This window comes from Lipophrys pholis (genome assembly GCF_963383615.2).
Source record: "Lipophrys pholis genome assembly, chromosome: 2".
NCBI classification, from domain to species: Eukaryota; Metazoa; Chordata; class Actinopteri; order Blenniiformes; family Blenniidae; genus Lipophrys; species Lipophrys pholis.
The window spans coordinates 23,240,069-23,384,247 of NC_137636.1; the positions used below are offsets into that span (position 1 = coordinate 23,240,069).

Sequence of the window (144,179 nt, forward strand, 5' to 3'; positions counted from 1 at the left end):
GGCTCGTTTGGAAACACGCTGGTAGGAGGGACGCTGACGTTTGAAGTGCTGAGGGCTCGGAAACGTTACGCAGCTTTTAGAGCCTCCGACTTTCTCACAACACAAATGTTAGTTCACGGTCATAAGTTTGTGATGCGCAGATCAGCTCCATTAAATTAACTTAATTTCTTGTTTTTTGGCATGAATGAAAATGAACGGTCAAAAAAATATAATAAAAACTCAATGTTTGCCGGACGCAGTAAAATGATTTTCAGTATGATGACTGAGAAACCTAACCTCTCACCAGGCCCCACGGTGGAGGATCAATACAGTGATTGATCGTAAAGTAGCTTCATGTCCTCCACAGTTTAAGTCTGTCGGCGGACACAACATCCAGCTTCATAATGATTATGGGACGCACACTGCTGCTTTTTAGCCTTATTAACGAAGCACTGTCAAACTTTTAATTATATTAGACAAACCTCCGGGGGAAGGACGTCAAAGCGTTCTGCAGTGCTGTTACACACTCGCTCCATGTTTACTGTAAAGCAAACGCATTCAGCACAGTGCTAAAACACAGAACAAAAAAAACAGATTTTAGAATTGGGCGTCGGCCAATTCCAACTTGAAATTCAGGCTGAAGCTGATCCTCTGAGGTATTAACATTATTAACATCTAAAATCAGATCAACCTTTAAGGTTTTGCCATCATTAGCATCGACATCTAGAAGTTCTTATCATTAACAGCAGACAAACTGAGGAAACTTTACTATTATAGGCAGAGACGGCTGAGAGCATGACTGGTTTTTAGCTTTTGTAGCGCTCAGGTTTAAATACGACACACCTTCAATGTTTTAGTATCACGTCTGCAAGATTATCGTAGCATCATGAACAGACAAATCTCTAAGGCAGGGGTGTCCACACTCGGTCCTGGAGGGCCGGTGTCCTGCATGTTTTAGCTCTCACCCTGCTCCAGCATACCTGAATCTAATGATGATGTCATCACCAAGGTTGTGAAAAAGCCCAATGACGAGCCCCTCGTTGCAATCAGGTGTGTTGCGACTGGGAGGAGCTAAAACATGCAGGACAGGGGTCCTCAAGGACAGCGGGTGGACACCCCTGCTCTAAGGTATCAGCATTATTAGCGTCTCTGGCTTTCAGGTTTTAGCATTATTAGCAGACGAATCGAAGAAATGCCTCAAACGTTTTAGCATGGTGTACAGCAATGCCCCCAAAATATCAAAAAATGTCAGTACTATTTGCAGGAATCCTTCAAAGCAAAGCTGTGCCTAAACCTTAAATGTTATAGCCTAATTCTATTCTCTGTGCATGCTTTAGCTCATTGATCTGTGCAGTAAAATCACTATAATGTGGTGGAATCAACTTGAAGTGCCACTACAGCCTCACTAAACAGGACGACGGCGTACGAGGAGTTCGATGCTCAAACTGAGCTCCTGATAGAGGAAATGTCTTTTAGAAGCAGGAAGCTGCCAAACACACCAGCCGGGCGGAACTGCTTTGTTGCGTAATGTTGCATCAAACACAGATGTGAGGTCGATGCCTCCCGGGTGTTGGACAGTCGTCTGGCTCCGTCTGAGGAACACGCAACATGTTTCAGTGTGTGCTTCAGTGTGTTTCAGTGAGCGTCTCGCTGGGCCTCCACCTGTACTTTGTTTGCAGAGCGCAGCCGGGAGCGACGCTGCAGCGGCACATCCAATCAATCGCTCTAAAAATAGGAGTGGAGAAGGTCGCCGTCCGGCGTCCGAGGCTCCAGAGTGGAAGAGTCGGATGAAGGACGATCGAAATAGACAAAGAATAAACAAAGCGGCATCTGGAGCTCACAGCTCGCCACATCTTGAACTGGATCCAGTCAAGCCACCGCCAAAGGTTACGCTCCAGTTAAGAAGACGTCGTCATGCGAGACAAGACGAGCCGTCCTTTTAAAAGCTTCTGTCAGGGTTTTCACAGTAGAATTAATAACGTGAAGTCTATAGTAACAAACATTTCTGTGAATATGCATCTATGCTCATAAAAGTGCCAGTATTTGTTGTTGTTTCAGTGTTTGCAAAACATGTTCTGTTGTTTAAGATAATCTAATGAAGTGACGAACTGTTTTATTGTTGAATTCAAAAAAGGAATGAGCACAAAGTCAAAGAATGTTTCTCAGAAACAATGAAACTGCTGCTGATGATTCTGTTTCATAACAAATACAATGTGACTTTTCCACTCGAATCCAATATGCCCACAAAGATTTTGCAGATTAAGTTTGCAGGGTGGGATTATGGGAGTTTTCTTAGCTTCAATCTCAGTTTAATGTGCAGGATTACTCTTCAGACCTTAGATTTATTGTTACTGAGGTGAGGCAGTCCAGCTCATAGAAAAGTTTAACTGGATGAGTTTTAAATGAATTGTTTCTAAAGTAGAGGTGAAGCTCAGAAAATGAGTAAAATGCAAATAATTCTGCCCGTAAAACGAGGAGAAACGGCCTTAATCTAAAGATGCCGAGTCTAAAACCCAATTGATTTCTGGGCATTTATGTTTTCTAGAAAGCAACTTTGTGTTTAAATATGGAAGTTCTTCTCTGGTTTCTTTGATCTTTTGAGAGTTTTGATCTTATTGCTACAAATCTGATCCACTTAACTGTCAGACTTCCTTTAATATAATGTAAAATAACATGCACGCCAAATCAACGTTGACTGAAAAAGGGGCAACGTAGGAAAAAATGTACCAAATGGTGAAGTCTACAGTGTTCCTAATAAAGAGGCACATTGGTATGTGTGGAGCTCTGAAACGAGTAAAGACTATATCCGGCAGCGGGACGACACAAAGCGTTTAAAGAGTGTAAAATGGAGCCTCTAGATTTGAGTTAACTGTTGGGATTTGAGGGTGGGATTATGGAGCTTTTGCTGGGCTCGCTTTGATCCGAGATTCATGGATTCCTGCAGCGGGATTAAAAATCGCTCAGCCCTCACAGTTATTACGAAACTGATGCACACTTTGAAATGAAGAAAGTCAAAGGCTTTTTATCTGTGTTGTAATTAAAATAAATTAAAATAAGACCAATCTGCATGAAGAGTGATGGACGTCAGTTTACTGTTGTGCTGAAGCTTGTGTATTAATCTAAAACTAATCTTTCTTATCATATTGAGCCTTTACTTATCAAAGGATTGTGGTAAATAATAAGTGTGATGGGATTTTTTTTTTCACTAAAATGAAATATACCTTGTGGGATTTTGCAGAATCCGTTTAGGATTATGGAAGTTTTGCTGTAGTGTCTTTAATCTGGGACTCTGCTGTGAGATTACTGGTTCCTCAGTTATTAGCTTTGTTGTTACCAGATCTGATGCACGCTGCCGATGTGTGTATTCTTCTTCATGTTCTTGATGATGTTCAACATTATCAACATTCTGTTGGAAAAAAAGTTGAACTTTGAAAAACAGACAAAATGTGAAAAGCAGCTCCTCGTTGATGAACCCGTCAGCGGAACGCCACTGAGGTCTGAACAAACATCACCTGCTGGATGATTGTGTTTGTTAATAAATGTCATGTGAGCAGAACCAAACACTATTTTCAGTTTCCATGATGGGATTAAGGAGGTTTTGCTCCGTCAGACTCTCGGCTCTCACTGCACCTCCTCTCTCCCCCCCCCCCCCCCCCCGTCGGGTGAACACTGGCGGTCTGTGGGTGACGTTCCCCCTCGGCCCGGCCCGGCCGTACAGAGCTGCGATTCTGCGGCACAACGGCTACCTTCTTTTCCTCATCCTGGTCTCCAAGCGGCCCAGCTCCTCGTAGGACTGGTAGAAGAGCTCCAGCTCGCGGCAGCCCCAGCCCCTCCAGACACACAGGCACCACTCCGTGTTTTCCTTACGGAAGCCGCACACAACCGTGTCCTTTGCCACCAACGCCGCCTCCTCCAGGAGCCTGAGACAGCGGGGGAGGTTGGGGGGGTGGGGGTGGGGGGGGGGGGGGGTGGGGGGGAGGGGATGGGAGAAGAAATCGATCAGAGCAGGGAAGCAGCTCCAGTTGGAAGAACATCTCTGAGAGCTGTAATTAGCTCTTCCTAGAAGCGGGTGGGCAGTTCCAGGAAGTCGGAGGCCTGTGAGGACAGTGAGCGCACTGTCAGCGAGGACGTGCCCGCCACCTCCTCATAGCAGAAGAAGAAGAAGGAAAAAAAACCAAACCCCGATCTCCCTTTCAACTGGCGCTAATTTATGAGGACTGAGCTCCAAAGCATTCTGGGAGGAAGGAGAGCTTCTGGTGACCCGGCATCCTGAGCTCTACCACCCATGTATCATGCAGGCAACCCCGAATTATCCGCTTCCCTCTCCGTTTCATCTGCGCCAGGCGTGTCATTACGCTCCTGTCGGTTCATGTCGGCTGATCTGCAGCTTCACGACTGCAGGAGCAGGTGAGGCCACACCAAAGCCCCCAAAGCCTCAGAAACCGACAGAAACCCCTGAAGCTTCAGGAGACCTAGAAGCCCCCAAAGTCCCAGACCCCCCCTCCCCCCCGGCACAAGGAGCTCAAGGCCACACAGAAGCGACGAGTGAAGCTGTCCCGGTCACAGCAGCCCCCCGGGGCCCGCCGGCCCCCCTCCTGACCCCGGCCCTGACCTCCCCGTGTGCCGCCTGTGTTACAGGTGCAGCAGGGTAATAAGGACCCATCTCAGGGTGACCCTTTTATTGCCTGCCGCTAAAAGGCCGGGAGAAGGAACCAGCTGTGGGATTCTTTACAGGAATAATTACAGACGAGGACACGATGAGGGATTTCTGCTTCAGTAAATTAATGCATGACTCCCAGGGTTTTCTTTCCACACGGCTGAACCAGTTCAAGAGGGAAGAAATCGAGCTCCGCGCAGGTGGAGGGACACTCGCGCTTTAACTCTGGAAATAAAAGGATTTCATTGAAGTCCAGCACAATCACTCCACTAACGATCCAGCATGCTTTAATAGATTTCAAAAATGCATTTTTAATCTTTTTTTAAGAGAAAAAAAATATTTGGAAAGATTTTCTTTAAGATCTCAAGTAAGCAGGGGAAAACGTTATTTATTAGACACATTAAATTAGTTTTGAAGTCAAATTAATGGACTTTTGGACTAATTTACTGCAATGTAAATGTGAACTATTGCTTTAAATTAAATGTAAAACATGTTTATTGCAGAAAATAATTGCACTCTGCATGTTGTGCTCCCAAAGATTAAAAGTGTGATTAACATGAGGAAACAGGAGTATTTAAACAATGGTTTTATATCTCTTATTGAAGGACTGGATGGAGAGCTGAAAGCTCCGAACACAAAATGATAATGGAATTCAAACAAGAACTATAAATGAGATTTAAAACAAGAAAGTCAAAAGAGAAAAAAATCTTTGAACATTTTTTATGTATTTTTTTTTTTAAAGTGGGTTTTTAAGAAGTTCCACCTTGGGGGCAGTTTTCAAAAAGTTGGTTTTCAGTGACTTGGAGCATCGTTGTGTAAACGGAGCCGCCAGTAAATCAAGTGTCATTTTGTCAAGCAGATCAGCAGGTTGGAGTTTTTTTTACCTTCCAGTCTGGAGATCGAGAAGATAATAGAAAAACCCACATCTTACAACATAATTTAATCATAATAATTAGTGCAACACCCTCTGAATAAAGTACTTTCTCCATGTGTCCGTGACACCTGAACAAAACCAACAGCTCACAAAAGCAGAAACTACTTCCTCCTTCCTCTTTGTGTGTTTCCCGGTTCTGATCTTCCCGATTCCTGAGAATCGACCAGCAACAACGAGTCCGACTGACGGAGGCGTAACTTACAAACCAGTTGGGTGATCTTTGTCAGATCGTCACTGAAGGGGGGTAATGACAATTTTTGTCGGAATTATGAAAACGATTAAAGAAAACTCAAATGTACTTTTTTCTTCAAAAAAACGTCCAAAATGAAATGTTCTGCAGAATGATGATACTGGTGTTAGAGGATCGCATTGAGGAGTACTGATTATACACTTGCACTGATTACAAACTGACATGTGGAGTCGTACAGTGCTGTAGCTTTATTTAAAACACTGAAAGAGGGCGGGGGCTGTTCACCGTTTGTGGGTCAGGGGGGGTAAAACCTGCAGTGACAGGCTCAGGTGGGCTGGGTGGAGCAGCGACGGAGCAGCTGGAGTCCGTCTCAGGTACAATGAACACCTCTGATGGGTTCAGGAACAAAGTGAAAGAATAATAAAGATTTTTCTGTCCGATATCAGGCAAACATCAAATAATTGATGATGATGATGATTTATAACAAACACACTTGAATAAATGTGTTTGTACATTGAGGTTTGTTCTTTCTGATAACAGTGCTCTTTCTCTTTGCCGAGACTGAGCCATTGCACGTTTGTTTTGTTTTTTTTAATCCCAACACATAATGATGTTGGGGAATATTCACCTTGATGTATTGCTTCTGACTTCTGTGATTCTTTTATGAAATTATTTCAAATAGTTAATAAATGACGTGAAATCTTCACACTTTTCTGTTATGTTGAAAAGTTTTAATTTATACAAATACATAGGACATAAAAACACCATTTATTGCAATTTGATTTAAATATTATTATCACTATTATTATTATTAGTTGCATTTTTAACTCTCTTCGTAAAGATCTTTGTAATGCAGTAATGAGTGTAGTAAACCTAATACCTAAAGCATTTATATATGATGGCCTGTATTTAAAGGGTAAACTTATGAATTAAAGTGATTAGGAATCATTTCTGAATACTTTCTCATGGTATGTAATTTTACTGTTAATTACAATGTACACCATGTAACCATCTTTGTGTGTCAATGAGGAACAACCTGAATTAAAACATTCAAGATCTTTGATTTTCACGAATTCCCCATACGTTACTGTTTTAACTGAGACATTTCCTGCCTTATATTCAGGGCTGTTTACAAAATAAGTACTTTTTTTAAATGTATTGTTTGTTTGACAAATGTGCTCTACAATCCATCCAATGTGACTGTCGTTGGACCTGAACTGAACGTTATTGACAGTTATATATACCCAGCAGGGTACAGAGAACCAAACGTGGTTGCACGAGTGCAGGAATATTAGAAAATGAATATATATATAAGATATGAAGTGCCAAAGTCAGCATGTTTTAGTGCTTACACCTAAAATGAGAACATTACTTGGGTTTATTCCCGTATACCTTTCAGACAGACTATAAAACAAAAGGAAAAGCTTCATTTAAAAGTCTATTTGGTTGGAAGCTGCAGGGAGCTCCGGCCGTGATCCACACTGTGCTACTGAGTTAAGTATTTTTTTAACGAAGGGTAAAAAGTGCACAGCTCATGTGATCTGCTCTGCCATAATAGGCTCATTAATAGATAATAGGCCAGGTTGAAATAAACAGGAAGTGGATTTGAAGTAGAATCAGATGTGAGTGCGGCTCTTTGGTCTTGTGCTCAGAGTGTTAGTGACGATCTGCAGGGTAAAAGCGGAGCAACACAAACCGTCTGAGGAGCCGATTGATCTTTGACCTTTGATTTCAGATCAGACTGCTGCTCCATCACAACATGAAGACACTGTGTCTCCACACACGTCTCCAATTACGTTCCATTTCAATCACATACACTTTATTTGAATGTTTCATACATGAGGAAGCAGCAGGTGGTTCACATGTAACAGCTGCTTTAACACTTTAATGGCTCCTGCTCTTTAAGGTTTGATAAAATCAAAACAATCTGTTTCCAGACGAGAGAAATGTTAAAAAAACACCCAGAATTCACTGGTTTACATTTCATGCAGCTAAGTTAAAGTGGACGAATCTTTACCCGGCGCAGGACTCACCCCAGAGAGGAGCATCCAGGCGGAGCGAGCACCGCAGTGACTCGGCCTCGGAGCTGATCGGCGTGGGACTGCACCTCGATGACCATCACATCCCCGCCGCGCCTGCAAAGCAACAACACACGCACGCACACACACACACACACACACACACACACACACACACACACACACACACACACACACACACACACACACACACACACACACACACACACACACACACACACACACACACACACACACACACACACACACACACACACACACACACACACACACACACACACACAAGCAGTCATTACCTGGATGATTAACTGTTTACAGTGACGATGAGGTTGCACAACCTCTTTTGTTTCATTCACTGACTGTAAACACTCCTTTCATTGCACATAATAATCCTGATCTCTTTTGGTTGGCAGAAGGTGATATGCTGAGTCGGTTATTTAGAGATGACATTTTTTTTTGTTTGGCAAGAAATGTGGAAAAAGCATAGACAAGGAGACTGAAAGCTTTGTATCCAGACGCTTGACTCTGATGAAATGTTTATCTTATATTGAAGATGTACCATGACTGTCATCTTCCTATTAATGCATAAAGTGTCATGTAAGCCCATGTGTGCATGACACTTAAATAAAAAAACGTTATTTCAATGTTCTGCCTCACTTGTTTTTATTCAGATATGATGAAGAGATTCATTTTGATGAAATAATTCTGAGCCACGGGCCATTTCCATTCCGGTACATTCATGTGATGAGAGTTCTTCTATCAAGAGGTCTAACTCAAGCCGAGCCGGGGGCCACTGTTCAATTATAGAGCTACTTCAGTGTTCCCTTTAATAAAATGCACAATTATTCCTAAAAACATGCTGCTTTCTTTTCAAATGTCGTATAATGAGAAAACATTGTTGTGGAATATTTTCCACATTCTTGAATAACTAACTTCAAATTAACTAAAATAACTTCACAGTACTTCAACTTTAACCAAATAAATAATAGTAATAGTATACATGCTTTATGTTTTGCTAGTTCCAATATATTTTGTGACATCTGCTTCTCGTTTAATAGATGTTTTAAATCATTATAATCTCACAAATGTTGTTTAGATAGTGGGAAAAAAGAAAAACAAATAAAATCATGAATTATAGTTTTGGCATCCAATAGCATGAGCCTGAATTAGGACAGCTGAGGGCCAGAAATGGTCTGCGGGCTCAATTCCCATGTCCACATACTGAAGTGTCCCTGAACCCCAAATTGTTCCCACTGGAGTGACAGCGCCTTGCCGTCCATTGGCGTGTGAATGTGTCTGTGATTACTGGTGTAAAGAGCTTTGGGGCTGCTCACGCAGTTGAGAAGTGTTATATAAGTGAAGTCCATTTACCATTTAATTTAGAAAATGTACAAAAACATTCAGTTATTATTTCAAATTCCGCTGAGCTATTCTGGAAAAACAAAGATGCGTTCATGTGCTGGTTGTTTCCCTGTTTGCAACAAAAGTCAGTTCAGTTCTACACAGGTGAAAAACGGCACTTTGGTTATTGTGTGCACCGATTTATACAGTTTATAAAGTCCAAAACAGACAGGAAGCATCTGTTAATGTCAAACAGAATAAAACAAAGTCAAGCTCATATATTAATGTATCGATAAGAAGTCAATGAATTGTCGCAGTGTTTGTTTATCCTTTTTCTTTTTCACCAACAGTGTTTCAGAAGTAATTCAAAAGAGTTGTTTTCACAAAATTTTCTTTGGTTTTTGTGTATCTGTGCCTGTGGCCTTCTGCACCCTCAGATAATATAATGTTGAACTCATGCTGTGAAATACAACCTCGTGCGGTCGGGTCATCACACCGTTCAGGCAGAGCAGGAAAGCACGGTGCATTGAAACATAATTCAATGCACTTTGTTTAATATTCAAGCAATGAAGTTGTAATATATTGTGCAACCGTGGTTCAAATGTGCTTCATTTATCTGCTCGGCCTCAGTTTAAATAGAAATATGTTTTACCTGGGGATCCACAGAGCTCCGTTGACCGGCAGCACAGTGAAGGCCTGCAGCTGAGGGTCTGAACTCTCTGCTGGTTCCACGGGAGGATCAGTGAGGGGCGGCTCCGACGGATCCCCGTCGGTCTCCTCCAGCTCCGCAGACAGCGAAGCAGTGCTGCAGCCGGCTGGTAAGCTGAGCTCCTCCGTGTGCGAGCAGTCCGACGGTGGCGGTCCCAGCGAGGAGCTGGAGGATATGGAGCAGTAGTCCGTCAGAGAGTCCTTGTGCTGCAGGATCTGAGTGCCTGCGTCTTCACTGTAGATCAGAGTCACTTCTCCCGTGATGCTTTCCACCTCCACCTCCTCGTCCTGGTCCCGGCTGGGGAGACTGGCGTCTGCCAGCGTGGTGACCCCGGTGGGACGCTGCACCAAGAAGACGTCCCGCAGAGGATTAATGTCCCCACAGCTGAAAACACAAAACGGAATCTCAACAACAGACAAGCAAAAAATATCATCAAGTCTTTTGTCCTGCAGAGAGGCGGTCGGATTGGATAATAGACTCTTATGAGAATCAGCTAAATAAAGTGAGGAACAATCAGGAAGGTATGAAGTAGAAGTAGAAGTCACTCATGATGCTCACATCAAAAATGTTCCCAAACTCGGCACCAATGTCCATCAAGACAAATCATCTCATTCACTGAGAGCACAAAGTGCGATAAATTGTTTTTCTTTGAGGGTTGATGAACTTCAAATAAAAACTTTAACAACAGGATGTGTGAGCAGGTTATTTAAATGTGTTACAGCCTGTGTTCACTCACTGGATGGAGCATTGGGCGCCTGCAAGAAAATAATTAAATGAGATAACATGGAACTTGTGGAACAAACAAGCTGACTCGACCCTGGATGGATCACCAGCCCACCCTGAAGCCCCGCCCCTGGACTGGAGAGCAATCTTCTGAAGACTTCAGTTTTAAATACAGACTCATTCATAAATAGTTAAACCGCTTTAAAAATTTAAACAATTAATCTTTTAGGAGAAATGCCTTAAATATAGGAAATTCATTCATTAACATACTGATTACTGTGTGTTATTTTGCCCCACCCTTCAGAGTCAATCTTTCTGGGTTCTTTTAGCTCATACATGTGTTTTTACTCATCTAAATCTTTAATAAATCAGGCCTGAATGTGCCTGATGTCAGCCTCTGTCAACAGAGGCAAAGCAGCTTTGGATTAACTCGTTTTCTTTTCTTCATCATAAAATACTGACTTTAAATATTCAGGTCTCAGATTCATACTCAAACTAAACTTGACTTTACACAGTCTCTTTCAACTCACCTTAATGAAACAGATCAATCCTGACTTACTCCTTTAAGTAGGTTTACTGCAGGTTTTTCACAATGCGTCACTTTAATTAACCAGCCAGCACATTTCTGGAGTCTTTGCCTGTTTAGTAATCGCAGGGTGATGAAAAGACTTGCCGGCTCTTTGCTTGGACCTCAGGGACTCCCGGCGCTGATCGGAGTCTTCAGTCTGCAGATGAACCGACTGGATCATAACCTTTTGGTTTCACAGGTGATTCAAGGCCCGAGTGGCCTTCAAATGTTCTGATCTCTGGCTAAAGACACTGCTGCATGAAGGCACACCTTTCAAACTTTTGTAAAACAGTAAATAGATATTTACGGTGTGAGAATAGAGATGTATTTGTGATAGGAGCCTGTTGTCTGTGCTGATCGTAACTGCTGATGACAGTAATGACTCCCAGATCCACTCGATGTGACAAGTTTCCCACACAGACTGTTTATTTCACTGGAAGTTCAGAATGGAAGGCAGAAGATTTCTTTTCTCCGCCTCCATCTGGTGTCTTAAGTCTTTAGCCCTGCAGAGTATCAGCGTCTCCTCCTGTTACTGATCAAACCCAAACCCAAATATTTGCAGGGAAACTGATCCATAAACACCCTGAGCTGCATTGCTGGAACTTCAAACTTTATTCTACACTTTATTCAGATTTATAAATATGTAAAAGGCCACTCACACCTCCACAAACCTGCTCAGTCAGCAACAAAAGAAAATGGGTTCAATAAAACCGACACTGCTGGAAAGCCTGTTTACTTCCATGAGGAATGGGTTCACATTTAAAGAAACTGCATTTGTGGGGTCCTACAAATAGGGTGATGATTTTTTTTTTCCTCTTTTTTTATGAAGATGGATTGTTTCAACATAGAAAAAATATACAAATATCCCTTTTAATCTTCCTGTTAGCTGAGGAGCCGCTTCGGTTGGTCTGTTTGCTTGACTTGTTGTGTGATTGTGACACAATAACAACAAGTGGTGTGAGATAACAATGCAGGTTTATATCAGGCTCTTCTGCTGGCTTTGATAGGAAGAGAGTGAAACTGTGAGACGGAGAGAAGGAGTCTGACTCCAACACAAAGTGGTGATAATGTTCTATAAATAGCTTTTCCCCCCACTGATGGAATGTCAGAAAGTCTGTGGACCCCCACTTTGAAAACAAAACATGACAGTGGGGAAGAACAATGGTGGGCATGCCCACTCTCACAGGAGCCTTCAGAGGAAGATCAACTGGTCCCCTGCCTGATCCCTCGACCCCTGGATGGAAAGAGCTGCTTCAACTGATGATGCTTTGTTGTAATATTGTTGCCGAGTGTTTGCAGTTTTAAACCTGCAACAAATTCCCACTTTTGGGTGAAATTTCTGAATGACCCTAAAATGCACTACGACCTTTACAGGTGAAGTTCATGTGACCTTCTCTCCACTTTTGACTGCACGTGTCCAACTGTACAATGATTCAGTCCGTTCTGCACAATCCACTGTTTTCTAACAAGAAGCTTAACAGCAAAATCCTCAACAGGTGTTTGATCCATGAATGGATCAATAAATGTCCTGCTTCAATTAGAAAGGCAGTTTAACGGTCCTCCTCATCAAGCTGTTTAACATCATGAGACCAAGATGAAGCCTAACAACTGATCACTGAAGCTTCAAACAGAATGTTCTCAGACCAAGCGTCCACTGAGCTCAGAGTGTCATCAGCAGGTAGAACAGAGACACACAAAGACAGAAGTGGACGTCCTTTGTACACATCTCAAATGACGAGACCTCTTCATGGTGAAGAGAAGAACCAGATGATGAATCCAGTCAGCTCCAGAAAGATTTAAGGAAGGTGAGAGGCACCATGTGTCACGTCAGACCATTATAAATGTTTACATCAGCGAGGTCTGCTTGCTAAACGACCTGTAAGGTACCTGAACACGCCTCCAGACACAGGCCCCATCGTCTCGATGGACCAGGGAGCATTTATGCCCAACAAGTGTATGAAAATCTCTCCATCCTTATTATCTGCAAAATGTTATCATGATAATATTTTGCCAACAATATTTCAAGCTGTTATTGATTATGTTACTGAAGTAGCATTAAAAACGACCTAAACAATAAGATTGTTTTTTTATTATTCACTTATGATACATAATATCAATCACTCTATACCATGGAAAGAATTTTATTTAATTATTGGCAAATTATTACATTATTGGCTTGATTACATTCAATATGGCCCAAAATATTATGTTATTGGTTGTGACAACACAGAGTTTTTCTTTCTGTTCCCTTCATGTGAAGATCTGTTCGTACATGTGTCGTGTTGGAGGTGGGACTGTTGGATGAGAAACACCTGAGCCAAGCTGATTGTCTTACCTGTTTCAGGAAGTGGAAATAAAATACAAAATATACAAAATACATCAATAAAACCTCTCTTGGACATTAGCTGTGCTTAGCCGTTTCCTCTAATTGTTTAAGTTGCTGATAACATACATTTAAACTTGAAGGTGTTTGCAAACCTGGACTCACCAGTACTTGGCACAGAGTTCGTAGGAGGCAGCGTGATAGAGGAGCAGGGTGTTGCTGTGGTCATCCAGGATCCACACTGCTTCCTCCCCCCACAGACTGAAGCTGGTTGCCAAAGATACGATGGAAGATGGTGGACTGTAGGTTTCTATCCTCCGAACTGCCTGGAGACTCAGACAGTCGATAACCAGCACGCCCGGACCGTTGGAGAACCACAACTGACAGACACACACACACACACACACACAGAACTCGATGAGTGCTTTTAACATGGCTTTACAATGAACATTATGACCACCTACACCGATTAAACTGGGTCACTCCAATCAGGTATTTTCTGTCATTTGGTGCATCGGTAAGAGAAGCTCTATTTACCTGTGAGCCACTGCTGACCAGAGCCATGCTCCTGACCGGGTAAGGTCTCTGCCTGGGATCAGAGTCCTTCAGGCCGAACACCGTCTTGTTGATGGAGTGTGAACACAGATACGTCTCCCCCTCCAGAGGAAGGTCCTCCACCAAACTGTACACTGCCACCAGGCCGTCAGACATCCCAGCAAACACTCTGGGCAGGGTCTGATGAGGAGAGCAACAGAAGGTCTCTGGAGTGCATGCGAATCCTCTGAAAGGGCTATAGTTTACTACATGAATTTGTCCTTTAATGTAATCTGATCTGCAGCTAACCCAAACCACAACGCAGACTATACAAACTATTTTCATACTGCAGACCTGAATTAGTAAAAATAAGCAAGAAAGATAAATCGTGCAAACTTTGTGTTTCACAATGACTTCCACATGTCCAAGAAAAAGAAAATCCTCTTTTACTTTTTAAGAGTGGATGTGACTGATTGTTTTATTTAACAGTATGTGAGGTATATAATTAAAATACTGAGTTAAAAAGTAAATTTGTAACTGTGACCCAATATGAGCTGTGTAGTAACATGTTCCAGTTACTTGAGTAACTTGATGACAGTAGTTTCAATGCAACATATTTTTTTATTTTTACTCGAGTACAATTAAAACTCCTTCACACATGACCTCAGGCTACTGGTTACCTTCACTTACGGACTAACCAGAATATATTAAAATAACCTCAGTGACAGAATAAAATAAAAGCAATTGATCTGTGGGATTTTGATACAGAACCAGAATGACTCGATAGATTTCTGTTTGTTGATCCACTTTGTGTCCGCGGGAAATGTAATCTATGTATCTGAAACAGTGACGAAGGGCAAAACCGTGGACCTATCAGCGTATGCAATGCTGTGTGTCGTTTGCAGTGTAGTGCGTCGTGCACGGTGTTGTGTGCGATGCTGCGTGTCGAGGCGTGTGCTGACCTGCTCTCCTGCTGGGACGGGGAACAGGCAGGTGATGACGGCTGGACTGGAGAAACGTTTCTGGGGCTGACTGAGTGGACACATGTCCTTCAGGCTGTAGATGAACACTTCCTGTTCCTGCGGCACGAACATACAATTTTCTCCTCAGTGCATCACATGAATACCGGGAGGACAAGGAAGATTCATTTGTTTTGCCTTCACACTGAAAACACATCAGGTCAGAAGCTACACTGACAGAGCTGGAAATTTTTTTGCTTTTTTTCCACCCCTGGTATTTACTCAGAACAACAACAACGTCTTAAAGTCTGTACTTGGTTTTAGCCTTGGAGCAAAGATTTAGAACATTAATCCAACATAAAGACAACAAAGCCGCCTACAGGAGTAAAACTCCTTTGTGAAAATTAATCTGAGGAGTTTTAGAGAAAAAAAACAAAACAACCAAACTATGGAAGGAGCAGCCAAAGCTGTGAAGAAAATAGCCAACTTACAAATGGCGGGGTCAAAGTTTTTACAATTTATAGATTTCATTACTAGTTAAGGCAACTATGAGGGAACTTAGTAGTATCAGATTGTGCTGAGTTTGGAGTGTGAAGGTGGAAGATGATGGTACACGGACATTCAGCAGTTAGCAGAGAATTTGAGTGTAAAGTGATTATTGTGGCTGATCATCAACAATACTCCCTGATCTCACTGAATAGATTCACTTTTCATTACATAAATTTACAGCTTTTAAAGAAGGAACTCAATGCAGATATCTCTCAAATGTCGCAACAGAAAGCCTCACCAACTTTTCTACTGTTAAAGTCTATATAGTGTACATGTTGTTTCACACAATTTCAGAAAGCTCTGCAGCTTGTACACAAACAAATCCCTGTATTTTAAGAATTAATAAAGCATCTATGTTAAAAACAAACACAATGTAGCGTTATAAGTGATAATCTAACGTTTTACAGAATCTCTTTAAAAAAAGAATATTCAAATAGAGACGGGGGTTGATGTGATTTCTGGAGGTGTGTACCTCGGTGGCCATCCACAGAGAGTTAGACATCTTCAGCTGGCAGCTGATCCTGCTGCCGGGACAGGACATCCTCTTCACCTCCACCTGGCCCTTCTGCACATTCACCACACTGTAGTTCCTGCACAGCAAACACACAAAGCTGCTCATTTGAGACACTAATTTACAGCATGTAAGAAAAATAGCTTGAGCATATTTCCTGGTAAAGAGGCATCACTGTGGCGCTCAGGTTCATGAATAAATGCATTTTAATGTGATCACATTTGTTAAACAGATGTGATTGCTGCATAAGAGTGTCCATTTGTGGGATTGTCAAAGCTCTTCAAGCCACCTGAGCACAAAACTAAAGTGTGAAAAGCATCTAAAAAGCAGGTTTTGGTCCACAGCCAAACTAAATCTGAAGGTCAGAGTAAAACATCAATGTAACTCTGATCCAAGGAGTTCTCAATGGACCGAACGTATGGAGGAAAAAAAAAAAAACGTACTTCAAAAGCACGAGATCGATATTAAATGATTTTACCTCTTACATTTCATGAGCTGGACGTGAGTTGCTCATGAAGAGGGTTCTGTGGTAGATTTCCACTTTTCCAAACTGTGTAATTACACAGGGCCAAACAAACCTGATTTTCAAGATCTTAAAAATACAAATGAGCGAATTTATGGGAGCGCATGTGTCGAGAGAGTCAAGGGAGGCGAGGTACTGTGGTGAAACCGTCGAGGAGTCAGCAGAAATATATAAGAGCAGACATGAAATCTTGCTGCCTCACACAGAAAACAATGCAGCTGTTACATCAGGCACCTGGAGCTGCCTCAGTCAGCAGTCTGTGTGCTCGCAGTGACGTATGAACATCCAACTCAACACTTTCTACTTTATTCAGTCATCTGAAAAGGGAGGGGTGGGGGGGGGGTCTCAGCCAGGGGGCCGAGGCTGTGCACATGTTCAAGAAAAACAGAAGATACATAAAGAATATAGGGAAGTTTGTCTTTGTGACAAAATAGAGTTTCCATGATTCTGCAGGAACTTAGAGGAGAGGAGTGATGATTCCAGGGAGCAGCAGAAACCAACCTGTCGTCCTTGTCTCCGCTCCAGAACACGGCGCTGTAGCCCTGCAGCTGAGACAGGAAGAGCTGCGAGTGGCTGTCGCAGGGCAACACGTAGCGGAGGCACGGGAAGCTGGGATCCTGCATCTGCCTCATGCACTGCATGGCCACCGGCCTCTACACAGTAGACATGAACGAGCATGCACACAGTTAGAGGGAGGAAGATGCTCTATAATCTGGATGTCAGAGGAGGAAGATGCTCTATAATCTGGATGTTAGCTGAAGTTACATCAGGAGAAATCTGCAATGACCAGCAACAATTAGCCATAGCATTTAGATAATGCTGATTTCCCTGAAATCCTCATAAATCAAACACAAGCACATACAAAAGCAAAATAAGAATTACACATAAGACAGACAGAGCAAAAACTGATTTTAGAAAAACGAATGAGAACAAACCAGACACATCAAGAACTGGAAGAACGATGTGGAGGCAGATTAATCCAGGGAGTCTAGATCTATAAATAAAAGATCTACATGGGCTATTCAGCTGACTGTCAAGAACCTCCAGTATTTCGTTTAATAATTTTTTTTTTTCCATTAAACATTTGGGATTTCTATGATTATGACCCATATGAGACAACTCCATTCGCCTTGGTTGGGACTGTCACTAGGTTTCCTGGAAACCTGCGCACAGACTGTGTAGAGCTACTGAGTGTATTACTTGCAGGAGCAGCGCGTCATCACCAAGCAGAACAAACAATGAGACTGTGTGTAGTTCACGCACTTCTGTTCCAGCTCAAACCATCTGTGTGATTATGGAGGAGCTCTCACCTTCTCTGGCTTGGTGTCCCAGCACTCGGTGAGCAGGTGGTGGAGGCAGCAGAACTGAACCTCCTCAAGACTCCCCAGAGTCGGACGAATGCCTTTGGAAAGCTTCTTGGCGATCTGCAGCTGGTGCTGTCCCAGGGCCGGCCTCCGCCCGGACAGCAGCTCATACATGACCATACCGTAGGAGAACATGTCCACCTTCAGGAGAGACGAGAAAAGAGCTCAGTCATCCTGGATCACCAACTGAGAAAAGCTGTTGTTGGTGTGGTTGATCGACTCTGTTCAAAGTGAGAATATTTTCATTTGAGTTTGGGCATGGCAGTTTTTCTACGTTAATTTTGCATGTTCTCGCCGTCTCCCCTCTTCAAGAGTCAAGTCACGGTTTTGGTTAATATGTATTTCTTCTCGCCTCGCGGAAATTTGTCACCTTTCAAACATACAGCCGATGCATCCTGCAAGTCATTTTTAAGCATTTTTTTAAGCATTGTGTGGAGCAGGGTTGTCAAACATAAGGCACCCGGGCCAAAATCGGCCCACAAGATGCTCCAATCTGGCCCCCAAAGCGCCAAGCAAATTGGAAACATTTCAAAGAACTCAACACTGGGACCCGAGCTGAGATATCAGAGATGCCGCAATAAAAGACAACTACCTTGTTGCAATCAAACTAGTCTCAAAGTCATGCTTTCAAGGTGAGTTTGTAGTCCCACAGTTTTTGGAACATTTCACTGTAGTACCAGAAGGTTTCATCAAAATTGGCTTTATTTTGAGATTGTAGTCATTTTCTGTACTAATATTTTGTTTTTGTGAAAATATAAACATTTCATCACACATAGTCTGCAAAAAAAAAGAAGTTTATATTGAAAGGTTATTTTGGTACTATTAATCAGTCTGGCCTCTCAAGATGAATATGGCCCCTAAACTAAAATGTGTTTGACATTCCTGTTGTAGACAATCTTTTAATGTGAAATCTATTCTTAATTATTATTTTTTTTTTAAGACGAAAGTCAAATCAGTGGTATTTTTGTTAGTTTTATACATGCTCGAATGAGTAAATGACGTGAAAACATTTATTTAAATCTGAAAAGTGAAAAAAATAATCATAAAGCATGTTTGAAATTCCAAAGTATTTCAATGGTATTTCAACCATATAAAGGACCGCCGTAGACATCAGAGATCGCATAACTACAAGTAGGTTCGGTGACATGTATCAGGAAATGATAATGGCTGGTATATAGAAGGCAGTTTATATCGGGTTTCTCTTCTGAAAGTCTTTAAACATTGTTTGGTAACAGGATTTTCCTCTTTTAGCTTCATGTGACTTTGGTGGAATCAGAAGTCTCTTTGTATGTAATTTACAAGGCAGAAAAAAAAAGTTCCTGAAACTCTTGAACATGTCAGTATGAGATTAATGACTTCAGAAGGTTGCAGTTAAAATAATGAATCCAGATTGATACCAGAAGATGTTCTCTCTCGAGACATGAATCTCTAGCTGAGATATTATGCCCTTGGTACAGACTGACAGGTTCACTCTTGTTGGTTCTAAATGGAGCTATAGCCTGTGCTTCCCTCAGGAGCACTGTCACAGTGCTCAGTGATCACAAACACCACATCACGAGACCCGGACAGGATAAACCTGAGCCTGCGAGTCGAGACAAAGGGTTAAGAAGCCGTCACAGGAGGAGAGTAACAAAATCCACTTTTCAAACCAGCTGAGTGATTGAGCAGCCTGAGGGGGAAGTGAAGACGGCGACATTTACAAGTCCCTGCAGGCACAAAGTTATAGTACTAAACACACATAAGTAGGTATGTTTTGTAAGTGTATGCACACTCACAAAAATCCCATTTGTCATTACTCACACAAATCTGATGAATGGAACCACAGTTTAAAGAGAACAGTTATACCATAGAAACAATAAAAACAGAAATGTTCAAAAAGGACCGAGTAGAAGTGAAACAGATATTTCAATCCTTTCTTCACTTTTCTACCAATAATTCCCAGATTCAGACACAAACTCACAGTTCATCACAATTATATAGACCGTAACAGTTTTTGCATCCCAAACTTCATAATTACATTAAAACAAGACATTATTCATAATCATAAATTTCACAAAAAATGAGTTTTTGTGATTTTAAAAGCCCCTTTAGTTCCAACTATGAACCTTTTTAGACACAATTAGCGTTTTCCTCAATAGAGAATCACAATGATGACATTAAAACCAAAGTGTCAGGAGATTTTATTTGTGCTGAAACCTTTTGGAAAGTTGAGGGGAGAATAAACCCTGCCCACGGAGTCGCAGGCAGAGCAGGACGTGAGAACTGACTAATAGTTTCATCTTGTGCTGATAGTGACAGAGGACAGAGGTTGATAGCAGATACTCCACAGTTACACTAATCCGGCTTGTTTTGGCTTCCTCTTATCTTCAGGAGCTCATTTTTAATGAAAATCTCACTTTTTTTTTTTATTAACCCAAAAAGAGCATCTTCGTTCTATTATTGTTATTTAAGAAACAGATTTTTTTCCTTCTTACTCACTGATTTTGTCACTGAAACTCATATTGGACAGTGTTTGGGGTCTCGGACCTTGTGGGAATTCTGCTGCAGAGACAAACAGTGCTTCAATGCCAAAAGCACTAAACTACTTACGTGGTGACTTCATTTGTTAGTGACTCCAGATATACTGGAGGTCTGTGGCGTCACGACGGCTGTGGAAAACATTCTTACTCTGACCTCAATTCAACATGTCTCCAACCTTTTAGCTCCACATCTTCCTCAAACTCGCTTATTCTGCTTGGCTCATATAAAAGGCAGCAACAATAAAGTTAATAGAATGATAAAATTTAATTTTCATAGCTGCGTGCATCAGAGAATACTTTCAAACTATATGATATACAATTCACATTAAAATAGATCAGAAAAATGTGAGTTTAAAAAAAAATAGACACATTTTGTTTCTCAAATCCTTCATAGGTAATGATGCTTAAAGTACTTCACTGATCACATTAAACAAGTGAATCAATGTAAGGTTTAATGGCGGATTACAAGTTTGCACATAACGTAAGGACATTTGAGTTTGGTAGATTATTTCCTTGCTACACATATAAGGAACCTGCAGTGTAGGAAGGTGCAGCAATGCCTGCAGAGTCCCACCGGCCACTGCACAACCCCCGCCACATGGAGAAGGAGCCCAAGCATTTTTGAAAAGTTACGGTTTCCCCCATTTTCAAGAGTTCCACCTTTGGAGCCATTTTCTAAAAGTTGCAGTTTCAGAGGCTCCGAGCGCCGCTGTCCCGGAAATGGACCCCAAAAATGCAACGAAGGTTTAGCGTTTTCATTTCTTCTCCTCTTGCAGTTTTCTCTATTGGAAACCAACTGCAAGAGCAAACCGGAAAAACTTTATGGGATGAGCAGCAGAGATGTTGATTGATCCCATAGAAACGCAGATGGCACCTTCCATCTATCTTTTAGACTTGTTTATAATCAGGTTTTCCGATGGTATTTATCAGATGAAGCTCACGTCACTCTGCACTGTGACCTCAGAAGTTCCTCCATTACTAATATCTGCTACTATGATTGATGAAAGCTTAACTTTTAAAGCTCGTGTTGTTTATCTTGGAAGAAGCCGAGGCTGAAATGAAGTGTTTTTCTTTAGAAATATAGATTTTTTTTTTTTTTATGAGCATTTTGGCTATTTTAAATGGATTACACCCAAAAAATTTAATCATTTCAAATTGAATAAGAGACAATAATGTAACAACCTGCCTATACTGTAATAGGATATTAGATTGTCATAACATTTATCCAATAATCTAACTGTTGAAGTCACACGAAGGAGTAGCATTTAAAAAGAATTTAAAGAGTCATGTGCATGCATGACAGGATCCTTGGTCTGACTTAAACGATCCAGGTTTTAAATCTATAATTGAAGCTCTAATGATGATCAGCTTAAAGTCAAACATCTTGCTCCATCTTGAAGTGGCATCAACCCAGAACTTTCACATTTTCTCCAAAGTGGCAACATGTCGGCGCCCACAGAGCTGTTTGTCATTTACACTCTGCTTTCTGTCGTCTCGGCTCCATATGTTTCTAATTAGAAGAGTTAAAGCTCATCAGAAAGTGAAGTTTACCCGTCGCAGAGGAGAAGTGGAGCTCGGCCTGTTTTGGGTCAGCAGCTCACTGGGAGAGGGGGCTTACACATATTTTCCTCTGCTCTTTGAAACTTTCCTTTACAGAGGAAGGGCTGGTAAAACAGGGAGCTCCAGTAAAGTCGGGCTCCCCAAGGAGAGGAGCACCTCCCAGCAGGCCCAGCTAGTTAAAGCCCACCGACTCACCGCTGGGGGCCCAACATACACACACACCTGAGTCATGTTTAGATAAGCTCAGAGTGTCCATGTGTCACTGCTTCTATACGCTGGGCTTGCAGCTGAAAACATCAGCTTTCTCACCCTCCATATTATATTGAATAAACCATTCTGTATTGTTAAAACAGTTCTCTTTTCTTTTTTTTTTTTTAAAACAAAAGAATAACTCAGTACTCTGGTATTTAAAGATCTCCCAGAGCAGCTTCAACATCACGTTAAAGAAAACATTCAGTCGGCCACAAATCAGATGGTTTGGTTGTGTTTTTCAGATTTAAACTGGTCTGGAACTACTGTAGTGTAAACCGATTCTTAGCCAGTGTCTGAACCAGTTCAATCTGGTTTGAAGCTGGTGTTTGAACTAGTTTAAACTGGTACTTGCAGTGGTTTGAACCGGGTTTGTAACTGATCTGACTGTGTTTAGACTGGTTTGTGACAGATGGTTGAACTGGTTTTGGAATGGTTTGCAGTTGGTTCACTAGGTTACTGCTCTTTTTTCATTTCTCAGTTTGGGATTAGAGAGAATTTGAAGAGGTTTCATGAGCTCGACTTTAAGTGGGATTCAACTGGTTCTAGTAAGTTTCCCGCTGGTTTTGGATTTATTGGATAAAACGTTGCATTGGATAACTGGAACAGATGTAAAATTTTTGTAAAATGTTATTTTATCAATATACTGATGCTATTTTATGGTATATAGCGAGAAATTGTCAAACATCTTCTTAATAGAAATTATTTCTTTTTGTACCTGTAATTAGATTTATTTTGACATATACAGAAAGTTAGAATAAACTCAAAGTCTGGGGATTTCTTACTATGTGTAGATGTAAAGGTAGTCAGTGCTTAGCCATTGTAAAAGCTACGTGGGTCATTTTCCTTGGCCTCCATATGAGTGGACATATGGTCCCAATCAGACAGTAAGGCAACATGCAGCAGAGAGGAAGTAGCCAGTCAAAACAATCAGCCTTCTAACTGTGAATCCTCTGGTGTGTCAGGCAAAATAAATACTAAGGAAAGGCTAACTCTCTTCTTACTAATACCACTGGCTTAAGCAGGAGACCGCAGGTCAACAGCACGCCGTCCTGACCCGCTGCACATACACTGAAGTCGCTTGCCATGGTGTGTGTACACACACTGCAGCTAATGGATCAAACAAATTGAAGCTTTTCTTCAAGGCCCAACATGTGTCTCGCATTAGGATCAAGTGACCCTGTAAAGACTTGCAGATATGATATATGGCAGAGGGAAAGGAAATATGAATCGATATTGAGAGGGAAGACACGCTGACAGGAACAGTCTGACTTTCTATAAATGTCATTTCACGTAATTAAAAACCAGCGTGAACACAATGTTTTCCCATGTCGGTAAAAGAGTTTCCTCATATTGCCAAAACGTGCCTCTCAGCTTTCACGTTAAACAGGTTTCTTCTTATAATGCCCCATTCATATAATGTCATTTGGTTAATGGTCTCTGTTTACGACACGAGACGTCCACAAATATCAGCTTAGATTAACTAGCGCACAAAAAAATGCTTCAGCAAAGTAAGCTACAACACACGAGTGCTGTTAAAGTTTCAGCTTTAATATTACAAATTACATTAGAAAACAAACATCGGCTGGAAAGCAAGAGGATTACTAATGAAATCTTTTACAACACTAGATGGATGCAAACATTGAAGTTTTGGCCTATAAATTTCAACTACAAAACAAGAAAGCCCCAGAAACTTAACTACAATTTCAGTAAGATGCCACAAGAATTCAATACAGGAAATTATTATTATTTAAGAGCGGGGGGTCTGCAATCTCCATCATCAAAAGAGCCATTTTCAAGATTTTCCACCTAAAAATTACCTGGATTGAAGAAAAAAAAAAAACTGATTTTAAAATATCTTTAACTTTTGAAGCCTTTTTTAGAGATTTTTTTCCCCTGTATTTTACAGCTTTAGTTATTCTATGCATTTTGGCTATTTTAGTATTTGTGCTGTTTTTGCTGTTTCCAAATTCCAGCTTTCATAATAAGAGTACTTTTTTCCTTTTGTCAAAATGTTTTCCTTTTTTTCTTTTACTCCTTAAAAAAAACTAAACAAGCAATTTTAGTCATTTCAGTTTGGCCATTTTTCCCTTTTTCTTTTTATTTACTTTGAGTCATTTTTGTTGGTTTTGTCCATTTTTATCAATTACAGCTAATCTGGATGTTTTAGCAGTTTTACCTTATTTAGCTGTTTTTATCCTGGCGATTGGAGCATCAGTGTAGAATGCAAATTTAAAAAAATTCAAGTGAAAGGTTTATGTATGTTACATATTCTGAAAGCTTCTGAAAGCTGCAACAGAGGAGCTGAAGAGCCACATGCAGATCAGCCACAGGTTCTGTTCTCGGGGGGGGTTAACAACTCTGTAGAACATCAAACTTTGTCAAAACAACCAGCTGAACAATCAAGAATCCCAATATTACTGTGTACAATCAGATGAAGAGTATAATGGATAGATAATGCTGTTTCTGTCGTAGACAAAAAAAGGATTAGATGTGACTCCTTAGTGTTTTTCTGTCCTTCGTCTATAGTGTCAATAACTCTTTAGTCATGAGGATTTTCTCTCAAGGCCTTCTTGAAATACTTTAATCCTAAAATGTGATCGGTTCAGCTTTGAGTTAAAGTGAAAGTATGTGTGCGAGATATGAAAAAAAAAAAAAAAGCCTCAGGGCTTTCTGAAGTTATAGCTTTAGTGTGAATGGGATAAAGATGCTTTGAAAGACAATATTGATAAAAAACCACTACAAACGTCAACGTTAGTGTAGGTGAAGTGAAGGGAGTTCGTACTTTCTCATCATACACGATGCCTGGTCGGATTTCGGGAGCCTGGTAGCCCGGTGTGCCCTCCACTCCCAGAGCCCCCTCATGGAAAGACTGTCTGGAGATGCCGTAATCCGACAGCTTCACGTTGATTGGATCCTCCACCTGGAAGACGACGCGTCAGAGAGACAGCGGGAACAAGCAGACGTTTGTCCTGAAAGTCTTTGAATGAAACTCAATATGGCCACAGTTCTGTGCTTCACTCACCTCCAGAGACCAAACCAGGATGTTGTCGGATTTCAGATCACAGAAGATGATGCTCTTCCTGTGAAGGTACGCCAGGCCTGCCGCGATCTGATAGGCCACTTTAAAAGTCAGCATGTGACCCAGGGGGATGAACCCGGAGCCTAAAGAGAGAGAGAGTTCAAGAAACAACCAAAAAAAACCATGATTTCAAGTTCCACTAGCAACAGAAACAATGTGGAAATGAGAGGATGAATACTCGTGGACGTGCTTTTGGTTTTGTGCTTCTCCTCCAGCACGGTGTTCAGGCTGCCCAGCGGGGCGAGCTGCAGGGCGAAGCACAGCGGGTGGATGCTGATGCCCACCAGAGACACGATGCAGGGGTGCTGCAGAGAGTGCAACATGCTGGCCTCCTGCCGGAACTCGGAGAAGCTCCGACAGGCGTTCGTAGACTGCAGGTGCTTCACCATCGTGTCTGAAACAGCAGAGAAAGAAGTTAGATACCGGAGATACTAGTTCTTAAATACACACTAAGAACACCACAAGCTTTGATTTTACAGAACACAAAAGGAAGAACAGGCCTCTGGGTGAACAATAAAGGTGGGGAAGTAAAAAAAATATATAATTTTTTTTTCTCTGCAGCTTTGATACGTTTGAATATCATAATCAAAACAAATGGAAGTGACAGAAAGACTGAAAATCCAAAATGTCGTACAAACTCTGATTTCAATTAACCAACTACATTCTTTAATTTATGAAATTTACACAACTTTGTGTGGGAATGTGCATTTCATCGTTTCAGACACTTAACCATCATTGCATCTTACAATGTAGTAAATGTGACCTTTTGCAATATTGTTAACCTGCCTTCCCCATGTTTTTAATCATTCACTTTTGTTTACATTGTCAATGTGTCACTGGTTTCTATTGTCCTTCTGTCCTACACAGACCCATAGCTCTACATTTGGAGCATTTCCCAGCTGCTTATCCAAAACTAACAAACTTTATGGCCTTAAAAGCACAAACAGACTCAAGTACAGGCAAAACTGTGTGAGACGCTCCATGACGGGTCTGATCTGTGCAGTTTTAGGGTCCCACATAAAGAAAACCAACACCAGAAACATTTTTTTTGCTTTTCAATGTGACTTCTGAAGTCACATTGAAATATATAATTCTGTCATTATAGAACTAAAATAAGTTTTGAATCACCCTGACAGATTAAAACGAACTCGCCAAAAATGGAACAAACCGGGCCTGCCTCTGTACCTGTGTCACTGCTGAAGGTCTGCTGTCGACACTTCTTGAAGTGGAAGCGTTTGACAGCCACAGGTTGAGAGTTGTATCGGGCTCGGTAGATGACGGTCCCACTGCCACCCTGACCGAGGATGCTGCTCTCCTCCTCAGAGTACTCCAGCCAGGCCTTCTCCAAAAACAACCTAACACACACATATATTGAGCATTAAATCTGTGATTTGGTTGCTCCAGTCAAATCGGGGCTTGGAGGCCTTTCTGTGCAGAGTAAGCATGTTCTCCCGGTGAGAATGTGATTGCCTGTCTGTTCTCCCGCCACTTGTGTAATTCGACTTCCTGAAGGTGAATAAAAAAGTGTAAATCATGGCTCAGCAACCTCAGGAATAGGTGGCGACGCTGACACACCCCAGGATAACATTTATTACCCTGGCAAAGGCCTTCTCAGTAAGTATATTGTGTAAAATCAGTCATCATCAAAAAAAACCTGCCAAGATCAACGTGCATTTGCAATGCAATCAGGCACAAACGTCTCTTTTGAATCTGTGTAGGTGGAGCTCATTTGTACTCCTGGATGTTTGCAGTAATTGTCCAGCACAGCCACACCAAACTAAGTGAAAATTTGTTGTAAATTCAGTGAATTATAACTACTTAAACGGTGTGAGGACCTTCCTCTGTACATGTGAAAGCAGACAGCTCGGGCAACAAGCTGTCTACTCATAGATGTTTATGTTCGTCGTGTGACCAAAAGGACGCTTCTCGGGTGCATTGGGAAAAGTTCTGTGTCTAAATAAACTAGGGGTGCACCGATACCAATACCAGTATCGGGAACGATACTGCACGGAGTACTCATGAAAGCTCCTCGACACAACCCGGCGAGAATTACATGTCTTCATCTGTCAGAGTCAAGAGAGCACAAGTGAGCTCAGTGGTTTGGAGATTCTTATTTTATTAATGAGGATGACAAACGAAAGACAGACTGTAAATTATGTTCTGGCAAAATATCAAGAGGAGGAGAAAGATAGTTGGTACAACACCAGCAACTTAATCACCAGAGACATTTGGACCAGCAGAGTTAGAATGATGTTGCTCAGTAGTTTCACTACTTAGTGGACACAGTAGTGGTGAGCCGTGCTACATGCTACAGAGTTTCAGGCCTCAAACACCAGGATGCTACATGCTAAACAGGATCAAGGTCTGACTGATACTCTCATTAACAGGGAGCTGAACCATGTGGCGGCACACAGCGAGCTCGGTCTCTTGGTCTACATTACGCATATGGCAATGTGGCGTTAGATGCTACACACTGCTCTATGTGTACTGTAGACACAGTAGTAAACTGAAACCTTCAAGACTGTTGGAGGTGACGTAGCGTCGACACAGAGGCTGTGTGGAGGTGGTTCATTACAACACATAACCTTTACATATCATTTGTGTATGAAGTACAAAATAGGCTTTATGGCATTTAATAAGTACTTGTATCGGTACTCGGTATCGGCAAGTAGCTGCAGGTTCGTACTCGTACTCGTCCTTCAAAAAAGTGGTATTGGTGCACCCCTGAAATGAATGCATTCTTTGAAATGTGTCGACGTTTTCTTATGGCACACATTGACAGAGGATATCAAACTTACACCCCATGTTAAAAAAGGTTGGGAAACCAAAGCTTCGGGGACGGATGAAAGAAAATAAATCAAACTATATGAATCAAACTGAGGTTTGTTTCCTGTTCTTCCTGCTTGGGTGAGTCAACCCCGATCATGTGGATGTGCAGGTGAATTGGTGACAACGCTGGTTTAAAAAAGATGTGTGAACCTCGAGGACATGACATTGGAGATGTCCAACAGAACTGGGCTGCTGGGTGCAGCGACGGCGCAGTCCAGCCCTATATCTGTGGTAAATGCACTGGGATGATACTGATATTGATCCTCTCTTTTCACTGACTCCTTTGAAAAAGCACCAGAAAGACAAACACATTCTTCCAAGGATCAATACTGCTTTGACGTTGTTCTCATTCCCACAGGCCAATGGATCATAAAACTCAAGCAGTGAGACTATTAAAGTGGAAACAAACTGAAACCAGCCAGCTGAGCTGAAGATAAACCCTCTAGATGCTGTTTTTTTTCCTGTACACAGTTTCAAACTGAGTAATTTAAGGTTGACCATAGAAGAAGCCTTCAGAAACAAAAACTTGATGTGTACAGCTATCAAATCTGGGGCAATTAGCGCGACCTCTTGTTCCACTGAGCTGTCACATGGTCCTTATGAGAGTGAACGTTGCCTTCAAGCAGAACGGGCAGCAGTTATTATGAGTGATTGTGAGGGTTTTACCGTGCAGGGAAATCGGTCATGAAGAGTTCTGGGACCAGCTCCTGGAGGGGGACGGGCTGCTCGGGGTGCAGAGGACAAATGATGTGCTCCTTCTCCACGGCAGCGAGCACACAGTCCTCCATGTTGAAGTAATGAACCCCGGCTCCTGCACCGCCTCGGTCAGACGAGACAGGCTGGCTGGGCGGCTTCTGCAGGCCCAGTGAAGCACAGAGAGGACAGGGGGCGTACTGCTCTATGAGGAGGCTGCCGTCACTCTCACTGGCTGTCAAAGCTGTCGGAGAAAAGACACAACACACAAACATAACTTACTGTTTTAGAGAGGCTGGCTGGAAACCTCAGTAGATTCATGTGTTATCAGACAAGAGAGACCATGGGAATCTGCTTATATCAGTTACAAATTAAGACAAATAAAACTGCACTGTATATATTTAAGATAATGTGCAGCCAAAAGCAGATGTCATTTCTTCAATGCGGTGCAGAGCAAGCAAGTGGGCAGGCAATACATTCGATCAATACAGGCAACTTCAGAGTTTTTGTGCAGAAAAAAGTACAGATTCATCCTGAAACTGTTCACATTTAATGCACATTCAGCAAGTATGAATCAGATGAAATTTTCTCCAGGAGAAAAGTTGGGGTGAAAGTCTGCATAATTTCTGCAGCTTTTAGTATGCAGTCGTGTTTTGGGAACAGCAGATTATTTTACAGAAAACAAAGCAGTTTTAATACAGTGACTGATATTTTTACACTTTACAAAGTTTTCCATGCTGCCGGATTAAACTCAGTGGACCAGTTTTACCAACGAATCACATGTTTGATCCCCCCACCATAGTGGATCCAGATGGACGGTGGCCTGTCCAGGATCTACTCTAGACATCAGTTTCCTGCAATCCTAACCCGGACAGAGCAGGTAAAGCGTGGGTATGAATGGACAGACGATTATAAACTCGTTTGAGGAACTGACCAGGAAACCACTGCTCGATTAAAGCGTTGACGTGGTCTGTGATGAAGGCCATGGCAGAGAAATCCCTCACGTCAGACTGACAGATGATCTTGATACCTCCACTCTTCTTCTTCTTCCAGTTGACATCTGAAGACTCCACGCTGCAGACATGACAACATACATGGATTTCAACTCATTTACATTAGCTCAAGTGGTGAGTAAGGTTTTTGTTTGACTTTCAACTTCTTGCCTTCATGAGACAAAACCACTGAATGACGATAAAGGGCAAATGAAAATGCTGTTGACGTTAATAATCCTGAATGAGACGATGCTTGCTGGTACTGTTCAGTACAACAATATGTTTCCAGCCGCTCACATTCACACATATTCACACATTCAGACACAAGAATTACGATTGTACAGATGTTTTGAGACTGGAAGAGGAAACCAGAGCACCTGAAGATAAAACTAACCACTGAACCACGATGCCATTTTTTCACAAGACATTTGTCCGACCTATTGACTCCTACACCCTCGTATCCCCGGCTCTGACCTGAGGTAACCTCCAGCGAAAGTGACCAGCAAGCCCTCCTTCCAGTAGATGGTCTGGCTGCGTCGCACTCTGAAGGTGCTGCAGCGGTTCCTCTGCTGGGCTCCAGCGAAGCTGTAGATCACAGAGTTCCTGCTGTGCTGGCTCCTGGAGTTCTTGGTTTTGGGCTCAAATGACTGAACAAACACATGGTTTCAAGTTGTGAATGTCCAAAACTGAAACTGTACAAATTGCGGAGAATGTGTTGGTTCGTTACCTGCAGGTCCATCTCATTGAGACTAATGAGCATCCTGGCAATGAATCTCTCCCAGAACCCTGCAGGGACGAAGCTCATCTTGAAGAGGCGTTGCAGCGTGTTGTCGGTCTGCTGCCGGAAGCCGTGGATGTCCATGCCTGGCTTCGGGGGGAGAAGGTGGGGCAACAGGTAGCTATTGGAAGTGGTAGAGGCAAAAAATTATTAATATTTATTTTGTAGACCATCTAAATGTTGTTGATGATACATAGAATAGAATAGAATAGAATAGAATAGAACTAGTTCCTGGAGGAGAGGAGTGTTTAATGTACTGTTTGTATTTGTGCTGTACACACTTTTAAGTCAAGACCTCAATATGAAGCAGTGTTTCACCTGTTATTAGCCACAGGCAGAGCGATCTCGAACTTGGCCAAAAACTGGAAATACTGTTCTTCTGTCTGCTGAGTGAACCTGGTTCCTACCAACAGCATCTGAAAGACACCCATCACAGTATTAGCTGCAGTAAATATCACGTGAAACTTCAGAGCTGCGAGTCTCACCCGGAGGTCTTCTGCTTGGATGACTCCGTTCCTGGCTACGGAGCGGGAGGACTTGAGGTGCATGATCCTCTCCAGGCATTCAGACAGCCACACAGGACACAGGAAGTAGAGAGTACAGAGCCCGTGGCTGGTGTCAGGGAAGTGTAACAGAGTCCCGGTTTCTATCAGGAAACTTATGGCTGCATGTCGGAAGAAAAAGAAGAATCACACAATCTTCTTCCCACTAACAGCAGATCGCCAGTGTCATTAACTAGTTGGATTAGGCTTCACTGGGTCACAGTGGCTGGTTGACTAGTGAACCTTTTTTTCCAAGGGAGATTTCTTTACATTTCAGGTGCCTGCAGCAAATTTGACAGTACCTGTCTGCAGGTCCTCGTAGTCTCTGATGTCACTTCCTGGGTTCTGTTCAATGATGGCGTCGAGTTGGACGTCAGTCAGATACTGGACCTCTCCTTCGGCATCTCGCCTTCGTTTCTCTGCGAGCACCGATTCCTGAAGAGTCAGGTAGCTCCTGGGAATCTGGTGGAGGGGAAAAAAAACAACCTCTTAAACAGGATTCTAGTGTTTGTTTATGATTGTATATACAAAAAAAGCAATTACATGGCTTAACAATGCTAGTTTCAGGATTTATTGAGGAAAAAGTGGGGCAATGGTCTTGTTATTGGGAATGGTAAATCATCATGTTCATAATTATGAGACTATGGGAGAAAGGTGAGAATAAATGAAATTTCATCAGATATAAAAACTAGTTTCGTGTGATATTTATTCATAAGGCGCCATACTGCTGCAGGTATAGCTACTCAACTGTGTTTCTACACAATTTGAAGCAATATAATCCACAGTGTGCACTCACCAGTCTGCGCAGCAGTTTACTGCCACAGGCTGAGTTACTGCTGCTGTCTTTCATGGAGAGAGCCACATTGTAGATCAGCTTCTTCAAACCATCCAAACCCTCCAAGGTCTTACAGGACACCTCACTGATCACAGAGAGAGAGAGAGAGATAAACACACACACACTTGATGCTACTGTGTCAAGCTCGTAGGGGTGTCAAACTCATTTTATTTAAGGGGCCACGCACAGCACATTCTGATCTCAGGTGGGATGGACCAATAAATAATAGCATTGTAATCTATAAATAACAGCAACTCTAAATCTCCGTCTTTGTTTCAGAGCAATAAGCCAAAGGTTACATTTAATGAACTATCCTTTTACAATACATGACAAACCGGAAATTTGAATGAAATAACTAATTTCAACAATAGTATGCCTCAGTTCACCATGTGCTTAAAGTAAATAGTGGATTTCTACTCCATTATTTACGTCTTTAAAAGCATAAAACATTTGGTCACATGTAGCAGGGACTCAAAAATATAGTAAGCTAGTTCGGCGGTCTGCAATCTGCGGTGCGAGAGCCGCATGTGGCTCCTTAATTCTTCTGTATTGGCTCTCTGAAGCGTTCTGAAAATTACATGTTGAACAATTTTAATTTTAGTGGCATACTGGGCTTATTTTCAAAACTCTTCTGGCTAAAATTGGCCCAAAAAATTATTTGGTGGAAAGAGACAAAAACAGATGTTTAGATGGAAAAGGTTGCACACCCCTGGGTGAGTTCATATTGTGATCAGAATAACTTGTCAGATTGTACAAATGATCTTTAATATTGACACTTTTCTACAGTCCTGATAAAGTGAACTGACTCACCACATACTACAGACTAAAGCGGTCAAATAAATATATTGCTGTCAATATCACAATTTCTCACAACTGAATAATGTCATTTTGTGGTCCAGATTGGACTCTCTGGCGGGCCAGTATTTCCCTGCCCCACTGGCCGTGCATTTGACACCTCTGCTGTAGAAGGAGCACAGCTAGAGAGAGTAGCTCTTACTGCAGGTGTTTCCAGGTGATGTCGGGGAAGCCAGTGGCTCGAGCCCCAGAAGGGGATCGGCACAGAGCCAACACATAAGCTCTCAGAGTGGCCAGTCTCTCCGTGCGAAACCGGGTGTCGATCAGGTCCAGATGGGTCCCTACGACCACCACGGCAGAGTTGGGAGCCCGAGCCTGCAGGTCACAACAAATAAGCAACATATTCACCGATCAGACAGAAGTTTATGCTTGATATTGTTTGGCTTTGAATCTGTTATCTTAATGTGCTTATTATCAAACTTGTTCCAATCTTTAAATTGGTCTAATTCCCTCAGTACCTAATACATCACAACCACTAACAGGCGTCATGATAAAGAGATAATGAATGTTAAATAGTGGCTATGGCTGATGGGGAAACATTGAATGGCTCAAAGAGTCGGACAAGCAGGAGAAAAAAAGATGGATTTCCTTTTGAAATGCAACAGGGAGGAAATCAATGGACGACTGTCAGCTGAAGGTCTCAAGCTCAGCCTGTTGGCGCCGTCGTCTCATTGAAGACACTTCAGTGTACGAGTGGCTAAAAGAAAGTCAAAATGTCTACTTAATTTCTAATATTGTGTAGTAATACAGAACTTCAATTAGTAGGTGAAGATTTTTACTCAAATTTTCTTCATGATTAACATAATTCAAAAGTAAACATCAGCTTGTGACTGCTAGTGCAAACAGGTTTAAAGTGGCGCCTTTTTTACTTCTAAAACTTCTTTTTTTCTGCTTCTTTTCAAGCATAGTGTGATTCCATTTGTAAGATTATGCAACATTATTTTATCTCTGGAGAAAACTGTTGGGGGATGTAGATTCCATGAACTCCTCCAGAGGTTTTTCCCCCGAAGAAAAACACCACAACAATGGATAGGCCATAAAACAGCAGGGGAGCGAGCCAGACCCCGGAAGTGGCCAATGAGGACGCTTGAATCCGACCCGAACACAGCAGGGGTCCAAACCCAAGTTGATGAGACTCACGTTCCATCAAATCTCTGGGCTATTCTCAACTAGCCATGGAGGGAGAGACATCTTTTTCCCTCATCAGAATGGTAAAGAGAGCACCAAGCAGAAACGAGACAGAACCAACGCCAGCCCGCTGGACGAGCAGGACCCAGTTTGGACTACATCTTCTGTTTTCCGCTATTTTTCCTGTTTTTGGGAGATTCTGGAGACCAGAGCCAGTGTCGTCTCCTCCCAAGATCATCCTCTCAGTTGCACTCCTGCAGCTGGAGCCAGGCCTCTGAATTTCAGGACGCTGAAATTAAGACCCGGTAACAACCAGTTACCACCGCCTCCCAGAACCAACAGCACCACGGACGGTGCTGTCCAGAACCGGAGGGTGAGCGCTTTTGTCTGGGCAGAGAATAGTTAGAATGATGTTCTGTTGAAAATGCAATATGTTTCCCTGTGCCGCTCAGAAGGCCGCAGTATCTCATATGTTTGTGTAGGCGCGTTCACGCGCACCAACCAAGTCCCGGACTCTGGTTTTCCACCTCAGAACCAGAGGTCCAAGTGAGCTCCAGGCCCACTGGGAGCTCTGTGTGGAGGAACCAGGGTTCAGAACCGAGCCTCACAGAACTCTCTGTTTTTCTCTTGTCTTCATCCTCTCTCATCTCTCCCCCTCCTTCACTAATCAAGATAAGCTCACACACACTGCTGCATGTAACACCTACATGTCAGCTGCTGCAGAGCAGATCTGTTTTGATCACAGGAGTTCTAACTGCAGGACCTGACCTCCCCTTAGGACTCTGGTGATCAGAACCGGGTCAACGGAACCGCCCGTTCGTTACGCCCTCGGTAGACTAACTCGCTCCGAGACCGCCCTCGCGCACGCGCGCTCGACGGACGTCTTGTTTATCTGGCCGCTAAGCAACCGCCGCGTCCCCAGAAAGAGCGAGTCATCACACCCCCTCGCTCGCACGCACACACACACACACACACACACACACACACACACACACACACACACACACACACACACACACACACACACACACACACACACACACACACACACACACACACACACACACACACACACACACACACACACACACACACACACACACACACACACACACTCTTTGTACATAGTGTTTGCTGTTTAATAGATTAGATCTCCGTGTTAGATGTCGTTTACTATTTGAATGTGTTGATTTTTGAGATGATTTCCGAATTATTTATGAATTAATACATTTTTATTAATAAACGCCTGTTAGCTGAATTGTACGCTTCTTGGTGATTATTGTGTATTTATTGTTGACAATTCACTGGTTTGTAACAGTCTGTGCTCGGATCTCACACCTTCCAATCTATTTAAGATGGTTATATTTTATACAGAAATATTAACTAACTTAAATAAACTTTTTACAACGAGACTGATATTTTGGTATTAGCTATTTCCAGTTTATCTGGTGGTGCCCCGATTTATTATTAATACATAAATAAGAAATTTATGCAAATTAATAAAAGAAATTATTAAAAATTATTTTTGATAATTTTTCATTTTTTTGTTTTTAAAGTAATTATTCAATTACTTTAGGAGTTGTTAATGAGTAAATGACCGTTTACTTCCATTAATAATTTCAATTTTTCATAAATTACTTCCAGTGATTTATTACTTTTAGTAATCTATTACTTACAGTAATTACAGGACTGTCTCAGAAAATTAGAATATTGTGTTAAAGTCCTTTATTTTCTGTAATGCAACTAAAAACATGAAAATGTCATACATTCTGGATTCATTACACATCAACTGAAATATTGCAAGCCTTTTGTCGTTTTAATATTGCTGATTATGGCATACAGCTTAAGAAAACTCAAATATCCTATCTCAAAATATTAGAATATCATGAAAAAGTATACTAGCAGGCCATTTAACTAATCACTTGAATCGTCTAATTAACTCGAAACACCTGCAAGGGTTTCCCTGAGCCTTTAAAAACACTCAGCTTGGTTCAGTAAACTAAATCACAAGTATGGGGAAGACTGCTGACCTGACTGCTGTCCAGAGGACCATCATTGATACCCTCCATCAGGAGGGTAAGACACAAAAAGAAATTTCTAAAAGAGCAGGCTGTTCACAGAGTGCAGTTTCAAAGCACATTCACAAAAAGTCTGTTGGAAGGAGGAAATGTGGCAGGAAACGCTGCACAACCAAGAGAGAGGACCGCAGCCTTAACAGCATTGTGAAGAAGAGCCGCTTCCAGAATTTGGGGGAGCTTCAAAGAGAGTGGACAGAAGCTGGAGTCCAGGTATCAAAAGCCACCGTTCACAGACGTGTCCGGGAAATGGGCTACAATAGCCGTATTCCCATGGTCAAGCCACTCCTGAACTCAAGACAACGGAAGAAGCGTCTGACTTGGGCTATGGAAAAGAAGCACTGGACAGTTGCAGAGTGGTCCAGAGTCCTGTTTTCAGACGAAAGCAAGTTTTGCATTTCATTTGGAAGTCAAGGCGCTAGAGTCTGGAGGAAGGCTGGAGAGGAGCACAATCCAAGTTGCTTGAAATCCAGTGTGAAGTTCCCACAGTCAGCAATGGTTTGGGGAGCCATGTCAGCTGCTGGTGTTGGTCCACTGTGTTTCATCAAGTCCAGAGTCAATGCAGCTGTGTACTGTACCAAGAGATTTTAGAGCACTACATGCTTCCATCTGTTGAAAAGCTCTATGGAGATGATGATTTCATTTTCCAGCATGATCTGGCACCTGCCCACAGTGCCAAAACCACCAGTAACTGGTGTACTGACCATGGCATTACTGTCCTCGATTGGCCTGCCAACTCCCCTGACCTGAACCCCATAGAGAATTTGTGGGGTATTGTGAAGAAGAAGCTGAAAGACACCAGACCCAATAATGCAAATGAGCTAAAGGCCGCTATTGAAGCATCCTGGGCCTCCATAACACCTCAGCAATGCCACAGGCTGATTGCTTCCATGCCACGCCGCATTGATGCAGTAATCCGTGCAAAAGGGTTCCCAACCAAGTACTGAGTGCATTAATTGACATTTTCAAATGTTTGATTTTGTTTTACTGTTATAAATCTTTTTTTTTTACTTGGTCTGAGGAAATATTCTAATTTTCTGAGATATGATATTTGAGTTTTCTTAAGCTGTATGCCATAATCAGCAATATTAAAATAATAAAAGGCTTGCAATATTTCAGTTGATGTGTAATGAATCCAGAATGTATGACATTTTTGTTTTTTTTAATTGCATTACAGAAAATAAAGACCTTTATCACAATATTCTAATTTTCTGAGACAGTCCTGTATATGCTAATATCCAACCATAAACCCCAACAAAACATAAAAAAAAAAAAAAAGATCTCCGGTCTAAGCTGATGTTATGTGCAACAGCCTAATTTTATACAGGAAGTGCACAATAGATAAAAAAAAAAAAAAAAGAGTAGTTCTCCACAGAGCTGTTTTAGGCTGGAACAGTCTACCACCACAAATAACTCTAAAACTTAGGGCAGCAGTTCTCAAAAGAAAATTGAAGCAGTTGGGCTTCTACATTTGGGCTTTTCTACAAGCTTGAGGATGACGTCTTCATTAGATTTCGGACGGCTGCTGAAGCTCGATAGACGTCTACAACGTGCAGGACGGCGGCCTTCCAGTACCTGATGTATAACTTCCTGGACCCCAGGACGAATAGTTGTCACTATTGTGAAACAATAAATACACATTAAAATGAACATGATTGAGTATCTGCTCAATCAAGCTTTACTGATGGTTTATGCTGCACGCTCCTTTCTTGAGAATCGTCTTGATAAAGATTTCTGTCCTTCATTTCAGAAGGACTGCAGACACTGGAACGGTCCCCGGTGAGTTTGATATCACAGTGTTGAAGAAATGCAGCCTCCCAAGGACTCATTCCTCCTCTTTGTCTTCTGCCCTCTCTCATACGGCTCTGTAGTCAGAATGTTGGCACCGGGCCGAAATATTTCTCCTTGATTAAAACACTTAATGTGAAACAATAAATTCCACTTCTAAATCCTTCTCTGTGATGAAGTTGTGTCTCCGTTTAATACGACTGGCTGCTCGATCCAGAAGTCTCCCTAATATAAATCTTCTTGCAGGAGATTGTTTGTGGTTATTATTTCATTTTCTCACATTGGAGGAACAGTATGCGGGAATTTATTCGAAAAGTGCAGATGAAGAGAGAATAATTTAGCAATCTATCCACCTTCTATAAGAAGCCAAGGCGGCAGGGAGTCAAACCACCAACACACTATCATGAAAACTCATGTCGGATGCTGCTTTTAGTTTTTATGCACCAAAAAATCGGAACCAACTCTCTGAAAGCTGCAGACGGCTCAGACTCTCGACTCTCAGCTTGTTTTATGTTGCACTGTATCTTTAAATCTTTCATGTTTCACCTCTTGCTTTAATGATCTCATTGTATTTTATTTAATTTTTTTACATTTCTTGTTTTTAATCCACCTTTCTCGTTCACATGGTAGTTAACGTAATGCACTTTGAATTGCATTGTTATTGAAATATGCTGTGTACAGATACCTTGCAGATAATAAAGTACAGTCGGCACACAGAGACAAGAAATGCTGATCCACAGTCTATTTAAAATCAAACAAACAGGCCTGTGGTTTGATTTATGGCAGGAAGCTGGTAAAGAAATCCTACATAGGGAGGAACATGCAAACTGCCAATCCAGAAAGGTTAAACAGCAACTCCAGCTCTTATTTGTTACACAGGCTACAGTGCAGTAAATAAATGCTCTATATACCTACGCAGATATACAATAAGTGATAAGCGTTGACCACTGCATCACTGTGTGGCCCTCACTGAGCAATCCATGTCCATTTTGAAACTAGAACAATAGCTTTACTTTGACTCCTGCGACACACGTCATACGTGGTAATGACAGAGGTGAAAGAGCTTAAGGAATAATGAGGTGAGCAGGGTCATGTCAAAATGAGACGGAATGCTCTCAGAGCTAAGATGAGAGGAGACTGTCGACTGAAATAAATCCACAGCACTGCTGTGCACCAACCACACTCATCAGTAAGAAGAAATGTTACAGCCAGATTTGATATGTTGAAATGATGCAAACAGTTTCAACATTCCGCTTCCAGTAATTGATATTTATTGGCCTGTGGTTAGTTTATGCGGTACTAATAAGCAAATTATTCCCCTTTTATATCGAAACAATCCTCTCAGCCACTGGAAACGCTCCAGCTGGAAGCTGTCAGCAGCTATGTGCTGCTCCACTTTCTCTCCACCCTTTAAAGCCCAGTTGTTTAGGTCAAACTTAGTATTTTCTCTGGCCTTGAGCAACCCTTCACTGTGCTTCTCCGGTTTATCCTCAATCATATCATGTCCATCTCTGAAAACCAATTCGGTTCATGAAACTCAAGTAGCAAAGAAATTGGGACACTTTAAATGTGATTAGCAGGCAGTGCTGTGTGATTCATTAAAATCCTAAATTAAATGTTGAATTCTGGGCTATGGAATGGAACAGAACTGTGAGAAAATAAACAGGCTTAGAGAAAAAAGGTTGGGACGGGGAAACGCATGACTGAAAATGTTGTGTAATGCTTAAAAAAAAAAGAGAACACTAAGAAATCTGCATTGGAACAACTCTGAAAGTCTAATCAAAATCTGCTGTGTATGTGCGCGTGCCTTTAACACTGGATTTGGAATCCAAATGTATCCACACAGACATTATGGAGACTTTTTGTTCCTGTGCCGACAGGAGAAATATTCCTTTATGTGGTGAAAACACGTTCCAAGGTTAGTTTAGAGTTAAGTTTGAGGTTGAAGTGAAAGCCTCATTTATGCTCGATGTTCCATTCACATGAAGCCTTCTGATCATTCTCTACGTTCATGTCATCCGTCTGTCCTTCCATGTCCTGGTAGCGTTCAGATAAACCTGCAGTCCCACCTAAAGCCATCAGGGGCCAGCGTTTAAATATGAAGAGAATAAATAATGTAAGTGTTTAAATATTGATTGTGTGACACCTGGAGGCGAAAACGGCCTCATAGCTGCCTCTTCTCAATACCAACATCAGTACTACCTCCTTTTGTAATGGCCATGGTTGACTTCTTTCATCATATTATTTTGGTATTTGGTGAGTGCGTTGATTTAAAGCGGCCCACTCAGGTGGATTGACTGTTCATTCCAATAAAGGCAGTGTATCCGTGTCCACGTAGAAATATAAATGAGTTCAGGGCCCCATTCATGTCACAACAATTTTCATTGGATTTTGAGAGTCCGTTTCCACGACGACAATGCATGAAGCCACTGAAAACACAACTTTTGGAAAACGGCTCACAAGGTGGAACTTTTGGAAAATACATCGACTTTGTTGTCGTGCAAATGGAGGAAAATGCAACTTTTACTGAACTCATGCTGTGCATGCTCAGTAGATGGACAATCAGAACAGTGTTTCCTCCAGAGTGTCATGACTCCCAGTCCATATTCTCCTGGGACTTGGTAGTTGACAGTCTCCGGAATAACAATCCAACTTGGTCGTCTGTCCATATGAATGTCCGTGTGCTCCCATTGTTAATATTCATAGCGTATTGTTTTCTGCTCCGTGTGTGTGTGTGATTTCATTACAAAAACAACCAACATGCTAACTACATCGTTTTCAGTGTTTTTGTCGTTCCCTTGTTTTCAAAACGTTGCCGTGTAAACAAGACACATTTCTGAAATGAAAACACAGAAACAATGTGTTTTCACTTGATCCGTTGTGTAAACGGGGCTTTAAAGTAGTGTACAGATCAGGAAAGTTAGTTATTTTATGTGGCGTGGTAACTGTGGGTAAATGTAACAGTGGGGCCATGTCACTGAAGATAGCAGCATAACATGTTGGGCTTTTTTTCTTTGTGCATGTGTGTGCATTCACCTCTATGTTGAGCAGCCATGTCTGCAGGTTGGCTACAGCCTCCTCTCCCAGAGCCAGATTCCAGATGACCATATAAAGGGCCTTATCGGTGAAGAAACACTGGTTCACTGTGGACATGCTGGCCTGACCACCGATGTCCCACATGCTGAACACCACCGACTCCTTCTGTGGGCATAAGAGACACAAACCGGCTTTACAGAAAGTCGGGGACCACAAGGGGCGTCAGGTAAAAACACGTCATGATGACAGTGTGAAGACTTTATTTATTTCAGCATTCACTTATAACATTGTCGTGTAAACGGGGTCTCAGTTTAGTCTCACATCTGTCATCCTGATTAACATCTGGAGAAGTCTTTCTAATCTTCACACTTCACAAGGTCCTCCTGTAGCCTGCTTTGGCTCCCTTAGTAAAAAGTTTGAACGTCCTGTATTGGTGCGAAGGAGAAACTTTCTGAATGGAAATTGTTATTCAAAGCACAACATTGGAGAATGTTCTGTAGAAACCTGATCGATCGTATCAAAAGTACAACAATCAGGATAGTCAGCAGTTCAATGTGGCAGGCTTTGTTCTGCAGCCTCGACTCGGATACTGAACCCGCTCAATAAAAGGACAGAAACTTCGAGGCCTCAGATAAACAGCTTTCCTTCTGAGAGCACCATCTGCTGATTGGAGGACGAGCGGTGGCCTCTGCGAGTCGGAACGGTGGCTTGGCAGTGAGCGCGCGGTGTATACGAGGACATGAGCAAACAAAGTGCGACTGCAGTACATCAAGCTGACAGTCAAACACGGGGGTGGAAAAATACAAGCATGGGCGCATTTCTCCTGCTCTGGAGTTAGCCATCTGTTTCAAGGAGAAGCGGCACTCCATCACTCAAAGACACACTTCTTATCTCCCTCTTCACGGAAAAAGGATGCACACTTTGTTCATGGAGCCTCTCAAAAGCTTTACAATGACATGGACTACACATGTGGCGTCAGGAAATCGTTAAAGGTGCAGTATCAAAGACTGAAGTAATGTAACATTTTGAAGAACAAAACACTCCAGTATGTAGTCTGACCTCAGTCCTGGATCAGAGGACCGGCCCGTGTGAGTTCAACGAGAAACGATGAATCAAAAAGAAAATCAGTAAACATGCAGCAAACAACCACCACTGCTTTCCTCGAGTGGTTTTATTTCATTCTACATAAATGTTACTTGTTTTTACCGGGTTGGCTTGCACAGCAAACCTTTTCAACCTGGTAATAATTAATGAAGACGAACGCAGAGGTTTATTTGATGGGGAGAAATCTCAAGGAAATCTGCATGAAGCATTTTTATCTCACATGGTTTTGGTGGTCTGCATAATATTGACACTTAATCCTTTAACATAGTGAGCTCCTCTAACTTAGCCTTCGATTTAAGTACATTTCTACTTTAATGTTCCCGTCTTGCGATTTGAAAAAAAAACCCTCAGTCAAAGGCTAAGTTTGTGAAGATCACAATGTTCAGAGATTATAGATTTAAGTGATGCAGACCATCAAAATCCTGTAAGATGAAGACGTTTCTGAAAAAAAGTAGAATTCCTGGTTTCTTATGCAGCTAATTCGAAAATAAAATTACCTCCCCAGAGGAAAAGATGCTCGTGTGACTCACAAGATTCATTTTGAACCGATTACAAATGCAATGCTCCTTCAATGTTTCTTTTGTATTTATTTTCAATGTTTTTGTAAAGCAATTTAAGCTTTACTAGTATTTAAAAAAATAATATGATCAAGAAATATAACTGCTTCACAATGATAAGAGCCGACATTGAAGGATCTTGAAGCGACGTGGCTAAGAACGTTCCTCAGAAGCCAGCAGACCCACAGATTAAATACTGCCACTGCAACATGGAGTTCACTCGATCCTGAGACGGATGATCTCCGGTTTAAATGTTCCTTCTTTCTTTCCCCAAACAAAAGACATCCATTTCTCCAGACAGCTCATTGTTTGTCCCGTTGAGTGCAGAATGGATGACCTGAGCCTCGCCTCTTTATCCCGGTGGATCTCAGACAAGCCAGACGGGCTCTTGTGGTCGTCCTACATCAGTGTCTATTGAGTTCTGCTGGTTTCAAATTTCATCTGTTTCACTCTCGGATTTAGAAATAGATTTTCCTCCTCGTCTCTACGCTTCACTGCAGCTTTACCCTGCAGGATGATCACTCTGAGGCTCAGGGTGCATTCAGCTGTATCAAAGTGCACTTTTGCTTTTTCATTCAAGACTTTTGACTGTTGGCACACACGCGCTCAGAGAGAACATGCAAGCGACACACAGAAACACCCCGAGTGTCCAGTGTGTGATTTGTGTTCGCCCTCACGTTGTTTTTGCCTCCGTTGGGCTTGTCCAGCTCCCAGCTGGAGGTGGAGATGGTGCACTCTGTGGGGGTGAAGGGGGACGCCCGGCCGGTCTGCAGGGCCTCCAGGAGGGCCGTCTTCCCCTGCCTGGGGGGGCCGATCACGATCATCTTCAGGAGTTTACACGGCTCTGCTTTCCGAAGGTGAGCCCGGAGGTACGCCAGGGCTGACGTAGGACCTGAGGAGTCACACGGATCAATGGAAGGTTTATAAAGGGACTAGACAACTAAAAATCAAAGAAATGTACAATTAAAACCACAATAGTAGACGTAATACAATAGTAATGCAAGGACAAGACTTAATGACTCAATCAATACAGCTTCCTTCTCTTCGATAGGTACCTTCTTTCCGGACTTCTTGCGGGACATTAGTGATGTTGAGGTCTTCGATGTCCAGCTGCCAGAGGTTGGAGAGCTGTCCGAGCTCGGCGGGAAGCTCCCTGATTCCAGGATTACTGTTCACACAGCAAGAAAACAAAGGCCAAACGCTCACACTCATTCAATGCAAGCAGCTAACACAGACATAATGCAAAACTCCAATAAAATGAATTATTTAGCCTTGATAAATCGGACAGTCAGCCAAACACGCTGATTAAAACTGTTTTTGGCAGCAATGAGAAAATCCATATTTTGAAAGTAATTGAATCATTCTTGGGAGCTTGTGAGCAGAACAATTTTGCTGGAATGAGCTGGAAACAGCTGGAGCAGGAGGGCTGACCTCATCACAAGAAGTGCTTCCCAGGAATCAAATGTATTGTTTTTCTTTTTTTCACACTGCTTCACTGAGGCTTTTGTAACTTTTTCCACCACCAATACCACTGTTTTGGATCGTTCCTCCTTTTTTTGTGCAATCACCCTTGGCTTATTGAATAGTCTAATAAATGTGTCTATTTTATAATATTGTAGCTGAGATTTCCAGCTGAAGAAAAGACTTGGTGATTGTTATCAGGAGGCTTTACACTGCGATCCTGATTGTCTCAGACAAAAGATGGAAAATTCTGACAGTTGATCAGAGCTTAAAATCTGCAGTTTTATGTTGTACACCAGGGGTGTCAAACTCATTTTAGTTCAGGCACCACAATCAACCCAGTTTCATCTTTAGTGGGACGGGACAGGTAAAATTGTGCCATAATAGACCTTCAAGTTAAAATTTTAAGTTTTTCTTTGTAGTGGCGCATTTCCTGATGGAAATGTTTATTTTCTCAAAACCAAACAATTACAAGAAATGATGACATTTTCAACATAAAGCCAATTTTATTGAAACCCTCTGGGGCAAAATGCAGTGAAATGTCAAAAAAAGAAATTTTTTCCTATGTCTGGGCATACGTAGATTCCGTACAGGATAATGTGATTGTTCTTCTCTTGTGGTCAACTTGTTGAATCTGTGCAGTTTTTGACATCAAAATCCTAAAAATCTTCTTCTTGTTCTTTGACAGCAAGTACTCTCTCTTGTACTGCATCGACAGCTTTTCTTATCCAGTTGTTTTAAACCATTTAAATAAAGAAATGTTTATTTATGTTGTGAGAGAGGAAAACTAAAATAAAACCCTACCTTTGACATCACTCCCTTCCTTTCGAGTTCTAAAAGCCGAGATGTGTGATTTTATCCAGTGACGGGGTGGGACGGAGTGGGGGTAGGGGGCTCAGGTGGATGGGGGGGGGGGGGGGGGGGGGGGGGGGGGGGGGGGGGGGGGGGGGGGGCTTACTTGGAGAGGTAGAGCTCAGTGAGGCTGTGCAGACCACACACTGACTGGGGAACACACTCCAGCTGGTTGTCGTTCAAGAACAACACTTCCAGAGAATCTCGGAGGATCGCAGGGAACTCGATGGGACACACTGGCAAAACACAGAGAGGCAAACAATCACAGCGTGGATTCTCAAACACACACAACTTTAAGGAAGGGGGCTGCTGCTGGACGCAGGTTACTGACCCGACAGTGGAGCCGTCCCAAACATTTCCCAAAAGTGAATAAATAAAAGAAGCACGCTTTCCACTCAAACTGGTGCATGATGCGACACGGCTGCAATAACATGCCAAACATTACGTAACACTGATACTCATAAAACACTGTTACACAATCATTCTGTAATAAATAAACAGTTTGATGTAATCTAACCAGAAATGGAACAATCATGATTTAAAAGGACAATATATGTCTAATGAAGACTTCTGTATTTTTATATGGGGTGTGTATGTATGGGGTAAATATGTATATGTGTGTATTAGATAATATTCTTAGTTAAATTTACATATATAATACTATTTTTAATACAGAAAGATAATTATAAAATATAACGATTAAACATTGGAGGAGTAGGATTTGATAAGTTTACTTCTTCCTACCCCTTTTCATACATGTTAATCATATATATGAGGTGTGTGTGTGTGCGTGCGTATGTATGTTGATAAGTATGTATGGGTATACTTAAACATAGAGTAGATATTATATATTTTATTATCATCAAATGGTGTATAAAATTTTTAGTGTGTGTGTCTGTGTGTGTGTTTAGGGATACTGGTTATGCATGTGATTGCACAAAATGTTTGAAATGTGACACACTTGGAAAAAAACAAAAAACAAAGCTTGTGGGAAGAAAAGGGAAATATAAGTCTAACAAGTTGTTTGTGTTCATGTTTATTAAACATGCAATTTTATACAAAAAGCAGGACTGAATATCTTTTGAAAAGCCAATTCCTGCAATGATGCAGGGGGAAGAAAAATCACAGAACATTTAAATCAAAGAAAAGGAAGGCTGCCAATGTATCAGGGCCACTGAAGAAAAAAAAAATTCTGAGGCTAAAAAAATAAAAATATCTTTGTGCACTTCAGAAAAAGTCGAAAATCAAAATTTAGATTATTTTTTTTTTTTTCTTAACAGGAAAGAGACGTCTATCCATCCCTCATCATGTGCCCTTGGATGTGAAATCACATTAAATCACTTAATTCTGACTATATAGGGTTACATACTGCTTATGGACATGTGATTTTACACAGGATTTCCTTGATTAATAAGAAGACATTAAAATAGGGATCCTGGGGAACGACCACGACGGAACAACGCTGCAGGCTGCTCTGTCTCTTATAGTCCTGATACTGATAACCGTGTTTATGAGCTAAATTCCGTCCTGAAGTATCTTTTCACCACGTCATTAAAACGCATGTGATGCATTTTGCAGAAGCAGTCATACGCGCTGGCATGTGGATGGACGTTTTTTTTTTTTTTTTTTACAAACAAAAAAAAACAAACACTTTTTTTCCTTCAGTGGCCCTGATACTCTCCCGTAATAGATCGATATGCTGTTGACTTAAGTTTTATATACAGAGTCAATTTACTCAGTTTAAGCTTGTGTGTTTGTGTGAAAGCACAGGCACACATTTGTTTTTATGTGTTTTGACTGCAGTATCCACACATTATACTATTGTTTTGTGTTGGTAAAAAAAAAAAATTCTGCATAAAACTTTGAAAATAGCATTCTAGGACAATATCCTGAGCTAAACTAAGGATCTTAAAACAAGTGCAAAATAAAAACAGTCTTTAAACCGGGCAGTTTAAACAGTTTGGTAATCCGTGTCTGGATCCATGATGCATAAATAAAAGGTTTCAGTCGTCAGTCGCAGGCTGTGAGACGAGCGTTCGGTTGTTTAGCCTTTAGCTTTTCCACCCTCCTCCTGTTTACTCATCCAGCTTCATATATCAAGAGCCGAGTCTGTGGTTTGGGTCGGGGCTGTAGCTCCTACTCGAGGCGAGAGAGAGCGAGAGAGATGTGCGGCAGAGCAGCACTTCTTAATCTGCCCTCGCGTACCCCTGGCCTGCATACATTAGACGGCCTCCTGCTCAGACACAATTATCAGTTCAAAACAATTAAAGAAGACTGTAAATGAGAAATTAAGCCCACTGTGGGTCACTTGTACTTTGAATACAAACCTAAATGGTAAGTCGACCTAAATCATACCATTAATCCCATTAAAACTCTGATGGCGTGCATCGAGTGCGTGCTCAAAGCTGCAACCACAGTTAAAGAGCCTTTAGGCAAAATCTAACAAACAAATACATTTACAGGTGGAGCCACTGATGGAATATAATCCACATATTCCGATTATCAGCATGCTAATTTTATGCAAAGTCTTAAAAGGAGGTTAGAAGGAACACATTGGTTAGACATCACCCGGTAGTTTTACAAGGATATGACAGTATTGTCCTTCAGAAATGTGGCTTGTGCACATTTCCAAACCACAGAATGACGATACTGAACTGCTACAAGGAGATGAACAGATTCCAGGACAATTGTCTTTTTCCAAACTATGGGAATTTTGTGTGCAACTCTATGATTTATTTATCCTGAGCATGACGATATGATGGATGAGGCAAATACTTTGCTGCACTATTTACTCCTCATATTAGTAAACAGTACACCAGGGGACTGTCAGACAGAAACTGTATTTGTTACACAGCAGCTGTTCTCCAGTGAGAGTCAACTGTGTCACTGTCACTACTGCTTGGCAAATCCACTCTCATGGCAGACACTTTCTCGGTTTATATCCAGAAAAAAATAAACCAAGCCAAAAGTCACAAAGAAAAGACTATCGAGCAGAATCCAAGCTGAATATCTTAAACTGTGCATCAGAAAGAGTTCAGAGTGTGAAAACACTGTGAGGGAAAGGCAGAGAAACTAAGAACCGAAGGTACAGTTATGCCCGAGCATGGTCGCTAACACCTTTTTAACTTGATGACACATATTTTGATGAGCTTTATACTGAAGTGGTAGTTCTACTCCTGAAAATAGAGCACGTCTACTTTCTTAAAGGAAGGAGAATGAAACTGTGCACAGAACCAGCTCATGAACAACTTAAGAGAATCAGTTCATCACCCCTGAGCCGTGCACGCCGACTAGTAGAAAGTTAAAGCTGTTGTCGACGTGCAAAAGCAAAACTTTTCGGAAACAAAAATGCCAAAACGATGTGAGCGCCTGCGTGTTAAAACGTTGTGTTAAAGGGAAAGCACATTTACCCGGATCCGGGTCCCTCCTGTTCCACGTCGTCAGGAAAGCCAGTCTCCTGGATTTGGGACTTTCTTCGGTTCTGTAAAAGACCGTTTGAAATTCAGTAATAAAGTCAAATATTAAAAGTATAACTACATTAAGAACAAACTTTTCTTATTCCCATTTGAACATTGACTTCTGCAGCAGCTTCAAATCCATTTTCTATCTTTTGGATCGGAAAGAGTGAGATTCCACATGACCGAGGAGACATCATTATATGCCATCACATTAAAACAATCAGGAAATGCAGCACTCAACCCAAACATTTGCCCTCGTCTCAACATTAGAGTGCTGTGCTTGAACTATATTTCAAGCCCACTGACCGCTTAATGCTCAGAAACTAGGATTACACTTGTTGCATGTATGATTTCATTCAGTTTGACTCAAATTTCTAGTTCAACCTAAATAAATATCTTCTAAAATGTCCACTTTAGACTCGAAATGGCAAAGTAGATTTTACACCCGGCAAAGGGTAACATCATAAACTCCCAACTCCGCATGAGACTTTTACCTCAAACACTGTGATTCAAGCAGACAGAGTGTGTTTACGCAGAAGTATTTACAGGGAGGACCTACTTGCCCAGCTGGTTCCTGGAAAGATCGAGGGTCCGGAGCTGGGAGCAGTTCCACTTATTGGGGGCCGGGAGTGTTGCAATCTGATTCCCACTTAGTCTCAGAGAGACCAGAGCCTTGGGGGGGGGGGGACACAAGTGGGAGGAAGGGGTGAGACACTGACCACCACACATATAATTCTGTCTGGGGGGGATCGTTGGATGGGAAGTGATGAGAACAGTCTAATAAAGGCAGTAATACAGCGCAGCTACATTCGATCTGTGAGGAACGTCTCATATGTTTCTTGTTAAAATGTTTGTTGCTGAACTTTTAGACATTATTCGCATGAAAAAAAGAAGTCTCACATTAAAACAGTGCGAAACGTCAAAACAAGATGCAGCAATTTTAAATTCTGATGCATCTGAATTTAAAACAATAAATCAGACACTGAAAACTGCAGTTATACTGGAGTAAACACTTGCGACATCTCTTCCTGTAGATTCATTATCTGTCTTTATGGTGTGTACGCATACCTTTTCCTTACTTATTTACAATTATTTCAGCATGTACTTTTTGGAATTGTTTTTATTCGTATTCAGCTGGAATTTAATGAATCCCTGGTTCAACTTTGGGTCTAGGTAGTCCTGATTGACATATGCATGCTAGGATATTAATGACTCTTAATTTCCCATAGATGGGAATTTACACTATATTCTATAATGAAAATAATAGCAGCAGTTCACAAAGTGCTTTCACAGTAAAAAAACACAAACGTAAAAAAAGTCAACATGGAGGCATGCAATCATCGATCAAAATATTGCCAAAAGTATTGGTTCGCCGGCCTTCACATGCATATGAACTTGAGTGACTTCCCATTCTTAAACCACAGGACTTAATAGGATGTCTGCCCACCCTTTGTAGCTACAACAGCTTCAACTCTTCAACTAGGAAAGGCTTTCCACAAGGATTAGACGTGTGTTTCCGGGAATTTTGGACAACTTGTGAAGTCAGACACTGATGTGGGACGAGAAGGCCTGATTCACAGTATCTGCTCTCATACATCCCAAAGGTTTTCTATGGAGTTGAGGTCAAGACTCTGAGCAGGAACTTTAAGGATCTGCTTTGTGCTCAACAGCCATGTTGGAACAGGGATGAGCCATTTCCAAACTGTTCCCAAAACGTTGGAAGCATGAAATAGTTAAAAAATGTCTTGGTATGCTGAAGCTTTTAAGAGTTCCAATCACTGGAACCAACGGGCCGAGCCCAACTCCCCAACCAAAGCCCCTCTACAAACTTCACACTTGGTACAATTCAGTCAGACAAGTGCCGTTCTCCTGGCAACCACCAAACCCAAATTGTCCACCAGAATGCCAGACGGAGAGTTGTGATTGGTCAGTCCAGAGAAAAAGTCTCCACCGAGTCCAGTGGCGGTGAGCTTTACACCACTGCATCCACTGCATTGCGCTTGGTGATGTAAAGCTTGGCTTCAGCTGCTCGGCCAGGGAAACACCCCATGAAGCTCTACACACTGTTCTGGAGCTTGTCTGAAGACCACATGAGGTTTGGGAGTCTGGAGTTATTGGAGTCTGCAGGAAGTTGGCCACCTCTGTGCACTCGGAGCCTCAGCATCCGCGGACCATAGCTCTGTGATTTTTCGTAGCCGAGTCGCTTTTGTTCCCTATCGCTTCCACTTTGTTATTGAACTACTAACAGCTGATTTTGAGGACATTTCCCAGCCGGCATCCTATCACTGTACCACGCTGGAACCCTATCACTATACCACGCTGGAACTCACTGAGCTCCTGAAAGCGACACACCTTTTCACTAATGTTTGTAGAAATAGCTATTTGATTTACACCTGAATTCAATGAACTGGAGGGCTGACCAAAAACTTCTGGTAATATAGTTTATGTGTCCATGGTTTAACCTGCATTGAGCCAGTGTGAATAGTTCCAATAAAGAAGAGAAATGAAAGTGAGTGAGTGTGACCCCTCATCTCAAAGATGTGAAGATCATGGAAATCTTTAACAAATTGTCGAGTTGTTTGGTTTTCCAGAATGATAGCGGAATGTTGTAACTGGACATGATCCAAAACACTACTTTGAATAATAATCACATTATGTTTTGATATTTAGATTTATCCTCTAGGTAATCTTATCAAATGTTAACTGTTTTCCACTGAGGGATAAAGAAAAATCTCCACACATGCTGATAGAGAGAGAAATAGTTGTTGCATCTGTGAAATCAAGTTAAAATTCAGTCTGGCATGTGCAGATTGTTACATGAGTCACTGCATGCTTTCGTTTTGGGTGTTTTTAATGTCACATGTGATCTCTCTGCACTGGCTCAGTCAAACAGCTGCATTAAACCATCCAAATGTGTATTTTTTTTTTTTTTTTTTGAGAGACCAATATTTCTGCATCTCATTTTGGGAACTCATACAGTCCAATTCAAACCTGCAGTGCCACCTGCTGGTTACACAGCAGATCACACACTGTGTTTTATTCTGATCCAGGTATATTTGAGTTTGTTTGATGCACACAGACAGAAAGAAGAGCAGCGCAGGGAGACGGGTTGTACCTCCAGCTCAAAGATATACGAGGGCAGCTCCTTCAGGCTGTTGTCGGAGAAGTCCACCTCCTGCAGCTGAGTCTTCCAGAAGATTGAGATGGTGTTTGGAAGACTCTCAATGGCGTTGGCAAAAGCTTTTAATTGTTTCTGTTGGAGACACAAATATCAGGAATGTCATTCAGTTTCTCACTGGATAAGACACGAACGTGATTAAACTTAAAGTAACAAAGAGGTTCTGAAAGAAACATTTTAAAGTGTAGAGACCCTTTGAGAAATCATCTAGACAGTAAATAAATAAATAAGCAGTCTTCAGTTGCAGACAACACACTATTTACATCTGACAGATGATCTCAGGATTTTTTCTCCAGTTCTTTTTCTCTATATTACAGTATTATGTGTATCAAAGAACATACAATTCTGAATGCACCTTTATTCCCTTTCTAGACACATTTTCTCCCCCTTTTCTTTTGTCATTGCATTTTGTGACAATATAACAATTTCTTCTCTTGGGAATGAATAAAGTATCTATCTATCTATCTATCTATCTATCTATCTATCTATCTATCTATCTATCTATCCATCTATCCATCTATCCAGTTTGAACTCTACTGAAGTCATTTCAAAAATACCTATAATTAAACAGAAGCAGAAACATAGTAAATACAATACAAGGAGTACAAAAGCAGGTAAATGCATTATCTAAAAACATTTATATTCCATTGTTTGAAGTAATGAATCTTAAAATGATCAAATAAAATATTTCAAACTGCTGTTTCTCATCGGGTTTCCTGGTTTCTTTCTGTGTGGAGTTTGCATGTTCTTTCTGCTCCTATGTTTTACATTTCACACCACAACTTCTCCAGTTTCGTCACAGGATATCACACATCCCACAGGAGGTTGCTCCCAAAGCACAGACACTTAAGGATTTACAACTTTTAAAAACTCCACCTGAGCTGATCTCTTTGCTGTTCGTATATCTTAAGCAGTCTATTACGTTTGGTGATGATATACAGAGGATTATAGTTTTGTGCCCAAACAAGCTGTTATGACAGCTCCTCTGACTCATCTAATACAACACACGGATCCCAAACAGTTGAATTTATTCAGGATAGAAGATTTATGACAACCAAGGAGTCATAAGAAGCTAAACAGAGTCCCCCTGGGTCATTTCCATAATAAATACATCTTGAATCTGCAGTGCTGCTTCTCTCGTCACAGACACATGGTTCAAAGCGTGGCAGCATTGTCCTGACAGCATGGAGTTGGGGTCTTACCAGTGGGCAGGCCCAGGGATCAGAGAAGCTGCTCAGCTTGTTCCTGCTCACATTGAGGATGCTCAGAGATTTGAGGCAGTGCATCACGGCTGTGGGCAGACCCGTCAGACTGTTGTCAGACACGTCCAGCTCCTCCAGTTTACGAAGACCGATCCAGTTAGTGTCTGACAGAAAGGAAGAAAAAGGCACAGAGGATAAAGGCAGCACTCGTCACTTTAAATACTACAATTATTACATTTGTATGTGATAATGCATGTTCTCTAACTCAGGGCTCTGAAAGCTTTATGACCAACGGAGCAGTTTTTCTCACTTTCAAACCCCCACAAACTTCTATTCGACCTTTAAAACAAGGACAACTCAGCTCATAATATTGTAGATAAAGTTTGAGTCATAGAAACTAATCTATAACCTATATACTGTATACCAGAATCTGTATCTTTGTTTGTCATTTAGAATGGGGAACATCTTTTATTATTCTTATGTTGTTGCCATTTTAAGTTGTTTTTTTTTACCAGTTTAAGCTTTTTTCAAATGTTTTCCTTTGGAGCCGTTTCCAGTAATTTTACCAATTTTTCATGTTGTTTACTTATAAAACAACAACAAATGTTTAGCTGTTTTATTCTCTTCAGTATCTTTACTTACTTTTTTTTTTTTAAGAGAGATTTTAGCAGTTTTCACTGTTTTACTTATTTCAGCTGTTTTGACTATACATTTTGGTATTTTTCCTTTATAGCCACTTGAACACTTTTTAAATTTTTTTGGGGGATTTAATCAATAATTGCCATTTTACCTTTTGTCTAATTAAAGGAAAATGTGTCCTTTTTTGAAACAAACAAACAAACAAACAAACAAACAAACAAACCCAATACTTTGTGTGTAATTGAAACATGGAGTATATAATGTGCTGAGAGCTTCATGGAGCCACACGAGGGTCCAGAGCTGCTGGTTACACATTTTGGTTCGACCACAAACTGATTCCTCGAGTGAAGCCAGTTTTAGAGTTTTGTACCTAAATACAAGCTGAGAAATAAAATGTTTGATCAACTTGTGTGAAAACACTAATCAGTGTATTATGAGACTCTCAAACTGAAAAAACAAAAGTTCATTAGATGCTCACATCCTGAGAATTTATTCCAAATGATGAAAAAAAAAAAAAAAAGTGGCTGAACATTAGCAGCTTCACCTGCTTGCAGTGACATCTTGAACCTCGATGGGTAACCACCTCTAACCAGGGATGGATGATCTGATAACTTTTTTTAACCAAAACAATGCATTTTTATTTGTTTAAAAAAAAAAAAAAAAGATCTTGTAAGATGTAAATTCAAGCTGCAAAATCTAAAATCAAGTTCCTAAATCTCAACATGTTGCTGGTTAGGAGACCCTTTTTTAATTCAAAGAATGCTCAGATTATAGAAAATACTGAATGAGTATTCCTGGAGAGCCCCGGGCTGCTTTTCTCTTGTATAACAGACTCCAACACACCGACCATCGTCTGAGAGCTGCAGATGTTACCATGAAACCGTCCTGAAAGTAGCTTCACCGCACTGATAAGTTTTTCGTTAATCCGTTTCAGAATGTTCCCAGGAAAACGTCCCATCATCTTTGGAATGTGAACTCACACACACACATAATCTGCCTCCTTACAAAGACGCCATAGTGTTTCAGTTGTCTCCGTCTTCTCAGCCTGTACGTGTATAAATCCTTACTGCGGGTAAAACTTCACCTTGACCTCTTTTTTGCTGGTTTTCAATTGACAGAAGTTAGAACTTATAATCAAGCATTTCCTGTCATATAACAGAATATCTCAGTGTACAAGTCAACATAAAGAGAAGAATAAGTCCATCGACATAGCCTGTAGAGCTCCTGGCTCTCGGCAGACACAACGTTTGGATCGCTACCAACCTGGATCAGGTTTCTAATAATCAGATCAGAGAATCTTCTTCCTCTTTCTCCTGAAACTCAACCAGAAAGACTTGCTGGATGGGTCGCAACTGAAGTCCAGAGACTCTGGAGCAGACTGATGAAAATCCTAAATCAACCATTGTCATAAGAGCGTTTAGTGAGTGCAATAAACTGCACAAGGTACTGTTGAACCCGACACACTTCTCATCATCTAAATGAGAATCAGTGACAGACGCTCATACCCATCTGAAAGCTTCTTCCTGTTTTAAGTTTGTAGTACATTTATAATGAGTCGTAAAACAATAAATACAAATAACACAGTGAGGGTAAACACCCATAAATCTGAGCAGACTTAGTCAGGAGCAAGTAGTGTACACTCACCGCCCACTTTATTAGGTTCACCAGCTACCAGTTAACAAAATATCTTATCGTAGATGGCAACAACTACATTTATTGAAGAATGAAGACATGATCAGGATGAGATGCTGAGAATAAGAACGTGATCAAGAACGTGAAACAGGAATAAAGGCGATTGAAATGACTTTGAATGAGGCTGAGTATTGAATGAAATCTCCTGGGATTTTCATCTCCAGGGTTTCCAGAGAATGATGAGAAACAGAAAACACAATAAATTCTGGGATGTTTTTGACAGCACAGGTCAGAGGAGAATTCAGACCATTTGGAGCTTTATGAAGTATTGTTACCGACATTGAAATATTCCATTCAATGCAGTTAATGTCATGTATCCATGAGAGAGAACAATCGGCTGAGTTTTTCCTGCACTGCTGGATTTTATCCGTCTCCAAGTGTTTGCAGTTTAATATCCAGACTCTTTAAAACGCTCCATCTTTTCCTTTGTGAGCTTTGGCAGTAGAATCCCACAGCTCCATATCAAAATCAGTGATTCAGACACATTTCTCTCATATATCCTGGTGAACTTTAAAAACTTGTTTGATAAATTCAATGGCTGCGGCACGATTAGCACTAAAGCAGCCCCACAGCATGATGATGCCTCCGCCATGTTGACAGTAGGGGCTAACCCTCCTTTAAGGGTTTGTTTGGTGGTTTTAGTTTTATTACTTCTAACAATGAAAATAAAAGATGAATATGAAATTAATCCATCAACAACATCAACAGTGAGGATTTGCACTCATCCAGAATGAAAACCAATCTTCACTGGGAATTTAACTCAACAAATCTCACTACCTTTCATTTGCTTCAACACTTCCTGTGTGTCGTCCCTCTCAAATCCACCAAATGCATTCGAAACTTGGAGATTTGAGAGCCAATAGAAGTTTGAATCATTTGGCAGTGATAAGACGTTGCAGAGGTGGGTCACTTCGGTAGTTTGATCTCCCTACGGACAATAGTTAGATGATGCTGAGCAGGGACGTACTTGGAGAGATGTCGAACAGGTTGCTGAGTTGGTTCTTGGCAGCAGAAACTTTCTGGAGATGGGTGAGATGGAGAAGTCCGGCTGGCAAACTGCTCAGTTGGTTCTGGGAGAGATTCACCTGCTGGAGTCTGAACAAAGAGAAGCATGAAGAATTATAGACGTCCTGGAAAACAGAGTCGCAATTACTTTTGATAATCACCTGTTTAGTAACTGCATCAACCAAAATCAGTTCAGTTTGAAGGCCAGGAGACGGCTGAAACATTTCAGATGAGCCAGAACAACTTCAGGAACTAAACTGTAATCTGTTGTTCGCCCTCCCTCAGAAAACAAGGTCAAGACTGAGTCTTGCATTTTGGTGAAGTGGTTACATTAACAACTGGACACATTCAGGTTAGAAGAAAACTAAGAGTGCAATGCTTCAAGTTTTGTTTGCACATTGTAAAATAGAATTTGACAATTGAATTGAAACTTTGCCGTACTTATGCTCCATCATATGGTGTTTCTCTCTCTCTCTCTCTCTCTCTCTCTCTCTCTCTCTCTCTCTCTCTCTCTCTCTCTCTCTCTCTCTCTCTCTCTCTCTCTCTCTCTCTCTCTCTCTCTCTCTCTCTCTCTCTCTCTCTCTCTCTCTCTCTCTCTCTCTCTCTCTCTCTCTCTCTCTCTCTCTCTCTCTCTCTCTCTCTCTCTCTCTCTCTCTCTCTCTCTCTCTCTCTCTCTCTCTCTCTCTCTCTCTCTCTCTCTCTCTCTCTCTCTCTCTCTCTCTCTCTCTCTCTCTCTCTCTCTCTATATATATATATAGGTATTTGAATAATACCATCATGCACCCTGGTGTACCTGGAGCAGATGACCTCCTGGGAGCTCTGTGCCGCCGGCAGCTCTCTCAGCTCGTTGTTAGACACATCCAGAGTCCGGAGGTGGATGAGGCCCCAGGGCACCACGGAGGGCAGCGCGGCCAGGCTGTTGAAGGACAGATCCAGCTGGGTGATCCGGGACGACAAGTCCATGAACCAGTCCAGGTCCAACCAGGGCAGCTGCAGACCGCACCAACACACACTGACACACTGCACACACACACACCACACGCTGTTTTAGAATAACACCCACCTCAAAATGACATTTAAACAATTTGCAACTCATCACATCGTGTACAGCATCCTACGTTTGTTGGAGTGACAGAAACATTTTGACACTTTAGAGCTTAATGGTAGGTCATCGCATTTAACAAACTTTATAGTAAAACAACGTGTTAACACATTATAATTTCAGAATATTGATGAACGAAGCATTTATAAAATATTCAATCTGCAAGTTCAACTCCATCAAGCCCCAGAAGCCTTCTTGTCTATATCGTTGGATTTATTTTGGAAACATCTTAAGGATAATTTTATAGCGTTACACACACCACCACTTTGAACAAATATGTAATGAACGCTTTCCACAAGCATGGAAAGTTTTTAATTGAGTGCAAAGTGGAGGGGGAATTGTCAGCTTGATGCAGTTGTACAAATGAAAAAAGAGAATTTGATCATCTTTGGTCACAGAAAAAATTTTAACTGAAACTAGAGAAAAAAACTGAAGCTGTCTTGAAAACACTGACTTCACAATGCTGCTTCAATCTGATAAATAAATTCATATATGCAATAAAAGATCCTCAATCGGAGTTAAAATCTCTAGTTGCAGATGTGCAGGTCTTGCATGAGTTGGTAATAAAACAGACCTCATCTCCTTCTGATTCAGAGCTTTCCTGTATCTTGAGCTTGAGGAGACGCTTGCTGAACGCCGGGTGGTCCACCAGGGTGTAGGAGGAGAAACCTGCTCCGTTCTGCATGAGGAAGCAGGCGATCTCCTCATTATCTGCAACACACAACACACTGTGTGTTAAGAGCAGGTGAAACAGGAAATAGACAGGATTCAACTCTGACAGCTCAGCCTTATTTTTCCTGTGAGCCGAAAGAGAAAACATCATTCCTCTGAGTACAATGAACTGAAGAAAGTCCAGAGGATCCAGGAACAAGCAGGAACAATAGAATCACATTTGTTCAGGGTGAAGGCACCTTCTCTACTTTTACAATCAGACTGCGATTCACTTGAGGGATCTACAGCCTCTTTGGTCCACATATCCCTTCATCTGCTGAATAATTTTTTTAGCATGAATCTGAACATGAGCCACTATGCACCTCGTTTATTTAAACATCTCACCTCTGTCTCCGTTCCATTCTGTTGTCTTCAACTCTGAAGGTAGACCGCATCATCTGTGCCCACATCTCCTCCAACATGCCCACTGTGGATTATCTATGCTGATCTATTGTCCATTTCTAAATCTTATTACTGCAAGTACAGGCCATCTCTAAAACTAACAGCAAACCTCTGAGTCTGGTTCACTCATGTCTTGTGTTGTTTGAAAAGTTTTTGTGTGTGTGTGTGTGTGTGTGTGCGTGTGTCCTTACTTGCTTGTGCAGCGGCGTACAGAGGCAGCCCGGTGATGACGGCGAACTCGTCACTGTGGATGGAGCAGTCCTTTACATCAGCGTCGTAGTTGTAGACCAGCAGGCGGACGACCTCCAGGTGACCCCGCTGACATGATGTGGCCAGCATCCAGTTCAGCAAGTCTCTCCTCAGACACGGACCTGATGAGGAGCGACACACGCAACAACGTTCACACAGGATTCATATAGTCAGGAACAAAACACACCTGACAGGAAGTCCAGCATTCAACTAAAATATACAAGTTCACATGAAGCCAACTGGTAACAATGTAAATATGTACACTAACAAAAGCATGAGATTAATGATGTTACAGACAGACGATCTCAAACACACTGGTCCTCCTACCTGGAATAGATTCCAGCAGCTCCTTCACCAGGTCAGCGTGGCCGTAATATGCCGCCACGATGGCTGGGTTACTGTTGGATGGCTCGAAGGGGACCGTGACATGAGCTTCTCTTAGCAGGTAGCACACACTCTGTAGGTCACCGTGATGAGAGGCCACGCACAGGAGACGAACCTGGAAACACACAATAATGGCAGTTATCTTTTAAAAGCCTTGACGTGTCCAGACGGATCATCTCTGATGGATGTCAAACTGGAACTGTGTATAACACTCATTTCCATGCATAGGTTAGCATGCCGTATAAAACGTTATAGATGCTACATTATGTGCAGATGGTTGATTTGTTTTGGCTTTTCAGGTGAAAGTACATCAGTTTCAGGAGCTTTGAAAATGAATGCTCACACTGAACTGAAAATAACCTTGATATTGAAAGCAGCTTCGTCATAGAGTTGGTTAATAAAACATCCCCACTTTCATGAGTCTTCTTTCTAGTAGTAATTTATTACTTTCAGCTGCATGACAGTCATCGACAGCAGAAGAAACGAGAAAATTATCCCTTGAAATGATCGTTCTGATCCACTTCCACTGGAAGCTGCTATAATTCTATTGCAATTGTGACGTTACTAGACAAGAAATCATAAATACTTTGTTGGCAGCATCACTTCGCATGAAGGCGGAGTGATTGTGCAGATTGGATACAAAGTCGCAGGAATATGAGATTTCGGTTTGAATTGGTTCCTACAATACGAAGTAATCTGCACGAAAAATTAAAATGTTTTTTTCAGTACCAAGAAAAATTCATTGGACTGAAGAGTTTAAAAACCCAAAGTCAATGACACAAGACTCCAGTCAGATGTGGAGCTGCTCTGACCTCGACAAACACTTCTACTTTCACAGTTTTCTTGGTTGACGTGAACCACACTGTAAAAATATCTAAAGAAAAAAGACAAAATCATCTAGTTGATTTCAAAGGTACACCACAGAAGCTTCAGAGGGGAGACAGCGAGCCCAGAATCTCAGCCCAAGTCCTGAAGGAATCACTGGAGCAGGTTAACATCTACGTTCATGAGTCGGAAGGAAGAAACTGACAAAGGCCACAAAGTTTATCAGTTAATTCTTGACAATGAAGAAGGGACAAAGGACTTAATTATTTCACTGTATCCTACAGAACATCGCCAAAGCCATGTTTCCACTCCACATTGTATAGCAGTATGAATAAGAACAAAGCTTTAGGTTCTGCGATCACCTTGTTCTTATTTGTCCCGAAAGCTTAAGGACACAGACCAAACGGAGCAGTACTACCAGTAACCACGGGAGGGCAGTGTACCCTCTGAGTGCAGCTGAGTAATTGGGAAATGAAGAAGGAACAAAATTCTTCTTGAATCCACATTGTGCAACGCACAGTCCTGCACACAGTTGAAGAGCCTGAAGCTTGCTGGTTGATGCTCCGAGACACTGAGACGTTCAGACGCACTCACAGAGGTACTGTGTGACCCGCCAGGCGTCACTCGACCGATTCGACTGCTAAACCCGTCATCGGCAATCTCAAAGAAGAGGAATCCTCTATCCAAACGAAGCCAAATTTAAAGAGCTCACCACAAAACAATATCTGAGGCCCCATTCCAATAAAAAATTTCAATTAAAAATTCATATCTTTTGTGTTTCAGTTTAAGAATAGTTTCACATTTACACGGCAATGATAAGAAAAATGATGTCTGTTACAATGAAAACAGCAGAAATGATCAAAAGGATGTGCTTCTCATGTTGGACTACAAGTGGTTGCTGTTTTTCTTGCAATGAAACCACACATGTACACAGAACAACACACTAAGCATTAACAATGGGATTACACAGACTTTCTCATGGACAAACGCCAAAGTTTGGATTGTTATTACGGTGACTGTAAACTTAAAACTACCAAGTTCCAGGAGAGTATGAACTGGGAGTCATGACACTCTGGAGACAAACAATGTTCTTGTCCATTTGCTTGCCAATATGAAGAACTATTTGCTACGGCCGTGGTGACAGAAACAGAGCGTTCATAAAAAGTTGGGTTTCTTCCATTTACACGTGGACCGAGAGTGCTTTTAAAAAGTTCCACCTTGGAAGCCATTTTCAAAAAGTTGTTTTCAGTGGCTCGGAGCATTGTTGTGTAAACGGGCACCAAAAACGCAATGAAAATTACATTGTCAACAGTCGCCACATTTGTTGTCATCAACACAGCTTTTCGTACTCTGGGGCCAACTTTGTCCACATCCTGTAGAGTTAGTGCTGCCCCCTAGTGGACAATGACAATCCCTTTGAGGAAAGAATGTAAATGTGTGGATAAACAAATGTACACTATCTCACCTGGACAGCAAGGCAAAGACGTTTTGTGTGTAAATAGTTTAGAAACGCTTTCATGGGAAACAAATTATATTGGTTGTGTTACTTTCAAACTGTGACTGATAATTGTGACTGAATTAAATCCACATTTATAAAGCAGTATTTCTTCTACCAGGCCCGGAGACCTGGAAACAGTCCAAGCCGTTCCACTGGTGCAGGGAGAAGTAGGCCACATCTCTGCTGACGCCTGGGATGGTAGCATCTCCTCCCCGAAAAACAAAAACAGCAGCATTTCCCCTCAAACGACAACAGAAAGAGTACTGCATCTGAATTCATCTCTGCCTGTCAGTGACATATCCATGAGAGAGGGCGAGAACAAAGAAAGACAGAAGGGTTGGGGACGACTTTGCCAAAGATAACCGAGATGAGCTGTGTCATTGCCACCACAGTATATGAGAGTATGTTAGCTCAAAGTGAGTGTCGAGAACAAAAACCAAAATCTTTATGTGGTTACATTTACACATATGTAGTGGCCCCGTAAACAGATTAACAATGCTTGATGCAAAATCTGATTAAGAGAGAATTTTTCACCGACTTCCACCACACCTTAAAGCACTATGACAGCTCGGTTACCCTTGCATCCATATTCTGTATCTGCCTTATACAAGTTAAGGTGAAAGTGTCTAATATACTGCAGGGTAAAGGCCTCAGTAGACTACTGCGTCTGCAATCCACTTAGGGCAGCGTGTAGCAGGTGAAGCCGTCCCACCTGAGAGTCCCTTATGACCGCGGATTACCACCTCCAAACAAGATGGCTGATGGCTGGGGGTCGAGCAGGAGGAAGACAGGGGACAAGTGGCAGGATCCCACTCAACTGTGTCCTCAAAGTCCTGAATGGGAGCACCGAGCGAGGTAATGTGTTTGGACTGGCCCCGGGCTACCTCCATGATGCTGGACAACATGGCGTCCTCCTCCTCCGGTTCTTTGGAGAGCCGTCGTATGTCCTCTTTAAGGTCAGTGATCGTTTAATTAGCCTTTTGGAGTAAGATATAATCCTTATTGTTTACAGAAGACATGGTTTGTTAGATGGTGCCCACCATAGTCTTTCAGTGTTCAGGCTGCGCAGGAACAACTCCAAAGATTTCTGCTAACGTTAGCTTCCAGCTAATATAGCATTAGGTTCAGCTCAGAAAAGAATCAATTCTCCCGACTTCAGGGTTCAGATTTTCTGACGAATCCATCAGGTGTAAAGTCTTAATTGTGTGACAAAGTGTAACACTATTAAATGACAGAGGAGACCCAACCCAGAATCATGCCGGCGGCCTTCTCTCATTCAAATACATTGGAAAAAGAAATCCTCTCAGGAAAAACGACCCTTATCAAACATCTCGAACAAGTGGCGATTGTGGTTAAATCGTGACTTCTATGGACATGGTGAGAAGATCAGAACAACAACAGGGATCTGACGAACAAGACGATAGAACACATGTGGCCGAGGCCCCTAGTGTCTATAGTATAAGTCTTTCTGCTTTCAAACCTACATACACTGAAAGTCAAGAACCTTTCCTCTCAAGAAACTCTAAAATGATTAAAACTTGTGTGAGGAGTTGTGCAGTTCACACGCAGTAGTGCACAACACAATGTCAGTCAAACTGTGACCAGTTCCCCCGCATGTCCTGGCTTTCACAACAAAGGCCCCAAAGTCTTTCATAATAAAAGTCCTTTTTCGTTAAAAATGAGACCCAAAACCTTCAAAATTGATATTAAGTGGTTAACTGGGCTAGGGTTAAGCTGGCTTTCAAAATAAAAGCCCAAAACTCCTTTAAAATAAAAGTCCTTGTTTATTAAAACCGTCAAACTGTATATTTTATCATTGGGCCAGAGTGCGGTGCGGGCCAGAGGTTATGTCTCGACCACGGCTCCTTGCAGGTTGAATTATTTTATTTATACATTTATATTTGAAATATATAGAAGTCCTATTGTCCTACTTTTCTATTGTTTATTAGTTTTCTGGACAGCATCCGTCCATCATAATAACACTTCCAGCCTGTCTCTGAGTGCCTGGAACTCCCCACACAGCACCGACCATGACAGTGATGACCGCAGATCAAACACTCACCCCGTCGATGTGGGTCGTCCCCGAGCTGCTCTCCACACTGCAGGCTTTCTGAATCAGCTTCCTGGCAGTGTCTTGCTCCCCGTCTTTGTACGCCTCCTGGATGTTCTCCAGCGTGGGAGAAGGAACCAGCGATGGCGGCCCCTCCACCAGCGAAGTTTTGGCTCCCATCTCCTCCCCGGGGCCTGACAGCACGACGAGCACACCCACACACACAGGGGGAATCAGATTAAATGAAACTAAGAGGAGTGTATGTGATGATGAACGTGATTGCGGAGTCGTGCCGCAGCACGCTGCCGGATGAAAACATGCTATCACTGTAGTCCTGTTAGCAGCTTGCATCTAGAATTAGGTCATCTTATTAGGGAATCCTCGCATGGCGGGAATCAGTACTGCCAACTGGATTAGCGCATGCTGTGAAAGAGTTACAGCCTCTGGTGGCAGGTGCAAAAGGCTCTCGACACTAAAGTCAAATAAAAGGCGAAAACATTCCAATCTTCAAACCGTCTGGATTGTACCCGTGCTGAAGTCCAAGCAGTTGGAGCACTTCCTCAGTGTGTCTTTCACTCACTGGGTTTCACCAGATTTCAGACTGCTCTTTGTGTGGTCTGCACCGATATGCCGACCAGGATGCTCTGACACAGTCGTCCACATTCAGCCATTTCTCTACTTCTAACAAATCTTTGAGGACAAAAGGTTTGGTTGAATAAATTCTACTCAATACCAGGTGGTATGCTAGAGAAATAATCTGTTATTATTGTCAATCACTTCGCCTGTCATGGTCATAATGGCTAATAGGTGAACTCTTGAACCATCTGATGCAGTTTCTGCGGCATAAATTCTGCCTTTAAATAGATAATGATGCTCAGTCTGGGTTAAGATGGCCAGGACTGCAGATTTACTAATGTGTCTACTCTTTTAAAGTTGGAGTTTGTAGTGGCACCCTTTACTACATGGTGATGGGAGTTAAACACATTTTCATTGTTTCTCTAAATGAAAAGAGAGAAACGTGTACCTTGATATGATATACTGTATTTATTAGAAAATCTTGAACGTTGTGTATTTATGACGACTCGGCAAAGCAGAGACATCCCGATCAAGAATACAGAAAAGCATGTCATGTTTAACTCATATACATTTTACCAGTAACTCACTGGTCAGCCAGATAAACTGCTTCCTCGTTTAAAAATTTACCGACACAATTATTCATCTAATTTTCCTCTTTGTTATTCATTCCCTGTGTGTCTGAGATGCGTGGACCTGCTTTATGCAGCCCGGTGGGTTTTCAATGAATAATTAAGGCAGACTGGGCCCGACTCGGCTGCTGAGGCTATTTGAGAAATCCTGAGGGAGTGAAACCATTAGACCCAGAGACCTCCCAGGTCCCGTCAATACTCCGGTGCCACGGCCCCACAGAACCAACGGATGAGCTGGAACTTCTCATTTTCTCATGTCCACGTGATCTACACATCCTGAGGAATCCAACCAAGATATGCTACCACCAGAAAAAAAAATAAAAAAAAAATTTGCCTTTTCTAATTTGTGTACATGCTGAATTTGCACTACTCTTTAATGGGAGACATTCACAGACTTTGAGAGGCACGAGAACCTGACGAGAAGAGGGTATTGAACAATTCTGACGTTTCCAAACAGATCCAGTTCGATTTATCTTTTATGAAGCACTTTGAAACAACAGCAGAGCCACTGTGCTGCAAACAAACTAAACAACACAATAAAATCCATAAAAAAGAAAACGTACAGCGATTACATTCAGATAAGCTACTGAAACGTTGATGTCAGGATCTTACATGATGCTAAAAGCCAAGCAGAGGAGTTACGATTTGTTTTGGAAAGAAATCCCAGAAACCTGCGATCTGCAATGACAGATAATATTGTAAATTATTTGAGATTAATTAAAAGTAGGCAACGCTGATGTTAAGTGTCTGTGCTTCCAAATTTGTCTGTTGCTTCCGTTTTGCCTAATTTACACGAGCTGTAAATACTGGGATTTTTTTATTTATTTATTTATACATGTGCATTGTTGCTAATTTTTTTCTCAAGATTATTGCTCCTGACTTCTGCCAAGAAACGATCAAGCCTGCCAATTGTGTAAAGTTTTGTTACTTCTACAAATTAGGTGAATTAATTACAATTGATTGCACTTTTGTAATTAAAAAAATCAGTCATGAATTTTCAGAGCATGAGTGCACAGTGGATGGAAACAGTTTATTACAGTTCAGTCTTTCACATTATATATAAAACACACTGATAGTATGACAATGATGAGTTTGATGTACTGTGCAGTCCAACAATGACTTGCTCCAAAAGACATTTAAAACCTGACAGAAGGTTAAATAAAACCAAAAACAAACAAACCTTGTTTAGTAACTTTGCACAGTGATTTGGATGAGAGTTGCCACAGCTGATCTAATAACCTATTTTTATCATGAACTGATGGTTTCAAGTGAATCCTGTCCCACCAGCTCAATGTAATGTTAGATCACCATGTGGACCAGTACAAGATCCTTTCAGTTTGATTCATTGTTATTGAAAGATTAAAAAGTTTGGCATCTGTAACAGAAAGCAGAACTGAACGACAGAAAATTGATTAAAATAAATGGAACACAAGTCCTAAAGCAGCCTGGCCAAAGCTTGGATTTCTAAAAGCCAAGTAAGAACTTCTTTGTTTTTTCTTTTTATCAAAAGTGAACGACACCGGCTGCCTTACTGAAATGGGAACTTCTCTGTGGGTAAAATTACCTTTTAGTGGGAACTAAAACCTTGTTTACATGACAATGCTTTCAAGTGAAAGCAGAAAACTTCCATTGTGTTTCAGGTGTCTACGACGGTGCCCACAGCCACTGGAAATGCAACTTTTTGAAAACCGCTCCCAAAGCGGAACTTCAAAAAAAAAAATCTATGTCGTTCTGCACTCTGCCCGGGTCCCGGACCAGGTTACCTCTAAAATAAAGGCAAATATCCCGCATGGTTTCTCCCTTGTCAGTCTACGGCAGTCATGTGACTTTGTGCATTGCTCCTATTGATGATCGGGACAGGTTTCTTGTCAGAGACAAAAAGTTTGTCCAGATCCGCTCTGTTTGCTTGCTTACTACAAACTACCAAGTGGCAGGAGAATATATGGACTGGGAGTCACGACAGTCTGGAGGCCCTATTTCTGAAAGTCGGGGTGCGCGCACACAATAGCAGCGTTTCCGACGTCTACACGGTGCCTGAGCGTTTCTAGAAAGTTGCACCCCCCCCCACCCCCCCACCCCCGTTTCCAGGGAGACGGAGTCGGAGCGTTTTCAAAAAGTTGCGTTGTCAGTGGCTCTAAGCACTTGTCATGTAAATGGACGCTCAAAACACAAGAAAAGCTTTCCGTTTTCACATGTTTTCATGTGAAAACGGGCCTTAATTAACATGACAAGAATGTGTTTGTTTATTTATTTCTTTCTTTTGGATTATTACTCCAGCTTTTTCTCATAACTCAAACAAAGAAAACAAACCAGCACAGATGGGCTCTAAAGCAACCCTGGGTCTCACAGTGGGACATGACACAGCTAACGACTACACCATGATGCCATGAGGATGTTTTAATATAGCAACAGAGGAAAAGAACAGATTTACTTAGAACCTTTATGAACAACCCATCTTGTGTTGAGAAGCTAATCTCAATGTAATCCAGTGACTGTTTCTATTGCATGAAACTGAACAAATTAAACATTTGAATTATAAAATAAAATGCGTTCACCTTAATTTTCTTTCTTGCAATAATCCTAACACAAGAAGGCTTTAACTCTGAGCAGGTCAGACTGTGACTGGAGACCTTTGTCCACCGAGGTTCTGCTGGAGCTCTTAAGACGTGTTGCACAACTAAAGTCTCACAAGTAAGTGAGCAATAAATCTGGGCTCAATGTCAAAGCAGCACAAGTGATCTCATGGAGCCAACAGAATTGTTTTTATTCACAAGTGTTTGGGATTGAAATTTCATCAGCCCAGTTTGATAAAAACTGCAGATAAGATTTCACTTTTCTTTTTCAGAGCTGGACAACATGCACAAGCAAATCTAATATTTACTGTACCGTATACTTTACGAATACTCAAGTCCTAATGGGAACAGGCTGCTTAAATTAACCTCCAATGTATGTTTTTTACATTGCGGGAGGAAACGACTCAAGTACAACATGCAAACTACACAAAGAGAGACTTCCAAACCTGGACTCGAACTGGGGACTTTCTCACTGTGAACTAGAGTTCTAACCACTACAACACCTGATTGCATAAATGGAGTGCATAAATGGAGTGTCAACATAATGACAAAAAGCTACATACTACAAAATAAATACAAAACCATTCTTAAACTAGACAAGGTGCTGTATTGGTCACTAACCTGTAAATTACACTTTTAATCCAGAAATGACACTTAAAAAAAATAATGTTTTTGCAGTTACCCACCTCAGAATTTCAGTTTGATTTTAGTCCGATTTAAATTTTATTTAAGCAATAGGTATTCATCAAATTAACATTGTGTTTATCTGTCAATAGAGGATTTTTCCAGTGTAAACACGGCATTGAGGCACTAATTCAAAGGCTTTCAAAACATATCAAGCTGCTTCATTGTGTGAGCCTCCCTTCAGATTGGTTAAGGTTGCTGATTCCCGGGTGTAAAGCAGTAAAGCATCCTGCCTGATCCAGATCTGATGTCAGAGCGGAGCCAGTCTTCTAAACAACACTCCCGTCAGCGTTTGGCTCTGCCCCTCTGATCCTCTTTCTCGCTCACTGACCTGCTCATAGCAGTGAAGCAAATCCTCCTCTTTCGCTCCTGCAGCCGACACACCTACGTCGGATCACTTCCCTGCTCTCGCTCTCATCCCGGCTTGCCAAGTGAATTCTGCTCGCCGTCCTCAACCATCCTGGGATGATCTCCCTCCACTCGTTTCCAGATAGAGGACAGAGGCAGGATGGGAGAAGCAGGGAGGGAGAGGTAGAGGCACAGGAAGGAGGGGGGGAGGGAGCAGGAGGGGGGGGAGGGAGCAGGAGGGAGAGGGAGACGATGCTGCTTTGTGTGATACCCACACCAGCCTCTCCGCCTTCTCACTCTCTCTTTCTGTATCTTTGCATTGATTTCTACTCTGATCTGATTTATTGAAGTACAAAGATTTATTTTTGTCCATCAACTGCAACGTGAAAAATACTTTTACTTTTGTCTGATTATTCACTCATGTAGTTATATGTACATTTTCAAGGGAGTGTAACACTTTCAGGTCAGCAGCACTTGGATTATTCCACCCCTCTTCTCTTAAAGTGGTACGTTCTGTCTCCCCACGCAGCTCGCCAGGAGATTTCTTCTTGTACAGGTGGAGCGACTTTAAACTTCACAGTCCACTGAACTGGAAACACTTTCAGGCCTCGTGTGTGTACCAACACAAAATTATAATTAAGTGGAATAAAAAAACTGAGAAATAATCTTTCTGTGACGGTTTCTTCACTGCAAACGTTAAGGAAGTATATTGTAGTTTTGAAAGTGAGGAAAACTAAGGAAAGGTAAGAAACAAATCCTCAGATTTGCACAGTGAGGCAGCAACAAGCTGTTCCTCTCCTCAGACTGTATACCAGGAGTGTCAAACAGGAGGCCCGCAAGAGCCTCCAATCCGGCCTACCAAAACTGTAAAAATCTCAAAGAAAACATTGATTTTTTTCTCTTCTGGATAAGATCTATTGTTGGTTATGTGTCGCTACAGGGATGCGTTAGTGTGTGACGCCCAGGATACCAGCCCAAGCCAAACATAACTGCACAAGCAGAAGATAAGAAATAAAAGTTCTACACCTGTTTGCTCTGCGTCAATATATCATCTGGGATTGATCGGCCTTGACTTGATGTGCAGGGGAACCAACACCCACTGACTTTGATGGGCGAGTTTGACAGATAAAATTCATGAAGCAACACCGGACCATGAAATAATATAGTTTTTTTTTACATAAAATTATTTTGAATTTGAATTAATGGTGCATTTAATGACAGATTTATGTATTCAACGCCAATTTTATTTGACACAAAGTAATTATTTAGTGGTATACTTATTTAATTGAATTTTGGCATGTTTAGCCCTACATACAGTCCAGAGAAAATTTGTTAGTGACGTCTGCCGTGGTGGGGAAAGAACTACAAGTTTCCAAAAATGGACTACAAAAAGCACATTTGGGTTTTATATGATATAAAGTTGTTCAAGGCAGATTATTGCTTTGGTAACTTACATGATCTGCTCCCTTTTTTCGACATCGTGAGTTTCCCTGAAAGCTCGGATGAGCGTGGTCCCTTTAAATGTCGCCGCAAGGAATTGTGGGGCAGCATGAGCTCGCATCCTTTGCGAAAGGATGCATCAGTGGTTCCTAAGCTAAAGGAGGCTCTGAAGGAAGAAACGGGCCTCCTTTCCTTTGCTTATTGAGAATCCGGGCAGCCTTATCATGGCCGCCACACAAAACACTTCCGGGGTTAAGGAAGTCGATAGATAAGGAGATAGGAGGGACAATTCAGACGTCCCTTTTGTGTCACTTTGTCCAGAGCAGCCTCACCTGCAGACCATCAGCCAATCAGGATGAAGCAAATCCATCAGGTGAATCAAGCTTTGTAATCTGGTCATTGGCATGTCTGAGACAGCATTCAGCTGTGAGCTCTGATCTCAAACCCAGCGATTTACTGTCTTCGGTGGATACTTACTGTGAAATATTTGAGGACGTTTTATGGAATTCAGTTCGGTAAAGCAGCCACTTACAACCTGATTTGACTGAGAGTATAATGGTGACAAACTAACGTGATTTACGTTTGTTTTAGTGCAAATTGAGACGACTGGTGGTGCGTTTCTGTGTTTGCCCAGTGATGGATTGGCGACCAGTCCAGGGCCCGTTAGTTAGATGCGATTAGCTCCAGCACCCAGAACTGGATAAAGCAGTGGAGAAGATGGATAATGGATGTCTCATTGAATTATAGGAGTGTTTTGTCATAAAAGCTTCAACATGGCCGCATGCTGGAACATGGCTGGACTTCTATCCACTGTACTGGATACACACTGCAGCTCAAATTAATCATCAGGGGCCTCATTTATAAAACATTGTGTAGGATTCCTATTAAAAATGTACGCGCACCCAAAAGCTGAAAATGGCGTGCGCCAAAAACTATTTGGATCGGTGAAACCACACACTTTCCTTTTTACAGAGCCCAGTCCATCTGGAAGGTTGTGCAGTTCAGATCCCACCTCAACACGCCCACTTTCTACCAGAAATGGTCAACGCAAAGTGCCTCATGAGATTTCTGCATCTCAATAAGCCTGCTGACCGATGGCATGTGGCGCTAAATCGTGGCAGAAAAGACGAAGAATAGGAAAATAGTCATGGGGGAGGTGAAGGTCAGGAAAATGATTTTATTCGGTGGTCACAGTAGTGTCTTCAATAACAAAAGAAAAAACAATTGATCAGCATCACGTTGTCACCGCTGTAAATAGTGTGAGAGCCAGAGAGATCAGACACTGCAGAGGTGGAGAAGAAGAGTCTGATCTGAAGGTGGAGGCCAGAGAAATGTGACATCATGGGGACCAGAGCACCCAAACACACCTCTGGACACAAAAACTGCCCCATGGTTGTGACGGCCACCGTGTGTGTCAGAGTGTCAGCGAGGGAAGGAGATATTTTGGTGGAGACCACAGTGGAGATCGATAAAGTATAAAGTCTTTTCTGTTTATTTAATGTAGAAACAAAAAATTTGAACGGTGACTTGTGAAAAGGCTCAGTGGACTTTGTGTTTTATCCTCAGTCACTCGACAGTTGGAAGCGGTGGGCGACGAGGAGGTCGTCTGTCTGCAGCACACCACACCGCTGCGTCCTGAGCGCATGGCGGTGCCAGCGCATCCACAGTGCAGCATTACGCTGATTCAGTCGTGGTGTTCCACTGTAGGAACATCTAGAACACTTGCAGCTTGGCTGGTGATGATTACGTGGCTCTATAAGTCTGATATGTGAAGACATTAAATGAATGAGATGAACCTGGCTTCAATTCTCCACCTCACCATCAGATTCCTCGTCTCCATAATGTGCTGGTGCAAGGTCAAAAGTTGGCGTACCGGTACTCACATTCTCCCGCAAACTTTATTTTTTTAGATCACAAAGTTTGCACGGGAAGTTGCGCCCGTTGTGTGCTTTATAAATGAGACCCCAGAACTCTCAGAGAACCCAGACTTTCATTACTCGGCTGCATTCACACCAGTCGGACTGGAGACCAAATGCCTCGTGTATGAGACAAGTTTGTTCCAAAAGGCTCCTGTAGTCACACACTAAAACAAAAATCACATAAAACACGTTGCAAGACACTAAACTGTTCAGTCTTATGCCGCACTGTTCATAAAATGTAATTCCAAGTTCAGTGAAGGCATCAGATACAACAGTTGATATAAGTGGCTAGAAGCCTGTCAGTCACATTGTTACCATAGCAACAGTTACACGCAGAAGTGAGCTCCCCTGTGATTGGCTGAGCAGAAAAGGGTTTTTTTTTTCCCAGGATATTGGTTCTGAGGAATGGCTGATAAACCTAAACATCACCACAAACACAGTAGAATAAAGATACCCTGCAGCCCCACCAGAAACCAGTGTGTATTTACTGTTTATTTCTGTAAGAAATGACTGAGCTTTTTATACTATTCCAGTAGGAAATTATTAAAATACGACTCTGATAAACTGATGATGCTGATCTCTCTCAAAAAGCGGGAACAAAAAGGTTTGATGTCAAAATATTATAATCTATTCAGGTCGAATTCACCGGATTCTGCGATAGATAAATTAAATGCTTGGAGAAATGCCATACATGAACATATAGATGAAGCAGATTGGAATGAAGCTTGTTTGCGAGCTCAAAAAGAAACAATTAATACACGACTAAAGTTACTTCAATACAAGTGGCTGACAAGGACATATATAACACCTGAAATACTTCATCACATATCCAGCAATAATCCAGACACATGCACCAAATGTCGTGATCACAAAGGGACACTAATACATTGTATGTGGGAGTGTAAAGATATATTACAATTTTGGAAGGATGTGCTTAAACGCTTATCAGAAATTTTTGAAGTGAAGATTCCCCTTTCTGCCAAACTTTGTATATTGGGCCTTACATGACCATCATAACAAATTAGTTATTTTTATTTGATTTTTTATTGTTGTTTTTGTTGATGTTTCTTGTTCTTCCTCATTAATATTTCTGTATCCAAACCATTATGTTGTACTGTACAACGGTCTATTTAAAATTGTTTATATATTTTCGTGTGCAAACTTCACCAAGTGTGTGTGTGTGTGGATGGATGTATGAATGTGCGTCTCGTGTTGTTTTGCTCATGTCCTCTGGTCCAGGTTGATGTAACCAGATTGTTGATTGTATTGTATTGTTAAAAATCAATAAACATATTTAAAAAAAAAAACTGATGATGCTGACAAGTTTTGAATGTTACTGTGTTAAGTCAAAAAATCAAAAATTATATCCAAGTCAATCACTTGCATTTTTTTCCTCTGTTTTGAGAATCACACAGACCGAGTCGAATGAGTTAATAAACCGAAGTTGGAAATCGTTTCAGATGTCATCTGAGCTCATTTTATTAATATGTATTGATAATCAGGTGATTGTATGCAGAATGCTGTTGCCAGAAACAGATAGTTGATTAAACAGATCAATAATTAAATGTAATCAGAATCACAGACTGAAGAGAAAACTGTCCAGAGCCTAAACTGATCCAGGGTGTCAGTACGAGATAAAACACAACTTCAGGTCTTATCTGACACGTTATCAGATCCCGCGGTAACTCAAAAAGTCCAGCCTTATCAGTGGGTGTTTGAGGAACTGGTACAAGGGTTGCAGACTTTTGATTGTACTTCTGTTTACTTTAATGAACTTGAGTATGCGACTGCTTCGTGGTGTTCACAGTTGGTCAGCAGACTGCAACAGTTACATGCAAGCAAATGGATTTGGAGACGAGCGCAGGCGAAGATTTCCTGGTCAGTCAAAGAACAGGAGTTGGAGGTCCTATATATTAACACTTTCTCTGCAGTGAGAGGCGATACATTTGGTATTGCAACAGCCACTGAAGATCCAACAAGCAGAAGAGTAGGTCATCAAAACTGAGTTCTAGTTTTATAAATAGGAATTTTTCAGGAAATGTTGATAATTTCTATCTTTAACATTATATTGTCACTGATATACTGCGTCTACTTCTGGGGGAATTTTTGTTTTGGGACATTTAGTATAAATAGTACATGAAGAGGGATGTTTTTTTTATGTTAAATCTAATGCTGCACATTATATTTAACGTGAAGCTTTGTCATCTTCATCACTCACATGACTACATGATTTCACCCATCAGGGCCACAAAGTGAAAGTCAGAAGCGCGAAAATCAAGGAAATATGACCAAAATCAACAAAGTCAATACTGCACACTTTACATACGTTTGTATTCATCCCAAACTACATTGGTATCACAGTACTTAAGATTGAACACTGGCCTGATAATTAGTTAAAACCCCATTGTGCTTCCAGACAGACAAATAGAACAGCTGTAAAACATTTTAAAACATTCCACTCATTTACGCCACCGTTACTGCAGCCAACAACAGGTCATCGCGTCATTGATTGAAGCTGATCTGACGGGCGGGTGTTATGGACGAGAAAGTTTGGAGAGTTACATGAGGCGACACCTTCCATACCCGCAGCAGATGAAGTTTTCGAAACCAACTCAGTTTCAGTTCTCTTTGCTAAATTTGAGCGCCACACACACACACACACACTGATGTCTGCCCTCTGTTTTTTTCCCCGAACCTGCCTCTGAACTCTGAGCTCGCTGCAGCAGCCGACTGTGTGCGTGTATATAATGATTGGAAAGTTGGTTCGCTACTCACACATGTTTTGCTCCATGTTGCCGGGGGTTTCTCCGGAGTCGTTGGGAAGGCCGACAGACCAGTAGGACATTTCTGCTTCTGTCAGCGGGGAGTGTGAGCACAGAGAGGAGGTCTGTGTTTACCATCAGCCTGCACACACACGCACACACAAACACAAACACACAAACAAGTCAACTTCACAGATAAAACCCCTTTGTTTTTGTTGTTTTACTTTCTCCTGCTCAGTCATTCAAGTATCCAGCCAGGCAATCGTGAGCCTGGCATTCAAATCATACAGATACAAGTCAGCGTTGTGGTGATCTCTGGGGATTTTAACGTTCAACACAATGTGGTAAACATCCAGGAAGCAGAGGGAAACGTCTCATCGCTGAGGCGGGTCAGAGGCCAAGCTGGTTTGACTCGATGAGAGCGCAAACTAGTTCTGAGGCACGCAAGCATCTTCCAGATTTGTCTAATAAATATACAAATAAACTAATATTTAGTGAGATGCACATGTATCTAATTCCAATCAAGTAATGTATTCTTAATAAAACAATAAAATGATAATTCAAACATAATGTGCTGACTGCCTATGACTCTTAAAGCTTGTTATCTATTAGAGTTTATAATGGGAATGAATTAGGGCATCTGACTTTAAGCTTTGTAAGTAGGGCTCACCCTCCCATACTTTGAGAAATTACACAAGCTTTATATCAGGTGGTAGCCTTCTGCTAAATAATTATTGTTGCCAGTACAAGTAATAACATCACCCCACAATAATAATAAGGGTGCATTTACACAGAAACCCAAAGAAAATGACAGAAATCTAGCAGGTATAAAGTGAGCCTGAACCTTAACCTCCAGTAACTCACTGGTGATCACAGAGTGATGTGATCACTCACTGTGATGAAGGGTTGGTTTTGTCCAACTGATTATATGTTGTTGCAATAGAGACTGACAGTAGTGGGTGGATGGACGAAAACATAAAGCAGAAAGAAGCATTCCCACATGCAGAGTGAAACAAATTCAAAAGAGAGCTGAATAAAGAGTCAGCAACTTATGACTTGTTCACTCTTCTGGTTTCCACCATGGAAATGCTACAAGAACGCCATTCAAGTCAGCTTTCTGCATTCATCACTTGACGTGGCCTGCTCGCACACATGCAGGATACCTGACGTACGTCAGCTCAATCATCACCTCTGATTCACCACACAATAAGCTCACATCAACAACAATATGCATATAGCAAAAAAAAAAAAGACTCTACTGAATTATGATCAATTATGTTTCAATGCATTGTGCAAATTCAAGATGAAACAAAAGTGCGATTAATTTATTCATTCATTTAGCTGCCTGATTACTTTATACCTGGAGGCCCACATCACTGAGGTCACAGGCTCCAAAAATGAGAAAGTCAACGAAACAAACCGTCACTTGATTCTAATTGTTCGGGTAAATGAAATTTAACATTCTGGAAGATGAAAAGCATGAATCTGAGGCTACATGGAAACATTTCTCACACTTCAGTCCGTCTTCTGTTCTGTCATATGTGGTTATAATGAGACACCTGTAATATATTCTGCAAAAAAAAAAAGTGGACTTTGAATTTGTGCCCTCGACGTCAACATATTTGTCCCGACAGCAATAGGTTGTGCCGACACGTGATCGTATTTCACTTTTATACCAGCGTTGAATCAACAGCAACAGGCTGGAAGTCAGAGCCACAAAGAAGGTCTGCAGCTTTTCAAATGCTGGGAACTGAAGAAGTGATCAAAAGAACAAAAAAAAAAATATATCAATACTAAGAAGAAAAAAAATATCCAATAGATCCAAGTGTACTTACTGATTGTGCCGTTTAGTAGGAATAGATGAGATAGTGTAATTATTCAAAGGTCAAAGCAATGTTGTAAAAAGGTAATGAAGACCAAACTTGTGTGTTTGTTTCTATCACTTAAATGAGCTCTGTACAGTAATGAGCAATGACTTCTCCTAAAGAGTTCTATTTGGCTGAAACGCATGAGCCCCGCCCTTTCTGGCTTCCCCAGCCCCACGATGTGGCGACGTAGAGCATCTAACAGAGACGCTTCTACTGATGTAAAAATCTTCGAAGTCCTACTCCGGGCCAACTGAGCTCATATTTTAACTGATTAATGTTCTTTTTCCTTTAACAGGTACAGCATGTGAGATCGAAAAGAAAATCAGAAACAACCTGAGAAAAAAGTCATCAAGATAGCTGCAGCGAAATGTTGTGACATTAACAAACAAACCAGCTGGCCACAGCCTGCTAGAGATGTAATGCAACTTTCTACAACAAGAGGGTGCAGTGAGTCACCATCACTCTATTCAGACCAAGAAAAGACACAAATACATTCACAAATGACAACGGGATACTCGACTAATGCTGAAGTTTAGCAACAACTCACTGCTGAAACTCATTACTGCCACCCAGTGTGTTAGAGGGTGTATTACTTAAATCATGCCGACTTTACATTGAAGAAATGTAAATAAAAACTGACCTGGGAAAAAAAAATAAAATGTTTTGCTTAAGTTTTACCATACAGCCCATCGTCCACAGATAACCAGTCCAAACAGGGTTCAGACGGGAAGAAAAACACAATCTCAAGCTCAAATGTGATTGTGATCATTTTCATTTCAATTAAAAACTGATTTTCAAAAATGGTTGAAACTATTTAGGACACAGTTTTAATTGTTAATATACGTCTCTAATATGTTGTCAATACCTTTCGAAAGAAAATTCATCATTAGAGTCAAACAACCTTGCATTTCCAGCATTTAAATTTCGAGGAACCTCCCCGGGTTTGTTGACGTCTTAGAAAAATTTTCTTAAAAGACAAATTCTGTTAGCATAACTTATAGAGGACAGGGAGTCCCAAGCACAACTCATGGACAAATTGTTTTAGTTGGACGTCCCCACAACTATTGCCTGTCAGGAGACAGTAATGAATAAAGAATCACAACCAGCCCCAGGCAGTAAATCTACTGTATATCAGGATTTGTAGTATTTATTGTTTAGGGATTCATCACACACACACACATATATATATATTTTGTATCAGACTCTTAAGAGGCCATAGAATGTTACAGAGTCAGATTGGATAGGTGATCACAGGACTCTGTCAGACAACAATGAGACAACAGCCACTGCCTTGTTGTTGTTCTGATTGTGTTATTGTCAATCTCTGACAAGGTTTCTGCCCACTTCACATGGCTTGGTATACAAGCTGCATTGTCACTTCAGTTTCCACAACACCCGACAAGCTGGATATAGTGAAACACAAATTGTTGAGAACACAATATATATTGTGTGTTTAAGGTTCTCTCTGGGTGGAGTTTGCAAGTTCTCCCCGTGCACATGTGGGTTTCCTGTGGTCTAGAAACATGCGTTTGGTGTGATGTGTGTGTCTGTCTGGATGGAGGTCGAATTGCAGTTGTTTACCTCCTGGTGGGATGTGACTCCACGGCAGCTGGACGAACACGAGCACATCAACTAGAAAGAGGAACAAAGCAGAGATTTGTGTGTCGGACACTTTTGCGGGGTCATGACGGCTCAACACTGGGAAGCAGTGCAGCCAAACACACAGTCTGACGGACAGCCACAGAAAACTGTCAAAACTCGCTTCCTCTCGACTCTTGACAAACATAAAAGTGAAGCTGAGCGCTGAGGTTTACCCGGGCAGGGCGGCGATGGTCACCCGGCCGGCTCGGAGGTCCGCTGGAGGTCCGTGGGGGAGAGCATGAGGGGCGGCTGTCCTCCGCTGCGGCAGACACGGATCACTGCGAGGCGAACCAACGCTCCACTCAACTTCCTGATTCCACGATGCAAACTTTCCAATCCCGAAACAGCCGCGCCAAGTCGGAGTACCCACGCCGGAAGCTCCACTCCCACTTTTCAAAATAAACGCCCTCTCGTCGGCCGCGAGCCGCAAAGCACATCCGGTTAGGCGTTTCAGAAATAAAGAGTTAGTCCAACATTCACACATACGATGCTGAAAACAAACGAGTCACAGTCGTTCATGAATCTACCACTTTATAAGACCTGAACACTGTTTTTAGAACACTTCTAAAAACAAGTCTCGCAAATTATTTTTTATTTTTTTGTTAATTTCAGAAATGTCAAAAACATAAAAAGTACAGATATATACAAAATGGAAAAAAATCTTGCGGCATTAGGAAATTAATTTTAATTCTATAAATCTCAATCTTCATGGTATAATTCAATATCAATGTCTACAATAATGAAATCAAAACCCTCTTCCTCCCCAGGTCCACCACCAGCTCCTTGGTCTTTGACACATTGAGCTTCTGATGGTTCTGCTCATACCACGTGGCAAAGTTCTTCACCGTCACCCTGGGCTCACCTCATCACCCTGCTGATCCAACTGATGCAGAGTCATCCGAGAAGTTCTGGAGATGACAAGTGACCATGCAGCAGCTGAAGTCAGTGGTGTGGAGGGTGAAAAGGAAGGGAGAGAGGACAAACCTCTGAGGGGCCCAGGTGTTGCTGACCAGCCTTCCCGATACACAGTCCTGCAGGCGTACGCAATAATCGCTCCAAAGGTTGAAGCTTTTTCATCACCCTTCCATCGGGGTCCCCAGCACTACTGAAGTGGTCCAATTCTGAGGAGCCGTCTGTTGATTGGTCAGTGATTTAAGATACACTGGTAATATTCAAATATGTTGGCTGTATGAATCCTCTGCTGTTAACATATTGCGCTTTGCACTGGTTGTTGGGTTTTTTTGCGGCCGCGGAGATGCAACTTTTATGTTGGTACCGTAAGATTGGAATGCGAACCAAGGACGGAGACCTCCACTAAAGTAAGAGTTTCAAACTCGTACCCGTAAATAATCGACCTAATTCATTTTAATTCTTAACTGTTTGTTAGCTTTAGCTGCTAACAAGCTGGTATTTGTGACGACTCGCTCCGGTTCTGTGAAGCAGTGCCTAAATCAGCACCAGGCAATCAGCTCTGAGCATCTAAATGACGTTGTTAGTGGGGCTTCAGGCCCCACAAGGCATCAAAATCACGTGATCTGAATGATTAGCGCCACAGCCTGAGCATGCGCACTTACAGTTAACTGCATGCAATACACACCATGGTGAGGGATTGGCTCGCCTCACTACTGCACCATCGGTGTGAATCAGGAGAAAACAGCAAGAGGAGACCAATAACCAGGGAGTACAGTCCTCACACAGTAATTATGTGCTATATAAGAGGAAGTTTCTCAGACAAGAAAATATTGTACATAATCTTAAAGAATTGATAGCATATGTTGCATGCAGTCCTTCCTAATGACCAGTCGCCCCTGGCAACACCCATGGCACAGCAGCCTGATTGACCACAATATCTGTCTCACTCACGTTTTCACACAGTTTAACACAAAACCTGCCTGAACAAGATGATAACGATGGGAGAACAATAAAGGAACGATAACAGGATGATGGAGAAATGCAGGGCTATTAGGTATAACTACACTAAACATAGAAATAAAGTCCTGGGAAGTGACGTCCACCTCTGCGCTGTCCCCCTCAACAGCATTAACACATTCCACAGCTTTTGAAAGGAAGAAAGAAAGAAAGTGTCCAGTGATGTGATGAAGTGTTTGCCCCTTCCCGATTTCTTCCTTTTTTACATGTTTTCCACACTTAAATGTTTCAGATCATTGAACAAATTGAAACATTAGTCCAAGATAACACAAGTAAACACAAAATGCAGTTTTTAAATGAAGGGTTTTATTATCGAGGAAGAAAAAAATCCAAAGCGACATGGCCCTGTGTGAAAAAGTGTTTACCCCCTAAACCTAATAACTGGTTGGGCCACCCTGAGCAGCAACGACTGCAATCAAGCGTTTGCGATAACTTGCAATGAGTCTTTTCCAACGCTGTGGAGGAACGTTGGCCCACTCATCTTTGCAGAATTCTTGTAATTCAGGCACATTGGAGGGTTTTCGTGAACCGCCTTTTTAAAGGTCGTGCCACAGCATCTCAATAGGATTGAGGTCAGGGATTTGACGAGGCCACTCCAAAGTCTTCATTTTGTTTTTCTTCAGCCAGAGGTGGACTGGTAGGATGTTCTTTTTCTGAACTGCGGTGTTACTTTTACGCAAGATGTAATGGAACACAGACCTTCCAAAAAGTTCAGCTTTTGTCTCGTCAGTCCACAGAATATTTTCCCAAAAGTCTTGGGGATCATCAAGATGTTTTCTGGCAAAAATGAGACAAGCCTTAATGTTTTCTTTGCTTAGCGGTGGTTTTCGTCTTGGAACTGCCATGCAGGCCATTTTGGCCCAGTCTCTTTGTTATGGTGGAGTTACGAACACTGACCTTATCTGAGGCAAGTGATGCCTGCAGTTCTTTAGATGTTGTGGGGTCATTTGTCACCTCTTGGATGAGTCGTCGCTGCGCTCTTGGGGTAATTTTGGTTGGCCGGCCACTCTTGGGAAAGCTCACCACTATTCCATGTTTTCGTCATTTGTGGATTAATGGCTCTCACTGGCGTTCGCTGGAGTCCCAAAGCTTTAGAAATGGCTTTAGAACCTTTTCCACACTGATAGATTTCAATTAGGTTTTTTTTTCTCATTTGTTCCTGAATTTCTTTGGATCTCGGCATGATGTCTAGAGCTTTTGAGGATCTTTTGGTCTACTTCACTTTGTCAGGTAGGTCCAAGTCAAGTGATTTCTAGATTGACAACAGGTGTGTAGTAATCAGGCCTGGGTGTGGCTACAGGAATTGAACTCAGGTGTGATCAACCACAGTTATGTTTTAACAGGAGCTGGGGGCCTGGAAAACAACTTTTTCACCCCGGTTCCTAAGGAGGAAGAAAGATGTCACCAGGTGGAAGAGCTTGGATCAGAGGGGCAGAGCCACCTTTCAGTGCAGTGTGTGCTTTTGTTGGAGTGAGCTGTAACTTTTGAGATAAAATATTTTTCTCTTGTTTATTATCGGTAGGAAGGAAAGACTTTGTGTTTTTCCATTTTGTTTGTTAGGCAAGTTCTCCCTCTGATAGAATAGGGTGACTTTTGTTTTTTTTGTTTTTGGAGTAGAGCTCACTCTTAATTTGTTAACGATTCCTAATTTGTTTGTTGAACACGAGAGCACCATGTAAATAAATTAACTTTTGCACTGAGAACTAGTTTGTTGTGGCCGTTTTGGCCCAGTGGAGTGATGGTAATTTTATATTGCGCTCTAGTAGCTCCTAGGCTGGGGCGTAACATAAAACAGACACTTTGGGCTCAGATTTATTCAAGATCAGTTTACCACCATGTATTCATCAAATCATCCATCAATCTACCCATTTATTCTTTCATCCATATGTTCATTCATTCATTCATCCAGTGGAGTCTTGTTTGTACCAAAAGATGATGACCTCTTAATCACTCCAAAGTTCAGACATTTTTCAACAGCACTGTGAAGAATTTATATTTTCAATAATTTTTTTTATGAAACTGAGGTTAGATAAATTGTGTTTTATTATATAATTGTGGTTTGATGCAGATAATCACATTATGCATTTAAAACAGCACATTTTAAAGACGTCATTGACTTTTCTTCCTTTCATCTCTCTGATGAACTGAGCTCTAACCTTAGCTTTAAAAAGTATCAAACCATCCACTTTCTTCCAGGTAATTTCAGATCCAAATAGTGAGATGTTCATAGAAAAAAACACCAAACTTTTAAAATACAACATTACCTGCTTCTTTTTTTTTTTTCTTTTTTAACTGTTGAGTCAAATCCTATCCTCAGCTACACAAGTCTTTTTGTACCCTGGCACACTGCATAGAATGATATATAAACCTAATCCTCCTTGCAGCAGAATGAAGGCAACAACAGGAGTGAGTCGTGATGAGGCCACATGTGATGGAGATCGCAGAGAGCGTCTCATATGGTTTCTCTCAGTTTGATGGTCACTGTTTTCACCTCCGAGTACTCGGCCAGAGCGTACTGTCCTCTGAGGGGACAGAGACAGCCATTGGTTCAGGAAAACACTGTTATTGTGTACAATTAATTAAGACTTCTGACATGTGAAGGAACTGCAGGTTCTTACAGCTCTCGTCCATTGCCTGACATCTTATACCCGCCGAAGGGAGTCTGTGCATGAAGGGCGTTATAGCAGTTTATCCTAAACATGGAGACAGTGAGAGAGATGTGGTGTGACAATGTTAGTGGTTATTTCATCAAAGTACACACATAAAACCTCTTGAATACACTCAACATTTAAGATAAGCCAATCAATCATTAGAATTGGTCTTTAATGCATTAACTTTGACGCGAAGCTGGAAAAATTTCACGGCCCGTCACTTATTTCCTCCGTTTTGGCATCAAAACAGAAACGCCCCTCTCTTCTGATTGGCTACGGGACAAAATCCTCTCTCCTGATTGGCTGTGAAATACATCAATCTCAGATAAGCACCGCCTTTTTCTCCATTGACCGAAAGCACAGATCTTTTTCACCAGATAGCTCAGCGGAGGGGAGCCGCGATGTGTGATTTGTAAATGAAGAAAACAATCTGTGACTTGTGTGGAAGAACTTCACATCGATACAGGAGCACAAATATGTTTTTCACCAGATGTACTGCAACAATTGGAGGAAAAATATCAGCATGACAGTTTTTTTAAATCTGTGACTTGTAAAACAGGATTTCTGCACCTGTAATTAAGAAGTTTTGACTTGTAAGTGTGGTGTTGTATTTGTGGAGAGAAAATAATTCTACAGGTACGCAAAACTATTCTACAGGTACACAACTTACGGTACACAACTACAAATTCACTTTTACAAGTACACAAACCTTCACAAATAATACCTCCATAAACTCAAGGCCCGCCGCGTCATTTTATGTGGCCCGTGAGGGCTTAAAGGTCTGATTGTCTTAAAATATATACAGTATTGTTTTCTATAGACGCGCAGTGCACACCTTGGGGTGCGTGTCTATTGGAAACAATACGGTCAAACAACAAAACGGAGGACAACCCTTCTACATTGACCATAAACTACATTTCCCACCATGCATGCCGATTGGATTATTTTTATAATACTCAAGACGTAAATTTGCACTTTTGCTGCAATCTGGCACATTTACAATTTGTATATGATTGTTCATTAGTGTGTGTTGTCCAGATCAAATGAATAAATAAATAAATATTATATTACCCGTGAAGATTGCAGGAAATAAGCATCAATGCAATTTTCAACAAGTGGAATAGAGAAATACAAACGATCCCAAAATGTCCAGGAAGAGAAAACGTGATGCAGATGAAAGGTTGTTTGATGAACGATAGGAAGGAGAATACATGTTTGTGCTTCAAGGAGAAAAAACGGTTTGTCTTTAGTGTTCTGCGGCGTGTTGGTTGTCAAAGAGTGAAATATAAGTCCGCATTTTGACACCAAGCACTGACGTAAGTATCACAAAGTTAGACTTAACAGAGCAACGAGCAAATATATTTTATATCTATGCAAATACATGTGTAATATTTGTAATATGAATAAGTAATAAAGTCAGAGTTATTTAAAATTGAGGTTGTAGTTACATTTATTTTACAGCATATTTGGTTACATTTAGTTACATTTATACTGTCTCAGTTACATTTGGCCCTTTGAGGGCAGCCATTATGCTGATGTGACCCTCGGTGGAAATGAGTTTGACACCCCTGATCTAAACCAACAACTTGCCTACTAGATCCAATCCCCACTAAACTGTTTAAATATATTTTCCCTGTGATTAGTACATCAATACTAGATCAGATCAACATATCTCTAAAAACAGGTTATGTGCCACAAGCCTTTAAGGTTGCTGTTGTTAAACCTCTTCTTAAAAAAACCCACCCTTGACACAGGTGTCTTAGCAAGTTACAGGCCAATATCCAACCTTCCCTTAATTTCTAAAATCCTAGAAAAAGTGATTGCAAGTCAGCTATGTGACCATTTAAGCAATAATGACCTATTTGAGTCTTTCCAGTCAGGTTTTAGAGCTCATCATAGCACACAGACAGCTCTGGTCAAAGTTACTAATGATCCTCTTATGGCCTCAGACAAAGGACTGGTCTCTGTTCTGGTCCTGTTAGATCTCAGTGCTGCATTTGATACTGTTGATCATAACATCCTATTACAGAGACTAGAACACATCATCGGGCTTAAAGGTACAGCACTAAATTGGGTCCGATCATATTTATCAGACACGTTCCACTTTGTTCATGTTCACGATGACTCTTCAGTCCAGACTGAAGTTAAAGATGGAGTTCCACAGGGTTCTGTCTTAGGTCCTATACTTTTCACTTTATACATGCTTCCTGTAGGGAATATAATTTAAAAAAAACTCCATTAACTTCCATTGTTATGCAGATGACAGACAAATCTATTTTTCTATTTCTCTACGAGAATAACCAACTTTCTAAACTAGAAGATTGTCTTGAAGACAAAAAGGCTTGGATGGGCCTGAATTTCCTGCTTCTGAACTCTGAAATTATTATATTTGGCCCAAAACATCTGAGAGAGAAATTATCTAAAGATCTGGGATAATGGGAGTGCCAGTCGCCACTCTGCAACTCCGCCAGGGATCCCGACGTGTTCGCGGAGGAGTTCTGCACGCCAGCGGCCCAGGCTAACTGGAACCAAGACGCCCTTGTGGACATGTTCGTTAATGGTCTCTCCAACTCCATCCTTGACCTGATGGCCTCGTTGGAGACCCCAAACACTTTGGAGGAAGTCATCACTGTGGTGGCCCAGATCGATCGCAGGCAGCAGGAACTGGTGGAGCGCCTCCGTGAGCAAGGTAGTCCTGTCGAGCACAGGAGCTAGCGCTTCCCATCTTCCCCGGATTCCCAGCACCACAGTTCGGTCACCTCCCCCTCTCCCGTACCAGAAGCCGACGATCCCATGCAAGTCGGCAGGACCCGTCTCGATCCAGAGGAGCGGGAGAAGAGGTTCCGCAACCGTCTCTGCCTCTATTGCGGCAAGGTTTTCTAAAAGTAGAATGGGAGGCAGAGCTTTCGGCTCTCAGGCTCCCCTTATGTGGAACCAGATCCCAATTTCAGTTAGGGAGGCTGAAACGATCTCTACGTTTAAGGCGAGACTCAAGACTTTTCTATTTACTAAAGCTTACATTTAGGGCTGTTTCAAAACACCCACATGTGTGTTCATACAGGCACATCAGAAATGCTGCCCTAATGATGTCAAGTGGGGAAATAACCTCTTTCTCTAGTAGTGGATACTCACTTGACCCTCCTCAGATTTGTTTGAACGTGAAAATAAGAATATCGTGAATTGAACGGCAAACTCTGCTATAAATCTGAGCTGGAATGCAATTTATGGATTAGAATGTTGTGACCGTATCTTTTCGTAAAAGTAGATGATTCCGTTCCTGTAAATTCCAGGTGGAAACTGATCTACTTCCAGTGATATATACGCGTCGTCAGCGTTAATGGTCATCTCTTCTTTCAACAGGTATGACCAAAAGTGACCGGAATAGCTGCATTTTCCACTGCGACAAATGACAGAAGAGAGGGAGTAGACCTGCCTTTCATCTGCAGCAAAAGGAACTTCTATGTATTTGGATGGAGTCACATCCAATCTGTAAGTTTCATTTGTGCATTCTGTACGTGGCACATAAAAGATTAAAACCTCGGGGCAATTGGAAAATTTGTATGTCTCTGCCACGGTTCCGCATTGGTGGCATTGCTCGAGGCCTTGGCTTTCATAGATTGTGCGGCGAATGAGAGAAGTAACAGAATCACCTCGAAGAGGCATTGAGAGGAAGATGATTTTTCCCAGGTAACTTAAAGTAGCTGTTTGGAAAGTACAGTCATCACATCTTATCACATGATGAACCTGAAGACCAGACTGAACATCACAGTTAATCAACCAGTCGAGGACATGTTCTATCAAGTCAACAGGGTCATTACCCTGAAACAGGTCCAGTGATGGCATGGCATTGCACAATTCAGACAGGACTGGAATGAGCTCTGATGACTGAAAATACCGTCCTGGCTCATGGAGAGCTCTTAAAAACAGGCTTGTAAATCCAGTAGTGCTCGAAATCTCTATCAAGAATTGTCGTGAATGAGGACGGAGCTTCTCTCTGACAATTTCCAAGTTCAGAAAAGCTTGCAGTGTGGCATTCATCCAACAGTTGTTGTGATAATTATCAAATCTGCACACAGATATTAACTGCTGGCTGGACTGTCTGCTGTTCTGGGTTCCAGCACGTGGCGGCATCCGTGTATTATAGGGAAAAGCCTCAGCTCCATGAGGAATATTGTGTTGTTCATGAGAGCTCTCTGGTAGATAGAAAGAGACTCTATTTCGACCAGAGACATTTGATGGAGAAGGAGCAGCTTCAGCTCCAAGAGGAAAAGAGTTTTTGTTATCAGAGTCTTCTGATGGAGAGGGAGAAGCTTCAACTCCACAAGCATCATTTGATGTCGAGAGATCAGCTTCAACTTTAAGGAGAAAGGATTCTTTTGCACCAGAGTCCTCTGCAGTATATCGGGGTACAGTGGGACTAGGGGCTAGAGCTTTAGCTTCTTGGTCTTTTGTCGGAGCTGCACTTTCTTCCTCTTTGTTGAAATGCTCAAAGGCAGTTTTGATGAGCCGTGTGACGGCAGTACCAAGCACGTAACCCAAAAGTAGGATGGGCATTTTGCATTTCTTGCTGAGAGAATTTCTTTCTTGCAAAGAATGTTAACTGAAATGTTCAAGGAGACACTAATCCCTGCTCTAACATCTGGCTTCCATTACATAAACGACAAATGATGTCTTGTTTTGTTCTGTGACATCACAGCCACATTCTTTCATCTGGTCTTGTGACTGCAGTACTTCTTGTTGCCATGGTAACAGTCAAGCACAGTGTGGGGAATCTTTTCATAAGCTTTGCTAAGAACCTGGATATTATTGGTTTCTCATCCCAGGGCTTTCCAATCTACCTTTGTGTTCACATAAACAGAGCAGAGTTTGTTGCATATAGGTTAAATCCTGATTGTAGTTATGTGGCAAAATGATATAAAGACAATTAGTTGCCTCTTCTTCCATCTTTTTCGGCAGTACTATACAGTAGCAATGTTTTGTGAGCCTCTGGCATCATCCATCCATACATCCATCTTCTCTACGGCTTTATGTAACTGAAGCTCATGGGGGCCTGGAGCTGATCCCAGTTCACATTGGGGGAGAGGCATAGTCCACCCCGGATGAATACACATGTTTTTAGACTGTGGAAAGAAACTGGGTGACTTGGACAAATAGCCAAGGCACACAGGGGGAACATAGAAAACCCACACAGACAAACAGCCAAGTTTGGAATCAAACTGTGGGTGGAGTCATTGTGACAGGAGATTGCTAACGACTAAACTTAGTCCTGTTGCAAAACAAATTTAATAAAATGGATTTGGAAAGGTATCAGATTTATCTCCAAGAAGCATTTTTGAAATCAAGAAATAGTTTCACAAACACATATTTTCTTGCTTTTGTTGCTCGGTTCACTTGTGATTTAAAAGTGACACATCAAGATATTTCCCTCTCGTGATGGGATCATAAACGGGGACTTACCAGACGGTGCCAGTCTCCAGAGCTGCAGACACAGACAGAGCTCTGTCCATACTCTGTGTGAAGACTGCAGACACCAAGCCATACTGCGAGTCGTTGGCTCTGTCTATGACCTCTTGCTGGCTCTTAAAGCTGAATATACACTGCACTGGACCGAAGATCTGGAAGAGGGAAAGACACACAGGGAACACAAAGTCAATGAAATAGAACAACAGTTTACACAAGATAAGTGTAAAATATTTAATTCACAGCCTTATTATCTACCCTAAATATGTTAATGTAGATAAGTATGTGATCATGATATAGTCACTTCTTTTATTTATTCATTTTTACACACACACACACACACACACACACACACACACACACACACACACACACACACACACACACACACACACACACACACACAAAGAACTAACTTTGTGAACTGAAGCCTCAACTTGACCCACACAAGGCAAGGCAAGGCAAGGCGAGGCGAGGCGAGGCGAGGCAAGGCAAATTTATTTATAGAGCACCATTCAAACACAAGGCAATTCACAGTGCTTTACATTGAAATAAAATTAATTAAAGAAATACATATTAAAGCTTTTGAAGAAATTAAAGAATTGCATTAAAACAAATAATGAAGAAAAGTATAATAAATAAGGTAAGAGATTTATTAAGATAAGTTTAATAAGTAAGTAAAATCAATTTTTTATTCAAAAGCCTGTACATATAGGAATGTTTTAAGTCCTGATTTGAAGAAGTGAAAGTGTCAGCAGTCTTCATGTGTTCCGAAAGTTTGTTCCACAGGTCAGGAGCGTAGGAACTAAAAGCTGCTTCACCTTGTTTGTTTCTGACTCGAGAAGATGGTAACTTGTTTCTGTTCTTGTGGATTCTGCACACTTCTTGCTTCAAAGGTAGACAATTTGCCTGCATTTTTGTTTTACACAAAACACATTGTAGGGATGTTTACTTTGAAAATATAAGATGTGGTAGGTAAGTGAAGAAGGTGTCAAGGTTTTGTGTTTTTATCAAATTTTAATGAATTTTAATTTGCACTTCAGGTACACTTCCACAAGGGGTCAGGCTTCACCTCTACACACAGAGCTGACTTTTAAGAGCGAAACAATACCTCTTCCTTTGCAATGCGCATATGGTCTTTGACCCCAGAGAAGATGGTGGGCTTAATGAAGAGGCTTTTCTCAACTACAGCTTCTCCTCCGCACTCCAGTCTGGCTCCCTCGTTCTTCCCACTCTCTATCAGATCCAGAATTTTATCAAACTGCTGCTGATCAATCTGCAGAGACAATCAGTCAGAGAGGCAGAGAAGGAAACGAGATGGTAAAATAAACATCTGAAATCACCAGGGTAGTACGTGATTTACTGGTTAAAGCTATATTTTACTCTAATTTCTCCATACACAACAAGAAAAAGCGCCACAATCTCTTGATAACATCTTTAAAACTGAGACTCCACAAGGAAAGTTACCTGAATAAAGAAGGAGCATTACACTCAAATGCACATTGACTACATTTGTCCTGGTGAAAGTTAGTGTGGTTAAGTATAACCATCTCCATTACAAGCATTCCAAGAAGTTTTTTTGACTGTTCCCACTGATGGCACATATTTTGAAAATTACAGTGACTAAGGCCCTGTCCACACACATCCACACGTCACTATGAACACGGCTCAAAATGATGTAGTACATGTGCCAGGCCATTAGGTGGCACTGTAACTCTGCAACAGAAATAAACCCAAAACACAGAAGAAGACACAGAACAAAAACACGTAGAAGACGACAAGGAGAATACGCCTGCTCATCTTCGTATTCAAGAAATCCGACATATCGTCATATTAAAGTGACTACCGTCAGCAGCTGCTGCAGCTCGATCTGGAGCATATAGTCCGCCATTGTTATTGTCGGGGGGGTGGGGTTATAGGTCAAAATGTGAGGCGATGACATCATTGTTTTCAGCAAATGTGCGTTTTCAGGCTCCTAAAACGCCGCACCATGTGGATGATGGGACAAAATCGATGCGGTTACATAAAACTGCATTGCCGTGTGGACAAGGCCTTAGATGAAAGTCGCCTGTGACGATGGTATTATTTCAGGAACTGAAGCAGGCCAACCCTTTTTCTCTCACTCTCAACATCGCAAGCTAATCAAGTAAGCTAGGTGGCTAAACGCTGTCATGCGGCTAAACATGCAGCTCCAACCTGTGGTCCATGTGATGTCCGAGGGTCCAGGGGGTCTCCTATGACAACCTTCTTGGCGTTTTCTATGCTGCGACGCACAAACTCGTCATGAATGGATTCCTCCACGAAGATGCGCGACGCAGCCGTGCAGCATTGACCCTGGTTATAAAACGCTCCTTTCTGGGTTTCCTCCACTGCCATCTGCACTGTTGAAACACACACACACACACACACACACACACACACACACACACACACACACACACACACACACACACACACACACACACACACACACACACACACACACACACACACACACACACACACACACAGAAATTACATCATGTAGTCTGTGGACTGTTCAGATCTGTGGAAAAACACAGCTTGGAGTAGTTTTACCTCACAGCTAAGAGATAATGGCGATTGTGATGATGACAATGAAAAACAATGTTTTCATGCTTTCACCCTGGTCTGCGTGAGCCCTGAAGGATCAACTACGAAAAAGGCCAGAAGTTAATGAAGCCATTGAATTGAGATGCCATTATTTCTGTTACTCATCACTGGTTTTTAGCGGCTGACTTGTTGGAATCCTCTCCTCTTTGTTGTGAGAGGACAATAACAAATCCTTCAACACATTGTTTTGAGACATGGCGAAATTGAATCAAATCACAGATTTATGCTGTTTGAGTTTCAAGGTTTCACAGTTGTGCCTCGGCTGTTCGAGCCGGTCGTCTCTCAAACGGAAGTTTTGAAGTTCGATTCACCATCTCCCCCTGTCCACGTGTCAAAGTGTCCTTGAGCGAGACACTGAACCCCAAACTGCTCCCAATGAATGGACTGAGCGCCTTGCATGGCAGCTGCCTCCATTGGTGTGTGAACTGTTGAACGTGATTAGCAGTGTAAAGCGAATGGGGACTGTTGAGTGAAATCCACTTACCCTTTACAACAGAGAAGAGAACGGCAAACACTTTTACTCACAGTCACAGTCAGCAAACACAATGCAGGGGTTTTTTCCTCCCAGCTCCAAAGTCACTCTCTTCAGGTTACTTTTGGCCGCTGCTTCTTTAATTAGCTGGCCAACCTGCACACAAACACAGGACATGCTTTGCTGTAAGAAGCTTAACAAAAGTATGAGTGACTAAGGTTTACACAAAGATGAAATTTAAATTTTTCATAAACGACTTCCAGTGATTTATTACTTTCAGTAATCTGTTACTTACAGTTATTTAATGCTGATGAACAAACGTAAATCCTAACAATAAAGTAAAAGTGACAAAAGTGAGAGCATTCATAATATTTGCATCAGCAAACAGATCACAGTTTTTTCTCAGAAGTATAGTTACAGTCACATACAAGGAGAAGAGAAACACAAGACATACGAGGGAAGGAGACGAGCACGAGACAGGAAGGGAAGACAAAGATTGTGGTAGGACAATTGAAAAACAATAGAAGAAAGGGAAAACAAAGGAACTGACATGACTCAATGTCGGGGTAACACGAGGAGCAGGGAACACCGGGAAGTTAGAGACCAAGAAACAAACCTTCACACTGAACACTCCTGTTGTGACAGAAATGACTTTCATACTGCAGCACACACACACACACACACACACACACACACACACACACACACACACACACACACACACACACACACACACACACACACACACACACACACACACACACACACACACACACACACCTCTGTGGAGCCAGTGAAGGCCACTTTGTCGATGTCTTTGTGGCTGGAAATAGCTGCTCCTGCTGTGGAACCGAACCCTGGAACAATGTTCACCACTCCTGGAGGGAACTCAGCCTGAAACAGCGCGGCAGAGAACACGTTGATGCTGTGAGATGAGTCACGTCAGGATTACCATAAAATGACTTTTGTTTCACCAACAATAATGCACAGTAGGAAATTAATTCACAGAGTTCTATGTTCTATAAACAACAACCTTTAGGAAGGAGGTTTAATTAATACAAAGCATTTTTTCCCGACCTACTAAAGCTGCACAGGTATAAAAACAGGTTTAATTGCTTTAATTAATATGGGATATTGGGCGTGTGTTCCAAATCACAGGAAATGAAAAAAAACAATTTTATTCTGATTGATTAATTTACAACAGGGATGTGACATACAATGTCTGAAAACAATTGCATGTGTCGTTTTGAAAACCAGGTGTAAATCAGCTCAGCCTTTAGCAGAGATGCTGCTGTTACTGTAGTAAGAGACATTTTTTACCTGTTTACACAAAGTTTCAAGTGAAAATGTATCAAAACACAAAACCCCCATCTGATTGCTTCTGTTTGTGCATCATGTGTATCAGTCATGGTTTTATTCTAAAGTGATTACTGTAATTGTATTGTATTGGATATTGCAAATTTCTATTTTTTTAACTTCTATATTAAAATCTTGTTGCACTGTTTTATTGCTTATATTCTCTATTTTCTTATTTTTATTCTATTTTGAGTGCCATTTTCTATATAATCTATATTACCTAATTCTCTGTTCTTTATTTGGGGTGATTTATATATATAGTATGCACACCGTAAAAGGGCAAGCCGGACAAAATTTAGATTCTACTGTGTGTCTTTCTGCTGTATGTACAGCAGAATTGATAAGGAAGCTCACGTTGACTTTAACTTCACACACACAATGTATGCAAACTATAAACACAATTGATTTGGTTGAGCAAATATTCTTAGCCTATTCTATACAGGAAGTGAAGTGAATTATGGGGTTTTTTTTGCGCTCGACCAAGTTATGGCTTACAGAATAGACACAAAGAAATCCCCAAGGGGTAAAAGAAAAAAATATTAGTTTACTTTATTGTTCACATTTTAACATTCAACTTTTTTTTCTGTCAAAGGCAACGAATGTTACTGATCTTAGAAGTTATGTTATTGTTGCATCTATAACATCTGTTCTTCCCAGAAGTACGACAGTCAACACTGGTTGGTGGCAGAGACAGAAAAAGAACTGAGCATAAGTATTACAGCTGTTACACTGATGAAAATGTAGTGAAAGTAGTATTGCTGAATAACACTTTGGTAAAATTACTGTAGCTTTAGTGACTTAGAAATATTTTGGGATCTATAGATGTATTATCAGTAGGAATAAATGTAATTGTGATTTATAAAGCAGCGAAATAGACTGAATTGCAGCAAAGTAACTTCTAACATAATAACAATAAATTATTTATAATTTCTAATACATCCACATCTATTATTATTATTATCATTATTATTATTACTATTATTATTGTTGTTGTTGTTAAACAATTAAGCAACTCTCATCTACACAGTTTTCCCCCCAGACAGGTGTATTCTATTTTTTTTTTCCAAGTGTAAAACCTCATAAGAATCCTCTGTTTATACTTTGTTACACTTGATGGAAACTGTCATCATTAAATTGGCAGCGGTGCAATCACCGACAGGATTTTGTGAACGGAGGAGGACATCGAGAGGTTTCAAAGCCTAAACCTCTCTCAGCCTTCGGCCCGGATCAGTCCCACGGTCCTTGTTGAGCCTAAACATCAGACCTCTTTGATGAGCGATCCAACGTGGAGCGCCGTGAGGGGGGTCTGCTCTGCTGGCTTAATGACCACAGTGTTTCCACAGCTCAGGGCCGGAGCAATCTTCCACATGAACATCAGCAGGGGAAAGTTCCACTGGTACAAACAAACAAAAAAAAAAGCTCGCAATAAGAGGACTTAACATGTCAAATGTGTGCAAAATAGGACACAATTCTCGCAATCACTAAAGTAGTGAATTCAACGATTTGTTTTCGGAGTGCACCTGGAGCTAGGAAAAAACTGACAATGTGAAATGTTTGCAGGTTGAAAACAGCCGAAGACCTTCAGACCGGAACAATGTAGCAGTGCTGGTTACTGTCTGTAATGTTCACGGAACAATAAACCAACGGCACTAAAAGATCTAACAGAAATATTAAAAGTGGGATGGACCATAGTTTGTGTGGGATCTTCTTCTACAGACAAATGTAACCAAAGTTGAGTTTTTAGGGAACGGAGTGTAGCAAAAAGGAGATTAAAACAAAAAGTCCAGACTACCTATTGGTATTATGCCTTTGTTATTTGCGGCACTGACACGTATCACACTGACTGAATCTTGAAAGGCCAGAATGTTTGAGTGATATTGTATGGCCGTAATGTAGAGTACATTAAAAGTCCAATAAAATGACAGACTGGAGGACAATAGAATCTGATTTGTGTAACAAAATAATACCACTGCAGTGGTCTTCATCGTCCATATTACTGACGACATGCGAGGCACAAACTGGGGTTGATAATCCAGGCAACCCTCATATCATCAGAATTTTGGATTTCCCAGAAAACTTAATCACTCAGATGTTGATCTGGACAGAGTAACCAGTCCAATAAAAAGATCTCCAAGTCATTGGAAATGATGAGATAATTGAAAGCAAAGCTATTGCGAAAAACACATCATTTATTTTCCAGTTGCTCGTTTCCACATTGGGAACCGGTGGACAAATAATTGGGCACTAAACCCAAATTACACAGCAATACATGTGAGTGCTGCATGTTTATTATTTAGGCATCGTTAACTTTAACAGCACTTTGGAAACCCTCTGTGCACCATTAGGGGATCTCGGGATCACAAGTCTAGAGAAAGGTTTCCTGTTTTCCTCCGACGGTGACTCATGCCACGCGGATGCCAGCAGTGCTTTCGGTAATTACACAACCTTCGACGGTATAAACCTAATTTTTATGATATAATCTCCCAAGTCAAACAACAGCCGTTTTGTTTAGCTTGTTACCCCGAGCAACATTAGAGGAGCAGGCTCACGTTCAAAAGATAAAAAAGTGAACAGCTCAATTTGGTCATGATGCTGAAATTATGCGGAGTCTGTGGGCAACACAATGTGCTGAATATGAAACAGTGGTCCACTAGAATGATCACAGTTTATAAAGAGGTGTGGTGTTTTGTTCTGTCTGTTCATGGTTTGTTTGTGCAGTGTTTCCCTCATGGTGTCTTTTCTGGTGTTCCATGTCCTGTTGTGCTGTTCTGTCTTCAAGTCATTCTTTTTTTTTTTGCCTGGGGTCAAGTCTTATTGATTTTATTCTGTCATGTTACACGTCTGTCTTACTTTGTTCAAGTGGCATTGCTTATGTCCTCTTTGTCTGATCTTGGTATTAAATCTCTTAGTCTGGTCCGGCTAAGCTTAGGAAGAAATTTATATGACAACGTTTCAAGTGAAAACGCATCGTTTTTATGTTTCCATTTCTGAAAACATTCTCGTTTATACAGTAACGTTTTGAAAACAATCTCCGTTTACATGGAAATGGCAGAAATGCTGAAAATGATGTCATTTTTATGTGGGGCCACTAGTGGGTGCTGTTGGTTGTTTTTGTTGTGAAACTACACACATGCAGTCAAGAACAAATCGCTAGAAACACTAACAATGGGAGTACACAGACATCCGTATGGACAGACGACCAACTTGGATTGTTACTATAGTGAATGTCAACTATAAAACTACTATGTCCCCGGAGAATGTTTATATCTTATATTTTGGCTAACCTTTTTATCAGTGTACTACAGCTGTGGTGCGCATGGCCAGTAGGCGCATTTTTAGAAAAGTTTCATGTTGGGAGCCGTTTTAAAAAAGTTGCGTTTTCAGTGGCTCGTGTAAATGAGCATCCAAAACATGACAGAATTTTGCATTTCACTTGTGTGTAAACGGGGCCTAACTGTGTACTGAACCATGTTTTCCTGGACTTGAAAAAAATTGTATGATTTTACTCCCTCAGTGTCTGATTCATATGCTTGGAAAGAAATGTGAAGGCCCACCTGGACAGTACTGTGTAGGTTGTCCTGACATAACAAAATGTGGACTCCACCACCTTCCTTCAGAACACACATCCTATCAGTGACTGATATATTGGATCCAAGTAGGGCTGGGCAAAAAAAAAATCCATTTAATCGATTTATTGAATTTGTAGCCAAAACGATTCTTATGTTGCAAATTGAATTCAGTTTTTCAAAAATGTTCCCATTCTGTTCTACCATTCCTTGTGGGTTTCCGTAGTTGCTGTTTCACTTTTGCTAAAACCTGGGTTAAAGCTTGAAATTTGTTAACTGACAGAGCCTTTTAATTTTGAGATTGTTTATATGCATTTTAACTCTGAGGACAATCACAGCAATAAAGTTGCACTTTTGACAAAATATCATGTCTGCAGTAATATTTAGGTGCACTGAGAAAAAAAAGGCCAAATCGCCGAGCCCTAGCGCCAACCAAACTGGCCAGCTCTCATTCCCCATCCTTGACCCTGTCACTGCTTCACCCCTTCTTCGTTATGACAGACACTGATCACCACAGTCTGGGGAAACCCCACTTCCTGCTTCAAACACATTTTGAAAAGACAAAGTTGACTTTCTGCCTCAAGTGAAATGCTGACCAGTCTTTCCATTGTGGGAGGAAGCCATTGAAAATGTGCTCATGTCCAAGGAGAACATGAAAACTTTCCGGGGGAAAGACCCTGGCCAAACATTGAACCATCTCACTGTGAGACAAGCGTGCGAGCCACTGTGCCAACACATCTCCTCCACCCAGGACCGTATATGTACCACATCCAAATGAAAATGTTGGAGGTGAAACCATTCAAAGCTTGTCACGCACTATACACAACTACTACACACATTGTTACAATCTATAAACAATGCTGTTTCTGTGTGTATTCTGTTTATATGCTCACCGGTATGTATGTGTTTGTAATTTTTTGCAGAAGTCCTTTTTGGGCCAAAGTCATATAACTCGTAATAAGAATCCTAATTAAAATATTACTGTTGAGAAATGCAAACCACATCTCCTGTGGACTTACGGGAATGATGGCCCCGCAAACGCCAATAGGCTCGTGTTTGGTTAAACACAGGAAGGTTTCATCTGGGGAAGAAAAGAACAGAAAACAGAACAGTATCATCAGCTTGATACACGATCCCCGAGGTGGCCGTTTATATAGAGATGCCACCAATGTCTTTGTTGTGGTTTTTTTTTTTTTTTATAGTGGATTGTATGGTATTGCTTTGTTAGTTTCTTCCTATCACTTTTCAGACTTGTTGAACTAGATATATGTGTTATGTGTCTGTGTGTGTTTTTTGTGTGTGTGAGTGTGTGTGTCTGTGTGTGTGTGATGTCTACTCGTGGCCTTGCATGCTCGCCACATTGTTTCAGTGCAGACGGGCAAGGCAAAACCGTTTGGTAACAAAAAAGCAAAACCAATGTGTTTTCACATTGAGACGTTGGCGTGTAAACAGGGTTTTAATATCTACCTGGATGTTCGCACAAGCACATCTGTAGATTTTCCAGAGAGAGAATGCTGTGAAGCAAAGCAGCAGCGGCTTTCTGGGTGAAAATGTCTTGAGGTCAGAGGAGAATTGCGGGATTGGCTTGTCATATAACACCAGGGGACCTGCTTAATAATGAGCATCAAGTCTCCAGGTTTTCCTTCCATTGTTTACAGAAGCTATTTCCCAAATTACCCGTAATGCCAAGAAGGTTTCCGTCAATAATATTTCCATGGTAGCCAGATATCCTTCTTGTCACTCCACTAACTACTGAGAGTGTGTACATGACATGAGACACGGTGAGCTGTGAATAGACGTGTGAGAGTTCGAGCTGATAACTGGTCGGACCTGCCTCCCAGTCTGCACGCTGACCTTCTCCAGTTACTGATGTGACTGATGTGAGACCACCACAACAGAACTCCTACGGTGGTTCTTTCTCCTCCAGTCGGTACATAAACGCACGTCCAGCTGGAGATTACTGAAAGGCTGCTGTCATGGATCTTCAATTAAAGTCAAACTAAAGATCTTTACATTACAATATCAAGATAATGTGGTGCTTTGAGGCGGGGTTTGTAAACCTTTGCGACCTTCTGCATGAATTGGCTATACAATGTGATCTGATCTGCAGTTTTACGACATGTCTTTGAATGTTGCTTGATTTAATACATTTGATCTTCTTGATCTGTTCATCCGTCTCTGTTTTTACACAGACGACCTCTGTCTTAATCCAACATCCTTCTGTCCTCAGCACACGTCCAGACTCAGCTGCACCTGGTTTTTCTAATTGCTCTGGAAACTGACCAACGTCTCACCATAGCAGGTCTCACTGCTGTGTAATGTACTTTTCCTTTCACCTGTCTGTCATACATCAGTGTTCATCAGTGCTGTAGTACTCGAGACAGGTTTTGATCTCGAGGCCACATTTTCAAGACTTCGGTCTCAGCCTCAAAGTCTTGGTCTTATCTCGGGTTAGGTGGTCCTGACTACAACACTAGTGTTCTTAAACTAATCCCACATACATGTCTTTCATATTTCATGTCCATTTTGAGCAAAGCTGATCTGCATTTTCATTCAGAAGCAAAAAAGCAAAGAAAAAAAATAAATAAATGCTGTCAATGAAACCAGTTTCATCAGCTGCAGAAGTGGTTTGACTTACAGTAAAGTAGCTTTATTGGCATCAGAATAGAAATACAAAGGGGTTTTAAGGACTTAATGTCACGGTTGCATTGTTTCCTGTTCCCTGCTTCAATTCGACAGTCTCTCAGTCTGTGTACTGTCAAATTTTCTAACTTCATTGGACTATTTTCCTGCTGATTCTGTTCCTGTTTTCACGACCTTGAAATGAAGACCTCAGAACCGTGGATCTCATCATTTCTCCTTGATATGAGGTATTTATCAGTCCACAATCTGTCCACAAATAGAGCCTGTTTCATACTGTGGCTATTCATAAAGACAATCCATTGTTGGAAGTGTTTCATTAAAGACACAACACTGTGCTATGTTAATGTTGCGCACACATGCGTTTTTTCACAATTACCAAATATGTGTTCCAGATTTCACAAAGTACTGGGATGAGTTGACTGTAATTAATTCATGGGCATTTGATAGTTTGATTTAATACATCTGAAAACATTAATGATTGTGTCCGTTCTGAACGTGTTTGAAAAGGAGGTGGAAACCAGCTCAGCCTATGTTGGTTTATCCTTTTCCCCCACAGTGGACTTTGTGGCAGATTATCACCTGGACTGTGTCCCAAATTCACATTTACTTGCAATGATGCCGGGAGGGGTTTAGAAAACTCTCTCCACTGTGTCCAACTCCACTGTATCACAATTTCACTAGAGGGCTTGGCGCTTCATTTGACGGCAAAACACATGCAAATGAATGCAGAAACAAAGCCGTTTGTAGCAGATCGTTCTCACATAAACGGCATCAAAACCCAAACAACATGCAAACCAAAAGCGAGATCTCTCTGCGAGGCCATGCAAGTTAGCGTGCTTTATTAATAGATCAGGCCCATTGTTTGTGTATAAATGGACTTAGTTAAAAATGTAATCACATTTTTTTTGGCGAGTTCATTCACAAAACTGGGACATCAAAAAGTTTACATACTTCTTATAATATGTGAGAAATGTGATTACTTGATTCGATCAACAGATGAAATGACAATGGCTTTTCATCAAAGCTGTTGAACACGACACTGAAATAGTGATTCACGATTGTGGAAATGGTTACTCTCCAGTATATCGTAGTTAACTAAGGCCACGTTCACACAATATTTTGGGGGTCAGTTTACTTGGCCATGGTGCTCGGAGCCGCTGAAAACGCAACATTTTGAAAACAGCTCTTAAGGAGGAACTTTTTGAAAACACCGTCTCCATGGAAACAGAGAAAAATCCAACTTTTCAGACACGTCGCCACTGCGCTTGTATGTGTCAACGGGCATCGTTTTCAAAAAGATGTCGTGTAAATGCTAAACTTTAACGTAGCTAAAATACAAAACAGAATATGTTTTTACAACATTAAATAGGGCCTAAGAAAAAAAAAACAACAACCCACATTCCAGGTCACATTCACTACGTGCCAGTAGCCCACACTAGTCTTCCTCAAACAACCACCCAGTTGTGTGTCTCATCTTAATAACGAGTAGCGGGGCTGCTGGCTGAGTGGCTGCCAGCTGGAGGAGGCGTTCAGCCAGCACTGATCGTTAATCCTCTCAGACGGTTACACCTCACTGATCACTATCTCAGCGGCTTCCTCTTCCTTTTGTCCCACTGTGCCTTTTGTCTCTCGCCACTCTATTAGGATCTAATCGGGAGGAAAAGGCAACCGTGTTTTGTCTATCTGCTGCCCCGCAGAGGACACGCAAAGCAGGAGCTGACAGGAGGGGGAAATATCAGCGGGGTGGATGAAATACCCACCAGGGCTCAGACCTGCGGGGGCAATTGTTCTCTTGGGTAGTTACATTTATGGAACGTTTAAAAGGAGAATGTGTTCTACTAGTTTATTTCAGTCATGCTAATTTTCATTTGTATGGCCCTTTTGTGTCATTTTTTTATTCAGCACACTAATTAAAAAGTTGTTGCTCTCTGTCTCTGTCCTTTTCTCTTCCCTGTCCCCTAACTTTAACAGGAACAGCCAAAAGACTCCACTTCTGTGTCTGGTTCTGCAGGTTTATTCTTGTTAAATGGAAGTTTTTCCTTTCCACCATCTCCGATCTCTGTTCATGTGGGATTGTTGGTTTTTCTCTGTAAAAATTACTTTGAAATAACACACGACAACATTTTTAAAACGATCTCCATTTAAATGAAAATGATAGAAACGGTGTAGTTACCATGCCAGGCCACGAGTTGGAGCTGTTGTTAGTTTTCGTAGTGAAACCACACAATACGCTCTCAACATTAACAATGGGAGTACACAGACATTCGTATGGACAAAGGACCAAGTTGGATTGTCATTACAGTGACTGTCGATTGTAAAACTACTAAGTCGCAGGAGGATATGGACTGGGAGTCATGACCCTCTGGAGGAAACATTCTCATTGTCCAGCACGTGCAGAAGAACTAGTTTTTATGGCCGCGGTGCACATGAGCAGTAGCAGCAATTCAGAAAAGTTGCATTTACGCCTTTTCCACAGAGACGGAGTCGGGGAGTTCCAAAATGTTCCACCTTAATTACTCTGAGCTCCATTGTCATGTGAACGGACACACTAAACGCAATGAAAGATTTCCGTTTTCCCTGGAAAACGGTTGCTTAAATGGGGCCTAAAAAGCCTGTAACTCTCATGAAATGATTTATGGTTTCTAAGGATGTTAAACAGCTGAAAAGTCGAGCGGGTGGAAGGAAGATGCTCTATAATCGAGATGTTAATGCTGCGGTTTGACATCCTTCGTGATGTTGCCAGTAGTGAAAAAATACAAATCAGATAGAGAGACAGTAGATCTGTAACTCTCCAACAGTGTTCAAGTAGGACAAAAGTAACTGAAGCACATGAAACTTTTTTGAATGCCCGACTGGCAGTCAGTTTGCTTTAAAAAGGTTTATTAACACTGCTGCTGAATAAATCAAACGCTGGCATTCACAGAGATTTACCATGAGAGTGGATGTTAAAGGGGACATATCATGCTAAATCCACTTTTTTAGCCCTTAAATGCATGTTGTTGTATATTTAGAGTGTTTAGAAGTACAGAAAAGTTCAAAGTAGTCTCTTCAGGTGCTCCGTTGATATCTTTATATTCTGTTTTGGTCATATTTTGCAATCGGTTTCGATTTTTCTATTCTCTATTACGTTTTTTGAACAATGACGTCACAGTATTCTCAGCGGAACTGCCAAATTAGGACATCGACATTTCGAGCAATCCGCCATTTTTGTTTCTCGCTGCGATTTTGTAGTCCAACCGAAGTTACGAGAGGATAAGTCGAAATGTTCGGTTGTTGGATGTAGTAACCCACAAGCTTCGTTACACCGTCTCCCAGCATCAGAACCTTTTCGAAGTGCCTGGTTGAGTTTTATTTTTCACAGAAATGTACCCACATCTGTGGGTAAGGTCATTTTTGTGTGCGCGAATCACTTTAAGGACGACTGCTTCAACAACCTCCGCCAGTATAAAGAAGGATTTGCCGAAAGACTTCGTCTGATTGAGCGGTCAGTTCCTTCTATCTATGGAGACGACGAACAGAGCACCTCGGTAAGCTGTATATAACGCTAAAAAGTGTGATGATAAGACGTCCCTGTCATTGTTTTGTTAGCATTAGCAGTTGCACCGTCTTCATATGTTAGCGCTGTGTGCTCGTTTTAGATTATAATGTAACTTCTGTGTTAAATAGTCGTTGTAATACAGGCAGTATTGTAGTAGTGGGCATGGATGGAGAAGTTAGTGTAAATATAGTAACACACCATTGCGTTACATCCATATGAAGACGTTGTTCTGTAGGTGCATCATCGTCATTTTCATCTCGCTCCGCCGGGTCCGACTCTGGCTCCAACATGTATGGCTGGATGGACAAATCTTCCGTTGTTGACATTTTGTAAATAATGTGTGAATATAAAGTTTCTGCGCCGCTAGATAATTGTATCTGTTCTATCAAACTACAAAGATGGCCGAACAGGGTGACGTTGAACCGAGTGTCACCTCTGCAACCTGGAGAGGAGGCGGGGTATGAAGTGTCTCATTTGCATTTGAAGAGACCGCCCCAAAACGAGTTGCTCTCAGAAGCACATCAGAAAAGGGGTTGAAAAGGGGCCTGTGGAGCTATAATAATGAGGAATTCAGACCCAAGCATTGCAGTTTCGCATTGTATAGACCACAACTGTATGATTTATATGTAAAAAGGAAGGATTTAAAAGCATGATATGTCTCCTTTAAAGAACACAAACTAAAGTACCTAAGGAGCATGTTGCAAACCTTTTTGTTCAGTGAACACACACACACGCACGCACGCACACGCACACGCACACGCACACGCACACGCACACGCACACACACACACACACACACACACACACACACACACACACACACACACACACACACACACACACACACACACACACACACACACACACACACACAGGCCAAATGAGCTCGGGAGGCGACGGCAGACTCACCCACAGGAAGACTCTTTCCATGAATCTTGTCGGTCCAGCCTGCGTAGTAACGGAGCGTTTTGATGCTGCCTTCGAGGTCAACAAAGAAGGACTGCAGGAAAGGTTTGCCCGTGTCCAGAGTCTCCAGGGTCTGACAGATTAAGGGAAAATGAACAGTTACACACGTAATGTCACATTTCTGCACATTTCACATTAATATCTAGGAAAACATAAAAACATGGCGGAGAATAACTTCCAAAGGAAAACGTACAAATTCCATTAATGTAAAAATCTTCTTGGCAGTGATGTTTACAGTTGAACCTCAGCCTAAAGAAGCGTCTTAATCTTACTCAATATATTCCAGGTAGGCGTCAAATTACACAGAAGACATGATGATCTAATAGGTGTGGCAGTGACAGGCTTTAACTAGAGACTTTATTTACTCTAAAATGTCTAAATGTCTCTCCTTCGGCTATCATCAGCAATATCTTTTAACCCTTGATTGACTGTATTTGGAAATTGTTGCATTTTGTCTTTTCTTCCAAACATAATCGTACAGTGATGACAATCATATCAATAAACTGCCATTTTAAATATTGAAATAAGTGCTCCTGGTCATTTCCATCCACTCATACAAGCAAAGCATTTTATTTTTTTACTTCCTCAACTGGTTGATGTATTTAATTCAAAAGGAATTCTGCAAATCCATGCTTGAGCAAGTTTCCAAACAATATGCTAATGCTGTTAATAAGTCAAATTTAGGATATTCTTAGTAAATAATATTCTCTGTAGGACAGGAATCCTGTGAAAATGTATCTAATTTTGAGAGTTTATAAGCTATAAATGATAAAATATGTGTGATTTTGGTCAGTCTCATCCTTTTTAAATCTATTTTATAGTGTGCAAATGGCACAGTAATAAATATATTGTAGTGAAGTCTATGTTGCATTTTTATTGTTTCATATGAAGAGTTATTGTGAAAATCAAGGAAGTGGAGCTTTGAATTAAAACTTGCTGTGAGGTGGCAGCTGTTTAATTTGGTACACTGATCGAATACTGGAGATTGAGGCCTCGTCTACGCGATAACCTTTTCAAATAAAAACTGAAAAGTTTTGAATGTCAGTTTACACGTCAACGATGCTCAGACCCACCGAAACGCAACTTTTTTGGAAAACAGCTCCCAGGGTGAAACTTTTCGAAAAAGCCCCGACTCCGTCTCCATGGAAACGGGGGAAATGCTGCTTCTGCACATGTGCACCACGGCTGTAGTGAATATTTAGTCTGCACATGCTGGAATAGATGCACTATAACATAAATGCTTGCCTCCAGTGTGTCATGACTCCCGCGGGAATAACAATCCAACTTGGTCGTCTGTCTGAGTACATGTGTGTCACCCTGACGGCATGGCTTTGAAGCTAATGCTAGTTTGCTATCTGTCATGGTAGCATCACCGATATCTCAGCTCGGGTCTCGGTGTTGCGTCTGCCACTCTTAAGAAATTCTTTTTTTTTTTTTATCTATGTTTTCTTTGAAAATTTCACCATCTGCTTGGTGGCTTGGAAACTTGGAGCCTCTTGCCGGTCTGTTTTGGCCCACAGGCCTTATGTGTCACAATTTGACTCTAAACAGAATAGAATAAATTAATGGAAAGTGAAAGGAGCATCAATAAAACAGCTGAGACAAACATACAAATTAAACAGGTGAGCTAAGATTTATGAACACAGATAGTGTTACAAGCCGAAGGCTGTAGTTTAAATATATATGAACAAAGTAAAGCTTCAGAAATTGTAACTAATCTCATTGTAATCAGTTACTACCAAAAGTCCTTTGGAACAATTCCTCCAATCAATAATCTAATCAATAAAGTAATTCATGGATTTTACTTGTTGGTCATGCTTGATAAGATTCATTATTCATTATAAAAAAAAAAAAAAAAGGATTGTGCAGAAAAGAAACCAGCATCTTAAAAATCCACCTATAAACACAACCCTATTATCAGTAATGGAAACGTTCCACACGACTAAAACAAAACCACCGATGTGATAAAACCCTGCTGAAGTCCTGAATTAAACATCTATGAGCTCGAGGACCTGCCAGCTCTTCTCATGCAGTCTGCAAGTAATCCTCCAATTCACTGCTGGCCTGCTGCCGTTTGCTTTATTTCTCCTGGAATTATGTCCTGCTTGTTGGTTCATGATATCATGGGAGTAATAATGACAATGATAATAATAATATTAATAATAATAGTGGGGATTTAATTTGAGGCTGAGGTAGCTGATGATGATGTAGTTCCTCCGGGGAGAGGCTCAATCTCACTACCACAACATCACTTCATCCCTTCACCATGTTTACACATGAAGATGACTTTTAAATGTGTCCCATATAATTCATAGCAAAGTTTCACACTGAATCCACTTCACCTTCAAATGGTCTGAATCTGGTCCTGATTTCCTCCCAACATAGCAGGGAGTTTAGTGTAATTAGCCGTACCCCGCACACTACCCGTCCAAAGCATGTTTGCAATTAGCAGTCCCATGCAATCCGCCATTATTACTGCGCTCGCATCTGCGAGGGTTCATTTACGAGCCCTGATGCGAGCTGGCAGCGCAGCAGAGTGAAAAGATGAGATTTCATTCAAAACAATGTCCGAAGGCAGGGAAGAGAAGCGTCCAGCAGCAGGGAGAAGAGCGACGGAGCGGCGAGGACCCGTCTGCCGTCACACAGGCCAATCACTGATAAGAAGTCAGCACATCCACAGAAAATGTTTGTCTCTAATCTAATACGTATATCTTCTCTGATATATGTTCATGATTTCACCCATACATTAGTGCTGAAAGACCAGGATCCACCAATAAGCAGGTTTGTCTGTGCTTACTGTCGGCGGAAATGAGAAAACACATACTGCTCACCTCCTTATATAACACAGGAAAACAGCTGCTAATTTACTGAGTCTATCACTAAATTAATCATACTTTATTAACTCTTTGGGGAAATTCTTTTTATTTACATTACGGTACTTCAGGAAACTGACAGGGGTTAAGGGTCATGCTCAGGGAGCCATAATGGTGACACGTCTGCTGAGGGGATAGAGCCTACAAACTTCTGATCTGAAGTCCGCTTCTCCAACCACTGGGTCTCCACTGCCCTACTATTACACAACTACTTGTTTATAACACTAATACGCAGCATTAACTGTTTCTTTTTACATGTAATGCATTCAAAATAATGACATGGATTCATGGAAGAGCATGAGATTTGTTGTATTCAAGTTGAAATCTGAAATGCAAAACACTACCAGTATTGTTTCTCTAGGTCTTATAAATTTTGTAAATTAGGATCTTTAAAAATAAGGAGTTATTGTTAAACTTTCTCATTTGTGTTCATGTTTAAAATCACATTTATGAAGTTTAAAAGACTGAATTCATGATATTTCTAAATCCGAACGCCATCACACACACACACACACACACACACACACACACAAGCATTATTAAATTGGTGTTTATTTTGTGTTGCTGACTTTTGGAGATGTATTTTTGTGTTCAAAAATGTATCATTTTACTATTTCACAACTTTATTAGTTGCAGATTCATGTCAAATTCCATTTTAAGAAAAGATAAGGATCACTTATATTCTAAAACAAATACAGTGAACATTTTGGTGTGCACTAGATTCAACTGAAACATTTATTCATACTAAACTGTTGACCATGCAGTCCCTGCCACAGGCTTCAGCCACTCTGGTTTTACACCATGGATGATCACCATCAAATGTTAACTTTACTCTAGAAAATCTTAATGTATGGGTAGTTAGAATGCTTAAGACCCAAAACATGCAGTAAATACGAATAAAGGAGAACAAGCTTTTGCAGTAGAATTAATATGATGCATGCATTAAAATAGCATGCATAAAAAAAGAAAAATAAAGAATTCTATCATTTTCCCAAAAGTTTAGTTTTTTTTGCAACTTCTACTACTACTTCTATTCCCTTGGTTTATGTTTATTAATTTTAGGAATTACGTCGAAAGATTTTTTTTTCCAGCTTGACAAGAAATCATTCACTAATTTTTTCATCCCCAATATATTTGCGCGATTCAAGAATTTAACACTTGATTCCTCTGTCTCTCCACACGTTTGTGGACTAAAACTCGGCCGAGCTGCAGTGCTGCTGTCTCCCTGCGGAGCTTGCAGGGGTCTGCAGAGGGGCTCACCGCCAGCAGGAGCCGGTCCCTCTCCATCAGGTCGGCCAGCCTGTGCAGCAGCCTCCCGCGGCTGGACGCGTCCATCCTGCGCCACGGAGAGCCTCTCTGCTGGGCCAGCTTCGCCGCCTCCACCGCTTTGTCCACGTCCTCCTGAAGAAAGTTGACGAAATAAAGTTAACCTGGAGCATTCTCAATTATCTTAGAGAATGCGCTTTTAAAAAGGAAATGTTCCCATTTTTGCGCAGAATGTGCCGCGCAATGAGGTAAAGTGGGTAACATTATTCTTATTGTATAGATAAAAGTCCATATTGCACCAATTTCGCTAATATTACTTGCCTTATTGTTAGTTTTAATTAATCTCACTGACTAAAAATGACAATTACGCACAAATGGTTTTAAGCAGGAGGTGTAAGAGTGGCCAACCGTGTGCGTACTGAATTCAAGAAACGATGGAGTAAAAGAAAAGCTCGGTTTAATTAGGTTACTTTAGTTCGTTTCTGGAAGGGAAAATCAAGCCGAAACATGTCATTAAAAAAAAGTAAGTTGAAAGAAGCCTAATTTCGTGAAGAGCAGAAAAGAGAACCGCTCTCAAAGCTTCTTACTTTGTCCGCCTCTTGGATGTCACAGATCCTGACACCTGTCGCCGGGTTGAAGGTTGGAAACGTCCTTCCTCTGCTGGATGTCCGCCACTCATTGTCGATAAAAATCTGCAGAAAGTGCAAAATGTTTTTTTCTCTTTTTTTTCTCTCTCTCTTTTCTTCGTTGCGCAATTTAATACACAATGCGTAAAAGTGGATGCGCAGCATGCGTCACCCCCGGGGGTCGTTACCTTGGTGTGTCTGACTTCCTGGACTTTAACAGGCTGGGGTAGAGACGGAGCGGGGGGCCGCTCTGCCTCTCCGTTCTCTGCCGTGCCGTTCTGAGCCATTGTAGGTCAGCAGTCCAGTCCACAGACTGCTCCTCTCCTCTCCTCTCCTGTCCTCTCACTGTCCGGAACGTTTTATATCGCTGCGTCCCTCCCTCCGCGCGCAGCCCAACTCCGCCCCACATCCAAATATCTGCACATCACAGGGTTTGTGCAACATCATGCAAGCATGCATCTCTGCATAACGCATTTAATATATATTGGATCCGTCCTGTAAAATACTGCATCCAGTCAACATTTTTCATAGATGATAGAATATGTAATTTTTTTGTTTTGTTTTGTTTTGGTTTCGGGGACAATAAACTGCAAAGCATTTTTTTTTTTTTCTGGGCATGGATTAGGTCGTAAAAGTACAACACAGAGCAGATGAGGCATTTATGAGGTATGAAAACGTCAATGCAGGGATGTTCAAACACATTTAAGTTCAGAGGCCACATTCAGCCCGATTTCATCTTGAGGGAGCCAGACTGGTAAAATAGTGCCATAATAATCTTTCAATTTAGACTTTAAAGTTTTTCTTTGTTATGACAAAGAATATATGTGATGAAAATGTCTATATTTTTACAAAAACCAAACAATTACTACTGAAAATAATTGCCCTGACGGAGGGGTTCGGACCGTGGGAGTCTCACGCACAACTGTCATGCATGTGCGCTGGTCTGTCTGTGTGAATGACAATAACAGAGAAAGAGGGCCATGCGTTGGTCGAACCAAAACCTGACGTAATTTAATCGTGGCGGAAGCTATGATTGTATGGGAAACACCACTTTACAATTAAAAATAGCACCGAATTCCAACAGCAGCACCAACCTAATCCAGAGAAAGTATCAAATAAACCAAAAAAAACAAGCACTCACCAATCACTTGGAGATGAAATCCATCCTGCGATCCTTTTTGATGAATCGCTCTATGAGGCTGCTAAAACCACTGCTATTCCATGTTCTTGTACTGAAGAGTAAACATGGCCAGCAGAGCAACTTGTTGTGCTCCAGCTAGCTGTCTCCCAGTCGTAGTGTTGGTAGTTTCCCGCTGTAAAATGCTGCACAAAGTCTTTGGTCTTCCTCTACTCACAATTTCCATTTCTTCTGCAAACGAGAAACTTGAAAAAGGCACCCGAAGCAGGTCTGCTATAGTATCACCCGATCTAGATGTTAAATTAGCCGCCATGCCTCCAGAATAGCAGATAATAACGGTGTGTCATCACGTGCCTGCCCATGGGCCAATCAGTGAAGTTCATTTAAATGACGACACCAAGACCAGCACCAGAAACTCCGCTTGCCCGAGGGCGTTCCGTCAATAACACATCAAAATTGGATTGGCTGATGATACTGTCACTCAACATTTTAACCCAATAGCAGCGTCCAGCTTCGATCAGAGGTGAGCAATGCAGTTACTGCTGGCCCCAGCAGAGGAAATGAGCTGTGGTGCGTTTAGAGGACATAGGAGATTTGAGCTCCACAAAATATAACGATGTCATGTAAACGGGGCCTGATAGTGTTATGTATGATCAGCATGGAACAGGTCGAGACATCTGGCATTTTACTATGTTACCTGTGGTTGCAAACATCATGTGAGACAAACAGAATCCTTAGTTTCCTGGAGAAAATATATGGTTGGCCCCACCCAATATTTTATTTGTGGACTAAAGCAAGAATTGCCCCTCAGGAATTTTTTCCTGTTTCTTATTTCCCCCCTAAAACTGACATCATTTGAAGTCATTATAAGTTGTCATATTGTGCCCAGTTTTTAAACTTTTGATTTCTTTTAACGAGGCCCATATGAGACAACCACTTAGTTATAGTCGGTGTCAGTATTTGAATAGATGAGCTGATTTAACCGAAGCCCTTTATGTGTGGATTATCTAGTACAGATAGCAGTGGTCGGGCCTTTCTCTCAATACTCCTGGTGTTCCCCACAGAAATATTCTGTAGGTACTCATGAGTAAAGTGTCACACCTGAATTTTTTGGCCTTGTCTTACGTTCCTGGCAACGAAAAATAATGAGGCTCAATTCACTCCGTACAATATTTACATTGCACACAGCAGCTTTGATCTGCCTCCATCCGCCGATTGGGGCCGACTGCAGGCTGCCCATCAAGCGTGCAAAGGTGTTATGAGTTGTGATGTTCCTCACAAAGTTGGTTTTTGCACCTGGGCCTGGTGAAGTTGAATGGACTTGGACACATGCAAACAAATGCTTTTGTTCTTGGACACAAAGCTGCTTGCTTGCTGCGGACTTGCTCTCATACACAGTCGGCCATTGTTTCCCCTTCATCGCTTCTTGTCACTCTTTATGTCAAAGTTTAATTAGGACAACGAGCTCTCGCAAGCCCATTTCTCACTTCAGCAACTTTCTAACACTCCATAATGAGAGACCGGGGGCTCAAAGGGATTGGCCCAAACCAAAAGTGGGAGCTGGCCGGGCGGAGGGGAGTGAGGCAAGGTGTGTGAGTGTGTGTGTGTGTGTGTGTGTGTGTGTGTGTGTGTGTGTGCGTGCGTGCGTGCGTGCGTGCGTGCGTGCCTGCGTGCGTGCCTGCGTGCGTGTGTGATGGAGTTCAATGCAAAAATATCATGAATTCAGTCTTTTAAACTTTAGAAATGTGATTTTAAACATGGACACAGATGAAAAAGTTTAACAATTCAATGAGAGAGCGAGAGAGAGAGAGCGAGAGAGAGAGAGCGAAAGTGAGAGATGAAGATGGAGGGGGAGATACAGTGTGATGCAAAGTGTGGATAATGCAAAAAGTCCAGACACATGCAAATATACAGGAACAGGCTCAGGAAACTGGAGACTTCATTTCACGAGTAGTTTTGATGTTCAAATGTTGTCGCAAAAAGAAAAACACCTTCAAGAGAAAGATCTTGAAGCTATCTAAGAATTACGTTGATGATTTTACAGAACTGAATTTTACATTCTGGTATTAAACTATGGATGATGATCGTAACATGATTCCTCAGGTTTTTCTCTTTTTTCTTGTACTTGAGTGCTGCGTATAATGAAGTTGACGACGACCCTATCTGGTTTTATTCGGATCTTAAAAGCAAAATGTATTTGTCGGTATCGCTGAACATAGTTCAGATAATCCTAAAAATAATAAGTGGTGTTCCACAAGGATCAGTGTTAGGCCCACTAGATCATATCATAGATAGTAAGGGGGTTAGCAATAATCACAAGAATCCAGGTGACATACAGATAAATTGGTCTGATCTGAGTATAAAAGCCCTTTGTTTCATATAATAATACAGATAGATTCTTCGACTTCAACACATAAATGGGTTTTTTTTTCACTTTATATGATTTAGATTTTTGTTGTCACACAATTGGACATCAGACAGTATGTCTTTCTTTTTGTACATATTGTATAACTTTCATTGAAAATAACAGGAAATTATCTTCACCACAAAATGGAGATTTGAACAATCCCGGGTCATCTTCTTTGTCTCTGATTTGTTTAATTTATAGAATCTTTATTTTAAATGATTAAATTGTCATTTAAATATATGTCTTTTGAATGATATATTTGAGTTGTGATCGATTTATAATGAACTAAGTCCCATTTTTTATTGCACAATAACTGCAGTGAAAAAGGTATCTATCTGTACCTAAAGTCTGAGTAACTCATAAAGTTACTGATAAAATGCCTCAAACCACAAAGTAAAATCCATGCAGTGAGAAGTTGCTGCTCTTGTTTGCTCGTCTGTTTTGGCGCTGTGCATGCTCATGTACACACGTGATCTTGCCGCTGTGCTGCTGGGTGGGTGCTGCTGGGTGGGTGCTGCTGGGTGGGTGTGGGTGTTGTTGGAGCCCTCCAGCAGACTGGGTGAGAAGCGCATCCTGCCGTGGGAAAGTGGAGCCAGGTGACCTTTTCCTCCAAGCTTGGCTGCTCAGTCTAAGTGGCACTGCACACCTACTAATGAAGGTCAAGGCTCCACCCATCAGCAGCCTTCAAGATCAATTAGAGCAATTACTCACACAGCCAATTAGAGAAACAGGGCCTTTGTAGACGGCTTGTCATTGGCTGCTCTGCATTCCTCATGTTGATCAGACGTTGGAAAAAACACAAAATACAGGAAAAGTAGACGGTTCATTTGTTTATTGTGCTGATATAAGTTTATTCGTTTGTCATCTGCATACCTGTGATTATTGCTGTTTTCTTTTGTTGAGGTTTTTATTTTTAATTCAGGGGAACATTTTTTTTTTAAACTGCAATTGTACATAATCTATAACCAAACTGTTGACGTGTTTCAAATAAAAACAGATTTAATTTCCTTGAAAAATGTTGTACATGCCATATCATGCATTAAAGTATTCTAGCCTCATATTGTATATTTGTTGATGCGGTTTAAAGAGTTGAGGGTTGAGTGTCAAGCAGTAAGAAAGATGGATGAAATCAAAATGGCTTATTGCGCACCGAGTGAAGTGAAAGTGGTACAGTACTCTGTGTGCAGTGTTCAGGGAGTAGCTGATCAACAATGCCAGACTTTGATTGTGAACTGTGGTCATAGTAAAGTGAAAGTCTATTCTTTCTAGAGGAAGGGGGGGGTGGGCACGGACGGAGAGTGGGATGCAATTCAGATGGGAAGAGATGGACTGATAGTGAAAATAATGGGGGAGGCGGGAGGGAGGGAGAGTCTGAGCGACAGAGATAACTCTGTCCAGGTGTTCGCAGCCAAACAAAGGCTCTTTTCAGGCCCCGATGAGAACATGTCGCTCCTCCACTTGTTGCAAAATACACACGGCAGGGATGGGAACGCATCTCGGACAGGAGCTTATATTCTCCTACTGTACCAAAATATAGTTATAGTGGAGAAAGCCTCTCCAATTACACGAGCCCGACAACAAAGAGCCGAGAGCCGTGAAGGCGGGAGCCCGGCCACATTGTGCCTCTCCAGAACTTATGAGATCAGCAGTAGAAAGTAGCCAACACCGAGATCTAACAAGTCCTAATTATGGCGACAGGGAGGAAATCTTTGTTCTTTGATGATGTGATTAAACCATATCACACTGTATTAATGGAGACTCATTTAAGTACTTGTTCCGGTTAAACTTAGTGAACTGTGAGGCAGAAAACACATGTCGTGACATGACGCAGAGGTAACTGAAGCCAGAACTGGTCATTTAAACTAATTTGGATTACATTAAAACCCTGGTGATCTTGATATATTTTTTCAAATCAAACTGTGCCATCTCCATATTGTAGTGTTTGTTACAATATAGTAACAAACATATTGTACAGAAGAGTTTTGCTTTAAAATAAAAAATTACAGTGTTTAAAGAGTTAACAAAAACGGATTTTAAGTGAAAATGATCATGATTCCTATTGGATTTACTTTTATATTGAAACGTGATATGATACAGCTTTGATATGTCATGATATAGAAATGCACAAAGTAAGAATTTCAATGCCACAGCATCTTGATTGAACCCGATCAGGAGGATCCAGACACATTTACAGGGTCCAAAACAAAATAGGAACTTTAATGAGAGTGAGCGCAAGACAGCCAGTTTGTCCACATCTGGCCGTCATGGAGCCACTTGGTGTAGAGGTGAAAGAAAGGTGCAACATCCTCTCACCGTCACATCAATGTTGATATTTGAAGATTGTTTAAAGAGGGGCTGCAAGTTTGTTGCGTCTTATATTTATTTTCCATGTGCAGAAAATACAATCTGGTTTATTTTGGGTGACAAACAAAAAAAAAAGATGTTGCTGGAATATTTGTTTTGTTTGGTGGTGTTTAACAGTTGAGTCTTCCTTCGCTCCATTGGATGGAGGGTTGAAAACAAGATCAACTGGACTGACAAGAAGACAAACAGAACCTCTATCGCAACTATTTTTTGCCTTGAAAAATTATTTCCACTTCCAGTCGCAGCTTGCTGAGTTTCATGTTTTCAAGTGAAAGCGCCAAATGTACGTCGGGTTTTTGTGAGTCCACTTACACGACAACGGTGCTCAGTGCCACTGAAGATGCAACTTTTTGAAAACGGCTCGCAAGGTGAAAGTTTTCACAAATGCTCCGACTCTGTCTCCGTGGAAACACACAACTTTTCAGGAAATTCTGCTACTGCGCATGGGCACTAGGGCTAAACACCAATTGACGAAAGAAGCCAACTGATCAGAATCTTGCAGATTGTAGACTAACGTGGATCGTCACTGTAAAGAAGTTGCTCAGTGGAATGGATGATTGCCTCTCCTTTCCTCTTCGCACTATATTTACTGACGGTGTCATCGCCGGTGCAGGTTTTGACATCAACATCCATTGAGTGCGGGCTGCCCTGCGGGCTCAGCTTGCAGCGGGATATGTGTCTGCCTGGCGCTCCTCTGTCATCCCCCCCGAGCCCCAGCTGACAGGAGTCAGGTCGGAGTCCTTTGATGTGAGGAAGAGATTTCTTCTCCTGGTCGTTTCTCACCAATTCACATCAGTCCGGCCACTTACGAGGAGTGAGAGAGGGCTTTGTGTTTTCAGATCAGAGCAATTTGCAAGTCCATTCACAAACAGAATTAAACAAAAGAAACACAGATAAAGAGCCTCTCATCACTTCATCTAATGACGGTAGATTAACTTTCCCACTTGTTTGCATTGCAGTTATTTAGCTGCACACGTAGGGAATAAAGTTGAGGATATTTAACCAAGAACCCGATGAGATGTAAACAACCCAGTGGAGCGTACACAGACGCACAATCAACAACACCCGCAAGCACAGATAAACAATTTAGACTCACCAGTTAACCAACCAAGTCTTTCCATTGTGGAAGGAAGCCAGAGTTACTTTAGAAATTGTGCAGGCATCACATTCCCATGTGTACAGTACACTCCCCAACACACACACATGCACACACTCTTACTTTATCGCTTTAACTAGCCCAAAACTTAACCTGACTCTTTTAAACTGCAGCCCCATCGCCAAAGTCTCTCAAAGTCAGATACACCGAATCAGTGTGGCACTTCCCAGAACATTGAAGCCTTAAAATTGAGTGAAAAATCGACATGATCCCAAAGTGGACCGCATGGTCAGTGGCTGTGGGAACACTCAGTAAAATACTTAAACATCTGGAGATTATATCAAAATTCTTTATTACTGGGTTTAATGTATTTCTTTCATTCATATATCTCTTTTATTTCTTTGTAAAGCTTTTATATATTTCTCTAATGTCTTTGTAAAGCACTGTGAATTGCTGTGTGTTTGAATGGTGCACTATAGATACATTTCCCTTGCCTTGTCTTGCCTTGCCTAAACACTGAAACCACATCTTCACTTTCAAATACATGAAACTGTTGAGGGGCACTACAATTTTAAACCCACAATGTAGGTTATGCTCCACAACTATAGCGCTACAGGTTTTACACACACGCACATGCACACACGCCTAAAACAGTAAAACTGTACATTTACATTTACATAAATATCTTGTGTTGTGACGTGTTGCGTTTTGGTCTAAAGACGTTAGGCTGGGCTCCTCCAGTCTGTGTGCTTCCAGTATTCAGGCTCAGTCAAGAGAGTAACACAAGACCATGAGCAAGGAGAGAAATGCAATGCTTTAATGGCACTGGAGCCACCGAGGACATATCACCTGCTCTCCTGTTGCAGAGAAACTCTCAGAGTCCCGGCAAAGTACACAACTGGACTGGAACTGTTCGGGATGCATGTTGAATCAATACGCCTCATTGTGTAGAAACTCTGAGTGGTTCTGTGAGAAACTCCCACAGGTTCTAGGATAGCCGGCCTGTTCTCCTCCACTGTTCAGGGATGGATGAGTGGCTACAGAACGAGAGCATGTTTGGTCTGAACCCATTTAAAGTCACTCGGTGAATTCACCCATAGAATCCATGTTTATAACAAATGTTGACAAACCAAACTATAAAAAGGCTGCAAAGATGGACAGAAAAAAGTAAAGTGGTACGGATAGGCAACAATTAAGTAAGTGTTATAGAACCAGTGGTTGTTTGTAGGGGGGCAAAATAACGTGGCATAAAAAGACCTTTTCGAGAGACAATTTGATCGAATTTGCTAACATTGTTTTTAAGTACTCAAGGTTTCTCCCCTGATGTTTCTAGTGTTTAAGTCTATGCTGTGGATTACAAAGTGAAGGACATGGAGGAACTTGTCCTGAAGCCACTCCATTGTTGTCTTTTCTGCTTCGAACACGTGTATGTTGGCGAACTATCACCACCATATTTTTAGTTTGAAAAATAGTTTTTGGGTTTTCGTAAGATGTTGACGTGAGGTATGAATGTCAATGTTTGTAAAGTATTGTTGTTTGCGCGCATGTGTGTTTGTTTTCATTGCAGTGCACAAGAATTCAGCTAATATGCGTTTCTTCTAGATTACCAGTGTCTAGTTTTCTCCGGTTGAAATGTGCTGCAATCTGTTTGACTTCCATGCTGTGTTTGCTGTCCACCATATTGACATTAAAGGCTTGTCTACCAAACCTTTTGCTCATAACATATGGCCTATACTGCACAACACTGCCCCCACAGGTCATCAGTGGTATTACTCCAGTAGCTACGCATCCGTAGAGTCCCTGGAGAAGTTATAAATTACACATGTAATGAACACATAAGATGGACAGAATGCTCTGTCTGCTTCTAAAGAGCTTGTATATTGTTGCTTGCCACTATATACGTATATTTCACAAGAACAAGGCAACATGTTTGTATGGGATTTTTGTGGCATGTCCAGCGTGGGACAGTGAGGTCTTTCAGATGTCAGCCTCTGGGAATTTCCACGACGTCCTCTCAGTTCTGTCTCAATGGCTTCTGCATCAGGTGAAGCACTTCCACCACAAAATGAGGTCTTGATAAAATGGTGCAGCTAACAGCTGGTTATGGCAACAGAGGGGGGTGAAGGCCATCAGAAAGAGCTCCTTTGTTTTCCCGGAGTTCGGCACAAGGCAGCCAAACATCATACAGCTGACCCCTGATAGTCGCTTCTCTCCTGGACCGAGCAATCGCATAAAGAGCCCCTTGAGAGCCCAGTGGAAAGGAGCCAACGGCAGCGACTGGAATGTCATCTCATTTCCTGGGAGACAAATATGTTTCATTCACCTTGCAACAATAACATGCAGGCCTGAGTGTGTGTGAGATGAAATTATCTCAAATCGTTCCCCTCCCTGCCATTTGGATTTTTTTTTTTTTTTTTTTGAGCAGGGGTTTCCCCTTCCACCTGTTCAGTTTACTACTTTTCTCAGTTTGTTGATGCGAGCAGGATTCTAGGCTCAACAGTTGTGGTGCAGAATCAAAAACTAAAGCTGAACACTCACCACACACAGATCTGAGGTCCACCACGGTCCCTCTTTGTCCTACTGTAAATTAGCAGAACTGCTTTGCTCCTCATTCCTACATTTTTTTCAACAGCATCACAATTTTCATGTCTTTCATGACTGCACTCTTTCAGCTTCTCTGGTCAATTAAATCTGTCACGAATGAGAAGTTTGGTGTCCCTGGGGAGGCTCAAAGTCAAGCTGCTGCTCCTTCACATTGACAAGAGCCAATTTAGGTAGTTGGGGGATCAGAACTGGATGCCTCCTTGTCACCTTGCATTAGATCTCTGCTGGGCCTTGAGGTCAGTCTTGTCCCGCAGCAGAGATTACATATCTTAGTTGGTCTGATTGTCTTGCGGTCCCACCAGAGAAGCTGGAGGAAGAGACATTTGGGATTCTTTGCTCTTAAGCTTGCCTCCCCCACTCCGTGTGGATCAACAGGAAGCAGGGGAACAGATGATAAATGTCTGTTGAATATGACTGTAAAAACTCTGTAAACACTTTGGTATAATTCTTGTGCTCCAAGTCATCAAATTTAAGAGAGGTCAGTAGGATCACTCAGCATTACAGCACTTCAGTTTTAAGGAGAGAAGTCATTGGCCTTGTTTACATGACAAGGTGAAACTGTTTTTGCATTTTTGTTTCAGAAAAGTTTCGCTTTTAAACAGCGGCATTTTGAAAGCAATGTCCATTTACATGGAAACAGCTGAAACACTGAAAACAATGTCGTTTTAACGTTGGGCCACAAGCTGAGGTGCATTTCCCCACCGTTTCAATGGAGACCATCAGAGTATTTTCGAACAGTTCAACATTGGAAATCGTTTTCAAAAAGTTCTGTTTTCAGTGGCTCCGAGCGCCATTGTCGTGTAAACGGAAGACCAAAACGCAACAAAGGTTTTCCATGTGAAAAGGACCTTAAATTTGTCAGGTTCAGTGTGGAAAAATGTTAAAATGAGCAACTTTGATTCTTTCATTCTAACTCTATATCATCTTTATCGAGGTTAAAATAAGTAACGAGCCAGATTGTAGAACGTAAAGGGAAGAAAGTCTGAGTTAAAATGTAGAGAGATAAAGTAAAATGTCATCAAAGATACTGAAGGAAAGTACATACAGATACCTGACTAGTCTATTTAAGTAAGCGATAAGTAGACTGAATGATTCAATACAAAAACGTTGCCACTTCTGGTAGTAAAACATAGAGTGTGTTCACATCACTGAAGCTGCGTTCTACCTGCTGAAGTCAAGTCAGGTCAAGTGAGGTTTGATCCTCTTGATGTCTGGCTCACATTTCATGTTGTGGCTGAAATCTGTCTGCTGACTAACTCTCCATTTATTTAAGTTCTCGTCTCGCTTTGCTCTTTGTGTTTCCTCTGTGGGGAGGACGGGTCATTTTTTGATTGTTATCACCGGTGTCTTGTTAACCCTTCCTCAGGCGGCTGTCTGAGTCAGTTCAACCCGTCATGTTTGATCTTCTGTGTCAGTGCATCTTGTTCCAGTTCTCCAGTCTTTTCTTCTCTGCTTTGTGAGTCTGTTTTGAGTTCTGGTTACCGTCGTTCACTTTCCCCATTGCAAAGTGTTGTTGGATGGACTGACTGACCATCTCCTGTCCACTACACGTTAAGCGTTGTTCCTTCTACCTGTAGCTAAGGTTTTACCACCTGCCTGTTGAAAAAGCTGGAGGGCCAAATGACCAGAATCTAATATCAACGTTTAAACCTAAACAAATTATCTGATTAGTTTAATATTATATACTGTAACTGTTGGGATCTCCAATACTTCATTGAAGATCGTCCGTCTGTCACTTTATTCATCCATCCATCTGGATTACAACCTGGAATGGAGTACAACTTTGAAGATCATTGTTGTGAAAATTAACTGCATTGTAGTACTTGGACGTACATTTTTGTCCCATGTTTACTTCTGAGGCACTGCCACTCTCTTGAGATACCTCATCATGTTTCTAACTTGTAATCAATTAACTATTTTTTTTGTTTTTGTCATTGGCTTTTTCAACATTTCTTTGTGGATTTCAAATGGAGGACAGCAATCAAATTCATTAATCCATTTTTTATACTAGTCGCTCGTGGCTGGATCCACTATAGAAGATCCCAGCTGACAATGGATGAATCACCCCACTGAGCAAGCAACGTCCACAGACGTCCAAGACACCTCCGTCCACCCAGGCCGGAATCGTGAGGTCTGTTTTGACAGCCAGTTGACAGCAGGTCACAAGCTGTCTGTTAAGTCCAACTGCCTGTATAACTATTGATTTGTCATCAGAATAATGAGGGAAGTAGATCAGGACAAGCAAGAGGAGACAGCATGTGAAGTTTAATGCAGAATATCTGAGTTATGAACATTTATTGTTTTGGTCGCAAGGTATTAAACTTTTTAAGTCTCCATGGAAAAACTGGCCCGCTTTGATAACCTTTCATCTTGTGAATACTACTATGTACATGAGCAAATGTTTTATCAATACAGTCAATTGGCATTGTCATTGGTGTAGTGGTTAGTGATCTTGCCTCACAGGCAGAAGGTCGCGGGGTCAATCCACCTGGAGGTGTTTGAGGCGTCTGCTTGTGTGTGCATGTGGTTGTATTTGGTAATGCTCAATTGTGCCTGTGTGTCCTGTGAAAGACCTTTCCTCATTGTTTTTTTATACGTATTTTTATTGACGTCCATGTGACGTCCAGGACATATAAAAGAACTTTCTTTCTGGCCCCTCTGAGGACGTCTTCTGGATGTATAGAGAGCATGTCTTTTAGACGTGTTGTGGAGCACTTCTTGCTCAGTGGGACAGGGAACCCAAAGGGGAGGAACCCAGAGTCTTTAGAGACAAGTGACACAGGCACACGAAGAACATGCAAACTCAATAAAGAAAAGTTGCAACTAGATTTAAACCAGGTATATCTAGCAGTGAGGCGAGCGCGCTTACCCTTGCACCATCACCCCCACCATTAAATCCACCACATTTACCTCGATCTGCTGCAGAAATAAAACCTGGGATTCCATTCTGTCCTGTTCCAGATACAGTTTGCACACTGTCCCAAGTTTTTGGGATTAATTATTGTATCATGTGTTTTTCGCATGTCAGTTGTGAGAGCCTGAGAACTGCCCCGACAAGCTGGTACTATTGTGATACAACAGAAAAAAACATTGGCAGATTGTATTATTCGGATGTGGCCTAAGGACCGAGCTGCCTTTCTCGGATTACATTACCAAGAAACCTCTGTCCAAGAGATGAAAGTTGAGGATTTCTTGTGCTTGAACTTGAACGTTAGATTCAGGCGGGACCGTACGGAGCTGCCTCATCAGGTGGGGGAGAAAAGATGTATTTACTGGAGATATTTTTAGCCAGGACACAGAGTTGTACACGCCAGTCACAAAGCTGCTATTGTTCCGACTCTCTGAGAGTTTGCTGGCCCACAGAGGGATGGCATTGTTTTATCATGTAATGCTACCAGTGATCTGTACAGCGATAGCACCCTATGTTTGGTAAAGTAAGAGCAAAATATATCACAGCCACTATTAGGTCACCTCGGATCGGTGCAGGGTTTGACTCAGTCCTGCTGAGAACAAATGAAGGCGAAAGCAGAAACCGCCTCTTTCTGAGGCAGCATTCCGGAGGGAAAAAAGAAAAGGGAAATAAAGAAAGAACGGGGAATGCCTTCTGTAAAACGATCCACAGCTTTGCAAAAGTGCTTCTAAAAGTGCCGTTCATTTTCAGATTGGTCTGCTGCCTTTAGTTCATTAGTTTCTTAAAAATATGTCTGCGTTTCTAGATGTAATTATTCATATTTCAGTTACTCACACTGACACAGAAGACTGAAGATGTCTTACAGAGATAAGCAGGCCTGCATATGTGTGAAAGTGTCGGGTGAAAGCTGATACCTGGTACTTTGCCAGCGATGGAGGAACGATCTGAACAGGCTCTGTCATGACATGATACTCAGTTTCCAAAAAGTATTGTCAGATAATCCTTCATTTTCTTTCCGAAAACATCCACCTCGGAGGTTAATTCGTACAGATGCTAATGCTACAACTCCAAGCTGGATAAAGCAGATGAATGGATACAGGCAATATTATGTTTTATATAATTATATAACCTAATGAACAAGTCCATTTCATCTCTAAAACCTTGGATTGTACGAGACAGATTGTTTTTTCGGAATGTGAATATATTTTATGGCGAGGAGTTAAAGTGGCAGAGAAGATGGACGGTTAAATTATTACATTTTGTATAAAAGAAAAAATAAACAAAACAAAATAAACCAAAAAATCAATTAAACCACAACACACGCACAAGTCTTCTTTTCCGTCGTTTCCACGGAGACATAGCGTTTTGAAAAAGTTCAGAAACTTGCATTTTCTGGTGTTTGTCGTGTAAACAGACACCCGAAATGCAACGAAACTTTTGTGTTTTTAATTGAAATTGTTGCCGTGTAAACGGACTCCTAGTTTTACAAACATTTAAACTGGGGTTGGAAGATATTTACTCTTTTCTTTGATGTTATTTTGCATGTCTTTGCTGGGACTTTGAAGTGGTTTTCGATGTCCTTGGCACCTCGTTTTGTTTCTTCCAGGGTATTTTGTGGGTCTGTTCCTGGCCGGTTTTGCATTTCTTTGTTGTCTGTGTGGATCTGTGCCATGAGTCTAGGTTCAGTGACCCACGCTGCACGGTCCAAACGTGGGACCTGATTGTACACTCGGTCACCAATAATAGAAGAAAATCCTTACACCGAAGTTTACTCAAAGTACACAAAAAAGATCCTCTACCAGAGGTATCAGACATATGGCCTGTGTCCAAAACTGGTCAGCCAGACGTTTGCACTCCGGTACATGAGATCTCCTTCAGTGTGTAAATTACAAACACTAATCGTAGTATTTTTTTTGATGAAAAACACAGCGCTGTGTGAGAAAGAGCAGCAGACAAAACAACACAGAGATGTGAAAAAGCTAATTTTTTTAATTTTTCCGAGGGATGCAACAAAATTAAAAGAGAAATTTGACCATGAAATAATTCAATCCGTCCATGCTGGACATTGCACCTGATTTTCATTAAAAACAAACAGCAAAACCTGGTTTGTTCAGTTTTTGTAAATTCTTCATAATGTGCTTGTACCCCTTTGCACTATAACAAAAGGAAACATTGTGAGAAGTAGATATTTGCAGATTATTTTGCTGTACTTCGACTCATATTCACAATATAAATCATAGTCTACATTCTATTAGATTCATCAGTCTGGTCACACCTAAAGTACACGTCTCCTTTAGTGGCTGCTCATTTCAGTTTTCTGCTGCAAACGACTCGAATCATCTGCAACGGACCTTCAAACCTCCTACATTTAATCCAAAAATATCGTACAGCCAATCATGAAGGGTCACTGCACTTGCTTTTAGCTTTCATCGATTTGTTTATCAATGTATATCATTGTAAATACTGTAAATGCTCATTTCTTTTATTTGAGATTGTGTGACACTATTATTTTATGTATTTACATATATATATATATATATTTGTTTCTCTGTTTTTCTTAGTGCCGCTTGGCCACATCGTTGTTGAAAATGAGAATTGGTTCTCAATTGACCTGCCTTGTAAAATAAAGATGAAATAAATAAATCAACAATCAGGCCACCTCTAAATCAAGAGGTGATAGATGACAGTTAGTGTCTTTGAAACCTCGAAGCGGCGTCACCATAAAACCATGACAACCAATCATAAATATATCTCCGTCAATGTTTTCTATGTTTTTGTGGCTGCACGATATGGAAATTCCTCTTCGAATGACATGAAGTCAACATGAACAATACTTCAACATGCTCTCACCTCATGAGATTCGGATTGATGAACAGAATGTGGGTTTAAGAATCGATTCAAAATTGATTCCATACAAGTGATGTCTGATGTCGGTGGTGCTTACAGTTCTGGCAGTACTCTTGTCGTGGTCTTATTTAGGCTACTTTCATGCGGAATCAGCTTTCAGTAAACACATTTCATTTTGTTCTGTGGGACAGCTGCTTTGAATAGAAAGTACCTTGTGGCGATTTGGACCTTTTACCTTAAAACTGACAAAGGCAGTTTTCAGCAGTCTACAGACCGCTTTACTGCAGGCAAACTGTGAATCAATCAGATTCATCGTTGATTGTTTATACAATTGCAATAAATCAGGTTTATCTTCTAAAGCGCTCTCAAACTGAAAGCAGGGTATCTCAAATACCACCTTAAACCCTTTTCTCAAGTTTGCATTAGCCAAATACTTATCGAACCAGTCTGGATCCACAGAAGGTGCTTGGACATGGAATAAAGTCGCACCCTGTAAACTGGTGACTTGTCCATGGCGTACCTGCCTTTGGTTCTGGCCTGCTGCGGCACAAGACTGAATGGTTAGAGAAAATAGTTGTAAGTTGGACAAATGAAAATATGCACGGACAAGTTTATGAAGAGTCCGAATTTTTCAAACCCTTTTACATGTCACAGATATGGAGACGACATTCAAGGCTACAGGAACACTATCGTACCTTTTACCGAATAGTAGTCTTGGATAGTAAATGGACTTGACTTGTAGAGCACCTTACAGCTGTGTGAGCAGCCCCAAAGCACTTCATATAGCTCATCACATTCACCCATTCACACACGCCAATAGAGGCTGCAGCCAGACGAGGCGCTGTCACTCTGATAAAGTGACTCCAAAGCACTTTTAAGTAAAGTACTCAAGGGAAGAGTCTTCTTTCAATGATTTTCATTCAGACGGTAATCGTCTGAAGCCGAGATGTCCAATGTTCATTGGGAAAGGTATCCATGTGGAGTACGAGTATAAATGACCTTGAAGACATCTTGCTCTTCTATAACAGTTCAGGGTCGTAATTTGCTAGAACCAATCCGACTGAGAGCAAAGGAAGCGTACAAGTCAAAGCTTATTGTGGGTCGGAGTAGGTTTAGAGTGAAGGCCACATGGTGAGAGTCTTAACCCATGTAAGTTGACATTTTAGGCCTTTAGAATGATCTGTGGCCCCAGAAGAAACAGTTCTAGATCAAGAAAGAGTCTTTCCAAAGCTTTCAGGACGGCTGCAGGTTGAAAGTCTCTCAAATTCCATAACTATTGACACACACCGTTTCTTCCCAGAACACAAATTACTTCATTCTCCTCCTCCAAAGCAAAGTCTGAGAGTTTATGTAATTTTTTTTGTTTACTCTGAAAATATAGTGTTTGAAAAGAGAAAAAAAATAAACTTCATAGAAGACAGAAATGCACTTACCAAGTTTTAGAAAGCAATGCTTGTTAAACTGAAGACGATATGCTTATGGACCCTCCTCTGACTCCTCCAGCCAACTGGTTTTGTTACGTGTAAAAGGTAATAGTTGACCTGCGTCAACCACATGGTTTGCATTTCAAAATGTGCGCTTCTTCTAAACTGAGCAAATATAAAGCTTCAGACTGAATGCGAATGCAAATATGAAAACGACCCTGACGTGTTGATACTGGAGACTATTGTTTGTGAACAAAACCTTTTGGAAAATCCCAAATCCAAATCATTTCAAACACACACAAAAGACGAGGAAAGAATATTCCCGTGGCCTCGCTTCAACACCAAATCCTACTTTTTATTTCGAAACTGATCAAAGTGAAAAAAATTCACAGTAGAACCGCCCCTCCCCCGGCCACATTTACCTGCGGGGGGAGGGGGAATTAGAAGAAAGCACCCAACATTTCGGCCATAAAAATCGACGAAAGCACGCCGTTCCAAATTCGTCTCAAACAACTTGTACGCACACACAGACACACAGACACACTCTCTCTCTCTCCCGCACGCGCACACACACACACACGCACACGCACACGCCAAAGACACACTTGAGTCACATCAAACAGATCACAATACCTTCCGAACTTTAAATACATTAATACCAGAAATCTAGCTTAAATAAATTTTACAAAAATATCTGTTGTACATGTAACATATTTACACGGATGAATGTGAATCTAGTGATTGTGTTTCAGTCTTTCTGAAGCGTCTTCAGACGAGCGATGAGAAATGGGTCAAAACTATTCGAATTCTCACTTTTCCAAATGGTGACCTCAAATAAGCTTTAAAAGTTCTACGTTCTTTCAACCGCATGCCATGTTCTTGCTTATGTTACTAATAAATATAAATATATTTGTATAACTTATTCTTTGCTATCAAACGGGAACTGTAAATAAGAGTTAGAATAATCCAACGCGGGTTTTTAAAAATATATATTTTCTGGATTTGTTACGGCATCCAGTGGAAGCTCCAAATTCTCCTTCTCAGTAGACGTTTTTTCCAACTCGGTCACTTTGATTCGGTCTGACGTTACCTGCTGACGAATATTTGAGTGAGAACGATACGTATGATTTAAGAAGATTACTGCTAGTTCTGTGTTGAAACCCTGCACCAGGGCTGGTTTCCCCAGGAATGACATTGAGTTTTGTATAAAGCTTGAGCCTCACGGGGTTTGAACTCCACAGTGGGACTATTGTCTTGGATCTTTCAAAATAATTCTGTATATTTAAATGAAAGTAGTTCTCCATCATTTAACATTTCATTGAAAAACTATTAAAACGTCATTACCAGAGACCAACTGGGGGACAAAACTGACCTGCTGCAGGATTTTAACACCAGTTTGTGAAACTTTTTTTTTCTTCTAAATTGCTCATCCCATCAAACCATGTTGATCCAAACATCCCGACTCTGGGCGAAGGCAGGCCTCAGTGCATCACACGGATCTTTTATCATTGAATTTTAGAGCCAGATTTACACCAGACTGGCTTTTGTTTTATTTCAGCCCGTCACAAGTTAACAGTTGAAGTTAGAGACGTGATGACGAGTCATGAGTTTGGCTTGTTTGAGGATTCATTATGAAGGCATTATTGTAGCAAAACTGTACAAGTTTTGATACGATAATTCCCCCATCGTTTAGACTCTTACGTTGAGTTTTCTTTCATTATTAACGTAGCCGATCTCAAACCAGAAAGAAAACCTTCATTACCAATAAACTTTTTGAGTTAATGATTCTCACACGCAATAAAAAAAACAAAACAGAATTACATATCAAAAAACCAAACAAGGGCCAATAAGAGAGTATGTGAGCAGTCCCAGTCCTCTTCAATTAATGAGCTGGTAAAGACATCATGATGAAATGATGTCTGGTATAAAAGACGAATCGTAATAAAAATGCTTCAGGCTAACAAGGGTTTCATTTCCCCCAGGAAACCTTTGCTCATGTGAGGCGTGTCCGTCTCCGTTCAACAGCAACAAGCTGTGACCGGACGAACGGCAGAAGAAGTGTTGAAGTGTTAGTATGGAGTCGGGCTGGACGGACAGACCGAAGCGTGTCCTTTCACACCAGGAGAACAATATTTGCATAGTCCGATGAGTTTTCAGTCTGCTGTCCTGCCGCTTCACACGCTGTCAAACTTATGTTTTAAATAGTCTTTCATAACCTTGGCGATGGGTAGATCCTCCAACAACTTCAAGCTTTGAAGGCCGATACAGTGGCGGATTTTTATTCGACACAAGTCTTGGAGAGTCCGAGGCTGTCCTGAAAGAGAGGCGCAGAGCTGTTAGGGATTCGCTGCTCAACAACTAGAAAAAACCACATTTCACAAAATATCCTGAAGGTGAATGAACCTCCAATACTGTGTACTGAGGACATGATCACAGGGTTTTCATACGAACATTCTGATAACATGACAAATAGTCTGGAAACACAATAGAATCCTGTAGCCCAGGGGTGTCAAACATAAGGCTTGTGGGCTAAAACTGACTCACAAGAGGCTCCAATCGGGCCAAACCACCAAGCAAATGTAAAAATTCCTAATGTTTTTTGTAAGAGAAGCGACATAACAACAGCACTGAGACCCGAGCTGAGACATCAGTGATGCTGCCATGAAAGCTAGTTACCTTGTTGCTATCAAACGAGCCTTGAAGCCATGCTGTCAGGGGGAGTTTGTAAAAACACCCAGAATGCAACAGTTACAGGAGAAGTTATTTTGACATTTCACTGTATTTTCCACCAAATGAGACTGTAGTCTTTTTCGGTAGAAAACGTTTAGTTTTGTGAAAGTATAGACATTTTCATCATGTATACTCTGCGCCACAAAAGAAAATAACTTTAAAGCTTAAATCAAAAGGTTTTTATGGCACTATTTTGCTCATTCGAGATGAAATTGGGCTGCATGTGGCGAGGTCATAATCATTAACAAAACCTGAGGAAATATCTATTTATTTATTTATATATAAAAACAGTAACAAAAACTTGACACTCGCGCTTGAAACAGTGTAACTTTCGGCCAAGGCAACATCATTCTGCGTGAGACAACATCACACAAAACTCTGGCATGTGCTTTTTCAAATATACTTTAAAACGTTGTCCCTGAAGAAGGGTCCATATCACAAAAAACTAAAAACAACACTAAAACTAATAACTAAACCCAAACTAAGCAATATGTAAAAACTAAATTAAAATAGCAAACATGCATGAAAATATAATGTTCTAAATATGATAATATTCTCCCATCGAGTCCAACTTTGTGATATATCAACGCAAAGGTAGTAATGTGAAATTGATGTTTAAATGTGGACAAACAAAGAGTCTCACATGCTCAGACAAGCTGGATAATAAATGACAGAACAACAATGAGGAGTACTTCAACTGTGGCTGTGTGGTGTGCAGCTGCAGGCGGCGGTTTCCCTCCACCTGCTGGCTCTTGGAGGGAACTCAGTTACAGACTGTACCTTTCCAGGTGCGTCTGAAGCTCGAGTTTAGAAGAGCTTCAGACAAAGACAGCCGTATTTCCACAGGTTATCACGTCGGACGGGAGAAAAGAGCCGAGCTTCCTGTCACTCTGGTGGACGAGCCCTTTCATGGCGGACGGGTTAATCCAGGAGGTAGACGGTGTAATCAATAACCCGGCAGATATACGATCTGGCTGAAGGTTGTGGAGTCTGTGAAAGCGCACGGCGCTTTGATATCAAAGTTCAAGGGGCAGCGGAGGAATGCGGCCATTGTTCTCCTCACATCATAATGCTTCAGGTAACGTCGCTGCCGTTGCTCCGACGTGGGATTGTTCTGCGACTGAACACTGGTCATTAGAACCTCGGCTTGGCAGGCGGCCCACCATCGCTCTATACAGTTCTACTCTTTTTCCTGGTTTCATCTTACAATAAAAACCTCCACTAAAGCCTCATGTCTTCACCACGCCCCGCCTGCTCCGACTGACCTCACCAGCGTGAAAGGCATCTTTCTGAGTCTCACCAACAGTGACAGTTCTGTGCAGAGACCCTGCTGTTGAAGATGTTACCGGACTCAATGTGTCCATCAAGAAACTGTTCGCCAAAAAGGCCAAAACAACTGTGAAGTGTAGAAAAGTTGTGTTTTCCTGTTTATACAGAGTTGCACTTTTTGAAAACCTTCAGAGTGAAACTTTTTCCAGACTCCCAAAGCAACAACAAGTTGACATTTCCACTTAAACTATCTTGTAAAGGTGAAGCCATCAATCTCTCTGTCTATCACTCTCACACTCAGCTTCTGTCACACTTGCTCACTGTCAACTTGCCCACACACATTCATTCACCTTTCATGCTTTAGATCATCAATATATGATCAGATCACCAACCTTCACAACCAAAACAATATATTTGGGATGGATTGCGCAGCACCTACTTGTAACCAAGAGTGGCGTTCACAGCTCTGTGTATTGAGGAAAGATGTGTGTCGGACTTACTTGTGACCTCCTGCAGGAAGTCCAGACATGGCCTGCTGATCCCTGACATGCTGACAGACACAGCTACTGGGGTCTGGCCCTCGTAGTTCCTGGTGTTGGTGTCGGCGCCGTACGAGTAGAGCATCTGGGCACAGAGCACGTCATCCCTGAGGGCCGACAGGTGCAGCGGGGTCTGTCCGTCCTCCTGCCGGCCCAGGTTAGTGTCCGCCCCCCTCTGCAGAAACATGCGGCAGTACGAGTGGTTTCCCTTGATGACGGCGTAGCGCAGCAGGAAGCCGTTCTGAATGTCAATGTTGGCACTGTGGTCCAGGAGGATGCGCACGCAGCTGGAGCGCTCGCGGATGATGGCGAGCTGCAGCGGCGTGGTGCCCTTGTCGCTGAGTGGGTCCACCTCCGCCCTGAACTCCAGGAGGAGGCGCACGAACGAGTCCCGGCCGTAGTGTGCGGCCACGTGCAGCGGCGTCCAGCCGTCGTTGCTTTTAGCGTTGATGATATCGCTGCGAAACTCCGACTCCAGCATGAGGCGGGCGATGCGTGCTCTGCCGTGCATGGCGGCGTAGTGAAGTGCCGTGAAGCCCCCGATGAAGTCCTTCACTGTGGGATCAGCTGCACAGAGCAGCATGAGGGGGAAAGACTGATTTAAGTTCAGCTCTTTGAAACAATATCAGTGAGCCAGGGCCTGATACTCTCAAGCTAAACTGGACATTAACACGTTTGGGAAGAAACAATGGGGGCTCTGCTGCTGGAATTTGGAGTTCAGAAAATATGATCCAGATTTTCCTAATTAGAAATGACTCTGGGTTTGTTAGCTTGATGCTAACTTGAGTAGGTGTCACACCGGCTGTGTGTTTGAGAATTCAGTTAATGATGAGAAAAGTCTACAGCTGATTACACCAAAACAATGTTTACACGTAAACGATTTCATATTTATGCTTCTTTTTATACGGTGTAAGTACATTGTGGCAGCACTGTGGGGATAATGGATGCTCTCTTGTCATGTTAAAGGGCCTTCTGATATTTAGGGATGTCAGCATCGAATCAGGGTCGATTTGAGCTCAGCTGGGTTCGTTTTACATGAGCCGCCATAAACTGAGCACTATTAGCAACGTGCCTTAAACGAGCATGTAACAACCCCATCGTAGCAGCATCAGCAGCTAAAATGTCAGTCGTGTAGAAATATTTCAAAGTAGAAAATTAGTCCAATGGCCAAATGTCGTGGAAGCATCAGAGCTTCATTAAATGACAACATACATGGTCATTGAAAACAGGAAGTGAAGACAGATGTGTGGATCTCCGTTTTGATCCAGCAGAGTTTTACAGGTCTCACTTTCAGAAGAATATAAACAATTCAGGGCGAAATAAAGTCCAGGTTCATTTGAATTCCACAGAAATGATCCGATTTGGAAGGTGAAGTGACTGGCTTATCTTTATCCAGGGGAAATTACATTTTTTATCCTATTTTCAACTGATCTGAGGCATATTGAGCTGAAAGTAATTTGTGAGAGAGGCAGATATAAGTCAATATGATATGGTTTTTCTTACTAGATAAACACATTTAGTCTTCAGGAATCGAAGTGAAGCTAAATGAAAGTGAAATACCACCCTCTAGTGTTCAGAATCTGTCAGCGCTTCCACAACAAATCTATAGTATGAAATGGTACTTTAGAAAAACATTATGTATTCTACATTTATTTACTCAGTTGCATATTTGCGAATAAATAGAATCAAATACATAAATGTGGACATACATTTAGAATTGTCAATAGCTGTGAATAAAGATAAAAATACAAATATATCCTGTTTTATCCCCAGATTTGTCTTTCACGCAAGACAGAGAAAAACAAGTCTGCCCAGCATATTCCTTTCACATGTTTCACCACAGTAGCTCTTCCCATTTTTGCTAGTTATTACAATGGAGGTCCTTTCTGTCACAACAAGGAATGGAATGCGGTTCCCTCATACTCAAAGTTAAGACTTGGCGAGTCGAACAGTAGAAGAAAACAAACAAACAAAAAAAAAAAACAGAGAGAGAAAGGAGAGCAGCTGACCTCCGTGCTCCAGAAAGACCCGAACACATCGCTCCTTCCCTTTGGCGGCGGAGAAGTGGAGCAGCGTCCAGCCGTTGGCGTCACGGATCTTAGGTGAGTAGCCCTGCTCCAGCATCCTCCGGACGGTGCAGACGTCCCCTGCTGCCACCGCGGCCTGGATCTGCAGCTCCTCGTGAAGCTCAGGGTTCCTTCTGCAGTGATGGTTCAGCATCCTGTCACATGTTGGGAATGGGAAGGGGTCATGTGTACCTAACCTCTGTCAGGAAACATCCACAGTCTCCACCAGGTGGGAGATTCAACACCATATCCAAACGTTTATGATGCATCTGAAGATACCTCGGAATCTTACATATTTATGATATCTTTGTATAGTATTAACATGAACTGGTGGAAAATACAATGAAATCATCTTTCCTATTTGGATTTTGCATCCGAAGTGCAACAAATAACTTCCTTTGGAGCTTCTTATGACAAATCCCCTATTTTATCTGAAACAGGTAAAAGCTCACAGGCTGTCGTTGATGCTAATGCTACTTTGCTAACAAGGTGAAACGGGTGTGGTACTCTGTGAATTAACTCGGGTACAAGAAGGTTTTTATGCCTTTGCTTCACATGTCTGCTCTGAACCAACTGTCAGTTAACTCAGAGAGAAGCAGAATGTCTCCCTCTTTGACTAAAGTGTGTAAACATGTCTACTGTGTCAATAAACCTGTAATGTGCCTCCAAACAGATCAACGATCACCTCAACCGGTGAGTCAGGGCGATTACCTTTTGACCAGTTGAAGAGACGGGTTTCTCTTCGTCATATCGAGGCTGCTCTGGACGAACTGCCGCACAATCGGGAAGGCCGGGAGAGCGTGAAGAGGAAGAAGAAGAAGGCACTCTGTGGTCTCACAGTTCTCCTGCAACACAAACATTAAAACATTTATTACATGGGAAAGAAATCCTCAATAACATCGAGACTTCATAGTACTTTTCTGTCATCTGTGATCCCAATATACAACCATGCTGGTAACACGAGAAGCAACAATCACATTACATTTTGTATTGCTTGATTTGAAGCTGGGGGAAGTGGACTCAAATTCGTTTCAGCTCAGGAACAACATACAGTCCAATTTGATCAACAACCACAACTCCAAATGTTTTTCCAGATTTAGTTCTTTTTTTTTTTTTAAAGTTGACAAATGAACCATTGCAGTGTACTAATGCTACTAAAAGAGCAAGTTTTTATGACTGCTACTTTTAGTAAAACAGTGCTGTCTCCACTAAATAAACCAGAAAAAGCAGTTACTTCAACTTAAGGTTGCAAGTCTAGTTTTCTTTGTCCAAAGCTTAGAGGTGAAGGAAGCCAACTTAGAACCGGTTTTGAAAGCTACGGCCAAATCAAACGTGCAGATCAGATGATCGGATGTTGCGACCCCCAAAAGTAAGAAGCCTAGTTTTCAGTAAACTGCTAATCTTATACTTTTGTACAGAAAGTGTGATCCTCTGAGTATTTAAAGAAAATATAATTGATTGACAGCCCTAATGCATTGTACCAGACGTCCACAGGGCAGAAGTCAGAAGCAGAGAAATCAAAGAAAATAAAACCGTTATTGGGAAGAAAATTTAAGCACAAGAACACAAACATTCATCACTTGAGTGCTCGCTAAACAGTGATTTTCAGCTGTTCTAGTTGATAAAAGAAGATGGAGATGTCTTTGGTCTTGGCTCGAGATCTGTGGTGGGACATCGTACTGTGAGACCCGTATAAGGACGGCCGTTGTCACGGTCTTGCCACCAAAGACAACCTGCGTTAAAATTCTGACAGTGTCAGACATTTGTGGAGATGGTGACTGCTACCTGCGTCAACTAATTAATAGAAATGCAGCATGAATGACGCACTGAACAGCATTTGCACTCTACCCAAATAGATGCTGTGTGGCTACAATGGCAAAACACATAAAAAAAAAAAAAGATTTTGGATGGAAACAAAAAACATTTTGGGGATAAATCTCCAAACACATAAATGCCACAAGGCTGAGGGCTTCATTCATGTTTCACTAGTTTCTCTTTCGTGAATGGATGGCACACACTTATGACGTTTCATTCCTGTTCAGTCACGTATATCGTGGGCTGCGATTCAGCTTGTGTTTTCATCGTGCAAGCTTCACACAGCAAACTTCATGTCGTGGACCAAAGTTTACGAGATTCATGTCGTACAGTAAAGCGAGCTGTGAACTCATAAGATCGTGAAACTTGAACAATGTGTACCGGGCAAAAGAGAAATCATCATTGTGATGATAAATATTATTATTACATGTTCACCTAAAATCGTGCAGCACCATTATTGTTAATTTTCACAAAGCTGCGCATTGATTCATTTTGTTTTTAAAGGTGTAGTAGTTAGTATTATTTTATATAAAGAGTCAACAAAAAGATGGGATGTGGCACAATTAAGTGTACACAACAATCAAATAACGTGAATATAACAATGATAACAAACCTAGGAAATCTAAATCACAGCAGTAATATGCAGCGACGTTATCAAGTATTGCGATAGTGTCAGTGGACCATATGATAGCAGTCAGTTGCTTAATTTCTTTGAATTAATCACAACCCATCTCAATTTTCTTTCAAAACCCAGAGCAGGGATGCAAAGTGGGAACATCATTTTTCGCAGTTCAGTTTTTTTTGCCATACTGCGCATATCGCCATAAATTTGATACCGAGCAGGCCTAATGTGGAATGATAATAACATTGTGGATCATCGTGGGTATAGCACGAGTCTAAACTTGTGGTTTCCGGTGAAGGAAAGCCACATCTTTAGTGTTTAAAAACAAGTTAGTTAACTTTTAAGAAGAACTCTTCAGTTCAGGTGTTTAAACACTGTACGAGCTACAATGGACAATGGAGCTCCCTTATCTGCCAACAGAACAACACCAAACAAGCAAAGGGGGGGCAAAAAAGACAGGTAACAAAAGCTAATAGGGGAACTATGTCCTCCACAGAATGATTCAGAGTTAACAAATGGGGTTTTTTGTCCTGAAAGGTCTCAGGTAAAGACGACTTTATCCTCGGTGACGTGAGTCAGCGAGCTAGCTAACTAACTCACTAGCGTTAGCTCGCTAACGGGTTTCCGTTTTTAAAACTTCGCACTCTTGTGAAGTGAGGTTAAAGTGAGCCGGGGGACACCCAGTGTGTCCACAATGAAGTTAATTGTTTGTGTTAAGACACAGTAAGAGCAGTTTTGACACTACAAAACAAAGACCAGTGGAGCCAATCAGCTTTCAGACGACAAGATCCGGAGCTCCGGGAAACGGCACTTTCTACCTCTTTACAAGTAAAACCCCGCAAAAAAAAACATCTCCGTGACCGCAACTCAAACTCACCTAAATCCTCCTGGGAGCGACCCTCAGGTTAATCTATCTGGGAAACAAATATCTGTAACAACAAAGTCTGTGAGCAGCTACAGCAGTGTGACCCCCATCAGCAAAAACAACTCCACCTCCGGCCTGGAGATTTTCACTATAAGAGCACCATTCAACTGTCTTATGAACTGAACATTTGGCAGCTACAGTTCAGAGTTGTAGTTTGAAGTTTAAAGTCCAAACAGCTGTTGTTCTGTCCGAAAGAACAAAATAGCATCTGGATCGTTCACTTCTGCCTGGGCTGGGTGATCCGTTGGTTGAATTATAATGACTCATGGTTGGTGGGTTGTTTGTTTGCTTGGTTGGCTGCTTGCTTGCTTGCTTGCTTGGTTGGTTGATTAAGAGGATAACTCAAAATATGTGCACAGATTTTGATTAAAATTGGCAGACTAACAGATAATGGGAGAAGGAAGAAATTATTTAGTTTTTGACAAGATATGGATCATATTCTTACCAGGTGGAGAGTTATGCTCCCTAAATACCTTGTTTGTCGTTTCAAATCATCTGTCTCGATTGTAAACAAATCCCTCAGAAAAATAAATAAAAACTTATCCCACTGATAAATGTTTTCCTTCCTAAACGTTAATCACTACATTTCCACAAGTTTTTCCATAGGATTTTTGTTTTGAAGGCTGTCGGATGCGTTGTGATCATTTCCGGTGTCTTGATTCAAATCGCAGCTTCCGTGTGTGTCACATGGCAGCTCCTCACAGGAAGCAGCCTCCTGACTTCCCTATGGAAGAGCCGCTGGACCACCTGACAGATGTTTACAGGTGTTTGGTGTCGGGCTCGTGCCCGCTGCACAGTGCCGCGGACGTGGCGCGCGCGGTGTTCTCTGGCGTGTGTATACCCGCGGGCGGCGTGGACGTGAGCTGCCTCAGCCTCAGCCTCAGTGTGCTGCACAGGCTGGTCTCCGGTGCTGAGGAGTCCCGGTTCTGCAGGGAGGCGCTCGGGGAGCTGCGGGATCTGGATCTTCTGCCCCAGCTGGTGAGCGACAACTCAAAGCGACTGTTTCCACTCATGAACAGGACTAACCCACTGCTCCGCAGGTCTTCCACTTCCGGTCCGAGGACCAGATTGTTTCACATCTGGCTGCAAAGAGTGTGTCAGCGTATGTTTTCTACCATCTGCAGGAATCTGTGAGTATTCCACGTGTTTTTGTTTTTTTGTTTTTTTTTCTGTTCATGTACTCCAATTTACTTCCACAGTCATAAACACACACACACACACACACACACTCACACACACTTTGCAGTGGAACCTGCTTCTACACATTCATCTGGCTAAATGTTTTTAAAAGGCATATCCTATCTGACACGATATTGAAAGAAGAAATGTGTCTTGTATGTTCTCTGCATGATCTGTTCTGTATCTAAAGAAGTTCTCTCTGGTAAAAATAAAGCTTTTCTTTTCTTTTTTTCACAAGTATTTAAAATGTCAATGTGTTTAACTTGATACTACTCAAGCTTTTATTGAACACAGCCTTTAAGGCAAGTTTACACAAAGTTTCTAGCGAGAAGTCCAAACAACATGCACTGTGGGTCTGTGAGCAAAACCCTTAGACTAATAAGGGACTAATAAATAATAAATAAATGAAGAAAATAAAAAAAATAAAAAATCAATAAAACGGATAATTTTTGTCCTTTCATTTCAGAAATGTTTTGTGTTTTACTCAGCAACATTTTGAAAACAATGTCCATTTACACTGAAATGGCAGAAATGCTGATAAACAATGTAGTTTTCATGTTGGGGCCCCAAGTGGGTGCTGTTTTGTGCTGTTTGCTATAGTGAAACCTCACACACATGCAGCAGAGAACAAAACGCTCTAAACATTAACAATGGGAGTAAAGGGACATTCATATGGACAGACAACCAAGTTGGATTGTTATTACGGCGACTGTCAACTATAAAACTACAGAGTCCCAGGAGAGATTATGGACGGGGAGTCATGACACTCTGGAGGAAACATTGTTCTTATTGTTCATCGACTTGCACTTGTGCAGAAGAACTATTTACCCTGGTGCACATGAGCAGTAGCAGCGTTTTAGAAAGGTTGCATTTGTCCCCATTTGAACAGAGGCAGAATTAAAACCTTTTTAACAAGTTCCGTTTTGGCAACTCACCAAAGCTAACCCTGGATTCTGTTGGATTTAAAAACCTACTTGAAGCTCCTTAGGCAGCAATAACCAGGAGGTTCCAGCAGCTTCTGATCAGGGTTGCGCAACTTTTAGGAAACAATTATGAATCCCTCTTCTTTACAGAACTGCTTCAGTTCAGTCACAGTCAGGATTTCTGCTGTGATCATCTCTCAGCATCTCTGTTAAATTTCAGGCCTGAACTCTATCAATGGATTTCCACTTTATTTTGAACAACTTCCTTGATTAAGATTGTTGTCCAGGCAGCAGGGCGATTCTATAATTGTCTTTAAAGGCAATCCTAGAGATAAAAACCAATGCTATCTAATGATTTGGTATACTTTGGAATCCACTTTTTCTCCAAACTGCCACCAGTCCAGGCCTGAGTGAACAACGCAGCCCCAAATCATGATGCTCCCTCCACCGTCCTTGGCAGATGGAATGTACAACATATAAAATGTATAGTTATCTTAAAGCAGGAACAAGAAATGAAAAACTGAAAATGAAATATTTCCTGATTCCTGGAATTGAGGCTTTCATTAACCATATATTGGTATAAAAGGTGTTTATGTTTTTACACGCCATGTCTTTGGAGAGCTCTTTTTAATTGTTTAAAAGCAGTGTGAATGAAGTAAATATCTCCCATTAAAGTCCATGTTTTTATTGGGAAACGTCCTAAGTTAAGGAGGGAATTGACAAAATAAGCTTCTTCACATAAAGACCTGCATGAGTAGAATATTGACCATTGAGGCTGTTAACCATTATTTCTTATAAGATGAAAACGATGGGGGAAAACTTATAATAAAAACATGCACGAGAGCTTAGAGTGTTGAAGCCTCCTCTGACATACCGAGGACCTCCTGAAGCCTGTGGATAAAAATGCTGTGAATTCAGGTGGTTTGTGGTAAATATTTGAAGTGTAATCTTTGATCTCTCAGGGAGCGGTTCGTCCTGCGTGGCAGAAGAAGTGTGTACAAGCTTTTCAGAGCTCTCCACCCTCTCCTGAGTTAGACGCCTGCCTGTGGTCGCTGACTGATGTCCTGAAGAGACTCATTAAAGGAGCACGACATGGTGAGTGAGACCATGTTATGGAAAGAAAACATACATTAGAAAAAAACAAGATTCTTTCATGAAAGCTACCGACCTCGTTGCTCAAATGAGCCTCAAAGCCATGCTGTCAGGGAGAGTTTGTAAAAAGACCCATAATAAAACTGCAATAGGAAAAGTTTTCTGGATATTTCTCTGTATTTTGCACCAGGTTTCATGAGAATTGGCCTCACTTTGAGATTGTAGTCATTTTCTGCAGCAATTGTTAGGTTTTGTGAAAATAATCGACATTTTCATCACAACCAAGAAAAACAAAATTTAAAGGTTATTATGGCTCTATTCTACTGGTTCGGCCCACTCGAGACAAAAATAGGCTGTATGTGGCTACAAAAAATATGTTTTGCACCCCTGAGTTAGAGAGACATAATTTATTAGTCTTGTGGTCGTTTTGTATTATTTACAAATAGTGTTGTTCCGATACCTATTTTGTGTCCCGATACCGATACCCGGTTGCATAGTATCGGCCGATACCGATACTTGCCGATACCGATATTTGCCTATACCGCAGTGTTTAAAAAAAGATATGGCCTGTTTTTCTTCCATTTCTTAAGAACTGCATACTCACTTAAACCTTTGTGAAACAGGAAAAAAAAAACACCAAGACAGTAAATGTAGGACAACTTTTTTATTTCCTACCTGGTATGGGTGGAACTAAAAAAAGAATAAACTTTTCTTAAACCTGAGCTTTAGCTCACAAATGCCAAAAAATAGTGCAATATCCATGTACAGGTAAATACATGTAAAACAGTAGTGCAACTACAGTTAAATTTAAATTAAAATAACATATAATATAGATATGAGGCTTTCCTTGGTATGCACGGAACACGTCACCATACATGGATCAGGAGTCAGGGCAGCAGTGAGTGAGAGTCGGGAGAGAAAAACACGCGGCGCTGCGTATCGGCGAGTTAATAGTGCGTACCTGCTGATACCAGCTTTTAGGGTGGTATCGCCCCTCCCCCCCTTCCCGATACTGGTATCGGTAATGGCACAACACTGTTTACAACTATTTCATCTCTATGTTATAGATTGGGGTTAGGATAGGACATCAAACCCCACAGGAGGTACAATTCGACCTTCAATCTGCCTTTGAGGTTGGCTGTTTGTGTAAATTACTTTCTTCAGAAAGACTTAATCCAGTCCAAAATGTTGAAAACTCTCCTGCACAGCTTTTTTTTTCTTCTTTTTTTTTTTTATAAATGTGGGCGTATGAGGCCTCATCTCAGGATGAACTATGATGATTACCAGACATCCTCATGTGTTTCTCATCATAAGATATCAAAACTGTTCACTATAAAGCTGTAGGATTTGGAGATGTTTAAAATCATATATTTTGTAGTTTTAATTACTACCCTGAAAATTAGTTTATGCTTACTTTGTTTATGTAACACTTACAGTGAACTTATTTTCTAAATAAAATGTTTCATCAAGATACTTTCTTTAGGAACGCTTCTCTTCCTCCACCAAACTGAGGCCTGCCCCATCATTTTAAACTACTATTAGATAGAGGTCAAATAAGATCAGTTTGTATAATAATCTTAATTCATCTTGTATGTTCGCCTGAAACTAGATGTAAAATTGTTGTTAATTAAATAAGAAATGGTACCAAATGAAAAATTTAGATTTAAATTGTCTAGTACCCACGGTTAGAACAGAGGAAAACAGTTTGGTTTGGTTTTCTGAAGTTTTACATGCGTTTTCTTTTTCTTTTTCGATCAGACGTCCTTGGAGATCTCCTGTCAGGGTTCGACTGCAGCCTTCTCGCTTTATGTTCAAAGTTCCTCCCTGAAGGAGGAAAGCATGTGGCCCAGAGTCTGGTGGTCTTCACCCCCAGCAGCCAGCAGGTGACCACTTTCTGCCTCCTTCTGGACCTGCTGGAGGTGCTTTCTGTGTCCGGCGTGTGTGTGCAGAGCCAAAGATTGGTCCACACTCGCTCCCCGGCCCTCCTCGCAGCCGTCAGCCACGGCTCAGAGTACTTTGTGAAGAAGCAAGCGGCGCTGCTGCTGAAGCGAGCGGCGCTCCAGAAGCTCGGGGAGGACCTGGCTCTGGGTGGCACGTCGTCCTCTGGGCTGAAACATGTGAACTTCAGCTCTGATAAACACACGCTGGCTCACAGTGTGTTAACAGCAGTGGATCAGGACTGGTTACAGAGCGTCGAGGTGAGGTCAGCTGCTTTCTTTGGAGGCACCAAACGAATCAGAGACGGCGAAACTCAGACAGCAGACTGTGTAATGCTGAGAGCGATCTGTCTGATCGTTCTCAAGTCCATCGAGCTTCAAATCCAAACGTCTGGAGGAGCAGGTGAGACGCACACCGCACATCTTAAACTGGATCAATGTAACTAGAATGTCCCCCTGGTGGCCCGTCAAGTTATTAACCTTGAGCGTTGAAGGCCCTCAAAATGAAAGATGGTAACGTTGCATGACAGGAGTTGAAGGACTTGATGCTTGAAAGCAAAAAGCTGGCATTTGAGTTTGATACATTATGGAAACAAACTGTGGGCCTACCATCTAGCTACATTTGAATGATTTAAAATAATCAAGTGAATTTAGTCTCAACATCATAAAATGATCATGTTTTCTGCTCTGATATATATATATATATACACACAGTCTATAGGTCACCATTAAAGGTGGAAAAAGTTGTAAAATTATCTATCTTGGTGTCATTTCTTTACATCCCAAAAACCTGGCATTTGAACAGAGGTGTGTAGACTTTTTATGTCCACTGTATGTGTATATATATATATATATATATATATATATATATATATATATTAAAGGTGCAATGTTTAGTTCGTATGTTTAACAAAAGTCAAAGTTACCTAAAATATTCAGGCTCTGTAGGTTTTTTTCTGACTTTTTCTGTCTCTGTAGATCAAATACAGTCATCGTGGAGGTTTTTCTGTGTTACTGTAGCAGCTTTCTTTCATCATACAGTGACATCTAGTGGTCCCAGATGGTATATTTTAATTTAAGTTTCTTTGTAAAATGAGCTGCATGGCCAGCCATACAAAAAAAAAAAAAAGAAGTGTGATATACACAATGTTTCAACTGAAAAGGTGTCGTTTTTGCGTTATCGGTTGTGAAAAGTTTCACGCTTAGATGGCAAAGTTTTGAAAATGATGTCTATTTACACAGCAACAGCAGAAATACTGAAAACAATATAGTTACCATGCCAGGCCACGAGTTGGCACTGCTTGTTGTTTTTGTAATGAAACTACACACACATGCAGTGGAGAACAGTCTGCTTGAAACATTAACAGTTGGACACGGACATTCTAGTGGACAGACGACCAAGTTGGATTGTTATTACAGTGCCTGTCAACTGTAAAACTATCAAGACCCAGGAGAAGATGGACTGGGAGTCATGACACTCTGGAGGAAACTTTGTTCTTATTGTCCAGCTTCTGAGCATGTGCAAAAGAACTAGTCACTATGGTCGTTCAGAAAAGTTTCCTTTTCTATGGATATGGAGTCGGCGTTTTCAAAAAGTTGCTCCAAGCGCCATTGTCATGTAATTGGACACTCAAACTGCAACAAAAGGTTTTTGTTTTGACCTGAAAACTTTGTGTGAATGAGGCCTTATAGTCTGGAAAATATGGTAAATTGAGTAGAAGAGCTAATTATCATTACACCTCCTAAACTGTTGTCTCATCATTAAAATAAACTAATAAACTTCCATTTTGTTTCTGTTTTCAGTTGTAAACATATTCCACAGGCGTGTTTGTTTTTCAAATGACCCTTCAGGAAAAGCTCCCAGTCATACATGAACACACACACACATGCTGTTCATTCTGTAACGAGCCCGTTGGGGTGACAGTGCCGGCTGTGCTGATGTCCTCTGTGTCTCCTCCCTGCAGAAGTGGGCGGAGCCTCAGAGGTGCGTTTGTATCTGGAGCGTCTGTGGGGCTTCCTGAGGCGCTGCAGCGTCCAGCTGGCTGGGCTCCGTCACCTCTGCTGCTGGATCAGTCTGCTGTTCGGAGAGCAGGACGACGACATGATGGAGGCAGCCAGAGCACTGTTGGCTATGTTTCTCTACCACAGAGAGAAAACGTGAGTGGTTTGGCTTTTTCTTTCCGTTTATTGAAGTGGTTTCACATTTTTAGGAGTTTTCTTCAATTCTTTAAGATCCTGTTTGTGAACCTTACATCCTCCTGTATGAACTTGGGTATATATATATTTTCCCTCCTGATAGCAAGATGTTGAAACGTCTTTGTGGTAATGATGTTCTTATAATTTACCGTATGTTTGCTAAATGGAGTGCAGCTTCCTGCGTGATGTGCTGGGTCTGCTGGCCCTGAGCTTTATTTCCTCTTAAAGTCTGAGTATTTTCACTCGATGCTCACAATAATTCAGCTTTACTAAATACTGACTACAATGAGATCCTTTCATGGCAATTTTTAAGTACAGTTATTTATTGTGCCGAGTATTTACTGATTGTGTCCAACAAAAACACGACATTTTATAATAGTTTATGCGGTATTCTGTACTCATGACTTGAATGCAGATTATATCACCTTATTGTGTAAATGTTGTGGTCTGTCCAGATGGAAGGTATCTCATAGTAAATTTACTCAGGTCAACTGGACTTTGGCTTTATGTGTTTGTATGTGTCTTAGAAGACATTTGGTCCTTTTATCCAGGTGGCTCCATCTCTTCCTGCTGTTCAGCCGAGGAGGCTGCTCAGTCACAAGTATTAAAGAGATGGATGTGCTTAGCCTAAAACCACATAGATTACTTCAATGTTTCATGTTTTTTCTGGATACAACCATTAAACATTCATAGCGCTTGAGGAAGAAAGAACAATGAATGTCTCAGACAGGAGTGGGCAACTAATTTTCACAAAGGGCTACATGAAACATTTGCACTACTATTGAGGCCTAATACATAACTTTGACTTGAGCTTTGCTCAAAAAGTATTATCTCTAACAAGTCAGTACATTTCAAAGCGATCACATGCTTATTCTAGCTCCTATCATCCAGACCAATAGTCACTTCAATGTCACTTTGACTTTCCCACTTTTACCGAGATTGGAAAGTAAAATGTTCCCTGAACTTCCTCCCGCTCTCTTCCTACAGGATAAACTCTGGATCGGATCGTTCAGCCGTGCTGGACGCTGCCTGTTCTTCCGGGTTTAATCCACACTGCCATTTCGTCCTGCTGCTGCAGAGCATCTCCTTCGACCACAGCATCCTCCTCGACTTCCTCATCTCCTCCGAAACCTGCTTCCTGGAGTACTTCGTCCGCTACCTGAAGTGCCTCCGAGACGACTGGCCGGGCTTCATCACAGCGTGTGGAGGCGTCTCGGATTCACACAGTAAACTCTCCCTGCAGGAGTCGGGTACTGCTTCACACGACGGTGAAAAGTCTTCCCTCCCGTCCAAAGCCGAAGCCAGTTCCCGTGTTAACCCCCCACAGAGGAGGCTTGTCGACTACGACTCTTCTGATGAGTCTGATCCAGAAGACATGGAGGTTTCAGAGGCTCAGCCGGGACCGTCCGGGTGTGAGAGACGGTTTAACGTGGATGTAAACAGACTCCCAGCGTCTCCCAGACAGAAATGCTTTCTCTCATTAACTAATTCACCGAGGACCACCACCGCCATTCGTTCAGGGGTCGCAACCTCAGTCAGAGCAGTGCTGTGTCTATCCCAGCTGAGGGAGGTGGTGGCCAGGCTGCACGCTAAGAAACTCTTTCCTTACAACCCGTCTTCACTCCTAAAGCTCCTCACTCAGGTAGAAAACACTTCCCAGCAGTCACATTTGTAACGTGATACGGAGTTTTGATTTGTTTCTTTTTCCAAGTCAGAATATATCAAATGTATACATGTATATTTTATTGGACAGTAAAAATGTCATTATCGATAAATTAATTGCAAATTGACAGTCAGATTTCATTATATCATCATGTCTTTGGCACTTTACCAATTCAGTTGTTTTTTTATTGCAAAAAGAAGAAGTGTTTTGGCTCTAAGCTTAGGTTTTCAGGTGAAAACTCCAACTCTGTCTTCATGAAAACGGGGGAAACGTGCCGTAATAGCAATTTGTATGGCTCGTCTGCCCATACAAATGTCCGTGTGGTCACCGTTATTAATGTTTATAGGGTATTGTTCTTTTCACACATGTGGTTGTGGTTTTATTTCAAAAACAACCAACAGCGCCAACTCGTGGCTTGTCCTGCGAATAACATTTTCAAAACCTTGTGAACACAAAACTTTTCTGAAATTAAAACTTTATAACGATGCGTTCTTACTTGTACCTTGTGGTGTGAACATGGCCTTGTGTTGCACTGATGCTCTACTTCAATATTGACGCCAGGAATGTTTGCAGGACTCGTAAAAGTGCTCCGATGCACTTCGACCTAAACCTGAAATCGAGTTTTTAGATGAGCAAAGTAAGTTTTATGGAGATTTATGAAGTTACTCTACAGCGAAAAAACTAAACCTGACTGCAAATAATCCAGCAGGCTTTTGATGATTAGTCATCAGGTTGTATATCAGTTTGTTTTTTCTTAAAATTCTTCAGGAACGTGATGTTAA

At 41.5% G+C, this 144,179-nt stretch overlaps 4 protein-coding genes across 4 annotated transcripts in view; 1 reads left to right on the forward strand and 3 right to left on the reverse strand.

Moving 5' to 3' along the window:
* Positions 1–3,182: 3,182 nt before the first annotated feature.
* On the reverse strand, positions 3,183–77,991 carry lrrk1 (leucine-rich repeat kinase 1). The gene is made up of 39 exons (XM_080458554.1): positions 77,847–77,991; positions 77,614–77,664; positions 74,178–74,306; positions 63,246–63,427; positions 58,804–58,975; positions 58,419–58,598; positions 57,689–57,825; positions 56,806–57,032; positions 55,975–56,102; positions 52,677–52,840; positions 51,412–51,549; positions 48,856–48,968; positions 48,249–48,319; positions 44,945–45,074; positions 43,581–43,693; positions 43,203–43,417; positions 40,865–41,029; positions 32,980–33,152; positions 31,944–32,067; positions 31,450–31,609; positions 31,091–31,269; positions 30,924–31,021; positions 30,555–30,726; positions 30,302–30,474; positions 29,770–29,909; positions 28,809–29,079; positions 26,499–26,668; positions 25,492–25,707; positions 25,257–25,396; positions 25,017–25,154; positions 17,850–18,044; positions 17,041–17,192; positions 15,978–16,095; positions 14,960–15,076; positions 14,001–14,198; positions 13,629–13,843; positions 9,793–10,233; positions 7,794–7,895; positions 3,183–3,899 (listed from the first exon to the last, which is right to left on the reverse strand). The coding sequence occupies exons 3-39, from the start codon at positions 74,245–74,247 to the stop codon at positions 3,722–3,724; spliced, it is 6,075 nt and encodes a 2,024-aa protein (XP_080314680.1). The 5' UTR covers positions 74,248–74,306; positions 77,614–77,664; positions 77,847–77,991; the 3' UTR covers positions 3,183–3,721.
* A 3,773-nt stretch (positions 77,992–81,764) lies between these two features.
* aldh1a3 (aldehyde dehydrogenase 1 family, member A3) lies at positions 81,765–107,997 on the reverse strand. Its single transcript, XM_080492501.1, has 13 exons — positions 107,839–107,997; positions 107,612–107,716; positions 107,019–107,159; positions 102,829–102,958; positions 96,758–96,819; positions 93,437–93,565; positions 91,597–91,710; positions 90,870–90,972; positions 89,910–90,094; positions 88,825–88,989; positions 87,711–87,868; positions 82,221–82,295; positions 81,765–82,124 (listed from the first exon to the last, which is right to left on the reverse strand). The coding sequence occupies exons 1-13, from the start codon at positions 107,935–107,937 to the stop codon at positions 82,055–82,057; spliced, it is 1,536 nt and encodes a 511-aa protein (XP_080348627.1). The 5' UTR covers positions 107,938–107,997; the 3' UTR covers positions 81,765–82,054.
* Positions 107,998–124,773: 16,776 nt separating this feature from the next.
* asb7 (ankyrin repeat and SOCS box containing 7) lies at positions 124,774–134,476 on the reverse strand. Its single transcript, XM_080493493.1, has 5 exons — positions 134,360–134,476; positions 131,757–131,890; positions 130,989–131,200; positions 128,941–129,546; positions 124,774–126,755 (listed from the first exon to the last, which is right to left on the reverse strand). Exons 2-5 carry the CDS (start codon positions 131,792–131,794, stop codon positions 126,616–126,618), a joined length of 996 nt encoding a protein of 331 aa, XP_080349619.1. The 5' UTR covers positions 131,795–131,890; positions 134,360–134,476; the 3' UTR covers positions 124,774–126,615.
* Positions 134,477–135,080: 604 nt separating this feature from the next.
* lins1 (lines homolog 1) overlaps positions 135,081–144,179 on the forward strand; it is a 9,946-nt gene continuing 847 nt past the window's right edge. Inside the window, exons 1-6 of the mRNA XM_080490975.1 lie at positions 135,081–135,385; positions 135,448–135,537; positions 137,472–137,604; positions 139,360–139,941; positions 141,503–141,695; positions 142,722–143,376. Coding sequence (XP_080347101.1) covers positions 135,095–135,385; positions 135,448–135,537; positions 137,472–137,604; positions 139,360–139,941; positions 141,503–141,695; positions 142,722–143,376 — 1,944 coding nt within the window. The 5' untranslated portion in view covers positions 135,081–135,094. The remainder of the gene's footprint in view (positions 135,386–135,447; positions 135,538–137,471; positions 137,605–139,359; positions 139,942–141,502; positions 141,696–142,721; positions 143,377–144,179) is intronic.

Bases quoted from the DNA above. Each gene is read 5' to 3' on its own strand.
- asb7 (XM_080493493.1), bottom strand. From the start codon at position 131,794: ATGACGAAGAGAAACCCGTCTCTTCAACTGGTCAAAAG. The intron at 129,547-130,988 runs GTCAGCTGCTCT...TGCTCTGTGCAG, and splicing joins GGTCTTTCTGGAGCACGGAG to CTGATCCCACAGTGAAGGAC. The intron at 126,756-128,940 runs GTAAGTCCGACA...CCTCTCTTTCAG, and splicing joins CTTCCTGCAGGAGGTCACAA to GACAGCCTCGGACTCTCCAA.
- lrrk1 (XM_080458554.1), bottom strand. From the start codon at position 74,247: ATGTCCTACTGGTCTGTCGGCCTTCCCAACGACTCCGGAGAAACCCCC. The intron at 52,841-55,974 runs GTACGTCCCTGC...CCTTTCTGTCAG, and splicing joins CCTGTTCGACATCTCTCCAA to ACACTAACTGGATCGGTCTT. The intron at 45,075-48,248 runs GTAAATGTGCTT...GTGTTTTGCCAG, and splicing joins CAGGAGGGACCCGGATCCGG to TGTGTCCCATCGAGTTCCCT.
- aldh1a3 (XM_080492501.1), bottom strand. From the start codon at position 107,937: ATGGCTCAGAACGGCACGGCAGAGAACGGAGAGGCAGAGCGGCCCCCC. The intron at 93,566-96,757 runs GTAAGTCCACAG...TGTTTGTACCAG, and splicing joins TTTGCGGGGCCATCATTCCC to TGGAACTTTCCCCTGCTGAT. The intron at 91,711-93,436 runs GTCTGATGTTTA...GCGCTGTTTCAG, and splicing joins TTGGATCGCTCATCAAAGAG to GCTGAGTTCCCTCCAGGAGT.